A 144,179-nucleotide genomic window follows, 5' to 3' on the forward strand; every position below is an offset into this window, starting at 1 on the left:
GAGGGATATTATCCATGGTGGTGGAAAATGGGCACTGGTGGAGGGATGGGTATCTGATCATTGTATAATTGAAACCAAAGCACAAAAAATTGTAAATCTACAACTTTAAAAGAAATAAAATAAAATAAAGGGAAAAAAAATTAAAAAAAAAAAAGAAGTGCTGCTTTGTAAAGATGCTTACCCTTCAAGGTTTGGGCTGGTTTAGGAGTTTTTGGACTTTTGTGTGAATTGGTTAAGCTCTTTAAGAATTCATTTTCTGTATAGAAGGCTTTAGTGTTTCATTTTCTTCTCCCTTACACAAATGTCTCTCCATAATCCTGGAGGCAGACAGTGCTATCTACAGGTTCTCCTGGAGTTGCAAGGCCTGAATTCTATCAAGCCTGCTGTGTTCTTTGAGGAGAAGACACAGACTTAGTGGCATGGAAATGTATAAGATAATAGTGAGGGCGATGACACAAATTTTGGTGTTGTGGAGGGTGAGCAGATTCACCAGGGACTACAAGATGCCAGCATGGATAAAATGGATGGACGATTCAGCCTAAGAGAAGGACCACATGGAGGGTGTGGGAACCACAGATCCCGGAGAAAAAAAAAACAGGTTCCAAAAAGAGCCGAGATCACTGGCAAGTCCCAGATGGGGTAGGTGCCGCATCCCGCCTCCCCCAGATGGAACCCCGGTGACCAGAAGCCTCTACAAACACAGCTCGAGTATGCGGGAACTAGGACTTTTTCTCAAATCTGCCGGACTACAGCTCCCAGGTAACCTCTGATTCCGGAAGTCACGCCCACAGCCCGCCCCCCAGCGCCATCTTTGCAGCATTCAGCCTAAGAGAAGGACCACATGGAGGGTGCGGGAACCACAGATCCCGGAGGGAAAAAAAAAAACAGGTTCCAAAAAGAGCCGAGATCACCGGCAAGTCCCAGATGGGGTAGGTGCCGCATCCCGCCTCCCCCAGATGGAACCCCGGTGACCAGAAGCCTCTACAAACACAGCTCGAGTATGCGGAAACTAGGACTTTTTCTCAAAACCGCGTGGCCGCTTATGCGGCCGCGCGACATCCCTCTATATACAAAGTGATTAATGGGAAGTAAACCACCCAATCTTTCTCCCTGAAAATCAGAGTTAAGTTTGGAGCATGGCCACAGCCCCAGAAACACAAGGACTTAATGCAGAACCCGGCAGCTTGGAGCAGAAAAGTGAACGGACTATGCGTTAATCCAGGCCATCATGTCTGTCCGGAGGGGAAAGGGTGTTGCCCCATTCGCCCTCTCCTCTCTGGAAAGAAAGATGACGGCCACATGGGAGCCTTGTGGACAGCAGGTTTGAGCCGGGGGTATGGGGGCGACTAAGACCTCATGGGTCGGGGGGCGTTCCGGTCCGTCCTTCACGCCCTACCGAGGTCACCAGTTGCCCCCCACGAGCGTCTCTCCAGCATGGCCACAGCCCCAGAAGCACAAGGACTTAATGCAGAACCCAGCAGCTTGGAGCAGAAAAGTGAACGGACTATGCATTAATCCAGGCCATCAAGTCTGCCGGAGGGGAAAGGGTGTTGCCCCATTCGCCCTCTCCTCTCTGGAAAGAAAGATGGCGGCCACATGGGAGCCTTGTGGACAGCAGGTATGAGCCGGGAGTGTGGGGGCGACTAAAACCTCATGGGAAGGGGGGCGTTTCGGTCCGTACTTCACGCCCTACCGAGGCCACCAGTTGCCCCCCACGAGCAGCTCTCCAGCACGGCCATGACTCCAGAACACAGAAACCAATTTCTTAACTATCTGACTTTCAGTAGAAATACTTCCAGGGTCAATAGGTAAAATAACAGAAATCCAAAACCAACATTTAATTCTTGAACCCAGCTGTAGAAAGCAAATCACTTCACAATGCTTTTTCAGCATGTCTGATTTGGGGGGGGGGGGTAAACTCTAAATAATAGTGGTGAATCTTTTATTGAAACAATGAATCTAATCAAAGCAAAAATAAATAAATAAATAAAATGGATGGACTGGTCCATGCTGCCCCCACCTGTGAAGTTACTGATCCTACAGAGAGCCTCTCTCTAGACTTGAACTTCTCTGTTTTTTAGCAGCATTGCCAAGAGAGGCAGTATCTTGTAGGAGGTGAGCTGCTGAATGTGCTGGCAGTACTCTGTGGCCACATTGCTCAGGGCCTAGGCTGCTCCTCCTCCTGGATGCCGGTGTCAATGACCACCTGGGTCTGGTGATCTGTGCACATGATGATATTCCTTAAGGTGCAGAAAGAGGGGGATCAAGACATTGAGCTCCACCAGTCTGGGCAGGACTGTTATGTCAACCACTGGCCAATGTGCTTGTTGGAACCATCTCTGAGGTAAGGCAGGACCCAGTCTTGGTGCTGCAGGAAGTGGGAGAGTGTGGGTAGTGTTTGCTTCACTGCTACTTTGCAGGGGTGTGGGACCTTGTTCTGGCACATGCTGGACAAAGAAAGGTGATCTGCTGAAATGTGACTGATGTGGTCGACGAAATGAGGAAGAGCAGGTGGGGAATGGCATTGCTGCAGATGAGAATGGCTCTGAACTCTGGACTGTCCCCTGCTATATTCCCAAGCACACAGTCATGTGAGCTGAGGAATGTTGGTCAAAGCCCAGGCTGCCTTGAACTGCAAGAACAGATGAAGTGAGGACTTCAGGAATTCTGCCATCCTGGGAATTAGCTCTGTCTCTACAACCAGTTTTAGAGAACTACTTCACTGGAACAGTGTTTTCCTGGCTGCCTGAACGGCCTGGAAACAGAGGTCCGGAGCCGAGGTATTTCTATCACTGATGATTTCCAGCAGGAAGAGACTCATCCTTCTGGTTAACTCTTTGGAAGCTGGGTCAAGGGACAGATGAGTGATGTCCCTCTCTTTAAGGCTTACTCATCTTTATGGCCTTCTGGAACTCCAGGTTGACTGCCTGGTTGACTACCACTGACTGGTCAATGCATCCTTGTGCCATACTTGAATTTTCTCAGCCTCTCTTCTTGGCCATCTAAAGTTGGCATATTGACTAGAGGAAGTGAACCGCCTGGCAGGGAACCACCTCTGACTCGCTTCTCTCTTTGTTTCCTCTGCTTGAGTCACACTCACCTCATTGCTTTTGCATATGCACAGCTCATCTACTTGACCTGTAGGCCTTTGTACTCCAGTGAGACTCTCCTTGACCCAAATAACTTCAGTCTTTTAGTCTTTATGTTCGTTTGGTTTTTGTTCTCTTGGGCTATAGCCAGTAGTACTCAGGATTTACCCCTACTTTTGTGCTCTGGATTGCACCTGACAGATCACTTTGGGTACTGAAATCTGGGTCAATAAGTGACTTACCTGATATACTATTTCTCTAGCCCTTTTTCTTTTAGTATCTGCTCAGACCTGCCATTCTCCCAAACTCCCCCTTTCTTAAGTAAGTAAATGTTATTGAAAGGGGAGAGAGAAAAAAATGTAACTTGTTCATGAGAGAATTTAGACTTCCCCTTAGGGCGGGAGATTTCCATGAAATAAAATAAGTGAAAGAAAGGAATTATACATTCCAAGATAGGATTCAGCTTATCCCAATGTGGAATGTGCCAGATATTGCATTCTTAAAATAGCATTGCCTTCCTGACCACCCCATTTAAATCTAAAGCCCATCCTCACATTCCAGAGGGGAATATATAAGTATATATCTATGTCTATATATACCATTTTCTGCCCCATATTTCTCCTCTATTCCTCCTCTTATTTCTCTATTCCTTCCCCTAATTCTCTATGTAAACTCCTCAAGGCTGAAGGACCTTTATGAGGATCAGCGACTGACCTGTAATAGATAAGTCAAAAAATATTTGTGAATGAGTCAATAATTGTACTAAGTAGTGTGCATGCCTTTTTTGGTGGATCTAGAATATACTGTTGTTTTAAATTTAGCTGTATCTGTCTCTGATCAGATAGATCAATATTCTGTATCTATCACTTTGAGTAAATAAATATGCCTTGACCTGACTAGATTTCTGAAAGTTTTTATGATTCAAATAATTTCTATATACAACATAAATTCAAGCATCAGTAGAGATTTGAAGCAATATTAGAGAAGAGCTTTCCTCACCCATTCATATTTATATATAGTTGTTCAAAGAATTACATGATTTTTATGTATATGTATATATAAAATTTGTAAGCTACATGTGCTTAATATAGTGGAATCTCTTTTCTCATGTACTTATTTTTCTCATGTATTTTTATAAAATAACATATAAATATTTAGAACAAGCATTAAATATATCTGTTTAATTAGTCTATTAAATAGATGATGATAGAGAAGTTGAAGTCCTGGGTATCTGAATTACATACTGAAATAATATCCTTGCAGGAAGAAATCAAATGCGACAAATTTTTTGCTCCCACTCATTGTTATATGGTAAGCCTTCTAAATGTGAGAAATTGAGCTTCCATATAACCTAGCAATACCACTTCTGGGAATATACCTCAGAGGCCCAAAAAACCAGCAAAAATGCTATTTGCACTTCTATGTTCACTGTAGTGCTATTCACAATAGTCAGAATCTGGAAACAACCCCGGTGCCCAAGAACAGATGACTGGTTAAAGAGGACCATAGTACATCTACACAATGGAATACTATGCAGCTATTAAGAAAAATAAAGTTATGAAGTTCACTTATAAATGCATGGACATGGAGAGTATCATGCTCAGTGAATCTAAAGGGAGGGATAGACATAGAATGATTGGACCCTTTTGTGGGATATTGAAAAAAAACACAATATGAAGCTAATACCACAAGAGAATAGAAATAAGACCCAGGTAGATTGGTCAATAGTTGGAAGCCTACCTTAAGTGCTGGGGATGAAGGCATCTGGAATAGAGAAGGGACCACTATGACAAAGATAGTTGGAAGTGATCACTCTGGATAAGAACTACATGCTTAAATTAGGGAAAGAAGCAACATGATAACCTCTCAGTATTGCAAACCATAATATCCAAAGAAGGAGAGAGAGAGAGAGAGAGAGAGAAAAGGAAAGTGCCTACCATAGAGACAGGACAGGAGAGAGTGGCAGGTGGCAGGAGGGGAACAGGGGACTTTGATTATGGAAAATATACACTTGTATGAATTTTGGAACACTGCAGGACTGAAACCCAATAATAAATAGTGTATAACTCTGTATCTTATGATAATTCAAGTAGAAAGAAAGAATGAACAGAAGAAACAAAAGATTCAAATATTGATGACCAATGTGAGTGGGAGGCCATATGTGAAAAGAAATAAGGACTGATGTAGCAGTGGTTACACCATTTTATTCAAAACTCATTAAACCATACACATAAAATGAAAAAAAAAGTCATCTAATACTTGCAGTTACTAATGTATCTTGTGGATATCTGTGATGGTAATTGGTCCTTTTCTGAAAAGGAGGATAAAGTCAGTATCTTCTATGCTTCAAAAGGCCTCTCTTTCTTTTTTCATAGATGATTGGTCTGCTGGTTGATAGCAAAGTGATGTCACACTAAAATCTTTTTCTCTTTAGATATCATTTCCAATGGGGAAGGATGTGGAAGACTGGGGATTGTGCTTCAAAGGCAAATAAAGGAGAGAAGCCTTGTGGTTAATAGAAGTACATTTTGCCTTTAGATTTTTTTTATACTTCTTATCTGGTCTATTCTTCCTCCTTAGCCATCATCCTGCTGCTGGCCATTTTTGTGTGACCACCAGTGTCTTTTTCATCTGTTTACCAGCATGGTGAGCACATTGCCAAGACTTTGGGAGAGTAGAGACTTTGGGAACTGCAACTCACACAGGGAAAATGGCAGGCTTTGTTATTGTTCTTCTTTGGCCTTCATGTTGTTTTTAATTGCTCATCTAGCTAATTATTCTGGGAGGCAGTGAGTGTTAAGGGTCTTACATTTAACTGTGATTTAAGTCAGAGGAAGTGGTATCTTTTAATTTTCAGAAATGAATTTTTAAAAGAATGAATGTGTCTGAAGCATACATTGCTCTTTATTAGAACAAAGAAAGTTCCTTGAACGCTGGCATGCTGAACGCCTTAGAGAAGAACTTCAGTTGAGAAACCATATGAGAGGGTATAGGACTTTCTTATGGTTGAAATAACTAAAGAACAAGAGGCATCTATATCTCTTCTTTGTGTCTATGTGTATGTGTATTTGCATTTAAAAAAATAAAAAACTTTTATATCTTTCAGCCCAAAGAGATTTCTAACAAGTCTGGTTGGTGACAGAAAGATGGATTTACATAATAGAATATATTTTATAAAGAGAATTAGAAGATAAAGTAGACTACACAATTATCTTTTTTAGAGTTAGAAGATAAATTTGGTATGTCTGACATGAATACATAAAAATTATATAACTTAAATTTTTAAGAAATTAGAGTAGAGATTAGTATTCATTTTTTCCCCCTTTATTTTATTTTATTTTTTTTTACAGTTGTAGATTTACAATTTTTTGTGCTTTGGTTTCAATTATACAATGATCAGATACCCATCCCTCCACCAGTGCCCATTTTCCACCACCATGGATAATATCCCTCCCACCCCCATCCCCCCATCCCCCCTGTCTCTGTGGCAGGGCAATCCCCTGTGTTCTCTCTCTCCTTTTGGGTGTTGTGGTCTGAAAAAGAGGCATTGAGTGGCAAACATGTTCAGTCCATAGTCTACTTTCGACATGCATCTCCCCTCCTGGGAGGATCCTCCAAACATCCTTTATTTGGTGCTCCCTTCTCTATCTGAACTGCCCTTTCCTCTAGGACACCCGGCTGGCCTCTAAGTTATGGAGTAATCCTCCTGGTGCTGATCTCAGCTATTCTTGGGTATTAATCTCATACTTTGTTACTTTATATCCCCCAGATGAATGCAATCTTTCTATGTCTATCCCTCTCTTTCTGACTCATTTCGCTTAGCATGATACTTTCCATATTGTACCACTTGTATGTAAATTTCATGACTTCATCTTTTCTAAGAGCTACATAGTACTCCATTGTGTAGATGTACCAAAGTTTCTTTAACCAGTCATCTGTTCTTGGGCATTCAGGTTTCTTCCAGTTTCTGGCTATTGTAAAGAGTGCTGCAATGAACAAACACGTGCAGATGTCACTTCGACTATACATTTTTGCCTCTCTGGGGTATATTCCCAGGAGTGGTATTGCTGGGTCAAATGGGAGCTCAATTTCTAATTTTTTGAGAATCGTCCATACTGTTTTCCAGAAGGGCTGAACCAGTGGACATTCCCACCAACAGTGAAGGAGTGTCCCTTTCTCGCCACATCCACGCCAGCATCGGTTGCTTTTGTTCTTTTGAATGTGGGCCAGTCTCTGAGGTGTGAGATGGTATCTCATTGTGGTTTTGATCTGCATCTCCCTGATGATTAATGATGTAGAGCATTTTCTCATGTGCTTTTTTGCCATTCGGATTTCTTCTTTGAGAAAGTTTCTGTTCATTTCATTGCCCCATTTTTGGATGGGGTTGGATGTTTTCTTCTTGTGGAGTTTAACCAGTATTTTGTATATCCTGGATATCAACCCCTTGTCAGATGTGTATTCGGTGAATATCCTTTCCCATTCTGTAGACTGTCTTTGTATTTTGGTCACTGTTTCTTTGGAGGTGCAGAAGCTTCTTAGTTTAAGATAGTCCCATTTATCTATCTCTGTTTTCACTTGCTCGGCCAGTGGCGTGGCATCTTTGAAGATACCATTAGCTTCAATGTCATGGAGGGTTTTGCCAACTTTATCTTCAATGTACCTTATGGTTTCTGGTCTGATGTTGAGGTCTTTAATCCATTTTGATCTTACTTTTGTACATGGTGTTAGGCAGAGTTCTGAGCCTATTTTTTTGCATGTAGCCATCCAGTGATGCCAACACAATTTATTAAAGAGGCTTTCCTTACTCCACTTCACATTACTTGCACCTATATCAAAGATTAGATGAGCATATGATTGAGGAGAGATGTCAGTGTATTCAACCCTGTTCCATTGGTCTGCAGTTCTGCCTTTGTTCCAGTACCATGCTGTTTTAATTATTACTGCTTTGTAGTACAGTTTGAAGTTCGGGAGGTTGATTCCTCCCATTTTCTTTTTCCCAAGAATTGCTTTAGCTATTCGTGGGGGCTTATTGTTCCATATAAATTTCAAGAGTGTTTGCTCCATTTCTTTGAAGAATGTCATGGGTATCCTTATAGGGATTGCATTGAATTTATACAATGCTTTCGATAGTATTGCCATTTTGACAATGTTAAGTCTCCCGACCCATGAGCAGGGGATATCTTTCCATTTCCTCATGTCCTCTTTTATTTCCTGAAGTAGGGTTTTGTAGTTTTCTTTGTACAGGTCCTTTACTTCCTTAGTTAAGCTGATTCCTAAGTACTTGATTTTCTGGGGCACAATTGTGAACGGGATTGTTTTTTTCATGTTGCTTTCTTCTCTCTCACTGTTTGCATATAGGAAAGCCATGGACTTTTGGGTATTGATTTTATAGCCTGCAACTTTACTATACGAGTCTATTGTTTCTAGGAGTTTTTTGGTGGAGGTTATTGGGTTCTCTAAGTATAGTATCATATCATCTGCGAATAGTGAGAGCTTGATTTCTTCCTTTCCTACCTGAATGCCCTTAATATCTTTTTCCTGCCTAATCGCTATTGCAAGTACTTCCAGTACTATATTGAACAGCAATGGAGAGAGTGGGCATCCCTGTCTCGTCCCTGATCTTAGAGGGAAGGCTCTCAGTTTTTCCCCATTGAGGATGATGCTTGCTGTAGGCTTGTGGTAGATGGCTTTAATTATGTTGAGGAAGGTCCCCTCTATACCCATTTTGGCTAGGGTTTTCATCATAAAGGGGTGGTGGATCTTATCAAATGCTTTCTCTGCATCTATTGATATGATCATATGCTTTTTATCTTTTCTTTTGTTGATATGGTGGATTATGTTGATTGATTTCGGAATTTAAACCATCCTTGCATCCCTGGGATGAATCCTACTTGGTCATGGTGTATGATCTTTTTGATGAGTAGTTGGATTCTATTTGCTAGTAGTTTGTTGAGTATCTTTGCATCTGTGTTCATCAGGGATATCGGCCTGTAATTCTCTTTCTTTGTGGAATCTCTGTCTGCTTTTGGTATCAGTGTGATATTTGCTTCGTAGAAACTGTTCGGAAGTGTTTTTGATATTTCAATTTCGTGGAAAAGCTTAAAGAGCATTGGGAGTAAGTCCTCTTTAAAGATTTGGAAGAATTCACTAGTGAATCCATCCGGACCAGGACTTTTGTGCTTGGGGAGACTTTTTATTACCATTTCAATTTCCTTGATGGTGATAGGTCTGTTCAGGTATTCCAGGTCTTCTTGGTTCAGCCTTGGGAGTCTGTAGGAGTCTAGGAATTTATCCATTTCCTTGAGGTTTTGATGTTCCGTGGCATAAAGCTTCTCAAAGTACTCCCTGAGGATCCTCTGAACTTCTGTGGTTTCTGTTGTAATGACCCCCTTTTCATTTCTGATTCGGTTTATTAGGGTTTTCTCTCTCCCTTTCTTTGTGAGTTTTGCTAGAGGCTTATCGATCTTGTTAATTTTCTCAAAGAACCAGCTTTTGATTTCATTGATCTTTCGGATTGTTTTTTGGGTTTCCATCTCGTTAATCTCTGCTCTGAGTTTTATTATTTCCTTTCTCCTGTTCGGGTTGTGCTCCTTTTTTTGGTCCATCTCCAAGCTCTTAAGCTGTGAGGTTAGGTTACTTATGTGTGCTCGCTCCTCCTTCCTGAGGAATGCTTGTAGAGCTATAAACTTTCCTCTTAACACAGCCTTTGCTGTGTCCCATAAGTTTTGGTAACTCGTGTCCTCATTTTCATTCGTTTCTAGGAATCTTTTGATTTCCTTTTTGATCTCTTGTCTAATCCACTCGTTGTTCAATAGTGCACTGTTTAATTTCCAGGTGTTTGATTTAGTTTTCTGTTTTTGTGTGTGATTTACTTCTAATTTCAGCGCATTATGGTCTGAGAAGATTGTTGATACAATATCTACCTTCTTAATTTTATGGAGGCATGTTTTGTGGCTCAGCATGTGGTCTATCTTGGAGAATGTTCCATGTACGCTTGAGAAGAATGTGTATTCAGCTTTTTGTGGATGAAGTGTCCTGTATATATCTACTAAGTCCCTTTCTTCCATTGTTTCCCTCAAATGAAGTATGTCCTTGCTAAGCTTGAGTGTGGTTGATCTATCAAGAGGTGACAAAGCAGTGTTGAAGTCTCCCACTAGTTTTGTGTTGCTATTGATGTCTTTTTCCAAATCTATGAGTAGTTGTTTTAAGCACTTTGCTGGTCTCTCATTAGGTGCATATACATTTATTATTGTAAGTTCTTCCTGTTGTACAGATCCTTTGATCAATAAGAAATGGCCTTCACTGTCTCTTATGACCTTCCTCACTCTGAAATCAATGTGGTCTGATATAAGGATGGCTACCCCAGCTTTTTTATGGGAGCTGTTTGCCTGTAGGATTGTTTTCCAGCCTTTGACTCTGAGTCTGTTTTTGCTTTGACTATTGAGATGCGTTTCTTGCAGGCAGCAGAATGTTGGGTTCAATTTTCTAATCCATCCTGCCACTCTATGTCTTTTAATTGGTGCGTTTAGCCCATTGACATTGAGAGAGATTATTGTTATGGGATTTTGTCCCATTGTTCTGTTAAAATTTGGTGTATTTAAGGGGCCTTTCTTGCCTTAAAGTAGCCCATTTAGTTGTTCTTGTAACCATGGTTTTGAGTCTATGAAGTTCCTGAGCTGTTGTTTGTCTGTGAAACTGTGTGTTGTTCCTTCTATTATGAATGAGAGTCTTGCCGGGAAAAGTATTTTTGGGGAGGCATTTATTTCATTGAGTTTTTTCACTATGTCCCACCACTGTTTTCGGGCCATGAGGGTTTCATCAGAAAAATCAGCTGTGAATTTTAAGGATGCTCCTTTGTAAGAGATTTCTTTCTTCGATCTTGCTGCTTTCAGAATTTTGTCTCTGTCTAAGGTTTTGGTCATTTTGATCAGAATGTGTCTTGGGGTATTTTTGTTCGGATTTCTTCTAGCTGGTACCCTTCGGGCCTCCTGAATGTGGTCACAAGTTTTCTTCAGCTCTGGAAATGTTGTAGCAATGATGTCTTTGACAGTTTCTTCTTCATCAAGGTTTTCTTCCTGTACCTCTGGGACTCCAATAATTCTTATGTTACCCCTCTTGGCTGTGTCACGATCTTCTCTTGCCATCTGTTCCCGAATTGTGAGTCTCTTTTCCATTTTCTGCTCTTTTCTGGAGAGTCTCTGAACTTCATCTTCGAGCTCACTGATTCTGTTCTCAGCAGCTCTTACTCTGCTGCTGAGGCCTTCCACTGAGCTTTTCAATTCGCCTACGAGATTTTTCAGATCTGACATTTCTGATTGCATTTTCCTCATTTCTGCCTTCAGATCCTCTTGTCTTCTATTGGCATTGCTTTCCATTGTTTCTTTTAATTCCCTAAGCATCCTAAGTAGCTCCCTTCTGAATTCCTTGTCAGAGAGGTTGTCTAACACTAGAGTACTGTTGGTGTCATCTGGGCTAGACTCTTCAATAAGAAAGTTTGGTGGGCTTTTGCGTTGCTTTACCATTGTGAGAGGTGTGGTTTAGTCCTTCACGTTTACTGTTACTATTCTGCTTGATATGCAGTGTGAGTTAAGATATGCTTATGAGTTATTGGCTACTGTGTTTCTAGTGGCTGAGCTAAAATAGAGAAGTTTCCATCTAAGAAGGTAGCTTATGGTTCCTATGGCATATGTAGTGGGAAAATATTTCGCAGCCGCATCAGCGGCCGCGGCTCCGGGAAGAGTCCCTGGCACTGGGCGAGGAGTTGGGAACGTCTCCTGTTTGGAATTGGAGCCGTTCAGCTTTGTTGCCCAGAGCTGGGCCTCTGTGCCCGTCCCATGCAGATCAGGGGTTGAAAATCGGCTTTCTAGGGGCTGGATCTAGCTGCGCATGCCCAGAGAGGGTCCCAGGCCCTTGGGGGCGGGCTGTACCTGTTGGAATTGGAGCCGTTCAGCTTTGTTGCCCAGAGCTGGGCCTCTGTGCCCGTCCCACGCAGATCAGGGGTTGAAAACCGACTTTTCGAGATTAGTATTCTTTCCGAGTACCTTAGATAATTATGAAAAGCAGCAGAAGGGGAAAAAACACACTAGAAATAAGAAGATTTAATTTCATGTGTAATCAGAAGAAATATGCCAGGCAATTCATCAGTAATTCAAATAGGAGAAATTTAGGGAAATCCCTAGGAAGCATCATTAGCTATGCAGAACGTTGAAACATTTGTAAAAACTCAGTCGTAAATTGCCATTTTTTCCCTTCATGGGACCTGAGTAAAAGCTTCATCAACAAATCCCTGAAGACTTTTCAGTTAGTCTTAACAGGAAATACTTGTATTTGTACTTGAATAAAACTTCTCACCTAGAGAGAAGTTACCAACTTTGGAATGTTAGCTTCTTAGTTTTTGAAAGGTTTTCTGGAAGTCTGCCATTTATACATTCTGGGCTTCATTTCTTCTTCATGAAAAATGGGAGGAACTGTTCCTGCCACCTGTGTCTCCCAAGGGTGCTGTAAAGTATCTGTAGAAAGTTCATTTACCCACAATCCTCTGCTGTGAATGACAGGCCAATGGGCCTCTCTGGCCCTGTAATGTGTTCTTAGTTTCTTCTGCCTTAGGGAAGGTAGTGTCATATTATCCCCTAAACACCAATTGATGATATTTATTTGCAACAGTTCCAACAGCAGTTGATTGAATATGGAACTCAAAAACTAATACATGAGAACCTTGACCAGAGGACTCATTTCTAGGCCTAGTTGTCATGTCTTGTTAAAGCATGCTGGGAAAGGATGAAGTTTCTGAAGTTTTTGGATATGCTCAGAACTCTTTCTTGCTCACAATGGCTATTTCTGAGAGCATCTAGGTGGAAATTTGGTTGGGGGTAAGAGCTGGCAGATGTCTACAATTATGGAATACTCTTTGTTTTCTAAATGGTTTTTTTTTTGGTGATTATACACAGTACAATACACTGTAATCTCACCCTTGTGACTTTGAATTGCAGCTGAAGGTAAAATTACCTTCCCATCTCTCTATTAAGAGGAAACAAATACTGTAGTGTTTGGGGTGGAAGTTGGCATCTGTTTTCACTGAGAAGTAATACTGCCAATGATGGTTATATTCTTTGGGCCTATTAGTAACAATATAATTCACTTAGGCATGGGGTAAGTGGACTTCTGTGGGTTATTCTACACTATCTCTAACACTTTTTTTCTATAAAAATAGTATGTCTTGAGTTCTGACAAATGGCATAAAAAAGGTTTGGGAGGCAAGCCATTTTTTCCATAGGGGACTAAAGGACTCCTTGTGAAGTAGCCATAATGGAGAGTTGAAAATGTGATCCCATTTGACATTCACTGGTATTTGCAAATTTAAATCTCCTAACTTTAAGTTTAATCTAACTTTTGATATTAAAAATTGAGATTTAATTAGCATATGACATATTAGTTTCAGATTATAGCATGCTGATTCAATATTTGAATATACTGCAAAATGACTATGATGTATCTCGTTAATACATACCAATAACCACACATGGTTATGATACTTTTTCTTATGAGAACTTTCAAGACATACTCTCTTAGCAATTTCCAACTATACAATGTATATGTGTAAAGCAAACACCTTTAACCTCTCTACTGTCTCTCCAGCCCTACTGTACAAGCATGCTAACTATGTTCAAAATTTCTGTAGTTTTTGCATTTTTTGGTTGTTTGTTTTGGACCATACCTATTGTTGCTCAGGGCTTACTCCTGGGTTTTTGCTCAGGGATTACTCCTGGTGGACTTGGGGAACCATATGGGATGCCATAGATTCAACCCAGGTCAGCATCATGCAAATCAAGCACTTTACTCTCTCCAACCCCTACTCTTTCCATTTTCATAAGCATATAGACTTCAATGTAGTAACAACCAAAAAAGTATAGACAAATTTTATTATAATGCGCATTACTTAAAATATAAAATTTCTTATGTACTTACTATAATGTCAATATATTTTAATTCTGATACATTTCATTTTCTAATTTAAAGTTATGGCTTTCAATTTTAGAATCTTTATGTCATTTTGGTGAAATGACCCATTTATTCATGATGCAGTAATTTATTTTTCTTTCCTTTTTAAAAAATTATTTTAATTAAAACCATGATTTACAAAGCTATTTATAATACAATTGTTTCAGATATTTCATGGTCCAACACCACCAGTGTGACCTTCCCTCCACCAGTGTCTCCAGTTTTCCTCCCAACCCAAACCAGTCCCCTTTGGCACCAAACATTTGTTTTATATTGTTTGCTCCAACAAAACGTAAAGAAATGGCAAATAGGGGAATCAGAAAATAAATCAATAAAAACAAATTTGTGATTGCTTTATGATTTTAACCTATGTAAATAAAGAAATTAAAACCACATAATACAATATATAACAAAATGCCTATTCTCATTTATGTAAAATATATTGCATTTAATTTATTTTGTACTTGGATCTCATTATGGTAATGATCATGTATTACCTGTCATTAATAAAACTTTAAAAATTCTGTAAAAATATATTTTGAAGTTTATTTGAAATAAGTAAGGCCTAAATATGTAAAATTTATTCCCCCATACTTAAACACTGTGGTTTACAAAGTTGTTCATGATGATTTGTTACAGATATTCAATATTCCAACATCAATCCCAACATAATCATTACCTTCCCTCTGCCATTGTCTCCAATTTTCCCAAGCACCCCTCAAGCCTGCCCATGTAGCAAGCCCACAGTAATTTATTTTATATTGCTTGTTACCTATAAATTGCTAATGGAATAATCAAAAAACTTGGACGCAGCCAACATGGCCAATCCGAGTTCGATTCCTCCGCCCCTCTTGGAGAGCCCGGCAAGCTGCCGAGAGTATCTCGCCCGCATGGCAGAGCCTGGCAAGCTACCCGTGATGTATTCAATATTCCAAACACAGTAACAACAAAAGTCTCCAATGGAGACATTACTGGGCCCGCTCAAGCAAATCGATGAACAATGGGAGGACAGTGACAGATTTTCTTAGAAGAAAATTATTGTAGATTGTTGTATCTCACTATGGAGACATCAAGTCCTTTTATGAGGGATTACTAAAATGTTGTTACAAGTCTTCTGTGTTTATGTTTTGTTAGTAGTGATTGGTTGGCTTCTGTGTTCCATCCCATTCAATCTGGTGTGTTACTACTGGATTATCAGCATTGTGTAGAGTTTGGAGATGTCATTCCAGGAAATCCAAAAGTCTTAACTTTGGAGTGTGGGAACAAGTGGCTGCTGGGGCTTTGTTAGGACAAGAGCTGGCCCGACCTCTCTGGAGTGCCCCAGATGTCTCAGCAGATAATGGGTGTCCGAGAAACTTTTGTGGCTAGCTGATCTTTTTTGAGATTATTTTTGAGTCTCTGGAGCAAGGCCAGTAGATGCACTTACATGGTGGCAGAGGTGGTTTGTGGCAGAATTAATTTTTCTATAGATTCTTCTTTTAAAGGCAATTTTGTATGATTTTAATATATTGGCTTCATGAGAAATTGAATATTCACAGTTGTCTGCTATAAAAAATTAACCACAACCAAAATGTTCAAGTTTTATACCAAATATATATGATATTATTATATATTAGAATACTATATTTATATAAAATGTTATACATTATGATAACCATTAAGGAAAAAAAAGCAAACTAGAAATTGCATTTTCAAGACACATGTGAACATATATATAGTAATTAGCATAATAAAATCCAACAAAATATTATATTGATTACTTTTGGTTACAGTAATTATAGTTTCTAATTTTTTTGTTCTCTTTTAAAAACATATCCTGTACAGATTCAATGCGATCCCTATAAGGATACCCATGAAATTCTTCAAAGAAATACATTAAGCACTCCTGAAATTCATATGGAACAACAAACTCCCACGAATAGATAAAGCAATTCTTGGGAAAAACACGTGGGGGAGGCATTACCCTCCCCAACCTCAAACTCTACTAGAAAGCCGTAACAATTAAAACAGCATGGTACTGAAACAAAGGCAGGTCTGAAGACCAATGGAACAAGGTGGAATATCATACACACAACCCCAAATCTATGAACATCTAATCTTTGATAAAGGAGCAAGAAATGTGAAGTGGAGCAAGGAAAGCCTCTTTAACAAATGGTGCTGGCATAACTGGATAACCACATGCAAAAAAATGGGCTTAGATCTCGATTTAACACTATGCACAAAAGTCAGATCAAAATGGATTAAAGATCTCAACATCAGACCAAAATCCATAAGATACATTGAAGAAAAGGTTGTCAAAACCCTCCATGATATTGAGGCTAATGATATCTTCAAAGACGACACGCCACTGACCATCCAAGTGGAAACAGAGAAAAACAAATGGGACTATCTGAAATTAAGAAGCTTCTGCACCTCAAAAGATATAGTGAACAGAATACAAAGAAATCTACAAATTGGGAAAGTATATTTACCCAATACCCATCTGATAACGGGTTGATATCAAGGATATACAAAGTACTGGTTAAACTCCACAAGAAGAAAGCATCCAACCCCATCAAAAATGGGGCGATGAAATGAACAGAAATTTTGTCAAAGAAGAAATTCGAATGACTAAAAGGCACATGAGAAAATGTTCTACATCACTAATCATCAGGGAGATGCAGATCAAAATAATAACAATGAGATATCGTCTCACACCCCAGAGACTGGCCCACATCCAAAGGAACAAAGGCAACCAGTGTTGGCACAGATATGACGAGAAACGGACTCTCTTTCACTGCTGGTGGGAATGCCGACTGGTTCAGCCCTTTTGAAAAACAGTATGGACAATTCTCAAAAAATTAGAAATTGAGCTCCCATTTGATCCAGCAATACCACTCCTGGGAATATATCTTGGAGAAGCAAAAAAAGTAGAGCCGAAATGACATCTGTACTTCTATGCTCATTGCTACACTGTTCACAATAGCCAAAATCTGGAAACAACCTGAGTGCCTGAGAACAGATGACTGGTTAAAGAAACTTTGCTCATATATACAATGGAGTACTATGCAGCTGTTAGAAAAGATGAAGTCATGAAATTTACATACAAGTGGTACTACATGGAAAGTATCATGCTAAGTGAAATGAGACAGAAAAACAGGGACAGACATAGAAAGATTGCATTCATTTGGGGAATATAAAGTAACAAAATAGAAGACTAAAATCCAACAATAGTCGAGATAAGTACCAGGAGGTTCACTGCATGGATTAAAGACCAGCCGCACATGCTAGGGTAAAAGGCAGCTCAGACAGAGAAGGGAACACCAAGTAAAAGGTGTTGTGAGGACCCTTTCAGGATGGGAGATACATGCTGAAAGTAGACTATAGACTGAACATGATTGCCACTCAATTAAAGCTCAGCAACCAAAAGGAGAGAGAGAAAAAAAGGGAATGCCCTGTCACAGAGGTGGCATGGGTTGGGGGGCGGTTGGAGGGATACTGGGATCATTGCGGGTGGAGAAAGGGCACTGGTGGAGGGATGGGTATAACTGAAACCCAAGCACAAAAACTTGTAATGTCCACAACTGTACCTCATGGTGTTTCACTAATAAAAAAAATAAAATAAAAACATATGCTGAATTGATTCTTTTAAATAACAAACATAAACTACTTTTGTTGATAAACAATAGTAATATTTTCATTTAACAAAAATATATCACCCACTATTTTTATAAGCTCAGTTCTGTAGACCATTTTTCAGATTCTATATCATTTGGCCCTTTGTTATTTCCTTACCATGTTTCTTTATAGCCCATGGTATGCATGGTATGAGAGAACCTTTTGTATATGTCATTATTTTTACTTATTATTCCTTATTATTTTGCTAATTCCACTTAATATTATATGAGCAGCAAATTGCATGATTTTGTCTTTTCTTAGCTAAGTAGTATTCCATTATACTATATATACCATAGTTTCTTTATCCGGTCACCTTTGGGTTGTTTCCAAGTTTTACTATTGTGAATAGTGCTGCTGTTATGAAGATAGAAGCACAGACTTCTTTTTTTTGAGTAGAGGTTTTTGATCCCCAGGGGGTGTGTTCCAAGAAGTACATTGCTGGGTCAGATGGAAGTTCAATATTCAGCTTTTGAGTAAAAGTAAAGTAAAGTAAAGTAAAGGCCCTCCCGTTGATCATCGATTTGCTCTAGCGGGCCCAGTAACGTCTCCATTGGAGACTTTGTTGTTACATATCGAATACTCTCAGTAGCTTGCCGGGCTCTCTGAGAGGGGCAGAGGAATCGAACTCGGGTCGGCCATGTTGGCTGCGTGCAAGGCAGACGCCCTACCCGCTGTGCTATCGCTCCAGCCTTGAGAAGTGCTTCTATTGTTTTCCCAAAAAATTGAACCTGTCAACATTCCCACCAGCATAAGAATGAGGGTCCCCCTTCTCCCACATCTATGCCAATACTGGTTATTTTTGTTATTTTTTGATGTGAGAAGCATAAATTTGAAAGAGTCTGTAAAGAAGTAAAAAGATACTCAAGAAGGGGCTGGAGTGATAGTACAGTGGATAGAGTGCTAACTTTGCATGTGGTCCACCCAGAATTGACCTCCAGCATCCCATTTGGTTCTCCAAGCACCTCCAGGAGTGATTACTGAGTGCAAATCCAAGACTAGATCTGAATATTACTAGGTGTGGCCCCAACATAAGACAAAACAAGACAACAAAAAAGATAAGTAAAACGAGAGAACAAAAGAGAAAATCTAGAAAAATTAAACCGGTAAAGAAGAGGTTGCAATGGGTCATAAAACTTATTCTGAATTTTTTTCAAGATAATAAAAAGGAAATATACAAGTGTTTTTTAAAGATCAGAGCTTTCTAAGAATAGAAAGCAGATCATTATAAGAAAACTTTGGTTGTTCTGAACTGTAGTCTTTGTGATGTAGAAACATAATATTTTATGATCAATATTAGGAGATCAAGTGACTACTAGAAACACTAAATCCTGGCCTCTTAAATTGTACATCTAGTGAGGAGGATAAGAGCCACAATCACCTTCGGTACCACTGAATCTTCTATGCCCACCACAGAGGACAGCATTACCAGCATCTCCTTAGCTCCCCTCTTGTATCAAAGTACTAGTTTTAGCCTTATATTTTCTAATTGACGAAAGTCTTTCTTGTCTCCTTTAATGAGATCTCATTTTACCCAAATGTTCCTGTCCTTAAATTTGACTCTGTGATTTATTTCTTTTTCCTCACTTTCCCTTTAAACTCCTCTCTTAATTTAAAGAATAATTATAGCTATTTTTATTAAGAAAAAACCCTAATTGGTTGAATGTTCATCTTTCCTCATTCTTTGCTCTATTTCTTGCATTCCCACTAGCAGTGAATGAAGGTCCCCTATTCCCCCCGCAGTGTTCTCCACACCAACACTGGTTGCTTTTGGATCTTTAAAATATGTGTGTAAATTTCACTGGTATGAGATGATATCTCATTGTTGTTGCAAGGTAGATTTAGAAAGATTAAGATAACTACTCCATGCTATATAAATTTTGATTTCTAGAATACATATCCAGAGAAAATAACAAATTTTTATCCACTTTTTGTCAGCAAAAGTGAACACCAGGACCAGTAAAACAGCTCAAAGGTCTGGAGTGATTGCCTTTTATATTGGAAACCTGATATATGGCACCACATAGCACCCCCAAGTATCACCACATAGTGTCCTCCTGAGCCAAGAATATCTCCTGACACTGCAAAGTATGGTCCCCCAAATGAAACAAAAATTAAAACAGTATACTGAGCTCAGTATACTTTGAAATAATGAGTTGCAAAGAGTTTTTTTAGCTTTTATTTGGAAATGATTTCTGTTTAAGATATTTCTATTTTTATATTTTATGAAGGGAGAGTAAAGGATAATAGTTAAAATTCTAGAAGTTTAAGTGCAATATTTTTGAACCACAAATAATCAGAGAAAATTCTCATGTTTATTAGTTTAGTAGCTGGATTAGCTTATTGTTTGTACTAGTATGTAATTCTATTTCTGTCTCAGACATTAGCAGATGAGTAGCAGCAAAATATAAAACTGTCACTTGGTGGAGCTAGAATACTATGAAATTCCAATGTACTCTTTCAGATACTTCTTGGGAAAAATTTTTGGTAGCAATATTTAAAATTAATATGCTAAATTGTCAAGTAATAGGACACATAGCATTTGAAGAAATCTGTTTCTAGACTTTTTTTTATTATTTTGCTGAAGTTTAAGTAGGTAATTATAAAGAAAATCTTTCTGGAGTAAAGATAGTTTGCTTGTTGCTGTCAATAAAATTATAGTCTTTTCATTAAATTGAATTTAACACTATATTCCCCTACTCATGAATCAGTTAAATGGGCTTATATTTTATTGAATCAATCATACCTTAGCACATTCCTTCTGGTACCTAATGCCCCATGGTCATTCCAGTAGTTATGTTAATTGCCAAAAAAAATCAAGAAAGATGTATAGATGTATAAAGATGTATAGAAAGAAAAGTGCCCAATATAGCTTACAGAAATCTTTTTGTTATATACTAGCCTTTGGGATTCTTGCAACAGGGATTTAAGGATCACTACAAATATTGGTCAAAACCTTTAAAGATAAAACTTAGGATAGTCAAAAAATAAGGATATTATATACTTGGGAAAATCATCCCCAAATAAACGTAATTCTTAAAATATTCTGGAATCAGATCATACAGTGGGTAAGGCACTTTCTTAGCATTAGCATGTCATCAGCCTGACTGCAAGGAGAGATCTCAGAGCCAGGAGTAAACTGGATATGACCCCCCCCTTTTTTTTTTTTGGATCAACCCCCTTTTTTACTTTGATATTCCCAAAACCTAAAAAAAAAACAAAAAGGAAACAAACAAACAAAAAAAAACCCTCCCCCAAATCAAATTTATTATAACTATGTGTGGGTAGGTATAATTTTGTTCCTTTGCTAAACTGTCCTTTAAGATAGTGCCTATATTATAAAAGTATAGATTCTAAAATAAAGTCAATATGTTTTTCAGACTTAGTTCTTAGGGAAAAATTGTCTCATAATGAAAATTATGGATCATTATAGTAATATGTGAAAAAGAGAATTTTTTTTTTGCTTTTTTTTTGGTTCACACCTGGCAACACAGGAGGCAACACTCCTGGCTCTGCACTCAGGAGTTACTCCTGGTGGTGCTCAGGGGACCATATGGGATGCTGGGAATTGAACCTGTGTCGGCTACGTGCAAGGCAAATGCCCTACCTACTGTGCTATCTCTCCAGCCCCGAAAAGAGGATTTTAAAAAAAAGATGTCTTCGTTCAGCTTAGTTCTGATAGTCTCATACCTGTATTTTTTTTATAGATTTTTTTTTTTTGCAGGAAGATTTTATTTGATCCTGTAGGTGACTCTCTATGAAGAAAATGTGGAAAAAGAAAGTTAGCCTTCAATTATATGTTATTGTCCTGGTAGATCCTAATTCTGTGGGAAGTGACCTTGAAGCTTTTAGGGCTCTTGCATATAAAGGGTATAAGTTTATAAGTCCAAGGCACAGAAGTCCACTTTTATATGAAATTAAAAAAACACTTAGAAAAACTAAAAAAAGAAGCAAATATAAGATCCAAAGAAATATAATTTCTATTAGGTCCTAACATCTCTATCAATATTTTTCACAGCCTACACTCTGGTTCCAAACATTTGTGGTATTATTTCTTTTCCATTACCGATATAATTCTAGGACTAGATACTATGGACAGGTTTATACCTTTTGTGTGATTTCTGTTTTTTTACCTTGGTAAAAACAGTGCTAAATAATTTACAGTAGTGGACAGTAGGTGTATTTTGAAATCAATAGTGTAAAGAAAATACAGTAATAATTACATATTGTACAGGAAGTTATCGCAAGTGACTACAAACTATGTAAATATCTCCCATAAACTCAAACTTAATGTATCTCTGAGTCAGCATTCTCGGGTTCTATAAGGAATTCATGTAAATAAGGAGTCCTGAGTTATAACGTTCACTAGCTCTATAGTAACTCTACTAAAAAAAAAGAATGTTCTTGTAATAATGTTCTCTATTTGGTCACACCTGGCATTGTTGCCCATTTGTAGCAGGACACATTCCTTGTTCACAGCCTACTTGGGTTAAATCCCATATGGTCCTCTAAGCCATTGTAGGAATGATCCTTAAACTCAGATCCAGGAGCACATGAGCACTGATAGGTTTGACCCCCCCATCCCCCCCAAACAAAGACCAATGAACAGAAACGAAAAAGGAAACTGTCTTTGCTTTCAGAGTGATTAAAATTTTGGGAACCACTAGAATTAATGACACAAATGACAGTTGTTACTCATTTTCCCTTTTCATTCACTGTAATTAGTTCTATATATGTGCCATTAGAAAATATCATCTTAATTAGCTTAAGAGGGACCAGAGCGATGGGATAGTGGGTGGACACAAAGCAAAACAAAACAAAGGAAACTGGAAGGTTTGCTCAAGACCAAATAACAGCCAACTGGTAAATCAAAGATCACCCTGCCCCCAGCAGAACTTATGGCCCACCTGGTGCCAGGAAGCTACCAGGCTGCATTCCATGCTTCCTTACATCTATGCACTCCAGAAACCAAAGACCAAACCAAACTCACAAATCCCACTGGTCTTTGCTCCCCTTTCCTGCCCAAAACAACATAAAAGCCAGCTTAGTCTTTCCCAGGGTGTTGCTCTACCCCAGCCTCATCAGATTTTCATAGGATCCATGAAAATCCAGTGGGCGAGCATCCCAATAAACTTCTTCCAATAGATTTCTCCTACTTCTTCGCCTTTACTTTGTCCCTCTCTCTGCACCAGGTGAAGTTGAAACCTATCAAAACCAAGACACCAAAACACCAAAATCACCCACACAAAACAAAACAAAACAAAATAAAATAAACCACTCAAAACACCCCAGATAAATTTACCTTAAAAGGGGATCAGAAGATAGCATAGTTTGGGAGCCTGTACTCACCCTCCCTCTATCCCTCAAAAGTTTTTTGAAAAGGCAGAGATATTTTCTTATTATATGATTTATATTCTTAATCCATAAGAAAGATCTGCAGCTCTAGTAGTAAGACAATTGGTTATTTCAGGGATCATACTCATATTGTTGAAAGGTTCCCCCATTTAGTGTTCAAATGACACAATCTAAAACAAAATCAATATAACTTTATATTCAATAGAAGTTTTATTTTGTGTGATGGTTTAGGGAATCAAGATCTCAATTACTCAATAAAGCACTCGGTGTATGCTCTAGCATTTGTTGAACCTTCATGCAAATGGCTGACATAAGCAATAGTGAGCATTTTCGGGGAGCTTGTGAGCCAGGTACTGAACTAAGACTTTGCTTTTTCTGTTTGTTCCTCCAAGCAATTCTTTGTGGTAGGTACCATTATACAATCATGAAACTGAAACTTTGAGAGTTTAAATAACCAGCCTAGGTTTATGTAATTTGTGAAGTGTTAAAGCAGGCATGGTATTTTAAACATAGGTTTTCGAAAAGTGTATTTAGGGTATTGTAGAAGCAGTGAAGAGTGGCAGGAGGGTAAGAAACTCATAGATAGTCCTTGAATGGCTTTGAGTGACTTTGAAAAGAGAAAAGCCCTAAATTTAAGAGAGAGTATAACACAAGAAAATAATATTGAAAGCCAGGCATTAGAGTCAACCCTGACTCCATCCATTCCTGAATGTTTGCTTCTTGGCAAGTTGCCTCACCTACTGTGTCTCAATTTTCCCTTCTGTTAAAGAGGATCATATGAGTAAGATGTAATGAATAATTTTATTATAATTTTATGAGTAATTATAATTACTCCTGTGATTATAATGTAATAATAATAATGTAGTTACTCAGTAAGGTAATACAAGGCATTGAAACCAGCATCTGGGTATTAGCCCTTGCTAAAGGTGTAAACCATTATATATGTGTGCATATATGCATTATGTACATACTCACACAAAATTATATGTGTATAGGTATGCACAGTTATATAAATCCATTGATATATATTCATATAATTATTCATATAATATATTCATATAATTATGTGTCTGGAACGATAGCACAGTGGGTAGGGCGTTTGCCTTGCACATGGCCAACCTGGATTTGATTCCTCCTCCACTCTCGAAGAACCGGGCAAGTATCCCACCTGCACAGCAGAGCCTGGCAAGCTTCCATGGCGTTATTCGATATGCCAAAAACAGTAACAATGAGTCTCACAATGGAGACGTTACTGGTGCCCACTTGAGCAAATCGATGAACAACGGGACGACAGTGCAACAGTGCGACATAATATGTGTCTTTTAAAATAGAGTAAGTGGCATGCGCAATGCTAAGTAAGCAACATAAAGAAATTTCTTTGTCTTACTCTTCTAACAAATATATTATTTGGTTAAGGATCCTCTAGGCATCTGGAAAAAATCTGAGTGCCCAAGAGCAGATGACTGGTTAAAGAAACTTTCGTACATTTACACAATGGAGTACTATGTAGCTGTTAGAAAAGATGAAGTTATGAAATTTACATACAAGTGGTACTACATGGAAAGTATCATGTTAAGCGAAATGAGTCAGAAAGAGCGGGATAGACACAGAAAGATTGCATTCATCTGGGGAACATAAAGCAACAAAAAGGGAGACTAACACCCAGCAATGGCTGAGATTAGTACCAGGAATTTTGCTCCATGACTGGAAGGCCAGCCACACGTGCTAGGTGAAAAGGAAGCTCAGATAGAGAAGAGAGCACCAAATAAAGGGTGTTGTGAGGACCCTCCCAGGGTGGGAGAAGCATGCTAAAAGTAGTCTATAGACCAAACATCATTGCCACTCAATGCCTCTCTTGCAAAACACAAAAGAAGAGAGAGAGAACAAGGGGGAATACCCTGCCACAGAGGCAGAGTGGGACGGGGGGGATGGAGGGTGGGGGCGATGCTGGGGCCCGTGGTGGTGGATGATGGGCACTGGTGGAGGGATGGATACTTGATCATGGTATAACTGAAACCCAAGCACAAAATTTGTAAGTCTATAACTGTACCTCATGGTGTTTCACTAATAAAAAAAAAAGGATCCTCTAGGCATATTGGAGAATTGTGTTCATGGCCATATTATAATATCAATATAAAAATGCATTCTAGTTTCAAAAAATGAAAACACTTCTGAGGAAAATAAAATTTTAAAAGTTTGTATTGTATTTATAGTTTACTTTGATTTAAAGAATATTGCCATTATGTAGAGAAATTTCTAGTCCAGGTAAGTTCCTGTAGATGTTATGACTTTTCAAAGCTTAATCTACTATTTATGTTATAAAATTATGAACATCTTGTAGCTCAGCAGAAACAATAATATAACATAATGAGAAAAGTCACATCTCTGCTCCTGATACTGTTAATAAACACATTATTCATTTTTTATTCAATTTAACTGCAAATAACTATATTGAAAACTTTGCCACAGGGTACATTTCTATTTTAGGGTGACAGGAAAATAACTCCCGAGGAGTCTCAGAAGTGAGAAGCAAAATATAAATTGTGTAGTAGATGGAAAAATATAAAAGATTCTGATATGTGTGAGGAATTGTATTTCCCAAAGGAGTAAACATTAATGGCTTTAATTAGATTATAATTGCTCATGAAAGCAAATTTTTGCATGAGCTAAAAATACCTGACAAAGCATCATGACTGAGCCTTTCTGTCAGCGCCAGGACGGATGAATGGAAACACCATTTAGGGGCGGGGCATTCCTTAGATGTAAACTAAGCCCTTAATCAGTGCCAACATGATGGAAAGCCAGTGTTATAATTGCATCATGTACTATTCAATCTCGGCAGTTTAGCATCATGTTTAGGACAACAGGATTGTATTATGGAAGACTCCAGAAGGATACTTCTTGTATTTCCTATTTCACTAATGATCTAAAAGCAAATGAGAATATGCCTTTTTTGAAAGCTTCTTTTTATAGTTTTCTTCTTCTATGCTTGTAGGAACATTCTGAACATTATATCATGCTTGAGATCAGATTTAGGGATTTTTCTTTTATTTCTTGAACACAGTATTGGGATCTGTATTTATTTCATCAGTTATTCTTGGTCTCAGGGACACTGTTAAAAATACACTGCAGTTTCCTTGGATAATAAAATGATTCAGTTGTAGGATAAAAAGTTCATCTTAGTTAACAATTCTAAGAGCTTACTGAAAAAATGATATTTATTGACTAAGTTCTCTATGATTTATCTTGCGTTTGATACTTTATACTTTTAAAGTTTTGATTTTTTTGTTTGTTTCTAGGAAACTTTTGACTTCTTTAGCTTCCTGTTTGACTCACTGGTTGCTCAATTGTCAGTTGTTTGATTTCCAAGTGCTTGAGTGTTTTCCCAGTTTCTGTTTGGAATCATTTCTACTTTCAATGTTTATGATTTTATGGAACCATGTTTTGTGGCCCAGCATGTGGTCTGTCTTGAAGACTGACCTGTGTGTACTGGAGAAGAATGTGTATTCTTCTGTAAAAAGCAGTTGCTTAAAAATGTTTTGATGGTCCCAATACATTTTTGGAGTGGGGGCACCCAGCCTGGGTGATCAGGGGTTACTTCTGGCTATGCACTCAGAATATTACTTGTGGTAATTTCCGGGGACTATATGAGAACCTGGGCTAGGATGTATTCCAGGCAAGCACCCCATTTGCTGTGCTATCTCTCCTGCTCTATCTTTTAAAGAGAAAAAAAAGAATCTTGGTTCAGGTGAATTTGCATTTTAAGGATTATGTAATTTGATCTCTGAAGTAGCTGGGCCTAAGATCAACAAATTGCATAATGGGTTTTATTGGAATTTTGTAATTAATGTATCTGTCATGGGGTTTATCCTGCTTTCTATTTTGAGTCACATTTGGTGGGATATCCTTTATGAGCCAATTAAATACTACCAGGGCCGCACATTCGTCTTTAATCCAAGTTAGTAAATGTAAATCAATTCAGTGAGGCAGGCAGGTGAAGAGGGATAGTGATATCCTGGCAGCGACAAGAGACTCTCAGATACAGAGTGTGTGCCCGCTGTAACCCCAATATATGATAGAGAAGATGCTAGATATTTTTTAAACTGTAAACTCTGATATTTAAATGTTAACAATGAATTAAAGGAACAGTTTTGTAAATTAGTTATAACAGTGCCTGCAACATCTGTGTAAGGAATTTTTTTTTAAAAGTGTGGCTGGAGCTATAGCATAGCTTGTAGGGCTCTTGTCTTGTATATGGCTGATTCAGGTTAAATCTTCAGCATCCCTGCTGGCCCGCTGAGCACCAGGTATAATACCTGAATGCAGAGCCAGGAGAAACCAATGAGTAATGTTGGGTGTGGCCCAAGACAATAACAAAAATGTTCCCAATCTCAATTTGTTATGCTTCTATGAAGTATAGGCATTTTAGCATATGGCCTATAAACATGTTCTAGAATTGTAAAGTCATAGTTTACTATGTATTTCACTTCCAGGTATTTTCTAAAATTAGTGCAATTGTACTTTACTTGCATATGTTTTCATATGACTAATAGTACTGTATGGGAGTGAGTACAACATAAAGAAGAAAGCTAAGTGAGAAATTTGGCTCTATTGATGAATATATGCCTCTCCTGTTTATTTAAACCTTTGGGCGGCCAGGCTGCTGGGTGGATTAGTGAACAGATGGGGGAGTTGTGATTTAATAGAACAGAGTTTCAGTTCCAACTCTGCTTCTAACTCCAGGTGCCCCTTGGCAAAAAATTATTCTGTGTTGGAGTATCTTGTATTGAAATGTCACTCAAATCAAGACACTGTGCAAATATAAAATGATGTCCAAAAGCTTTTAAATCAGAGGACATAGTCTTATTAAACCATTTTTTTGTTTCTAAAAAGGAATTTTGCATACAGTAATATGGCTGTGTGTCATGTATATGAGAAGAGGCAAACAACACAGTTTAATGCCTGTGAAAATCTATAACCATTAAGGATAAAACTCTGCATTACCGCACCATGAATGCTTAATGTAGACTTAAGAGTAACAAAAAGAAAAGAATATAGAGGTCACAGTGAAGCACAAAATTGAAAATGCATCATCAGGCAATGGATTAACTGAAGAATAAATCAAATTACGATGAAAGTGAAAGCTATTGTCCAGTTAGTAAGATGCCTTGGTTATTTCTAGTATCAAGTTTACACTGTTCACTAAAGCCAGTGATCTCCTTTGAAATTAATAATGACTAAAACCCTCTCAATTTACTAATTGATATTAATTTTGAATGGATAATCTTGGAATAAAATTATTTCTTGCATCCTGTGAGACAAAATATAACTGAAATGTCAGATCCTACTGAATTATCTTTCCAGTAAGGAACATAGTATTTAAGTTCAGTCTGGACTTGAATCCCCCTTACGTTTCATAGGAGATGGGTATCATTGGGAAAGCAGATCACTTCCCCAACACTCAATTTTTAAAATCCACAACTGCAGATGATAATTAGCTAATTTCAACATTTATGAAAAACAGTTTGTTTCCATGTTTACCACAGGACCATACCAAGTGCTCCAGAAGTGATGGCTGTGATTTCTATTATAAAACAAGTAATCAAGGCAGTTCAGATTTATTCTAAGTAGTATAATGGGAGGAATTTTAACATGATTAATTCCCTCAATAAGCAAGTATTGTTAGGAGCAAAATGAAGAGCTGATGAACTATTGCAAATACTTTAAAAGGAATGTGCAATGTTTATTTATCAAGAAAAATAAAACCTGATATGTGTCTTAGCATTTCAATGTTATTAAATAAATTGAAGAATTAAGAAAAGGATATTTTTGTTTAATTGTGGAGTCATAGAAAAGACAAGATTCGGCAAGAGAGATGGTGTAGTGGGTAACTGATTACCTTGCATGTGCCCAACCCAGGTTTAATCCCTGGCACCCTATATGATCTCATAAGCCTTGCTAGAAGTAATTCTTGAGTATAAAGCTAGGAATAAGCCCTGAGCACAAACTGTATGGTCCCAAAACAAGAAAAAACTGATATACACTTTAGATCGCATTAGGAGATATTTGAAAAAAAATCAGAACCTGATGTATCACATTAATATGAAATCATATGAGGAATTTAAGATTTTCTGGAGCATTTGTATTTTTTCTTGGGTGGATTGTAGAACTTGAGTGTTGAATATGTTAAAAAGTAAAGTAAGTAAAGGCCCTCCCGTTGATCGTCGATTTGCTCGAGCGGGCCCAGTAACGTCTCCATTGGAGACTTTGTTGTTACTGTGTTTGGCATATGGAATACTCTTGGTAGCTTGCCGGGCTCTCCTAGAGGGGCAGAGGAATCGAACTCGGGTTGGCCATGTTGGCCGCTTGTAAGGCGAACGCCCTACCGCTGTGCTATCGCTCCACAGCGATGAATATGTTAACTTTGAAGAAATAATTTAACCAATATTTTGTTTTTGTCTACTGGAAATCTAATGTACTCTATGTATAATTTAAATAAAAACAGAGATTCTGTTAAAATAATTACCTGTAGATTAAAATGACATTTGAAACTCCAAGTGAGATTAATAGTTCTCAAACTCCTACAAAAATTTAAACCAATTATAATAGAAATATAAAATGGAAACAAAAGTCTCTTTGGCAGTAAGATGGTTAAAATTTTACAGTGCTTTTATTTTGTTTAATGATTTTCAACAAAAAAGCAGTTTTCAGGGCAAGGATCAGAAGTGTCTATGAGTGGTCTTGGAAATTGTATTTGGCTAATAATTTAACATAGAACTAACAATGTAATGACAGAATGTAGAATTCCGAAGATGCTCTGTAAACAAATTCTGAGTTCAAAGGTATCTAAGAATCACAGCTGAGCATTTTTGAAATCACTAAGTAGAATATTTCATGAAAGAATCCAGGAAAGTACCTTCCTAGGAATATATTTTATTTTCTGAAAGTAAACTTATCTAGAACTTCACTGGACCCACAGGGCAAGACACCATCCAAATTGGTTGGCGCTCTTTGTGGGACGATATATTATTATTCGTAATAGTTATGTGAGAGGAAAGATATTGAATCCTAAGGGCATCTTAAACTCACTAGAGATATATTAGATATGGCAACACCGTTTAACTCAAGAACATTTTGGCAAACTGAAAGTGGCAGACGAATTAGAGACACAGATATTTCTGTGAAAGTCTGTGAAACATGTCTATAGATAGAACTCAATCATTGAGTCATTATGGGGAAGTTAAAGAATCGTGTGTGTACTCCAAACTTATTGAGCGCCCTTTATTGAGTATTGAGTGGAAGGAAAATAGTTGGCATAAGGTAGAATAAACGAATGTGAACCACGACATGGAGGCATCAGAGGGACTGTCATTTTGAATGAGGCTAAAGCCATCAAACTAAAGATAATTGCGAGCCAGGTGGCACTCTTCCAGAGTGGAGGATCCTGTTCTTAGCCTCATGAAAATAAGTAAAAAATATTAAAACTACAAAAACTAAATTGGGTATTTCAGAAATTGATTATTGTTTCCTTCCTCTTGCCCTTTTCAGGTTTCCTGTTCAATGTCCAAAGAAACCTTTAGCGTTTGTCAGAATTTGTCTTTCCCACACTTTAATCATTCAAGCGTGACTTGGATTTTATAAATGACCTGCATTAATACTTGTTCAGATAACCAAAAGAAAATCTGAAGACCTTTGCTTTTAGGAGGAAAGGTCAGAAGTGAAAATTTGCATTCATTTTGGAGAGGCTGTTCTAGAGGCAGCATATCCCCTTAGCGATAAGACTGGGTCCCCCAAGCGTCTCCTCCAGGAACTGCAGCGAATGCAGGCTCTATCATCTCATCACTGCTTTTACTAATCGCATTCTAGGGTTATTTTAGAGTTATTGCATGGTTTGAGTTGGTAAGTGTTCTTTGACCCTCAGAACACTATTTTCTTCATAAGTAAAGGTAATGGAGTTCTTGCTTTACACCATTTAGGGAGAAGCGGAAATCTGTGAATCTTTTTTTCTTTAGCTCACTAGATTCTCCAGGTTTCCTGGAATTTTAATTATGGTTCAAGACATCCCCACTATAATTTTCAGACAACTTCTGCTAACAATATCAATCTATATGTTCAGCGCAGTGTAATCAAGCCTATTTCTTTTAAAATAATGCCTGTTTATTCGTAGTGCTTGTGCTCTGTAAAACACAGACATGATCAATAATTATGCTAAAATACTTTAATTTTGAATGTCACTGGCCTCACTGAATAATAGAAAAGTTATCTAATTGTTGTAATTACTTCTTTGGAGTTATCCCTTTGCTTCATCCTCTCTAGTACTTTCAATCTCTTGAACTTTCTAGAATACAAAAGATTCTGCTTGTTATTTCTGTCTTTAAGTCTTGATTTGGAAAATTTTCAGTATTGTAAATAGATGTAGATAACAAACTAGATTATTTTATGGCTTTTGCATTTAACTTGCATTAATGCAAGTTAAAATAGATTTTGGAGGTAATTTTAATAAGAAAATCATTAACAAATTTAAGCAATCTATATATTGATGTACAGGATTAAATGACATTTTTTTCCTCCAGGGATAGTTTTGTATCTTTTATGTTTCAAATTCTGAAATGCACATAATGCAAAAGTAATAAAAAAATTCACTCAAAACATAGGCACTTATTTTGTCACACCCAGCGATGTTCAGGGCTTACTCTTGGCTCTATGCATAGGTATCATTTCTGGTGAGGCTTGGGAGACCATATGGGGTTCTGGAGATCAACTCAGGTCAGCTGCATGCAAGGCAAGTGCCCTATCTGCTGTACTATCTCTGCAGCCCTTCATTTTTCTCATTTTGATTGAATGCAACTTTAAATAAAAACCAAATGCTATTTAAAACAAAATTTAAAACAAAATCATGCAGATCAAATATATGACACTGCAGCAGCAACATATACCATTCATGGATATTCACAAAAGGCAAATTGTTCTTGTAGAGTTTCAGAAGTCTGTGAGAAGTTGAACTATGTCAGAATTAAAATTTTCAGTAGATATTTTAACAATCACATTGCCAAATACTGTTGAGTCAAACATTTTTCTGAGTATACTTTTATTTCTCTTTATTCCTCTCCTTTTCAATCATAAAATCATTAGAATTAGGCATAAATACTTTAACAGTGTCTTAACCTGGATGTTGCGATAATAGTGTGCTATAATAGTGAGTGGAATTTGAATTCCCTCATTCCCCTCCAACGCTCCCCCCTCCCCTCCCCCCGCTCCCATACCTGGTGGTGTTTAGTACTTATTCCTGGCTCTGTGCTCACTCTTGTGAGCTCTCAAGGAATCACTCTTGTCAGGGCTCTGGGGACCATGTGAGGTGATGAGGATCAAACCTGGGTTGACTACAGGTAAGGCTAATACCCTACCCTCTACACTCACTCAGGCACCATGAATTCCCTTATTCTTTTAACCTGTTAAAAGGTACCAAATTTGGAGAAGGCGGGCAGACAGCACCTACCCCATCTGGGACCTCCTGGTGATATTGACTGAGTATGGAGCCCAGAGAATTCTCCAGGAGTTGTGGATCCTGTCCACCAGTTTTCTTCGTTGCTGTGCGCTGAGAGATGGCTCTGGGGGCGGGTTGTGGGTGTGACTTCCAGGATCAGGGGCTGACTGGGAGCCAGGGCGGAACTGCCCAGCCTGGCATCCCCATGCGGTTCAGAAGAATAGTCCTGGTGCCCGCTTATTACTGAAATATCAGAACTACTGATCCATGCTTGTAGAAATTCATGATTGCCGGGATTCCATCTGGAGAAGGTGGGGACAGAACCTACCCCACCTCGGACTTCCCAGTGATATTGGCTCAGTATGGGGCCCGGAGAACTTCTCTGGAAGTTGTGGAGCCTGGCTCAGTATGCGGGCACCAGGACTTTTCTTCCGACATTTCCTGATATGCAAAGTAAGCAATAGAAAATAAATGATCTAGCGTCTGTCCCTGGAAGGCAGGGTTGAATGGTGGTGGGAAAATCTGAATAAAATATAATGGCCAACCGAAATGCATCTGGACTGTGCATTTAACTACAGTGCTATGCTGCCCTGGGAGGGAAAGAGTGTTTGTCCCTCCGCCTGTCCCCCCCTTGCCGTGGCAGGATGGTGGCTGCCATCTTTTAGAGCTTAATGGACAGCCAGGTACGAGACTGCATTGACAAGGAACATGGTGCCTCATGGAATGGGGGGTGGAATCAGCCCTGCTCGCTACCCTGACAAGGCCCCAGGTTGCCACCTACAAACACCTACTCCAGCTCCTGAATGACCATGATTCCAGAGGCAGAGGCACACAAACCAATTTCAGAACCCAGGGGCTTTTGGCAATAATTCCTCTAGGCTTATTACTGAAATATCAGAAATCCAAAATTGCGTGGCCACTATTGCGGCCACACGATATCATATGCTCTTCATAATCAGCAATAGAAAACAAATTATCTAACGATGTCTTTTTGGCAGGTCTAAATGTTGGGGAAAGTTTCAAATAATAATGTTGGGTCTTTTGTTGTAATATTGAATGTGTTCTATGTAGAGAGAGAGAGTAAAGTGGAAATCTGCCACACAGGGGCTTCGGGGGGGGGGGGCGGTATACTGGGGTTCTTGGTGGTGGAAAATGTGCACTGGTGAAGGGATGGGTGTTTGATCATTGTATGACAAACAGAGACTTAAACTGAAAGGCTTTGTGACTGTTCTCACAGTGATTCAATAAATAAAACTTTTTAAAAAAGAAGATACCAAATTTGACCATTTTTCTTTAAGCTGGGCTTGGGCTTATATGTGCTTTTCTTTTTTGGGAGGGTGGCAGGTATCAACTGTTGATTTTTAAGGCAGTATGTGATGAACCTTAAACTTTGTGGTTTACTTGTAAAATAAAACAGTATCTTAAGTTTCTAGAATTTAGTTGGATTCCTGAAACTGTATGTTGTATTATGTTGGCTCAAATGTTGTCACATTTTTTTAAGGCTTCAATTTAAGTAAAAATTTGGAAAAATCTTGACTAATTTAGGTTGTTTTATTAAAATAATCCCCAAGTACCTATTCAATCTGTCATCACCTCACATCCCAAAGAGATTACAAAGTCTTTCACCAGTGTATGTGTGTGTATGTGTAATTGTATTTTACACATATAGGACTGTCAGTGTTGGTAAATATTATTTCTGGGAACACATGTTTTTCTATTTTATTTTATTTTGGGGACTACACCCTGCTCTGCTTAACAGTTACTCCTAGCTCTGTGCTCTGGGATTATTCCTGGAGGTGCTTAGGGACCCATATGTGGTGCCACGGATTAAACCCATGTTAGCCATATGCAAGGCAAGTGCCTTGACTTCTATACTATTGCTCCAGTTTTTATTTAAAAATTAATTTTAGGGGCTGGAACAATAGCACAGTGGTAGGGCGTTTGCCTTGCATGTGGCTGACCCAGGTTCGATTCCCAGCATCCTATATGGTCCCCCAAGCATCACTCAGGAGTGATTCCTGAGTTCAGAGACAGGAGTGATCCCTGAGCATTGCTGGGTGTGGCCTCAAAACTCAAAACTCAAAACTAAATAAATAAATAAAAGCAGGTTGGTCAGGATTCCTTCCTTACCTTCATGTCCACAGTAAGTTTCATTATAAAAATAAAATAGCATTTTAAAAAATTAATTTTATTCAAGTTTAGATAACATGGCTATTATATTGTTGATACATATGATATGTGATTACTTTACACCCCCCGCCCCCAAGTGCCCAATACACTCTACAATCAGTTTTTCTTTTTCTTTTTTAATCTTTTTTTATTAGTGAATCACCGTGAGGTATAGTTACAGACTTACAAATTATCGTGCTTGTGTTTCAGTCATACAATGATCGAGTACCTATCCCTCCACCAGTGCCCATTTTCCACCACCAATGGTCCCAGCATCCCTCTCACCACCCTCACCTTGTCCCCTTCACCCCACACCATCTCTGTTGCAGGGCATTCCCTTTTGCTCTCTCTCTCTCCTTTTGGGTGTTGCGGTTTGCAATAGAGGTATTAAGTGGCCATTATATTCAGTCGAAAGTCTATTTTCAGTCTGCATCTCCCATTCCAAGCGGGTACTCCTAGCACCCTTTACTTGGTAGTCTCTTCTCTATCTGAGCTGCCTTTTCTCAGTTTTTCTTTCCTTTTTTTTTTTTTTTGCTTTTTTGGGTCACACCCAGCGATGCACAGGGGTTACTCCTGGCTCTGCACTCAGGAATTACTCCTGGTCGTGCCCAGGGGACCATATGGGATGCTGGGAATCGAACCCGAGTCAGCCGCATGCAAGGCAAACGCCCTACCCGCTGTGCTATCTTTCCAGCCCCCCAGTTTTTCTTTTTAGTATAACTTTTCCTCTGATTATGATGATAGTGAAAGTTTGTTATGAAATAAGAGATGAGGTAATTTTTTTTTAATTTATTTTATTTTTTTTTTCTTTTTCTCTCCCCTCCATTCCATTCCATTCTTTCTTTTAAAGTTGTAGATCCACAACTTCCTGCGCCCTGGCCTCAACCACACAATGATCAGATACCCATCCCTCCACCAGCGCCCATCCTCCACCACCATGGCCAATATCCCTCCCACCCCCATCCCCCCCCCCCCCCCGTCTCCGCGGCAGGGCAATCCCCTGTGTTCTCCCCCCCCCCCCCCCCGCCCCGGGTGCTGTGGTCTGCAAAAGAGGCACCGAGTGGCAAACATGCCCAGTCCACAGTCCACCCCCGACACGCATCTCCCCTCCTGGGAGGATCCCCCAAACATCCTCCACTTGGTGCTCCCCTCTCCATCCGAACCGCCCCCTCCCCCAGGACACCTGGCCGGCCTCCAAGCCATGAAGTAATCCTCCTGGTGCTGATCTCAGCCACTCCTGGGCATCAATCCCACACTTTGTCACTCTACATCCCCCAGACGAATGCAATCCTTCCACGTCCATCCCTCTCCCTCCGACCCACCTCGCTCAGCATGACACCTTCCATACTGTACCACCTGTATGTAAAGTTCATGACTTCATCTTTTCTAACAGCTACATAGTACGAGATGAGGTAATTTTTAAAAAATACTTTGTGTTTTGACCAAACATTATATGCCTCCTATAAAACTACATAAATTCTTCAATTTCTAAAGCATGATTTCTATTTCTTTTATTGTAAAAGGGCCCTCCCGTTGATCATCGATTTGCTCGAGTGGGCCCAGTAACGTCTCCATTGGAGACTTTGTTGTTACTGTGTCTGGCATATCGAATACTCTCGGTAGCTTGCCGGGCTCTCCGAGAGGGGCGGAGGAATCGAATTCGGGTCAGCCATGTTGGCTGTGTGCAAGGCAGATGCCCTACCCGCTGTGCTATCGCTCTTTTATTGTATTTGAATATAAACCATTATTTATTGGGCTATTTTGAGCTGGGAAGCTTTAAAAAGCAAAGAAGAAATGAAAGATATTTCTTGGGTTTCTTGGACATGTGTGAAAGGGACAAAATGAGTAGAATTGCGTTCAAAATGCACTGACATCATGATCTCAGTGGATGCAAAGCACAGAAGCTCAGTGTTGGTATCTGGAGATGATTTTTGATGAGGGAAAATTATGACAGAGAAGTTTTTAAAATTTCTTTTTCTGAGGAAAGGTATGGCCAAATGAGGTATTTTCTTGGAAAATATTTCATCTAGGATTAAGACACTTATTTTGTTGTTTTCTTTACCACAGGCTTTTCAGTTAATCTTTATTTTTTAAAGTACACTTAAATATAATGTGTTACTGATATTGTTTATTTGTAACACTTTGAACTATATAGTTTGATTGTGAAGGAGAGTAGGGGTGAATCTCTGGAATGTGTTGGGGGAATGCTACTAGTGTTGATAATGAATTAACAAGGTTACAAAAGGGGGAGGAGATATTTGCCTCCAAACCATCTTTGATTACTGAAGCAACTAACTTCCAAGGGAGATTACTGTTTGAAATTCATCACTTCACTTTCAGCTTTCGTCCTTCGTAATGGCAACTATAAATTTGTATTACGTGAATAGTATTCTTGTTCTTACATTCCAAATTCCCTGCTTAATCTCGAAAAAAGTTATTTTGTTGCATATAAAGTCAAATAAAGTCATTGAGTTCTACATTGTTTGTAGAGTGAAGCTCAATTCAGTGAATAAATTAATAAAATGAATAAATGATAAATGAATTGAAACATAATAAATTAATAAAACCTGCATGTAATATGCTTTTTAATATGTTCAGGAGGGAGTGTTTCAACTGTTAAATGGATTGCAGTTAAATGAATTAAAAAACAAAATAAATTTTAAAATGCTCCATTATTCATTAAAGTACTTTAGAGCCTCATTAATCTATTTTAGATCATTCAGGCCCATAAGTGCCTATTGTCAAAAGCTGATAAAGTGTGAGGAATTGCCTTTCATACTCTTGAGTCAATTGAAAACAGTTACCCTTCAGAAGGTGTTAAAATCAAGACTACAGTCATAAAGTGTCTCTGCCTCCTGAAAACTTAAAATATTAATATTTGGGTTTGTTATTTTCAAGATTAGAGGTAGTCATTCTTAAAATTCATTGTATTTGCTGGAGAAATAGTACAGGACTTCTGGAGCTTGCCTTGTATGGACCGTGGTTTGATTCCCTGCACCACATATGGTCCCCTGATTTCAGCCAGGGGTGATCCCTGAGCACAGCGTTAGGAGTAAGATTTTATAGTGTGGCCCAACTCCTTTGTCCCCATTTTTTTGATATGCCAGACACAGTAACAACAAAGTCTCCAATGGAGACGTTACTGGGCCCACTCGAGCAAATCGATGATCAACGGGCGGGCCCTTTTACAAAAAACGAAATGGAAAAAAGTCTTCTTAATTTTAGACACAATTTCCCCTTTATTTAAAGCACTCTTAAAACATGATACCGCAGTTGTCAACCTGAAAGATTTCTTTAATTAAAACTTGCTTGGAAATTGTTTTTATTTGAACAACGAGGCAGTCTTTGAGAAATCAAACTATGAATTCTCAAACCTATGGGGTGTTTAAGCCAATACGTGTTTGCATAAATAATTTTGTAAAATCAGAGACAGAGTACATGGACTAGGGCTTATGCCTGGCATGTGATAGATCCCCAGCTCCACCTCTGGTCCCTCCCATGGTCACGTGAAGTCTCTTAGCTCCCACCTTTTGGGAGAACCACCCCAAATAATATTACAGGCATATTTATACTTTTAAGTTCACAAACATATGCATGCTATTTCTGTTGTATGTGATCTTGGGTAAGTCTTACAGACCGAGTCTGATTGGCAATCTGAAGTAAGAGTAAGAGTGGTAGACTGAATGACAATACATTTTCTTCTAGACTTAATTATCTTTAGTTCCTTCACAAGAAAGGTAGCATAAGCAAAACCATAGAGAAGAGTATAATACCTGAGTTGCTTAGATGGTAAGCATAAATTAGTTTGATTTGTTTTCTGTCATTTGCTTTTGAGATATGTTATTAGAATATTTAGATGAATAGGCTGGAGTGATAGCACAGCGGTAGGGCATTTGCCTTGCACGCAGCCAGCCCGGCCAAGCCAGGTTTGATTCCTCTGCCCCTCTCGGAGAGCCTGGCAAGCAATCGAGAGTATTCAATATGCCAAACGCAGTAACAAGAAGTCTCACAATGCTTGAGCAAATCGATGAACAACGGGAGGACAGTGTTTGTTAGATGAATGGATTGGAGATGCTTATACACGGAGATTGTTTCTTTGTCATACATAATGAGATTAGGAAAACCCCCAGTGGGATACTAATCCTATCCTGAACAATTCAGAACAAGCTATCTCATTGAGGCCTTCCTTTGATTGGTAATTGGTAATGGAAAATATGGTAAAGGTGTTGGAAATCCAAACAGTGAGAAGTTTTAGATGTCTAGTATTCTTTTTTAGGCTGTTTCCTGTGAAGGGTCATTTAAAATCCTGATCTTCCTTTTGGTTTTTCCTTCCTTATTCCCTAGTCCTGAGCATTTAACCAGTTCTATATGCATGGAAGAATGAAGAATACTCTATGATTCTTCAACAGAAACTCTAAAGTTCAAGGAATTTTTGAATTACTAACAAATGGTCTCTTCTTTCTCCTGTAATGATAAATTAACAGACAAAAAATCTTGTAGAAAACAAGAGATGAAAAGGAGAAATATTGAGAGAATTCTGCATTAAAGAGTCGTCAGTTTTCTAAGTCTCACCATGTCTAAACTCCTAGATTTCCAGTTATGGAAAGAAATAGCTTTCCTTGTAAGCATAAATTAGTTTGATTTGTTTTCTGTCATTTACTTCCAAAAGAACTATTATTTAGAATAAAAATAGTAAGGCATGCCAGCATTTATCTGTCAATTTTAATTACTCTGTTTTTTCCATTCTAAGATACCAAACGATTATAATATATATCATTAATTTAGCATTTAAAGGGGGAAAAGTGAGATTATATTAAATATGTGGATCAATTTTTAGAAAAATCCATATTTCATAAATATTAGATGCAAGAAAGAGAGCTCAGAATGAGGAAAAATGAAAATTCAAACAGAGACTCTTTTCTTAATTAAAAGGTCATAATTATTCTTTTGACTAAATGAGATATTTGAAGGAAGACCAGGAGAGGAGTGAGAAAACAGAGTCAAATTTTGAGACAGGAATGTTTTGGGCAAAATGAGATCTCATTAAAGGAAACCTGAATGGAAGATTTTTGACAATTAGACAACATAAGGATGAAATTAGATACAAGTACTTTGATTCAAGAGGAAGGTAATGCTGGTAATGCTGTGCCCTGTGGTGGGCACAGAAGATACAGTGGTTCCCAAGATATTTATGGCTCCTGTTTTCTCACTAGTTGCACAGTTTAGGAGGCCAGGATTGTTCTCTGTTCCTAGCAGTCGCTTGATCTTCTTCCCCAAGTCCCAGGTCCCAGTCTCTTTTTGTCTTCTCCATCCCTAGGGAGTCCTATTGACAAAAGCCAAGCCACCCTTTGCTGTGTCCAGAGAAAAACATTCCAAATCTCATGCATATTTTAGTTGCAGTGCTTACACACAGGCTTATGGTTGTGTGTGGGGGGGAATAATGTCCACACTCCTGGGAATTGCACTGGGTATATCTTTAGTTGTGGGGCATGCCAGGAGAGTGCTCCCTTTTACTGTGCTTGCACGCGGTCTGTTGCTTGGCACACGTGGAGGTACTGGGGATTACTCTCAGTTTCACACTGGCAAGGTGGGTGATTTTAGCCATTGAGGCATTCTAGGACCCCATCGTTGGCCTTAAATTATTATGTTTCTATGTGAAAGACCCTTATTACAATTTAGAACAACCAAAGTTCTCTTGTGACTTTGAATAACAATCTGCTTTCGTTTTATTAGAAAGCACTGAATTTAAAAAAAAATCTTTGCTTTCTTTTTTTTATCTTAGATGTAAAATTTCAGAGTACATTTTATAACCCACTGAGCCCTTGTTTCCTTAACTGGTTTTATTTTTATTTATTGTCTTTTGGGCCTCATACAGCAGTGCTCAGAGATCAATCCTGACTCTATGTTCAGGGATCAATCCTGGTGGTGCTTGGGAGACCATACACAGTTCCAAGCACCACCAGGTTTGGTGGTTCGGTTGTTTGCAATGCAAATGCCTTGCCTGGTATACTATCTCTCTGGCCACAACTGGTTTTAGTCTTCTAGATTTTCCTGTTTGTATTCTTTCTCATTTTACTAGATTCACGGTCCTCCCATTGTTCATCTATTTGCTCCAGCGGGCCCAGTGATGTCTCCATCATGAGACTTGTTGTTACTGTGTTTGGCATATCAAATACGTCACGGGTAGCTTGCCAGGCTCTGCCGTGCGGGTGAGATACTCTCAGTAGCTTGCCGGACTCTCCCAGAGGGGCAGAGGAATAGAACTCAGGTCGGCGATGTTGGCCGCTTGTAAGGCAAACACCCTACCGCTGTGATCTTTTATTATTTTTAAGAGAGTCTTTATATTTGCACTTCAAATTCTTTCTTCACATAGTTTGTTATAATGGGTATTAAAGTTTCTACATATCAGACTATACTCTATATTACAACTTGGAAATTAATATGATATGCTGTACAAATTTGTAAAAGGTTTTATTCCTAATTTGTGTTTTATCTCTTATTCCTCCATTCTTCTATCTATCCATTCATTTATATTTATATATATTATATTATATAATATATCAATCTATTTATACATTTATATTCATTTATTCCTCCAAAGATGTAAAGTTGGCATTTAGGAAGCATACGAGTTTATTTTCCAATTAATAGTCTGAGACATGAATGTTATCAATGGCAAATGACTTCATGAGATAATTTGTTTGAAATTTTATCTCTATTACTATTTTATTATTAGGGGGCTTAGGCAATACTTGACAATAATACTTGGAGCTTACTCCTGGCTCTATAATCACAGATCACTCCTGATGGTATTTGGGGGAACATATGTGGTTCTGGAACAAACTAGAGTTGTTAATACTCAAGGCAAGCATCTTAAACCCTATATGATCTCTCTAGCCCTGAAATATTAGTTTAATAAAATGAACTTGAATGGATTTTTATAAAATTTAGTACAAAGCAATTCTAGGGAATAGAAATTATGGGGCAGGGAGAGGTTTGGGTCACACTAAGAGATTCTCAAGGGTTACTTCTGGCTCTATACTCTAAAAGTCACTTCTGCAGGTGTGTGTGGGATGCCAGGGATCGAATTCAATGGGTTGTGTGCAAGTCAAATGCCCTACGTGCTGTAATATTGCTCCAGCTCCTGTAGGGTGTTTTTTTTTTTTTTAAATTTGGCCTCTACTCTGTTGGCTCTCAGAGAGCCTGGCAAGCTACCAAGAGTATTCAATATGCCAAACACAGTAACAAGAAGTCTCACAATGGAGATGTTACTGGGCCCACTCGAGCAAATTGATGAACAACGGGTGGATAGTGACAGTGACAGTGACTCTGTTGGCTCCAAAACCTTCCAATTGTCTTTACTCATTCACTTTCATCATACAGTCCTCTGGTTTCTCTCTTCTGTCCAGTTCCTTTCCTATGGTTTGCTGTGTCTGTGTTACTCTACTTTTCATGAATTTTCAAACTCATCTTCCCTCCTTTTACTTTGTTGTTGTGTTCTGAGATGACCAGGATTGAGACAATTGATTGTGGTCCTCTCACAATTGGTTGTAGTGCTCTTTGGGGGACAGGTCATTAACTTTAGTTGTGGGGCATATGCACATTTTGACTGCAGTGCTTGGTCGGGGGTGCACAGTTAATTATGTTGTGCTTGCATGCTTAATTATGTGCACACTTGGTGTCTATGAATGGAGGTGACACCTCTGTTGTGATGTGGGGGATTCTGAACAGAAGAGAAACTCAGGTATATGCAGGCATTTTCAGAGGTCGAACATAGGCAAGGTAGGCATCCACTGCTGAGACTTCCTTAGGCAACCACTTTAGCAGTTTTTTAAAAAGAATCTCTCCTCTTCTCTTTGTTGTATCTTTGTGATGGGGTCATAGATGCTTGGTTGTGATACAGACGAAGGAACAGAAAAATCATCTATCAATGTACATAAGAACTATCCAAGATATATAGATATATCCAAGATCTATATCTATATATATATCTCTAACCTTAACAAAAAAAATCCAAAACCCATCAAAAATGTTGAGAGGAAATAAACAGACTCTTCACTGCTCTAAAGAAGAGAGACACATGGCCAGTAGGCATATGAAAAACTGTTCGTTGTTACTTATTAACATTGAAATCCAAATCAAGGTAACATTAAGATATTGTCTCACACCAGTGAGAATGGCACATATAAAAAAATGTAAAAATCTATATTGGCGGGAATTTGGTGAAAAAGAAGCTCTCATCCGCTGCTGGTGGGAATGTTTTCTGGTTCAACCTTTGTGGATTGCTTAGCTTTCATTAATTGATATAGTTACTCATTGACAATTTCCAAATTGAAAGTCTAAAAATTAAAAATATTAAAAAATCTATATTAGGCTATAGTATTGATTATGTTTATTATGAGTAACCATTGTGCAGATATATTAACAAAGGGGCTTTCACAGATACTTATTTGTTCTGTAGAATTTTATCAACAGTAATAATTAATCAAAACTTCTTTAGCGTTAACATTTCATTAAGGCAGGAAGGGTTAGTACTATTGTTTCAGATAGATCAGATATTTTGGTGAAAGCCTAATTTACCTGACTTCATTGATCTTTTTCCTTTCTTTTAAAATTTTCAAATGGAATCTCAAGTGAATAAATTAATAAATTTATCATTTTCTCTATAATACTGTCATAAGGACAGTTTGATAAAATAGCTCATTATAGTCAATGATGTGAAATATGAGTTCCATCAGCATATTTTCATCAAATGCAGCTACAGAAATTAGTTTGCTATTATCAAGGACTGTGGAATGCAAAAATAAAATTAAGCATGTTATTATACTGGTTAAAATTTGAGATTTATCCAAGTGAGTTAAAAGAAAAAAAGGAAATAAGAGTAAGAAAAAGAAACAAAGTCTTTGTAGTGACAAAGAAAATCAAAGAAATCATACAAAATTAATTGAGAGGTGATAATGTCAGTCACATAGTAGCTATGTTTGAAATAGTATCTGATTCAAACGTTGCCTTCAGGTGTTCATCTTCCTCTTTAATGTAGCAGTACTTCCATATTGTGATTTTAAAAGATTGTGGGTGTCACATTGTACAACAAGTACTCTTGGGTCTTGAATGGATATGAGGTATCACAAGCTTGAGTCACAACTCCAGCCTCTAAAATGATATTTTCAAGTCTTTTGGTAAATCCAATCAAAGCCTATGTGTACATTAGTGCTGTAAGTTACTTCTAATTTTTGTTTATATGAATTAGAAATTGGCAGTACCCCATTGTATCTGCATTTTAAAACTATTTTTTCTTAAAAATAGAACATTTACAAAATAAAAGAGAAGTTGACTTGATTTTGATTGGTATATGACAGATTTTTTTGTGAGCATCCAAATATCTGACTGGTACGTGCTTTCAGCAGATTTTATTTCTTTAATGCCTATAATACAAATCACGTTGTCTGTGTTAGCATTCCAATGCTGTGTTAGCATTGTGACACTTCCTATTAAGCATTAATTCGGCTCAGATGCCTGTGCGGAGATGGATTTAGGTGTGCTTAGCTGGGGTAGCTGGTGGGGGGTCACGGTCCTGTCACGGTCATCCCGTTGTTCATCGATTTGCTCGAGCGGACCCAGTAACATTGTGAGACTTGTAATTGTGTTTGGCACATCGAATACGTCACGGGGAGCTTACCAGGCTTTGCCGTGCGGGTGAGATACTCTTGGTAGCTTGCCGGGCTCTCTGAGAGGGGTGGAGGAATCGAACTCAGGTCGGCCATGTTCACTGCATGCAAGGCTAACGCCCTACCCGCTGTGCTATAGCTCCAGCCCGGCTGGGGGGTTGCCCCATGAATTTCTTATCCATCTACTGGAATTAGCAGGTTTATGTAGGCATTTTCCTCACATAGTAATGGCAGAAGCAAGAAAACAAGTGCAAGTGTGATGCTTTCAAGCTTTAAGTTCAAAAGAGGTACACAATTTTTTTTTCATCACTGTTTGGGTAACTCTGGCAGTGTACCAGGACTACTTCAGCTCTCTGCTCAGGATTCATTCTTGGTGGTGTATAAGGAGCTGTGTGCTGTTGGGTTAAAACCTGGTCCTCTGGAATACAAAGCATGTGCTCTAGCCTGTTGAGCTGTCTCTCTTTCCACCAGGCATAGAATCATTAAAAAAAAAACTTGAAAAGCAAGCCATATGAACAAATCCAAAGTAAAGGAGTGTATGTTGGGTGGAGGTGTAGGAAATACTTCACTATTTTGAGACAAACGGAATCACAGCAAAGAGCATGGGTAAAGAAATGGGTGAAGAATTGGTACCAGGGGTTAGTTGACACAATATTAACTCTAGGAAGTTAATAATTTTTTGGGGGGTACCAAATTACTTTATTTGAAGGTCCGATACAAATCATGAGACTGAAATAGATGTTTTGGAACTTATAGAAAAGGTCAGGATAACCCCAACATGCATGTAGTGCCCGGTGGCCCGGAGGTCACCTGCAGCTCGGGGAAGCCAGCTTAGTTAAGGCTTAACTCTCGTTGTCACTGTGACCCAGCGTGTGCTTGTCAAAGAGATACTCCGCCATGCCAGACTCAGGGGCCCCCATCTTGCACAGGTTGGTCATGTGGTCACCGAGTTCTTTGATGGCCTTCATCTGCTGGAAGTTAATAATCTTAAAACACATTGAGTCAAACTAGGCTGAAGATAAAGGTGAAAGGTAGTAAAATGCCGACATGGCTATGTAGCCTTTCCCACATTTGTGGTGGTAGGCAGAAAACATATCCAACTAACTGACTGTAATTTAAATTCTGGTTTGTTTTTATGAAAGGTGAATTCATGATGTATATTAGGGGGAAAAGCTTCCTATACAGTTTGGGGGAACATTAGACTATTTTGACAGAATCACAAAAATAATACATATTCCCTTTTTATTATACTGGAAGGAAACTCATAATTTTGTTTGATTTAATTTTCTGATGTAAAGATTTCCACAAAAACGTTTGAAGTCCTTTGACCTTATCTTTTTTTTTTCTCTCAGCATTTGTGACTGAGCTGTAAAAGTCAAAATGTATAAAGTATCAGAGCCCTCTTAACCTAGTCCATAGTATTTTCTGTGACACATGAAGTCAGGCAAATTCTGTTTGGAAGTAGGGAGAGAATAGATTGTAGATAAAAGTGAAAGTGAGACCTTTCATAGAAATACTTTTGTTATTTAGTGAGCAGGAAGCCTGAAAATCTCAAGCATCTGAAATTTTTGAAACTAAAAGAAAACATTGTTCTATTTATTTGTTCTATTTTATTTACATAAAAGCCAAAATGATAGTGAGAAAAGAGCAGAATAAGTCAGAAAGGGAAAGGTGGGATGAGAGAGATAGTATAGTGGAGAAGATCTCTGTCTTGCACAGGGCCAACCTGGTTTCAGTTCGTAACATCCTATATGGTCCCCTGAGCTCTGCCAGGAGAGATCTCTGAGTGCAGAGCTAAGGGTAAGTCCCAAGCACAGCTGGCTGTGCCCCTCCCCCCAAAGGAAAGATACTGGAAGAATCAAGAAGAGGACAGAGGACAGCAAATACAGAATAACTATTGGGGGAACCCTAGGAGTTTTAAAGAGATTCAGGAGTAGTAATAGGCTGAAGGTCTGGAAAATAGAGGAAGGGCTGTTAATGATAAAATATCAGACAGTAGGAAAGTCACAATATACTTTAGATTTTAATATGTGGTAATGGTACAATATATCATTATAAAACTACTTCCACTGTGCAATAATTCCAATTTTCCAAGACTGCAATAAAAAGATAAGCTAAGTATCACTGGATTTTAAGTTGGTTACTCTGAAGCTTTTAAGCTTATATAGTTGAACTTGGAGACTTTTTCTTCAAGGAGAGTGATGTAAAAGTCATAATAAAATAAAGGAATATAGCCTTTATATTAGGAACAGTGATTGTAACATTTAATTACATCATAGGATATTAGTTATTTTTCTAGGAACACAAAGACTGAAATGTAAGAATATTGTATTAGTTTAACAGTGACCATGTAACTCTTACCATAACAAAGAAAAATGTTGGCAGGTATCAGAAACATAGTTCAGTGGGGAGGGCATTTGCTTTGCTTACCTGGTACTCTATATGGTCCCTTGAGCACTGCCAGGTGTAATTCCTGAGTGCAGAGCCAGAAGTAACTCCTGAGCATCATTAGGTGTTATTCAAAAAAAAAAAAAAAAAAAGAAAGAAAGAAAATGTTTGCAGATATATAAAATACTGACTGATTGGAATAAAATGAAGAAAAGTCTGAGATTTATTGTGAAATTCAAGATGATCAAAACGATATAGAGTAATGGTTAGAAAAGTATGAACTTTGGACTCAAATAGATATGGATGGATTTTAGATATTTGTCCTGTTATTTTCTGCGTAATCACCAGGTGGCTAGGAAAATCCATGGCTCTCTCTCACCAGCTGCTTTCATTGGGCTTGCACCACTTCCCCACCCAGGATGGCCAATGCCATGGGCCAACAAAGGAGGAAATGAGGGCCAGGCTGGTTGGTGATCCGTTGCCGTTTATTTCATTTTCTCCATGAGCCTGTTCCAATCTTACTAAGTTCCCCATTCCAGTCTCCTCCTGTCTCCCTTGCTCATCTCTCCATACTCCCTCTCACTGCCTTGGTCTCTCTCTTGTCTCTCCAAACTCCCTGCATTGAGGGTAGCTACCACACCCCATCAGTTAGCACAATCAACATATGAAAACCCTTCTTCCACTCAAGGGCAAAATACCACTTAGGGGTGTTTCTCCTCTCCTTAGTCCAATAACTTAATTAACATCTTAATTAACATCTTAATTCTACTTCTTAATATTAGTTTTTTGTATGGACACAGTGAGAGATACATTAAGCTTGTAGGGCGGCGCTCCTGGGGACATTTCACTATAGATCGCAGACTACAGTGCTCAGGCCAGATTAATCTTTCCTAATCCTAGCAGGGTCCTAATTCAGCTGTTACATTTTGGATCATGAAAGAATTTGTCCATGACCATGCTCTTAACTTATAGTTAAGTGTTATGGTGCTTTTGCCTAGTCCATTTCGATGCAGGGTAGCTCACAGCTTGCCCCGGATCCATCCAGTCCCTCCTCAGGACCCTGCTTTTGGGGTGCTAGGAGCTAAGGGTAACTGAGGCTTAAATTAAGAGAACAGATGCCCAGGAGTGAATATCGTTTGGAGTCAATTAACTACCAACTCACAAAAGTATAGCATTAACTGTCTTCCTGTGTCTATACAAAAATGACATTGCTCTGAATTAACTATGCAAATGACATAAGGAGAAGAGAAAAGCAATATTTGCAAGTTAACAGAGTCTGATTAGGAGATAAAGGTGATTGACTGGTTGGGGAAGAAGAGCACAAAGAAAGAGTTTATAAGTAAACACAGAGGAATGGGAGCACTGTGATGGGAGTAACCCAATAAACCTAAGCTCCCTGTGGCAAGGCAGAAAGGACAAACCAGTGTTATTCTACAACTTCCTACTTAGCATAGGTGACATTGGACCAATTATTGACTTTTTGTCCAAGTTCCTTCATCTCTGAAATCATGATGATAATGTTTATTTCCTAGTCTTACTATGAAAATAGACTGAGTAATTCAGACATGACCTGGTTATAGAGTGAGATTTAACCTAAGCAGTAACTATTTTGCCGAAATGTTGAAATTTAGTGTTAATCAGCCTCTCTGTTGATCCTTAAGCATAGAACTTGTGCAGTTTCACTTTTGCTGTCATCACATTAACTTTACAAAGAATCCTTTTGGAGATCAGTTGAATTTACTTAATATTAGGACTCCTGGGAGAGGAGGGCATAGGAGGATTCCTCCACTTGTTCTTAGGAAAATATTGCCAGGCAGGGTTATTTCTATTTCACCTCGTAAGTAGGGTCCTGTTGACAGGTCTCTATGAGCTTGTTGACAGCAGGTTCCTACTAAGAAATCACCTCCTAGACCATGCTTGTTGTTTGACATAAATTATCTTTCAGCAGTTAGTTCTAACACTCCAGGGTGCCTCTAATTTTATAAAGGTCTATGGCAAAGTTTTAATCAAGTCTCTAAAACAAAAATTAATCTTAATTCAATTTAAGATTAAATTGAATTAATAAAACTTTCAGAACCAATAAGTAATTTCAGAGAAGAATTATAGAGGGAATATTTGTCCAGAAATTGAAGCAAGGATAGCTGATCAATATCTAAAGGTAGGAACCAGGACCTGGGAGGTGAATAAAGAGTTAAAATCTTTGAGTGTATCTTGGTTTGAAAGCCCAACCTTGGTACAAGTTTGGTATGTGTACTATTTTCTTGTGTAATGACTGATTGCATTCTGTCTGCAATACAATAGAAATAACATGGGAACATCCTTTGTTTTCCATGTCTGGAAAATAGACAATTTTCATTGCTTAATGGAAATTGAGTTGAACTCCCTGACTTTGTACTCACAAGCAAGCACACTTGTTATATTAAATGTTTCTTACAGTTTTGAAATAGATAAGGGATGTAAGAATTTGACATTTTAAAATTATTTTGACATTTGAATATTGAAAATGTATTTATCACTTATTCTCCTTTATTTAGATCACATTTAGATATGAATCTAAGCATAAGTAACCCTGATGGTCATTTATGTCTTTTGGTTGACATTAATTTTTGTCTTAAAATGTTTTTGTTGGGGCCAGAGAGACAGCACATGGGTTGCCTTGCATGCAACCAAACCTAATTCCATTCTCTACACCGCACATAATCCTCTGAGCACTCTCAGGAGTGATCCCTGAGAAGAGCCAGGAGTTAGCTCAAAAACAAGGAAAATCTCTGTAGATGGTGCCTCAGTGTGTGCCCAGGTTCTTTACATCCAAAGCATGTGCATTCTCAGCAGGCCACTTCCCCAGCCCTTATTGGTGACGTTTTGAGAGAAAACTGTTTTCAGGAGATGATTGAAATATGTATTTATTAAGTATTATAATTGTCTAAGAGTCTTGTGCATTAATGCATCTGATGCTACTCTCTGTTTCTTGAGAGTCTCTGATAACCCTCATCTTCATAAGACTTGTCTCCCTTAATGCTTTCTGAAATTTCTCCCAAATAGCATCTCTTTAAGGGTTTTTAATTTTGTCACTGACTTAAAGTACTTAGATATACAGGTAACATATAAGAGGTTTTCAGTTTATCTGATTAATTCAGGATTGCCCGGGGATTTAAGAAAATAGGATTTAAAACATCTACTTTCAGTGCTGAAGAGGCTTTAAATCCTTTTTAGATCAATTATACACTTTAATTTTAAATGTAGGGTGTTGGAGGACCTAAGAGCTTTCCTATTTCAGAGCTCCAAACTTCTCTTCCCACCAGTGAGAGGGAAATGTTGGAGGAAAATACTGCCTAGAGTAAGGGTTGTTTCTGAACTGTGCCCACCATCTCATGTTGTAGTCTTCAGGTGAAAAATCATCAATGTTGCTTTCTGGGTGATTCATTCACATAGGTCAGGCTATGGTTGGTGTAAATGGTGTACCACATTTCTCTCTTTCTTTTTTTTGTCACACTCAGCAGAGCTCATGTCTATCACTTCTGGTGGTGCTCCAAGGCCATATGGAATGCTGAGGACCAAACCCAGGTCGATAGCATGTAAGGTAAGTGCTTATCTACCCACTCTGGCCCCATCAGCCTGCCTTGTTGACAGGCACCTTTTTAAGTTTGGTTATTAAAGTGCGAATCTCTTGCTTACAGTGTTGACTCTGTGGTTTGGTACTTAGCTCTATATACCGGTCTACATCACTGATGTGCTTGCGTTCCCTTGCCCCCCCGCCCCCCCACCCCGCCCCCTGTTGCTTCCCATCAGTCTCTTCTCTTTACTCCCCTGTCCCATTTTGATTACTTTCTTTCTCTGGGGTCAAGGGAGATCTTGGCATCTCCAGTCAAAACATTGCATCCCTTCATTCAGTTAATGTAAATACTACGTATAAGTGAGATCATCTTGTCATTTTCTTTCTGGTTTTGTTTAAAATGATACCTTCCAGTTCCATCCGTGTTTCAGTGGATTGCATGATTTTGTTTCTCACAGTTGTGTAGTATTCCATTGTGGATATATATACCACATCTTCATGATCCACTTTTCTGTCATTAGATATCTAGGTTGATTCTGTATTTTAGCTATTGTACTAAGTGCTACAGTGAATAATGGTGTATGTCCTTTTCAATGAATAATTTGGTGCTTTGGGGGGTAGATACCCATTGTTGGGTCATAGGAAAGCTCAATTCTTAGTTTACTAAGAAATCTCCATATTTTTTTCTATAATGGATGATCCAGACAATATTTCCACCAGCATAAAAAGAGAGCTCCTTTTTTCACTACAGCCACACCAACACAGCTTGTTACAGTATTTTTGGATATGTGCTATTCTCACTGGTATGACATTATTATTATCAATTTGTATTTCCCTAATAATAATGATGATGAGCATTTTTTCATGAATCCATGCTTTCAAACTATAAGTTCCCCTTGCATATATGTTTATTTACTCTCTCAGAACTAGTTGAAATAACTGGTGCCTGTCTTTAGTGGGGTTTCATATAGTCTTAGTTGTGCTAATTGTTGGTGTAATTTAACAGATTTCTACATTCTCTGTATTTGCTTTAAATTGATTTTGAAGTTAGGGCCTTAATCAAAGTCAAATTTCATTTGTCTTTTTTTTTTGCAAAAAGAATAGAATGGGGGTGTTCTTCATTTTTGGGAAGCAATGAAGGCTTTGCTCTTCTTTGGGGATATCATTCCCTTTAAAACATTCTTTTTCTTCAATTCATTAGTAACACAATACAAGAGCCCAATGAGCCATAGCTTTTCCAGCTTTCTTTAAGACAAGTTCAACCACTCTTTTTTCCTGATTACTACTTGTTTATCCAATTGTATAATTAATAATAGAAAACAGTTGATCTTTACAATAAAGGACTTCCAAAATGACAAATGAGAAATTGTACATTAAACAATTTTAATAAATATTATGTTTAAAAAATATATAGAAAATTTAGAAGGACACTTATATCTCCTAACTTATGTATCATGGTCAGCTTCTCCACAAGCTTACCTAGATGTTTATATATTTTATACTTATTAAAATATACATTTTTCAATATAGCGTATTAATTTACTGTAGTTTATCAGATCTCGGAGAGCCCGGCAAGCTACCGAGAGTATTCCATATGCCAAACACAGTAACAACAAAGTCTCCAATGGAGACGTTACTGGGCCCGCTCAAGCAAATCGACGATCAACGGGAGGGCCTTTACCTTTACCTTTACCTTATTATTGTTTAGAATTTTCCCCCCAAACAATCAGAATTGATGAAAAGGCATTGTGAAATATTTTGTTTTCTATAGCTGGTTATAAGAATCATATAATGTCATGCGGCCACGATTTTGGATTTCTGCAGAGTCAGATAATTACAATTGGTTTCTGTGTGTCTGGTGTTATGGCCGTGCCAGAGAGCCCCTTGTGGGGGGGACCTCACGACTTCGGTAGGGCAGGAAGGAAGAGCCGGTACTGCCCCCCTTCCCATGAGACTGCAGTTGCCCCTTCACCACTGGTTCATACTTGGCTTTCCAATAAGCTCTGAGGTGGCGGCCACCTTGCTGCAGTTGGGGGTGGGGGAGGCAGAGGGGAGCAACACCCTTTCCCTCCTGGGGAGGCATGGAGCCATAGTCACATGGTCCATTCACTTTTCTGCTGCAAGCTGCTGGGTTCTGGATTAAGTTCTTTTGCCTCTGGAGCCATGGCTATGCCAGAGAGCCGCTCGTGGGGGGCAACTGGTGACCTCGGTAGGGCGTGAAGGACAAGTAGGCAATGCTTTAATTAACTACTAATATTTTCCCTTTCATCTCAATCCTCTCTGCTTCTTTATGGATTAGTAATAATAATTTGAGAATAGAATATTTGAAAAAGAACTTCATTGGATGAGTTGATTAAAATGAGAATGAGGTTTTGAACTGTCATAATGAAACCTTGTTTAAAAAAATCAATGATATATATATATATATATTTAAATGCCCTGGAATATTTTAGTGTGAAATTTAAATTCAACTTATTAAAATGTTTAATATTATCATAACTTTTAGGTAAATAGTAGAAATAAATTAGGAAGTAGATTATGTTGTTAAGGTAACTCTTGATTATGAATGGTGGTTGAGGTTAGGAGTAGAAACTAAATATTTAAAAAAATCTTCAACTAGTGGTATAATTTAGTTTAGGGGTGGTGTGTATTATAACGAAGATTTTTATGGTAAAATTGTTTATTGTAGCATATGGAAAGAAAAATTTCTAAACTAATTTGTGAACTGTAATTTTTATAGAAATAATGGTACTTTCCTGCTACTACAGAATTCCTTTTCAGTTTAAGTGAGGTTCTGAGTCTTGCTGTACCAGCTTTGACATTTGTAGGGTCGATAGGAAAATTCTCTCAGGTGGCTCAGGGGACTGTCACAATGATGGGAATGTGACCAGGTAAATTTCAGGCACAGGCTTATCTAACCCTCCTGGAGCATACTAAATTAAGAGCACTAGTCCTGGAAACTTGGAAACCAGTTTTTGAAGCACAAGAGGGATATAGATTCTTTTGTTGGGCTACTCACTGTCATTGCCTTTTGGGGATATAGATTTTTTGCTTAAATTTAAGCTTAAGCTTTATTTTCCTATACAGTGATCAAAGAATTTGCATTTGTCCTCTTCATTTGCGGAGCTACAGAAATGTATCATTACAGAAATACATCATTATTACAAAGAAGAGGTGAAGTGTGTGGGAGGGACGTAGATGTGGACACATGGAATGTTTAGTATAGAAGGTTTGAAAGGAGAAGTGCAAGAAAAAGAGTGCAAGAATGATAGAGAAAGCTGGGGGCTGCAACTTCTACCTTAGAATTTATTGTAAAATGAATTTACCTAAGGAAACCCTTTTTTAATAGAAATTTGCATTAAACTACTTAACACATTTCCACCTCAGTCCTTGGGTTCTTTAATTCCAGCTCTTAATCTTTCACTTTCATAAAGATAAGCTTTGTGCCTGTTTATTTTTATACCAAAATTTAGTCAGATAATGTGACAAGTGAAATGTCTTTGGTACTAAGTGCACAAGCTATGCCTGCAGGAAGGAAGCGGTGATTATTGGCAGCCTGTATATCTATACTATATCTATACTTCAAGAAGAGTCTGCATTCCATCCTTTTGAACTCCCTTCTGCATTTTTGCAATTTCCCAGTGAGATAATAAATTACATTTGCAAGGTTAGGACTAGTCCCTTTGAAACATTGCTAACATTTTTAAGTTCTAGTTTTTCATGATGTGTCCATCTTTTATTATACTGGTACTTTTGTGTCAGTCATACAGAAACCAAGGCCAAAAAGTTAAAAAAAAAAGCATACAAAACAACACAAACAAAAGCTACCTACAAAATAACCACCTGGAATATTTTTGAAGAAACAAAAGAGACATCTTTGCATCATATTTGTGCCTCTGAAAGCCTATCTTTTTTTTTTTTGTGCTTCAAGTGGTCTGTTACATCTGTGTTGCTCTATAGCAAATTGCCTTGAAATTTAGTAGCTTAAAAATAATAAAGATTCCTTTTCATACCGAAAGTGACTTAGCTGAGTGACTCAGGTTTTCCTGTGGGGTGGCTGTTAAAATATCAGGAGAACTGAAGACTACAGTGACTGAAGGATCTGCTTCCGTGTAAATGATATGTAAGTACTTGTAAGAGGCCTCAATCCTTGCCATGAAGAATTCTCCATAGAGTCAAGAGAGTGTCCACACCATGGTGACTGCCATCCCCCCAGAGAGATTCAAGAGAGAACAAAATAGAACTTACAGTGTTTATGATGTAACTCTGAAAGTCAGACCCTCTCTCTTTCTCAAAATTCTTTGGTTATTTAGATCAGGTGTTTCATCTATGGAAAGAAATGGGTACCAGGAGACTGAGTTCATGAAAGATCATAGGGGACTGTGGCTAGCATAGCATACAAAAGCCATGAAGAATAAGGAGTAGGATTATGAACTCTTCTAATTGACTATGAAAATCCATCTCTCCACTTTGCTTTCAAAGTCATATTTAGAGTTTTATACTTAGCTTTGTACAAAGACCTGTACAAAGTCTTGGCTTTAAAGAAGAGAAAGACATTGAGGACAACCATGTTGCTTATAGGTCAAATCACAAGGATCAGAAGGAAACTTACAACTTGGTGGTCAACTTCTTGGAACATGCCCGAACATGCTGGATGTGCCTGCGATCTTTCCTTCAACAATCTTCTGGCTACCTTGATTTTTACCCAGAGTTGAGATGGTTCCATTTTTTGCCCCTCAGTTTTCTATTATATGTGTTAATCTATTTAACCCTTTTTAAGTATTTACCAGTTGAATCAGTGAAATTAACTAATTGCCATATGTAGAGAAATTATGACCTGAAAAATATATTTTGATCTTTTGATATGGCCCTTTTCCAGGGAGATAGCTTAAGCAGTAAAGCTCATGTTTAGTATGTGCAAGGCTCTGAGTATGACCCTGGATCAGTACAGCCCAAGCATTGAATATTTAGGTCAGTACCACAAGGTTGAAATTTGTAGGGAAACTGTCTAATCCCCAGCACCACCAGATGTGGCCCTGTTAGAAAATAAATGATATGGTTGATACTTTAGATAAAATTAAGATTTCAAATCTGGTTGAATCATATCACAGAACACTTGTCAGAAATCTCTGTTTATAATTAGATGAGATAATATTTTTAGGGCTGGAGCAATAGCATGGGAGTAGGGCGTTTGCCTTGCACGCGGCTAACTCAGGTTTGATTCCCAGCATCCCATATGGTCCACTTAACAACGCCAGGAGTAATTCCTGAGTGCATGAGCCAGGAGTAAACCCTGTGTATTGCCAGGTGTGACCTAAAAATAAAAAACAAAAACAAAAAACAACAACAAAAAACCTGTTAAGAATTGCTATGTTCACCATTTTTCATTTGTGGAAATTTTGTTCATACCATTAGGTGATCAAAAATATGTGAACAAACGTCCACTAGTGGAGGAATGGGTGTTGGAACATTGTATGGATAACACCTGATCATGAACAGCAGCCTTGTAACTGTGTGTCTCATAGTGATTCAATGAAAAAAATATGTGTATATTGAAAAAAAAAACCAAAGATATTAAGGGCCACACCACTGCTCCTGAAATTGCTTATGCAGCCACTCGACAGATGTCAGCAAATTACATGCTGCTCGCAGTTATACTTTCTGTCATTTGGCTAAGACAGAAAGAGAAGAAAGAGCAAACCCCAGTCTAAAACCTCAAGATCGTTCAAAGTCTAATTATAAAATCTCACCCCACAACTGAAACCTCATGGGAAGGGGGGCGTTTCTGGCTTGTCCTTCATGCCCTACTGAGGTCACGAGTTGCCCCCATGAGCGGCTCTCCGGCATGGCCATGGCTCCAGAAGCACAAGGACTTAATGCAAAGCCCAGCAGCTTGCGGCAGAAAAGTGAATGGACTGTGTGTGAATCCACGCCACCATGCCAGCCCGGAGGGGAAAGGGTGTTGCTCCCTTCCGCCTTTTTCCCTCTGGAAAGCAAGATGGCAGCTGCCTCGGAGCTTTTTGGAAAGCCAGGTATGAGCCGGTCATGATGGGGCGACTGAAACCTCATGGGTAGGGGGGCATTCCCGGCTCGTCCTTCACGCCCTACCAAAGTCATGAGTTGCCCCTCACTAGCGGCTCTCCGGCACGGCCATGGCTTCAGAGCACAGAGACCATTCTCATAATTATCTGACTCGCGGCAGAAATACTTCCAGGCTTAATAAGTAAAATACCAGAAATCTAAAATTGCTCGGCCGCTATTGTGTCTGCGTGACATCATTTGGTTCTTGTAACCAGCTATAGAAAACAAATTATTTCACAATGGCTTTTCAGAAGGTCTGATTTTGGGGTGTAAACTCTAAATAATAATGGTGCATCTTTTGTCGAAACAATGAATCTAATCAAAGTAGATAGTTAACTAGAATTCATCTGCCTCACAGGCATTGGGAGGGTTGGAAGGGGGGACGCATTGGGAGGGTTGGGGGGTGCATTGGGAGGGTTGGGAGGGGGGTTTGTTGGGGTTTTTGGTGGTGAAAAATAAGTATGGGTGAAGGGAAATGTGTTTGATGATTGCATGACCAAGACTTAGACCTGAAAGCTTTGTAACTTTTCCCACAATAAATAAAAAAAATAAAAAAATAAAAAAATAAAAATAAAAACTCACCCCAGCGCAGCAAGAACATTAGAAAACCAATGAGAAAATGTGTGGAAGCCCACCAAAGTGAAAACAGTATCACAAGACACATAAACAACACCAACCAGCTCAGTAAGTCCTCCAACAATGCCATTAGTGACACTGTGGTGAGGATGTTTATGAACTCAAAGAAATTATGATATAGGTAGTTAGCACATACACAAAAAGGAGTCAAGATGAGAAAAATACTACAATCAGAAACGACAAGTGAAGAACATGGTAGATAATACAAAAAACTCTACAGAAGCTCTAACAGCAGAATAATAGCAGCTGAGCAAAAGATCAAGGAACTCCAAGATGAGAAGGAGGAAACTGCTAGGAAACACTAGAAGGTGGAAAATAGCGTGAGAAGAAATGAACATCATACCAGAGAACATGGGGTGAGTTCAAGAGAAATAATATAAGGATCTTCAGAGTCACTGAAGAATTTCCCAGAGTTGAGGAACACTGGTGTGGAGATCCTGCAGGGTCCCAGCAAACGTAGACTCAAGTAAAAAAATTCCAAGACACATTGTACACAAAATGATAAAAGCCAAAGTTTGAGGCAGGATATTGTAAGCATCAAGATAAAAAAGGAACTTAGATACAAAGGAAAGCCTGTAAGATTTACAGCAGCTCAAGTCACGCCCATGAGCCACCTCCATCCATATAAGCTCTTTCACTGGCCATGATCTAGAGACTTAAATAAATCTCAAAAGAGATCAAACAAGTTTCAGAGCCTCCTTCAGACCCCACTCAAGATTGAATCATCAGGGGCACCCTGGAGGGATCAGGTAAGACCAGCACTCGCGCAAACAGAGTCCTGGCAATCAAAAACCTCTACACTTTGTAAGAGCCCCCATGGTCCCAGCCAGAATCCACTGCTCAGGATGAGCATCATCCAGAAATTAATCTGTTGAAAAGCTCAGGTATGCGGGTTTTGTGACTGAAATCTCCAGGCTTTTATGGAGTCGGGGAATGGCTACTTGCCCCCCCCCCCCCCCCCATTTTCCTGTACTTCCAGAAGCCCTAGCAGTCATGCACATGAACCCAAATGCCATCCAGTTAAAAATTTTACTCTAGCTGCATCACCTCCCTAAAAAAAATTTTTGGAGTTTGGACTTCTTGGAGCACACGGCTACATTCGTGGCCACATGACACTCGAAACTCTATGACACTGATAAACCAAGAGTAATGCACCAGATTGGATGGGATGTAATGTAGAAGGCACCCAATCTCGATTAACAAAATATCAACACAGAAGGCTTAACCTGTAATAACATGCTGGTAATTTCATATACAAAGGCTTAATAACTCCATGGTGAGAAACACAGCCTTCACTAAGTTTCTTCTCAAAAAATATTTTTTGATCATTCTTTTAGCAAATTATAATAAGCAATATAAAATAAATTATTGAGGGCCTGCTATGGGCTCAGGCTTAAGGAGTGGTTGGGAAAACTGGTGATAATGATGATGGAAGGGTGCAATAATGGTGGGATTTATGTTGATATGTTGAATGGCTATAACAAGTCATCATGAATAACTTTGCAAGCCACAGTGTTTATATAAGGCTTAAGGAGTAAATAAAATTAACAAAACAAGATTTACAGCAGCTCTATCAAATGTGATTCCTCAAGTCAGAGGAGTATGAAAGTATTTAGTACAAAAACTTAACAAAACAAGCATCTCATCAAGAATATTCTCTCCAGCTAGATTATCATTCAAACTTGAAGGAATGATGCAGAGATTCATGAAGGCTTAGGAAATTCATGGTCTTGAAATCAGTTTTGGAAGAAGCATTTAAAGAGCTTCTTTAAAGAACAGGACAAGCCTCTTGATATGCGACATAGAATGTGCCACTTACAAATGATACATATGGTTGTTGCTCCTAGATTAAGAAAGGCATGTTTAGTCCTATCTTGCTAGAGAATTTTATACATTTCAATGATGAATTAGCATTTTACTTACGTTGATTAATCTATGTGTGATCAGGTTTTTTTTTTATGTAGGAGTATTGAGGCTGAGCTGGATTCAATTCCTCCATCCCTCTCGGAGAGCCCGGCAAGCTACCGAGAGTATCTCACCCGCATGACAAAGCCTGACAAACTATCCATGACATATTCAATATGCCAAACACAGTAACAACAAGTCTCACAATGGAGACGTTACTGGGCCCACTTGAGCAAAAATCGTTGAACAACGGGAGGACAGTGCTACAGTGCTATTGCTATTTATTCAGCGTGTGATTAGTTTTTTTACATTTAGAGTTGAATTTATTTACATAGATTAAAATCATACTGCAATAGTCATCACAATTTGGTTTTTATTGGTTTATTTTATGATAATCCCGTTTGCCGTTATTTTAAGTTTGTTGTAGCAAGAAATATGAAATAAATTTGTTATATGTCTGCTAAGAGAGCAGACTGGGGGGTGGGAGGGAACCTAGGAGATTTGTGGAAGTTGAAGTACATTAGTGCTGGAATTATTGCTGAAGTGCCCGAAACAACTCTATTATAAACAACTTTGTAAATAATGGTAGCACTGTAGCACTGTCCTCCTGTTGTTCATTGTTGTTCATTGATTTGCTTGAGGGGGCACCAGTAACATCTCTATTGTGAGACTTGTTACTCTTTTTTGGCATATCAAATACACCACAGGGAGCTTGCCAGACTCTGCTGTGAGGGTGGGATACTCTCGGTAGCTTGCCGGGCTCTCTGAGAGGGATGGAGGAATTGAACCTGGGTCAGTCACATGCAAGGAAAACACCCTATCCGCTGTGCAACATAATTAAAATGGAAAAGAATTTATTTTATTTTTTAAATTTTTAAAAAATTTTATTTTTGTTTTCTTATTAATGATTTAATTAACTTTTAATTGATTTCTAGAAAGAAAAATGGTTTCATTTTTAAAAAAAATTTTTATTAGTGAGACACCATGAGGTACAGTTGTAGACTTACAAATTTTTGTGCTTGGGTTTCAATTATACAATGATCAAATACCCATCCCTCCACCAGTGCTCATTTCCCACCACCACGGATCCCAGTATCCCTCCCACCCCCATCCCCTCCATCCCACCCTGCCTCTGTGGCAGGACATTCCCTTTTGTTATCTCTCTCCTATTGGGTGTTGTGGTTTGCAAAAGAAGCAATGGGTGACAATCATGTTTGGTCTATAGTCTACTTTCAGCATGCTTCTCCCATCCTAGAGGATCCTCCCAACACCTTTTATTTGGTGCTCTCTTCTCTATCTGAGCTCCCTTTTCCCCTAGCATGTGTGACTGGCCTCCAAACCATGGAGTAAAATTCCTGGCACTAATCTCGGTCATTCTTGGGTGTTAGTCTCCTATTTTGTTACTTTATGTTCCCCAGATGAATGCAGTCTTTCTATGTCTATCCCTTTCTTTCTGAGTCATTTCGCTTAACATGATACTTTCCATGTAGTACCACTTGTATGTAAATTTCATGACTTCGTCTTTTCTAACAGCTACATAGTACTCCATAGTGTAAATGTACCAAAGTTTCTTTAACCAGTCATCTGTTCTCGGGCACTCAGTTTTTTTTTCCAGATTCTGGCTATTGTAAAGAGTTCTGCAATGAACAAACAAGTGCAGATGTCACTTCGACTATACTTTTTTGCTTCTCTGGGAAATATTTCCAGGAGTAGTATTGCTGGGTCAAATGGGAGCTCAATTTCTAATTTTTTGAGAATCATCCAAACTGTTTTCCAAAAGGCCTGAACCAGTTGGCATTCCCACCAGCAGTGAAGGAGGGTCCCTTTCTTGCCACATCCACGCCAGCACCAGTTGCTTTTGTTCTTGTGGATGTGGGCCAGTCTCTGTGGTGTGAAATGATATCTCATTGTGCTTTTGATCTGAATCTCCCTGATAATTAATGATGTGGAGCATTTTCTTATGTGCCTTTTAGCCATTCGGATTTCTTCTTTGAGAATGTTTCTATTCATTTCATCGCCCCATTTTTTTGATGGGGTTGGATGTTTTCTTCTTGTGGAGTTCAACCAGTATTTTGTATATCCTTGATGTGAACCCCTTGTCAGATGTGTATTCGGCAAATATCCTTTCCCATTCTGTAGACTGTCTTTGTATTTTGGTCACTGTTTCTTTTGAGGTGCAGAAGCTTCTTAGTTTAAGATAGTCCCATTTGTCTATCTCTGTTTTCACTTGCTTGGCCAGTGGTGTGACATCTTTGAAGATACCATTAGTTTCAGTGTCATGAGGGTTTTGCCAACTTTGTCTTCAATGTACCTTATGGATTCCGGTCTGATGTTGAGGTCTTTAATCCATTTTGATCTTACTTTTGTATATGGCGTTAGGCAGAGATCTGAGCCCACTTTTTTGCATGTAGCTCTCTAGTTTTGCCAGCACAATTTGTTAAAGAGACTCTCCTTGCTCCATTTCACTTTTCTTGCCCCCTTATCGAAGACTAGATGGTCGTATGCTTGGGGGGAGATGTCAGTATATTCGACCCTGTTCCATTGGTCTACAGCTCTGTCTTTGTTCCAGTCCCATGCTGTTTTAATTATTACTGCTTTGTAGTAGAGTTTGAAGTTAGGGAGGTTAATTCCTCCCATTTTCTTTTTCCCAAGAATTGCTTTAGCTCTTCGTGGGGGCTTATTGTTCCATATAAATTTCAGGAGTGTTTGCTCCATTTCTTTGAAGAATGTCGTGGGTATCCTAATAGGGATCGCATTGAATTTGTACAGTGCTTTGGGAAGTATTGCCATTTTGACAATGTTAATTCTCCCGATCCATGAACAGGGGATATTTTTCCATTCCCTGGTGTCCTCTTTTATTTCCTGAAGTAGTGTTTTGTAGTTTTCTTTGTACAGGTCCTTTACTTCCTTAGTTAAGCTGATTCCTAGGTACTTGATTTTCTGGGGCACAATTGTTAACGGGATTGTATTCCTCATGTCACGTTCTTCTCTTTCACTATTTGCATATAGGAAAGCCATGGACTTTTGGGTATTGATTTTATAGCCTGAAACTTTACTATACAAGTCTATTGTTTCTAGGAGTTTCTTGGTAGAGGTTTTAGGGTTCTCTATGTATAGTATCATATCATCTGTGAATAGTGAGAGCTTGATTTTTTCCTTTCCTATTTGGATGCCCTTAATATATTTTTCTTGCTTAATCTCTATTGCAAGTACTTCCAGTATTATTTTGAACACAGTGGAGAGAGTGAACATCCTTGTCTTGTTCCTGATCTTAGAGGGAAGGCTCTCAGTTTTTCCCCATTGAGGATGATGCTTGCTGTAGGCTTCTGGTAGATGATTTTAGCGATATTGAGGAAAGTCCCCTCTATCCCCATTTTGGCGAGGGTTTTCATCATAAACGGGTGCCGGATCTTGTCAAATGCTTTCTCTGCACCTACTGATATGATCGTATGTTTTTTATCTTTTCATTTGTTGATATGATGGATTATTTTGATTGATTTCCGAGTATTAATCCAGCCTTGCATTCCCAGGATGAATCGTACTTGGTCATGGTGTATGATCTTTTTGATGAGTAGTTGAATTCTATTTTCTAGTATTTTGTTGAGAATCTTCGCATCTGTGTTCATCAGGGATATCGGCCTGTAGTTTTCTTTTCATGTGATGTCTTTGTTTCCTTTTGGTATTAGAGAGATATAGGCTTCATAGAAACTGTTTAGGAGAGTTTCCGTTTTTTCAATTTCCTGGAAAAGCTTGAGAAGGACTGGCAGTAGGTCTTCTTTAAATGTTTGTAAAAATTCGCTAGTGAATCCATCTGGACCTGGGCTTTTGTTTTTGGAAAGACTTTTGATTACAGTTTCAATTTCCTTGATGTTAATAGGTCTATTCAGATACTCTAGATCTTCTTGATTCAGCTTTGGGAGATTATAGGAGTCCAGGAATTTATCCATTTCTTCTAGGTTCTCTTGTTTCGTGGCATAGTAGTCTCTGATGATCTTTTGGATTTCTTTGATTTCTGTTGTGATATCCCCCTTCTCCTTTCTGATTCGATTTATTAGGGTTCTCTCTCTCTCTGTTTCTTTGTGAGTGTTGCTAGTGGTTTATCTATCTTGTTTATATTTTCTAAGAACCAGCTCTTGGTTTCATTGATCTTTTGAATTGTATCTCTGGTTTCCATGTCATTGATTTCTACTCTAAGTTTTATGATCTTTCCTTCTGCCTGATTTAGGCTCTTTCTGTTGATCCTTTTCTAAGGTCTTGAGCTGTGAGGTCAAGTTGTTTATGTGCATCCTTTCTGTAGTCCTAAGATATGCTTGCAGCACCATAAATTTTCCTCTTAATACGGCTTTCGCTGCATCCTATAGGTTCTGGTAGCTCATGTCTTCATTCTCATTTATTTCCAGGTATCTTTTGATTTCGTCCTTGACTTCCTTCCTGACCCACTCGTTGTTCAGCATTGAGTTGTTTAATTTCTAGGTGTTTGATTTGGTTCTCCGTGTCTGTGTGTGATTCACTTCTATCCTCAGTTCATGGTGGACTGAAAAGATGGTTGATACTATTTCTATCTTCCTGATTCTGTTGAGGAATGTTTTGTGGCCTAGCATGTGGCCTATTTTGGAAAATGTTCTGTGCGCACTGGAGAAGAATGTGTATTCTTTCTTTTTGGGGTGTAAAGCCCTGTATAGGTCTATAAGCCCTTTCTCTTCTATTTCTTCTTTCAAAGCCAATGATTCCTTGCTGATTTTTGTTCTTGTTGATCTACCCAGAGGTGATAAGGCGATGTTGAAGTCTCCAACTACTACTGTGTTGCTAGCAATGTCCTCCTTCAAATCTGTTAGCAGTTGTTTTAAATATTTAGCTGTTCCCTCATTAGGTGTGTATACATTTAAGAGTGTGATTTCTTCCTGTTGTACATATCCCTTGATGAAGAGAAAATAGCCTTCACTGTCCCTTCTAATCTTTTTCAATGTGAAATTAATGTTGTCGGATACCCCAGCTTTTGTCAGATACCTCAGTATGGTCACCCCAGCTTTTTTGAGGGAGCTGTTTGCTTGCAGGATTGTTTTCCATCCTTTGACTTTGAGTCTGTGTATGCTTTGACTGTTGAGATGAGTTTCTTGTAGGCAGCAGAATGTTGGGTTCTGTCTCTGTATCCATTTTGCCACTCTGTGTCTCTTAAATGGTGAATTTAGACTGTTGACATTGAGAGAGATTATTGTTATGGGGTTTTGTGTCATCTTTCTGTAAGGGTCTGTTGTTGTTGTAGGGTTTGTCTTGTATTATAATAACCCCTTTATCCCTTGTTTTAGGTTTGGTTTCGAGTCTATGAAGTTCCTGAGCTGCTGTTTATCTAGAAAATAGTGTACCGTTCCTTCGATTTTGAGTGAGAGTTTAACCGGATAGTATTCTTGGTGAAGCATTCATTTCAGTGAGTTTTTTCACTATATCTTGCCACTGCCTTCAGGCTTGGAGGGTTTCCTCTGATAGATCTGCTGTGAATCTAAGGGGTGTTCCTTTGTATATGATTTCCTTCTTTGACCTTGCTGCTTGCAGTATTGTGTCTCTATCGGCAGCATCGATCATTCTAACTATGATATGTCTTGGAGTGTTTTTGTTCGGGTCTCTTTTAGCTGGCACCCTTCGGGCTCTTTGAATCTGAGTGGCTGCATTGTTGATCTCTGGGAATTTTTCAGCGTTGATTTGTTTAACCATGGCTTTTTCATTGTGATTGTTTCCCTGAGCTTCTGGTAGTCCAATGATTCTGATGTTGTTTCTCTTGGAATTGTCTCGTAGGACTCTGATTCTCTGTAGAGCTATTTTGAGGTCCATTGCCACTGTTTGTTGTTGCCTGTTGGCTTGGTGCAGCTGATTTTCCAGCTCACTGATTCTTTCCTCAGCTGTAGTCATTCTATTTTTGAGGGCACAGACTGAGTTTTTCATTTCATCTATGGAATCTTTGATTCGTTACATTTCTGTGCATAGCTTTTCAATTTCTGCTCTCATTTCTTGCTGTATTTTCTCGATTGTGCGATCCATTGTTTCTTTCATGTCCTCTTTCAATTTACTGGTTATCTGTCTGACTGTTTCATTGAGTTGATTAAACATCTTCATGACTTCATATCTGAATTATTTGTCAGAGAGGTCCCTAAGGTGAATAGCATCTATTGAGGTTTCTGGACTTGTTTCGTTGTCCTCTCCCTGCGGTGGGGATTTGTGCTGTTTCTTCATGTTGGTGTGTAGGTGTAGGGACTAGATTTCTTTGTATGAGTAAACTATCTGCGGCTGCGTGAGTGTTGGCCTGCCGAAAATTAGGCCATGCCCACTTCTAAATAAGCCACGCCCACTTCTAAAGCGGCCACACCCCCACGGGTGTCTGGTATGTGTGGGGGAAGACTGGGTGGGGGAGAAGACCAGCTCAGCTTGGGGGACGAAAAGGAAGAGGCAGAGAGGCTCAGAGCTGTTTAGTCTCCCAAGGTCCGAGAGGACTCCTGGGGGGCTTGCAGGGTGAAATCCAAGTCCCAGGTTTGAGAAGTGGTGGATAAACTGACCTGGGTGGGGAGAAGAGACCAGCTCAGCTTGGGGGACGAAAGGAAGAGCAATGGTTTCATTTTTGCATCGCACTGTGTTTCTTGGTTAGATATTAAACATTAACAAAAATTTCTTGACAGTACTGCTGATAATATGACATTTTTGTTTGTTATTTTTTTAAAAAATTTTATTAGTGAAATACCATGAGGTACAGTTGTAGACTTACAAAGTTTTGTGCTTGGGTTTCAGTTATACAATGATTGAGTACCCATCCTCCCACTAGCGCCTATTCTCCACCACCAATTATCCCAATATCCCTCCCACCCCCTCCAGCCCCCCTCATTCCGCCTCTGTGGCAGGGAATTCCCTTTTGTTTTCTCTCTCCTTTTGGGTGGTGTGGTTTGCAAAAGAGGCATTGAGTGGCAATCATGTTCGGTCTATAATCTACTTTCAGCATGCATCTCCCATCCTGGGAGGATCCTCCCAACACCCTTTATTTGGTGCTCCCATCTCTATCTGAGCTGCCTTTTCCCCTAGCATGTGCAGCTGGCCTGCAAGCCATGAAGTAGGGGCCAGGAAGATAGTACAGCAGGTAGGGTGTTTGCTTTGCATTTGATCACCTGTGTTTAATCCCCAGCACCACATATGCTCCCACATTATTTATTCAGAGAGAATAATTTAGATTTAGAGAGAATGTCATGCCTTCTATTGGCTTCAATCCCTTCCCTTCCCCTCCTCTCCCTCATCCGTTCCCTCTCCCTCTGTGCTCAGGGTTTACTCCTGGCTCTGTGCTCAGCCGATTACTGCTGGCAAGGCTCTGAGTTTGATATAAGTTGATGAGAACTGAACCGAGGTAAGCTGAGTACAAGGCAATTGCCCTGTCAACATCACGATTTCTCCAGCCTGAAACATTTCTTTTCAGGTGCCAGAAGGATCTCTCAGGTCTAAATTTCAGATGCACTGATTTTCTTTTCTTTTTTCTTTATGTGTCACACCCAGCGATGCACAGGGGTTACTCCTGTCTCTGCACTCAGGAATTACTCCTGGTGGTGCTCGGGGACCCATATGGGATGCTGGGAATTGAACCCAGGTCAGCCGCGTGCAAGGCAAATGCTCTGCCCACTGTGCTATCATTCCAGCCCTGTCTGAATTATATTTGCATAGTGTTTGCCATAGGCTTCTGTGGCATCAGAAATTGTCTGATGAAAGCTGGAAGATGAGTGGCATGCCTTGACACATTGTCACTATTATCCCAAGGCTAGTTTACAGTCATGTGGATTTCAACTGATAGCTGAAATTCCAGGTGCTCAATAAGATGTGCTATGGGACCAGAGCTGTCTGCCACAAAATCTGAAGAAGATAGGAGACAGAAATTGGAGGCAAAGCCCTGACTCCTAGCATACTTTTATATTGAGTAACTGTGGAAAAAATATTTGACTCCCAGACTTATCCCGCTTACGTGTAAAATGAGGATGGTATTGTGAGGGTTATCTAAGTGGATAACTTAGGGCCAACGGGAGTGTGTTTCTGGGTTTGCTGCAAAGGAGCCTCGGGAGGAATTCTCTAGGGTCCGATGAAATGAGAGGATTCCCTGGCCTGACAGTGGTATCTTCTTCTAAGACTAGGTTTGTTAACTCATGAAGACTGGTGTAACTACATTATTATTTAGAATGATAAAGAGAAAAGTCATTGTGAATGGACAGGGGTATTCTTTGTCCTTAGGTCTTTTATATTTGTAGACAAACTCTTATGGAAGTGTCATTGTGAATAGACAGGGGTATTCTTTGTCCTTAGGGCTTTTATATTTGTAGACAAACTCTTATGGAAGTCTGCTCAAAGTCAGAATGGGGTTAAGTGCAATTGGATTAAAATGAAAGTAGCTGGTTAAGTGATTTAAATTTTTGGGAACCAGGGTAAAGGTAGCTGGATGTATCCTTTCCAAAAATAGGGATATCACTCACCTGTGGTATATAGAATGACTGGACGAGGAAATGTAATATAGTTAGGGGGGATGCCTAGGTCATCCTTGACCCTAGAGTATCAGGAGGAGAAGGACAGAGAAGGAATGAGGGAGGGTGGCAGGGAAGAAGATGAAAAAAGGAAGTAACAGGGAAACAAGGGCAGGGTCCTTGGGTATACTGGTGATGTGGGATCAGTGGTATAGCTACAGATTCAACAACATGGAAGCATGAGCCTTAAACTATGGCCACTGAACTTTGAAATGTGTCTGTCAAGGTGAAAGGCAGTGAGAGGGGGTAGGAAATTAGGAGTGAGCATGGGACTATAGAGAAGAGACAAGAGACACTGGTGGTGGGATTGATGTTGGAATATTATGTACCTAAGAATCTCATCTATCAATAGCTTTGTAAATCATGACCCTTTAATTAAATGAGAACAAATAAGTTCCATATACGTGTATAAGAATTATATATATTTAAAACTAAAAAATATGCCTGCCAAGGATGCATGCTGGGGGTGGATGGGAGGGAATCTGGGCTCATCAGTGGAAGGAAGGTTGCACTGGTGGTGGGATTGTTGTTCAAACATTGCATGCCAGAAATTCTATGATGAATGACCTTGTAAATCTCAGTACTTTAAAGTTATAAATATTAAAAAACTTAAAGTAAAAAACACTACTCCCACCCTGATAATAGGGATATCAGCTTCTCTGACTTGTCCAGTGACCTTCATGTATCAATGACCTTGCCACTGCAGTTATCTTCGAATTTGCCTTATGTATGTTTGGGAATCAGTCAATTTTCATAAATCAATTTTGCATGTCTTTCACTATGTGTTGTATTAATGGTAGAGTTCAACTATTAGAGGGCAACTTTATTTTTAAGCCAAACTATTTCAGATACACTTCATCCTCCACACTACCTGACAGTGTGACTGTAGAGTTTAAGTGACACTGTTAAACTGATAAACGGAATGTGTATTAATCTGTCACTATCAAATCATGAAACTTAGAAGTCTCTGGTAAGGAAAGCAAAGTTTTATAATCAATAACATATAAATGTATTTTAAACAAAATTCTTATTTGTTGAGGAATTAAAAAAGAGTTTTAATAGTTATAATAGGAAAACTTGTGTAATTTTAGTTTCTTATTAACAAAAATCTTGTACATAAGTATAGATCAGAATTTCTCAGTAAGGAGACATATAGATCCCCCATGAGCCCCTAGGACATTGCAAGGGGGCCATAGGTGAAAATTGGATATATGAGGGGAGGGCATGATATAAGACTAGAGAACCAGGTGGGTGGACAGTGGGGCCACAGAAGGGAAACAGGTCAAAAGGAGTGTCACATTTGGGGGAAAAATGGCTGATAAAAATTGTTTAGAACACTGTTGATCAAATCACAAATCAATCAAGTCTACTATAGGGGGAAGCAAATCATTTATAATATCGGGCTTCTTAGTCTTAAGTATAATTTTTAAAAGTCCCATTAAGAAGACATAGGACTAATATGAAAATTGAGATATTGGGCTGGGGCGATAGCACAGCAGTAGGGTGTTTGCCTTGCGTGCAGCCAGCCGAACCGAGCTGGGTTCGATTTCTCCGCTCCTCTCGGAGAGCTCGGCAAGCTACGGAGTGTATCTCGCCCGCACGGCAAAGCCTGGCAAGCTACCCGTGACGTATTCAATATGCCAAACACAGTAACAACAAGTCTCCCCAAAATGGAGACGTTACTGGGCCCGCTCGAACAAATCTATGAGCAATGGGAGGACAGTGTTTGTTTGTTTTATTTGAGTATTTATTCTGCTGATTAAAAGGTATTGTAGGGCTGGGGTGATAGCATAGTGGGCATGGTGATGGCTTTGCATACCATCAACCGGGGTTTGATCTCTGGCACTATATATGATCCCCCAAATCCTGCTGTGAATGATCTCTGGGCACAGGACCAGGAATAAGTCCTGAGCACTGCTGGTTGTTGACCAAAAATAACAACAGCAAAAAGTTGTGTAAGGACTGGAGAGATGGTACAGAGGGTTAAGTGTTCGCCTTGCAGGCAGTTCCATAGATCCTGCATATGGTCTTCCCAGGTTCACTAGGAGTGATCCCTAAGCTCAAGTCCAGGAGTAATACCTGAACTAAAGCTATCTGTGGCCCTAAGACATAGGAACAAGAATCCCCAAATAAACAAGAAGTTGTGTGACTGGCCAATTACCCCTCTAGAGTTCAGAATTTCTCCAGGGTAGTACATGAGCTCATTCTATTCCATTGATATTTTATTTCATTTGACAAACTGGCAGGCTACCGAATGTAGCCTGCCCACACGGCAGAGTCTGGCAAACTCCCCGTGGCGCACCCAATATGCCAAATACCAGTAACAATGATGGGTCTCATTCTCCTAAAGAGCCTTGAATATAACCTCAGGGCCAGGATGAAGGAGAGGTTAATGGGGCCTGCTCGAGACAATTGACGAATAACAGGATGATCTGTGATCTGTGATCTGTGATCTGTGATACAGGTAATCAGGGATTTGTGTGGGGTATGAACAATAGAAATCTGATAACTTTTATTTTATTTTTTGCTTTTGGGCCATACCTGGTGGTAATCATGGCTTCATAGGTTACTCAGGGATCACTGGAAACCATATGCGATGCTGGGAATTCAAACCAGGGTCCAACCACTTGAATAACAAGTGCCTTATCCACTGTACTATCTCTCTGACCCTGAATCTGATGACTTTTGAAAGTGTGGGTATGTTGGAAAGAAAAACTTCAAATTTTGCAGAAGAGAAATAACTAACCTTTATCCAAAGAAATTTCAGTCTGACATTTTCAATGTTCAAACACTAAAATTCAGGAAGAGTATTTGGGAAAGTCCCTAAGCAGCTCAAACAACCATCCAGGTTTGCCTAGACTTTAGAAATTTCCTAGGAGCCAGGATTTTCACTAGAATAGGAAGAAGTCCTACACAAAATGGGCCAAGTTTGCCTTTCTCCTTTTCCCCCTTATATATGTTTTAATTTAGACACTATGATTTATGCCACTATTAGTAGTGGCATTTCAGTCATTCAATAGTCAAACACCACACCCACCACCAGTGTCAGCTTTTCACCAAGCCAATGCCCCCCCCATCCTCTCCCAACTCCATCACCAGGTTTCTTAACCCTTCATATGCAATCTGTACTTGCCTCAGTCTTTTTTGGTTGTTATAACAAAAAAATTCTTAAGAATGGGCTTCTTAGATAAAAACCAAAAAGGCAAAAACCCAAAGCTTCTCTCGTTTACAGCTCTGAAGTCTGGAACATCTCAGATGAAGGCGCCTGAGATGAAGAGGTGAAGAGATCCTGCTTTCTGGTCCATAGATGTATTCTTGCTGTGTCCCCGCTTGGTGTTAAGGGTGAAAGCAGCTCCCTCTCCTTCTTTTTTCACTAATCCCATTCATGGGGCTCCACTCACATGACCTAATCAGAGCTCAAAGACCTCACCTCTTAATCCCAGTACTTTGGGGATCACATTTCCAGGTATAAATCTGGGGTATGTTTTCAGGAGTATTATTTTAGCATACCCTCCTGTGCTGATGCTAGCCACGTGGCATAAATAGTTGTCTCTAATAAATTTTAAACCCTAAATGACAGTCTAAAAGATACCATCCAAGTGCTGAGTTATATTTAAAGTCATGCAATATTTAAAGTGTAATGTGCAGAAGGGAAACCTGAGAGATAAGAGGAATGAAATTTAGTTTATTTCTAGGTATTTATCTACTTATTCATTCATTAATGTCTTCACTATTATGGGGTGACTTCTGCATGGGAATCATAAATGCTAGTTACTGGAACTTAAACAGAAAGTTAGAAAATCAGGAACACTTTTTTGATCAAATTTCTTTTAATCGACTTTCTTGTTATTAGTCTTGTCTTTTTGTTCTTCCTCCCAAATGCTGTTTTGAAAGCACCTCGCACATCTTGCCACTGTGCCCAGGGCCTAGTAGTTGGTAGGTATTCAATACAGATTTGTTGAATTGAATTTCTATTATCCCCCTTGTGCTCTCTCTCTCTCTCTTAAAATTTTTTTTCTTTTTTCCCCTTCTTTGTCTCAAAAGATTCAAGTAATATTTTTTTCTGTAGGACTTTAGTGCTTGGCAAACATTTTCCAGGATCTTTACAGCCTGTCTCTGAAATAGATAAGAAGTGCCCTGATAGTAATTGTACCCATCACTGGCTATGGTCTCTCTTAGTTCTCTTACATTCTATTACTGATGGTTCATTTGAGCTTCCATAGCAGGTCAAGACACAGTTTAATAGTTCTCATGGCTCATTCTGGGCATCTGCAGGGCAGCAGTCTCAGGAAATATGTGAACCTTAAAGGTACTTATCAGAAGCAAATTCAAATCAAAGCAAACAGCATAGTAAATATGCCAAGTATAGTCCTTGTCTTGCACAGTACAGGACCTAGAAAGGTCTCTTGAGGACAGAAACCGGATAGAGCCACCCGGAGTTGTAATTTTCCAGTCCTTCTGGAGATTTAGGTGAGGTCACTACTGTTGATTCCATTTTGGAGTTTGGCAGCCAGGTAGTAAGACATTTATGACAAAGCTATTTGCTTTTGCATGATGTCTGGGACTGAAGTGCTAAAAATATTACAAAGTTTAAAAAATTCCTTAATTAATTCCTATCACATTCTGGTGAGATAGGTGAGAAGTATGTTACTTTTAAAATTTTTTTTTAAAAACCAAGTTTCTAAGTAACTACTAGTTTCTAAGTTACTACTAGTAATCAAATTAACAACAGCTATATAGGCACACAGAATGCCCACAGAACATTCTTTTTGGTGACTTTTTGTGTAGTACCACAAAACATTTCTAGATCTCAGCAGGTAGTGTACATCTGAAACTATCCAAACTGTTGGACATGACTCAGGTTATAAAGTTACAAGTCACTATGGTATGTGTACAATTTTACTTAATTTACTTATCATTGATCGGCATGGCACAATATTTTTGTTGTTAGTGGACTTTAAGTTTAGATCTTTCTAAATAATTGTCCTAATCGAGATGGCAGTTTGTGGCTATTTGTGCCATTTCATGTACTATTACATGCGGATAGGAAATGCTGTTATATTTGGAGATGGCAATTGGAAAATAGTCTTGTTGACAAAGTAATACAACTGACCAGACCCTTGTGCCTGTGTTCAGGTGATGTGTGTGCATGATCATCGGAGTGTGTATCTGTGTGTTTGCTAGTAAATTTTTTTATGGAGTGTCAGTAATTCAAGGGGAAAAATCCAAAACAAATATAGCAGTTCTGCAGTCTTGATGGCAAAGATGTGTTAGAATGTCACTAGTCATTATGGTAATACTTGCTAGTCACCACTTTGGAGGTATGTCTGCTGAAGGAAAGGTCTCCTCCCTCCCTCCCTCCCTCCCTCCCTTCCTCCCTCCCTCCCTCCCTCCCTCTCTCCCTCTTTTTCTTTCCTTCCCCATTGTAGAGTTCATATATTTATTTGGCTTCAAAAATCACAAAGTGCAAAAACAGTATTCATAACTGTGGTTTCTTTCCTATTAATTTCTTCCTTGTTTCCCGTGTTCCCTTCTGCTAAAACCTTTCAAACACCAGTTTCAGAGGTTTAATTCAAAATTTCAGAATTAAAAAAAATGAAAAAATTTTTTTCTTTTCCTCCTTTTTACACAAAAGCAACATATTACAGTCTTCTTTAGCTTGCTTTCACGATCTAATAAAGTATACTGGGGCCTTAAAGGGGAGAAAGGGAGGGAAGGAGGGAGAAAGGAGAGAAAGAGAGAGAAAGAGAGAAGAGAGAGAGAAAAGAAAGAGAGAGAGAGAGGAGAGAGAGAGAAGTGCCTGTCATAGAGGTAAGTTTGGGGGAGGGAGGCAGGAAAACTGGGGACATTGGTGGTGGGGAATGTACACTGGTGAAGGGATGGGTGTTGGAACACTGTATGACTGAAACCTGACTAGAATCAGCTTTGTAACTGTGTATCTCATGGTGATTCAATTAAAAAAAAGTATATTGGGCCTAGTAGGATAACATTCAACTGCATGGTACTTAATGGTTTTGCTTAGTGATTTCAAATTTCAACTTTCAGTATGCCTCTGAATAACTGGGAGAGATTTTTTAAAAAAAAATTCATTGAATCACTGTGAGATAGTTACAAAGCTTTCATGTTTGGGTTACAATCACACAATGATCAAACACCCATCCCTCCACCAGTGCAAATTCCCCACCACCAATATCTCCGGTATACTCGCCCCCCCCCTTTCCCACCCTCCCCCTGCCTCCATGGCAGACATTATTCCCCATAATCTCTCTCTACTTTTGGGAATTATGGTTTGCAATACAGACACTAGAGAGGTTATCATGTTTGGTCCTTTATCTAGTTTCTGCTGGGAGAGCTTTTTAAGACACAAAATACTGGATTCGAAGTCCCGTTCCCAAATCTGATTTAAGAGAATTGAGTTTCATCTAATCATTTGCATTTCCCAGGAGTACTGATGCTATTGTCTGGGGACCATATTTGAGAATCAGAGTTCTAAATGGACTATCTAAATATATTAACCCTGTTGACAATTGAAATTTTTCCAGTCACTTCTATCACAAATGCTGCAACAATGAATGTTTCATACAGGCATAGGTGTTTTATAGATAAATTCCTAAAAGGATTTCTGAGTTGAGGGATATATGATAGTATAATTTTGGTATTTAAGACCAGACTGGCTATGATTTTATTTCATTCTTCTGTAGTTGTATATTATTAAACTGCCTATTATAGTATGTGAAGAGCCTATTAGAAAGCTCTCTTTTGTCAGGCTGATAGGTAAAAAATGGTTTTAACGTATACTTATTTTTATAATTAAAGGTTATTTGTATTTATTTTCTGAAATTTACTTTTAGAGAAAATTACCTAGCCATTTGAGACCTCATTCCTCTATCTATGAAATGAGAAAATTGCTAATTCTTTGGAAATAGGCATTTAAAACTGCTATGACTCCATAAGTTTATTTTTGATTCAGAATAACTCATCAATTTTAACTTCATTTTATCACCGGGTTTTGATTTATTTTACCATTTATTCATGAAATAATTATTGAGCACCTGCCATATGCTACTGGGGATAAAGAGGTGAAATTCTTCTTTGAGGAATTTTACTACATACCAGGGAAGACTAATGTGAAAAAGGTTGTTATACAATAAAATGCTAGTTATAATGAAGGTTCCTACAAAGTAAAAGAGGCTCACCAGGACAGTAAAAATGCTCTCTCTCTTGTAGAAGCAGAGAAAACTTCATGCATAAAATGGCCTTGAAATGGCATTTACTGATGAGGAGATAGAAGAAAAGTGTGTGTGTGTGTGTGTGTGTGTGTGTGTGTGTGTGAAATCTAAGAGATGTGAGAAAATCTGGACATTCAGGAACTGTCTTATTTTCTTGTTCATATTTGGAGTGAGTAAAAGACCCCAAAGTCTATAAGAATATTTTCCCAAATTCCAGTAGTCATTTTTTTCCTTTTTATTAGTTTTCCCAGTTAGTCCTCTTGAACATGGCATTTGTGGTTTGGACTCTTCTTTGTCTCAAATGAAGATTTATTTGGAACCTTGCTGCTGAGTTTTCCAATTTAGTGTTCTGTCTACTACAACATAATTCTTAATGAAAGAACCAAAGGTTAATAGAAAAATAACATAGAGGGAATATATCTTATGCTATAACTTTGAATGTGTGTTCTCAAGGACTTCCCATTTGCAGAATGTGGAAGATACTCAAAACATATCATTGAGTATAGGATATCTAAAAGTAGAATGAGTTATCTATAAGCTTTCATCTGTTTTGAAAAAATTTGTTTGTTTTGGGCTGCACCTGGGGCTCAAGAGATCAAATGGGGTGCTGAAGATGGAACCTGGATCAGCTTTATGCAATGCAGGCACCCTAACTTCTGTACTGTTGCTCCAACTTATCAATCATCTATTTTTATCTGTTTATACATCCAAGCATCCATCTATCCATCCATCCTGTAATTGTATAAGGAATTTTTTGACTTTTAAAGTTAATCTAGGAACATAAAGTAACAAAATAGGAGACTAACACCCAAGAATGGCCAAGATTAGTACCAGGAATTTTACTCCATGGCTTGAAGGCCAACTACACATGCTAAAGGGAGCTCAGATACAGAAGGGAGCACCAAATAAAAGGTGTTGGGAGGAGCCTCCCAGGATGGGAGAAGCATACTGAAAGTAGACTATAGACCAAACACGATTGCCACTCATTGCCTCTTTTGCAAACCACAGCACCCAATAGGAGAGAGAGAACAAAAGGGAATGCCCTGCCACAGAGGCAGGGTGGGATGAGGGGGATAGGGGCGGGAGGGATACTGGGATCTGTGGTGGTGGGAAATGGGCACTGGTGGAGGGAACATTGTATAATTGAAACCCAAGCACAAAAATTTGTAAGTCTACAGCTGCACCTCATGATGTCTCACAAATAAAAATAAAAAAATAAATAAAAAAGTCAATCTATCTGGTACTTTTCACACAGTGAAAACTCTTCATAGATGCCATTTTTTAGACTGACCTGGCTCTCATTCATAGCACCATGGAATTGTTTATTGGTTATTTATTTACCTATTATTAGATGCTTGGATTTGTAAATTGGTTACTTATTCTCCTATTATCGGTTGTTTAGATTTGTTGTTTATTCACCTTTTATTAGATATTTTTATATGTGAATCCCATGTAAGAGTTGATAATGGTAATACAATGGGTTTGAATGTATGTTTTGTGTGCCGGAAGCCTGGGTTTGATCTTCAGCACTCCATAGTTCCTTGAATAGCACTGTCCACTGTAACACTGTCTTCCCGTTGTTCATCAATTTGCTTGAGCGGGCACCAGTAACGTCTCCATTGTGAGACTTCTTGTTACTGTTTTTGGCATATCGAATACGTCATGGGGAGCTTGCCAGGTTCTGCCGTCCGGGCAGGATACTCTCAGTAGCTTGTCGGGCTCTCCAAGAGGGATGGAGGAATCGAACCCAGGTTGGCCACATGCAAGACAAATGCCCTACACACTGTGCTATCGCTCCAGCCCCCTGAGTAGCACCAGGAATGAGCTCTAGCCCAAAGCTGGGAGTAGCTTCTTTTCACACCAACGTTTGTCCTCAAAACTAAAAAAGTTACCAAAGAAATGCACTAAATTTTGAACAGTTTATCTTTAATAGTGAGATATTGGGAATAGATGGTCTTTGTAATTAAAATATTTTGAAAATGTAGATATAAGAAGATATGCTGTGCTCGCTTCGGCAGCACATATACTAAAATTGAAACGATACAGAGAAGATTAGCATGGCCCCTGCGCAAGGATGACACGCAAATTCGTGAAGCGTTCCATATTTTTCTGATGAAACCCTTATGGCCCGAAAACAGTGGTGGGACATAGTGAAAAAACTCAATGAAATAAATGCCTCCCCAAAAATACTTTACCCAGCGAGACTCTCATTCATAATAGAAGGAACAACACACAGTTTCACAGACAAACAATAGCTCAGGAACTTTATAGACTCAAAACCCGTGGTTACAAGAACAATTAAATGGGCTACTTTAAGGCAAGAAAGGCCCCTCAAATACACCAAATTTCAACAGAACAATGGGACAAAATCCCATAACAATAATCTCTCTCAATGTCAATGGGCTAAACGCACCAATTAAAAGACAGAGTGGCAGGATGGATTAGAAAATTGAACCCAACATTCTGCTGCCTGCAAGAAACGCATCTCAATAGTCAAAGCAAACACAGACTCAGAGTCAAAGGCTGGAAAACAATCCTACAGGCAAACAGCTCCCATAAAAAAGCTGGGGTAGCCATCCTAATATCAGACCACATTGATTTCAGAGTGAGGAAGGTCATAAGAGACAGTGAGAGAGAAGAAAGCAACATGAAAAAAACAATCCCGTTCACAATTGTGCCCCAGAAAATCAAGTACTTAGGAATCAGCTTAACTAAGGAAGTAAAGGACCTGTACAAAGAAAACTACAAAACGCTACTTCAGGAAATAAAAGAGGACATGAGGAAATGGAAAGATATCCCCTGCTCATGGGTCGGGAGACTTAACATTGTCAAAATGGCAATACTACCGAATGCATTGTATAAATTCAATGCAATCCCTATAAGGATACCCACGACATTCTTCAAAGAAATGGAGCAAACACTCCTGAAATTTATATGGAACAATAAGCCCCCACGAATAGCTAAAGCAATTCTTGGGAAAAAGAAAATGGGAGGAATCAACCTCCCGAACTTCAAACTGTACTACAAAGCAGTAATAATTAAAACTGCATAGTACTGGAACAAAGGCAGAACTGCAGACCAATGGAACAGGGTTGAATACACTGACATCTCCCCTCAATCATATGATCATCTAATCTTTGATAAAGGTGCAAGTAATGTGACGTGGAGTAAGGAAAGCCTCTTTAACAAATTGTGCTGGCATCACTGGATGGCTACATGCAAAAAAATGGGCTCAGAACTCTGCCTAACACCGTGTACAAAAGTAAGATCAAAATGATTAAAGACCTCAACATCAGACCAGAAACCATAAGGTACACTGAAGACAAAGTTGGCAAAACCCTCCCTGACATTGAAGCTAATGGTATTTTCAAAGATGCCACGCCACTGGCCGAGCAAGTGAAAACAGAGATAGATAAATGGGACTATCTTAAACTAAGAAGCTTCTGCACCTCCAAAGAAACAGTGACCAAAATACAAAGACAGTCTACAGAATGGGAAAGAATATTCGCTGAATACACATCTGACAAGGGGTTGATATCCAGGATATACAAAATACTGGTTAAACTCCACAAGAAGAAAACACCCAACCCCATCCAAAAATGGGGCAGTGAAATGAACAGAAACTTTCTCAAAGAAGAAATCCGAATGGCAAAAAAGCACACGAGAAAATGCTCTACATCATTAATCATCAGGGAGATGCAGATCAAAACCACAATGAGATACCATCTCACACCTCAGAGACTGGCCCACATTCAAAAGAACAAAAGCAACCAATGCCGGCGCGAATGTGGCGAGAAAGGGACACTCCTTCACTGTTGGAGGGAATGTCCACTGGTTCAGCCCTTCTGGAAAACAGTATGGACGATTCTCAAAAAATTAGAAATTGAGCTCCCATTTGACCCAGCAATACCACTCCTGGGAATATATCCCAGAGAGGCAAAAATGTATAGTCGAGTGACATCTGCACTTGTTTGTTCATTGCAGCACTCTTTACAATAGCCAGAAACTGGAAGAAACCTGAATGCCCAAGAACAGATGACTGGTTAAAGAAACTTTGGTACATCTACACAATGGAGTACTATGTAGCTCTTAGAAAAGATGAAGTCATGAAATTTACATACAAGTGGTACAACATGGAAAGTATCATGCTAATCGAAATGAGTCAGAAAGAGAGGGATAGACATAGAAAGATTGCATTCATCTGGGGGATATAAAGTAACAAAGTATGAGATTAATACCCAAGAATAGCTGAGATCAGCACCAGGAGGATTACTCCATAGCTTAGTGGCCAGTCGGGCATTCTAGAGGAAAGGGCAGCTCAGATAGATAAGGGAACACCAAATAAAGGGTGTTTGGAGGACCCTCCCAGGAGGGGAGATGCATGTCGAAAGTGGACTATGGACTGAACATGTTTGCCACTCAATGCCTCTTTTGCAGACCACAACACCCAAAAGTAGAGAGAGAACACAGGGGATTGCCCTGCCACAGAGGCAGGGGGAGATGGAGGGATGGGGGTGGGAGGGATATTATCCATGGTGGTGGAAAATGGGCACTGGTGGAGGGATGGATATCTGATCATTGTATAATCAAACCCAAGCACAAAAAATTGTAAATCTACAACTGTACCTCATGGTGTTTCACTAATAAAAAAAAATTAAAAAAAAAGAAGATATGCTTGTTGCCATAGTAACAACAATGACAAAGATTGTATTTTATTTTTTGCTTTTGAGCCATACCCACTGGTACTCAGAGCTTATATCTGTTTCTATGCTCAATAATCATCCCTGGTGGGGCTCAGGGTACCATATGGAGTACCGGGAATCAAACTCAGGTTGGCTGTGTGCAAGGCAAACACCCTACCTACTGGATTCTCTAGCCTAGGAGTTAACCCTTTTAGCATAACTGTACTGATGTGCTAAATTAAAATTCTTGTATTTTTTTAATTTTAGTTTGCTTAGATCTTCAAATATCACACTATAAAGTTCATGTTATAGTAAGGATAGAAAACCTTCTCTAGGATCTCCTACTGTTCTAATATTAAATTAACAAAAGACCAATTAACAGAAAAACACATTGAATTTTGTGTATGCGGGACACTAATAAAATTATGAGACTCAAAGAAGTGATCAAAATAGAATATTTTTATATTTTATAGACAAAAAGTATATTTGAAATGCCTTGACAAGACAATTCTTTGACTTTTTTTTGGCTTTTTGGGTCACAGCTTGCAATGCACAGGGGCTACTCCTGGCTCTGCACTCAGGAATCACCCCTGGCAGTACTCAGGGGACCATATGGGATGCTGGAAATCAAACCCGGATTGGCCACGTGCAAGGCAAACAACCTACCCGCTGTGCTATTGCTCCAGCCCCCAATTCTTTGATTTCGATTAGGGTGACCAATCGGTGAAAAAGTAATATGGTTTGTTTATGCTGCCTTCTCTACCTGCCCCCCTCCCCATATTTCTTTGGTTTGGGGGCTGTACCTGTCAGTTCTCAGAGCTCATTTCTGCCTCTGTGCTCAGAGTCACTCCAGGTGGGATGCTGAGTATCATAGGGGGTGCCAGAGATTGTACCCAGATTTCTGTGTGCAAGGCAAGTTCCCTCCTTATTATACTGTCACTCTGTCCCACTGACTCAAATTTCTTGTCTTTAGTGATACTGATGCCCTTTATTCTTCTGGAACGAGAAGGACTTTTTTCACACAGGAGATGGATTTCCTGTTTTCAGGGAGACAAAAGATGGTGAGATTGTCTTTCTTGTACCACCTGTTTTCCACATATCTTTAATTCAAAATAACCAATCTGACAAGTTTCATATTTGGGGTAGCATATTCTGCCTCCTTCATTATTTAAGCTCTTTGATATAGATGGAAACATTTTATCTTTCAAATATACTCTCTTGTGATTTGTAAGATTCTGGTTGCTCCTTATTTTTGAGCTAGTTTGTACCTGTTTGCAAATTATAACTGATAGATGCAAATTCTATTTTGTCTGGTAAGGTTTTAATTGGCTTTACTAGATTAAAATTTTTTTCCCTTTATTTTATTTTATTTTTTTTTACAGTTGTAGATTTACAATTTTTTGTGCTTTGGTTTCAATTATACAATGATCAGATACCCATCCCTCCACCAGTGCCCATTTTCCACCACCATGGATAATATCCCTCCCACCCCCATCCCCCCATCCCCCCTGTCTCTGTGGCAGGGTAATCCCCTGTGTTCTCTCTCTCCTTTTGGGTGTTGTGGTCTGCAAAAGAGGCATTGAGTGGCAAACATGTTCAGTCCATAGTCTACTTTCGACATGCATCTCCCCTCCTGGGAGGATCCTCCAAACATCCTTTATTTGGTGCTCCCTTCTCTATCTGAACTGCCCTTTCCTCAAGGATACCCGGCTTTACTAGATTAAAATTTTTAATTTGCTGTTACTAGCCAATAAATTCAACTGTATACTATCCCCTTGCACAGATTATTCGTTCTTGTCATGTATTTAATTCTTCTAGTTTCCTTGAAAATCTGATTATATCCTTGTCTATATTATATATATTGTCTGATTATATCCTTGTCTATATTTTCTTCCTCTCTTATGAGTTGGTATCATCAAGACTCAAAACCTGACTACTGAGATTCTTAGCAGCCAGGTATCTGTGCTTACCTCCAGCGTTTGAAGAAGTTCTGTGAGCTGAAGCCTGATAAATTGGTGTATCACTCGATAGACTCATCACTGCAGCAGCCTATGCATGGCTTTATTTCTCCTTGTGTATACATACACCCTCTAGGCCATTAAAGAACTTTGGGCAACTTTGGAACTTTCCTGGAGGGAAGTGTGTACCATGGTGCTGTGAGTGGTGTTGGAATTACATATGAATAAAACTACTATAAACAGTATTGTAAATCGCAATATATCCATAAAGATTTAAAAAGTTTGGTCAAATACTCAGTTCATTCATGAGCTTATACTGCAAGGTAACCAAGACTACTTACATAATTGTCTAGAATAATGAAATCTTAGTCTCAAGAAACTCAATAAGTGATACAGAATTAAGAGATCTCCATCTACCGTCCTTTTGGAGTTTTCTGTCAGAGACACATAGTGTTCAGCTCTTGAATAGAGCATTTTATTTATTTATTCTTTCTTTATTTATTTGTTATTTATTTATTTATTGAATCACTGTGAGAAGAGTCACAAAGTCTTTCAGTTCAAGTCTCAGTCAGTCATACAATGATCAAACACCAGTCCCTTCACCAGTGTACATTTTCCACCACCAAGAGCCTCAGTATACCCCCCTCCCACCCACCCCGTCACTTGTGTGGCAGATTTCCACTTTACTCTCTCTCTCTACATTGATCACATTCAGTATTACGACAGAACAACCAACATTATTATTTGGAATTTTCCCCAACATTAAGACCTGCCAAAAGACATCATTAGATAATTTGTTTTCTATTGCTGATTATGAAGAGCACATGATGTTGTGTGGCCACAATAGCGGCCATGCGAATTTGGATTTCTAATATTTTAGTAATAAACCTAGAAGGATTACTGCCAAAAGTCCCTGGGTTCCGAGACTGGTTTGTGTGCCTCTGGGATCATGGTCTTCAGAAGCCAGAGGAGGCGTTTGAGGGTGGCAACCCAGAGCATTGTCATGGTGGGGAGAAGGGCTGATTCCACCCCCCCCATCCCATGAATCCTCATGTGCCTCATCAATGCAGTCTCATACACGGCTGTTCACTAGGCTCTAATAGATGCAGGCCACTGTGTCGCTGCCGCAAGGGGGGACAGGCAGAGGGACAGACACCCCTTCCCTCCCAGGGTGGCATAGCACATAGTTAAATGCACAGTCCAGATGCATTTAAGTTGAGCATTATATTTTGCTCAGATTTTCCCACCACCATCCAAGCATATTTTTCAAGGACAAACACTAGATCATTTACTTTCCATTGATCACTTTGCATATCAGGAAATGTCGCGTATGTGGAAAATAGTCCTGGTGCCCGCATACCAGAGTCATGCTTGTAGAAGCTCATGGTCACTGCGATTCAATCCGAAGAAGATGGGGAGACAGCACCTACCCCATCTGGGATCCCCCGGTGATAGTGGCTCAGTACGGGGCCTGGAGAATTCTCCGGGAGTTGTAGAGCCCACCAGCCGGTTTTCTTCACTGCTGTGTGCTGTAAAATGGCACTGGGGGTGGGTTGTGGGCATGACTTCCGGAATCAGAGGTTGCCTGGGAACCTGGGCTGTCCCCACGCGGTTCAGAAAATAGTCCTGGTGCCCGCATACCGAGCCAGGCTCCACAACTCCTGGATAATTCTCCGGGCCCCATACTGAGCCCATATCACGGGGAGGTCCCAGATGGGGTAAGTTCTGTCTTCCCGCCTTCTCCCAATGGAATCCTGGTGACCATGAGCTTCTACAAGCATGGTTCTGGTTCACAGGCACCAGGAATAGAGCATTTTTTCCAGCATTATTCCTTTGCTTTCTAGATATTACTCTTTTAAAATATCTCTTTATAAAACCCTAAAATAATTTATTGTTTAGCCACCTCTCAATAGATAGCTCAATCATTTTTGCAGAAACAAAGCTAACAAGAGTTCTCAGGAGGCAATAGAGGTGTAAGCAATGGACCCTCCCTTCACTTCACTCAAGAAGTTTTATGATGACCACTGTAGTATTCAACAATGAATAAATTCCTTTACCTTGAAGTAAATGATGAACTGCTATGGTTCAATTTTGTCTGAGCCCTGTGTACCTGGAAAATAGTGAAGCTAAGAAATCCTCCTACTTTTGTAGCTTTGGAAATGAGTCACTGGAAAGAATCACTTTTCTCTTGTGACTTTAATGAAACATAAGGACTCTTTGTTTACTCAAGTAAAAGCCAGACACAGACTCTTCCAATCTTCATTTCTTTTCTCAACAATAATTTGCTAATATAGCTGTGCCCATTGACCAAACTAAAGAAAATATACACTGAAGTCCTGATGTTGGCAGTGTTCTTCTCCCTCCCCTATACTGTCTACATGGCATGGAGTAACATAGTAGATTGGACAAGAAATAAGAGGGTGGCATGCAGCTCGACAGAGGATAAAACATATCTTCTCGGAATGAAGTATAATACTTAATGCATATATAAAATCTGCTACATGTAAACCATGGTAAATCTCATCTTTAGTAAAATCATTTGAATGGTGAAAATCCTAAAAAAAAATGCCTGAACTTTGGTCCTCCTTGAGTATTTGAATATGAAAAAATTCTCCCCAGTGAATCCTCAGTTGAACTCAGAGGAAAGTATTTCCTGATAAAATATCAAATCTGGTTGCTATTTCATTCCATTTCCCTGTTCTTGGTTCTTTCTGCCATTATTTCTTTTCCCCCACTGAAATAAAAGTAAGCCCCTTTCTTCTCAGAGATGCTTTTTGATATAGATATAATGGTCAGAGCGTTATCCTTAAAGTAATGGTTTCTATTTCCCTAACCAATAGTGATTTCTCTCCTTATTGCAATAGTTTTTTTTTTTATAAAGCCACTGTGTTTTTGTTATGGGCAACATCTCTTGATGCTTTTCTTCCTGGCAGTGCTTAGGAGTTGCTGGGTATTCAATTAGGGTCCCTGCATGCAAGACATGTATAACTGTTCTTTGAGCTGTCTCTCTATACCTAAATAAAGTGTTTCTTATCTACACTTAGATAAAAAAAATTAGTAGACTGTGTTTTTATTTGTTAATGGCTAAAATTTATTGAAGTATCATGATTTATAGTCAGGTGAATGAGACCAGTTGTAGTTACTGGTTTTGCCATATCGAATACACAACGGATAGCTTGCCAGGTTCTTCCGTGCGGGCAGAATACTCTTGGTAGCTTGCCAGTCTTTCCAAGAGGGATAGAGGCTTTTGGGGAGACCTCTAATCACCATTGTAGGTGTTACCATATTTGAACCCTATAAATACGGTACGACAATTCTGGAAGATGGGTATTTAGTGTCTTATGATGTGTCACGCGGCCGCACAGCGGCCGCGCAGGTCCAGAAAGCATCCTGGAGTGTGGCGACGGCTGGGTAGTGGAAGTAGTATCCATAGTGGAAGTCTGCCAGTGGGGTATTTATCTGGGTAGGGTGGGTCTCCTGTGTGCAATTCGATCCCTGGGTGGTTGATGGAAGCAGACAGGGCAGGGTAGGGTGGGGCTCCTGATTAGAATCCCTTTGTCACCTGTGGTTGGTGGGAACAAGCAGAGAAGCTCTGTCCCTGGGTCCGCCGAGCCTGGAGTCCAAGGTCTCAGAGAGTTCCGCTTATCTTGTTCTGTGGGTCTTCAGTCGTGCGTGAGTCTCGGCCGGAGCTGCCATGCGGGTCCGGAAAGCATCCTGGAGTGTGGCGATGGCTGGGTAGTGGAAGTAGTGTCCACTATATAGTCGCTATTCAGGTCTCCCAAAGAAGAATAGAAAGAGCATGCTTGGAATATCACGTTTCACTCAAATGAGAGAAAGAATCCAGAGTTCTGACATCTGTCGACGATCAAGAATCAGGGACGCTGTCTCATTTGCCAAGGTGTCGAAAATCAGATGGACTGGTCATGTAATGAGATTTAAAGACGACTGCTGGACTAGAGCTGTTACCGACTGGATTCCACGGGATGTCAAAAGACCGAGTGGCTGCCCACCTACCAGATGGCCAGACTTTTTTGTCAAGATCATGAACGATCGGTTTGAGGCCCTTCATGTTCCCGGAGCGAAGAGATGCCATTGGGCTACACTAGCACGCAACAGGGACAAATGGAGACGTTACTGGCTCCCGCTCGAGCAAATCGACGACTAACGGGAAGTTAAGTGATTAAGTGATTTATAGTAGTATTAATATTAATGTTTTAAGCTAACAATGTTACATTATTTACCACCTCTACAACCTAAGGGCCTATATCCTTCCACCACTGTCCTTAGGTCCCTTCTTGCCCTGCCCAACCTTCCCTACACTGTCCCTTATTTAACAGCCTCAGTTCTTTTTTTTTTTATTTTTATTAGTGAAGCACCATGAGGTACAGTTGTAGACTTACAAATTTTTGTGCTTTGGTTTCAGTATACAGTGATTGAGTACTCATCCCTCCACTAGTGCCTATTCTCCACCACCACTAATCTCAGTATCCCTCCCACCAACCATTCCCCCAATCCTACCCTGTCTCTGTGGCAGGGCATTCTCTTTTGTTCTCTCTCTCCTTTGGGGTGCTGTGGTTTGCAAAAGAGGCTTTGAGTGGCAATCATGTTTGGTCTACAGTCTACTTCCAGCGTTCATCTCCCATCCTGAGTGGATCCTCCCAACACCCTTTATTTGGTGCTCCCTTCTCTATCTGAGCTGACTTTTCCCCAAACATTTGCGGCTGGCCTCCTAGCCATGAGTAAACCTCCTGGTACTTATCTCGGCTATTCTTGGGTGTTAGTCTCCTATTTTGTTACTTTATGTTCCCCAGATGAATGCAATCTTTCTGTGTCTGTCCCTCTCTTTCTGACTCATTGCACTTAGCATGATACTTTCCATGTAGTACCACTTGTATGTAAATTTCATGACTTCATCTTTTCTTACAGCTAAATAGTACTCCATTGTGTAGATCTACCAAAGTTTCTTTAACCAGTCATTTGTTCTCCGGCACTCAGGTTTTTTCCAGATTCTAGCTATTATTAACAGTGCTGCAATGAACAAACAAGTGTAGTCACTTTGATTATACTTTTTTTCCTCTCTGGGATATATTCCCAGGAGTGGTATTGCTGGGTCAAATGGGAGCTCAATTTCTAATTTTTTGAGAATGGTCCATACTGTTTTCCAAAAGGGAACAGCCTCAGTTCTTTTGATGGTATTTCAGGGTTTGTTTTCATTGAACACTTACACTTTATATTTTAAGGCAGTCTTAGGTTAATACAGTTGGGCAGAATGTTCAAAGATCTCTCATAGTTTTCTTGTCCCTACGCATGCAAAGCCTCCCTCATTATTGTTGTTGTAGTTGTTGTTGTTTGTGGTTTCTGAGAGACATCGGTGTTGCTCAGGGATTACTTCTGACTCTGCACTCAGGAATATCTCCTGGTATTGTTCAAGGGACATATGGAATGCTGGAGATGAAACTTTCTAAGCCACATACATGACAAAAGCCCTATGCACTGTAGTATCACTCGGGCCCTCAACCTCTCTCATTCTTGATGTCACCCAACATTTGATGCAAGCAAAAAACCCTGGTATATAAACATCTTTATCAACCCAAATTTGTAGTTTTTTTTGGTTCACTCTTGTACATTCTATGGATTTAGCCAAATTTATGACATTTAAAATTCCTCTTATAAATTTGATAGCTAATGTATTTTCAGTGTTGTATAATTATCTAATACACCAAAAATATATTTGCTTACTGCTTAGATGTATATATTGATCATACTCCAAGTTTTGAAAGTTATGATACTTATGTTCAGGTTTTTGTGTGAGCATAAGTTTTTATCCTTAGCTTTGATAAGTGCCAAGACTTGTGATTGCTGGTTTGAAGGTAAGAAATTGTTTTCTTATTCGAGAAACCAGCAAACTAATTTTCACTGTGACTATACAATTTTCATTCCCACTGGCAATGAAAGAAAGTGCCTTTTGCTTTCATTCCAGCATGTGGTGGTGTCAGTGTTTAGATTTTGGCTATTTTAATAGGTATCTACTAGCACCTCATTACTGTTTTAGTTTTCATTTCTCTCATGATACAAGATATGAAGCATCTAAGTGTGTTCATTGCTGTATTTACAGATGTTTTATGATGAAGTGTCTGTTAAGATGTCTTGGAGTGTTCAGGGAAAAACTATTGTGAAATATTTTGAAATAGTCACATTCTCCTGCCTTCAAAAGATTATAGTATACCTTTAGTATACTTTCCAGAGTTGGCAGTGTTTTTGCTGTTCTGAACATAAATAAACAACTTTGTAAGCTTCAGAAAGTGATTAAAATTATAATATTTGTCCTTAGAAATGTAAATATACTGCATCCACAAAGCAAATAAACTGTATTCAAAATGTAAATGGATAGTGTCTTGAAGGGCTGGAGTGATAGCACAGCAGAAGGGTGTTTGCCTTGCACACAGTTGGCCTGGCTGAGCCAGGTTTGATTCCTCTGTCTCTCTCAGAGAACCCGGCAAGCTACCAAGAATATCTCGCCCACATGGCAAAGCCTGACAAGCTCCCCGTGAAGCATTTGATATGCCAAACACAGTAACAATAAGTCTCACAATGGAGACGTTACTGGGCCCACTGGAGCAACTCGATGAACAACGGGAGGACAGTGCTACAGTGCTATTGTCTTGAAGATTTACCTTTTTGCCTCTGTAAATTCAGTTCAGCGTTTTCTATTGTTCACATAAGTATTTTATTTGAATCTATTCTTTAAACTGTGTATAACATCTTCATAGTGTCCTCATTCACTAATGTCATATATAAAGTTTTTGATTCATTCCTTTGGCGTTCCTTTACGTTTATTTGCACACGAATCATGATTTTGCCCTTAAAAAGTTATGCTTCAACAGATAGAGTACTCTTAGTCCTAGTGGAGATTTGCGTCACTGCACAAACTTAAACCACAAAAACACATGCTCTTACAATGTTACACTTGGAAGCTAAAAGATAAAAGAGAGAAGTAAAAGCAAGTTTTCCACTGAGATGGATACGTTAGTTGTTAAAGCCATGCTTCCTATAGGGAGCCCAAATTGAAAAGAAGAACAGATAAATAAGCTCATCTACAAAGAGTTGAAATGCTATACGTTTCCTAGAATAGGTTCTGCCAAAAAGCCTTTTCTAAGCACCTGGGAATCTGAGCAATTAGCAGAGAAATCAGGCTGGTCTGCTGGGCTTATGGACATTTCCTAACAAAGCTTACTCTGAATTTAGAATTGTTAATTAACATTCCAGAGGATGGCCACTTGGGGCAGTGTGCCTGAGGTGCTATAAGAGTTGCTTGCTTTGAGTACGGTACTCTAGAGTTAACAGGGGATATCTGTAGATTAAGTACAGGGCTGGAGCGATAGCAAGGGCTGGAGCGATAGCACAGTGGGTAGGGCGTTCGCCTTACAAGCGGCCAACATGGCCGACCCGAGTTCGATTCCTCCGCCCCTCTCGGAGAGCCCGGCAAGCTACCGAGAGTATTCGATATGCCAGACACAGTAACAACAAAGTCTCCAATGGAGACGTTACTGGGCCCGCTCGAGCAAATCGACGATCAACGGGAGGGCCTTTACCTTTACCTTTAAGTACAGACAATACTTGGTTGGAGATTGAAAAAGTAATTTCTCGATGCTTTTCCCAGCTGCTTCTGACAGATTAGCTGGGATGTTATTCAAGTTTCTTCACTGTAGTTGATAACACTATAAGGGGGGGTACCAGGGTTTCTACGTTATTGCTGATTGATCTAGGTAAAGAATTAGAAAATACTTTTTCACTTTCTTTTCTGAGGGTATGTTGGACACGCCTGGCTGTGCTCTGGGTTTAATCCTGGCTCCTTGCCCAAGGATCAGTCCTGGTGGGGCTTTAGGGATCAGATAGGGTGTTGGGTATTGAACCTGGATTGGCTGTGTACAGGGCAGGTACCTTATCCACTGTAGTGTCTTTCTGACTCTTTCTGTACATTTAAAAAATGGGCTGGCCATAACACTCCAAAGGAGAGAGAGAGAGAGTAAAAGGGAATGTGCCTGCCACAGAGATGGCGGGGTGGGGAGGGGTGGCAGGAGGGACACTGGGAACGTTGGTGATGGAGAATGGGCACTGGTGGAGAGATGGGTATTCGATCATTGTGTGAAAGAAACGTAATCATCAAAGTTTGTAAATCTGTAACTGTATCTCCTGGTGATTCATTAAAAAAATTTAAAAAGATGGGTTGGGAGTCAACTAGTTAAGACTTTGGTTGCTCTTGCTGATGTTGTTTGTATTGGTAGGATACATGTTACTATAGTGAAACAATCAAGGGGGGAAAACCCTCATACAAAACAACTATGCTAGCCATCTCTTTGACACTCATTCCAGTTTACTCCTGTTTGTGACCACCAGAATCCTTGTCCAGCATTTAATTGTTAATGGGTAAAATCACTCAGGGTTACCTAATTTCCCTTCCCACAAGACTGGCCAAGGTGGGATTTCTTTATTGGGTAAGAGCCAATGTATAAATAATATTCGCTTAGCTACTGTGGTTTTTCAGGGATGGCCTAATCAGTGTAAAGTTTTGAGGTTCTATTCAGTTGTGAAGAATTCTGCGTTCTTTTTTTTTTCTTTTTGGGTCACACCCGGCGATGCATAGGGGTTACTCCTGGCTCTGCACTCAGGAGTTACTCCTGGAGGTGCTCAGGGGACCATATGGGATGCTGGGAATCGAACCAGGGTCCACCACATGCGAGGCAAAAGCTCTACCCGCTGTGCTATTGCTCCAGCCCCAGAATTCTGCATTCTTGATGTGTTTGAGAAAGAACTGTATCTGCTTTCTGTTTCCAATACTCATATCCCGCAGAAGAGCCACTTTGAAGAAAAACTAGATACAGAGAGGAGGGTCTAAAGAAATACAGAGAAATAAACAAAAGCCTTCATGAAATCATACTTAAAATCTAAATGTTCCCAGGACTTTTCAGTGAGTTGAACCTCACCCTTGCCCCCCTTATTATTTGAGTCACTTTAATTTGGATTTTTTGACTCTGTTACAAAATATAGTTTCTTTACCTGGCCATTTTTGCTCCTTTTAAAGTACTGTTTTAAATGTGCAGAGGGGGTTTTGGAATGTTATTTTTGGCTTGGATCTTATTCTTGGTGCAAGAACTGGGATTTTGCTCATTAATATCCTCTGGGACCTCTTAGAATCTGTACAGACTTGGAAGTCCGTCACTTTTCTCAGCCCTAGCAGTTAGTAAACTAATTCTTGGCTGGTTTTCTCTGACCTTTAGAGGAAGTGAAACTTTTGAGGAGAGAATGAAATAGATTCAATTAGGAATAGTTGGAAACCTCTCGACAATTTGATAGAATTTTGTCTGGGAAACAATTATGCAGATTTCTGGAAAATCACATGGACACTTGTCTTTAAGGCTCAGGGAGTCTTAAAACCCGAATCTGGTAGGAACAAGTGCTACAAGATCTCTAAAGTGCAGAAACCATGTTTGCTGTATTCACTGCTGTATTTATTCCCAGTGTATACACACAACATGGTGGCTGCCCACGAGTAAGCATTGGAACACTATCTGCTAAATTAAAAGTAGAAGCAGAGGAACTGGAATACAAAGAATTTAGAACTCCTAGTGGGTTCACTTTCTTTTCATAAAACTAAGAGGCATTTTTAACTCAGTTATTTAAATCACAGTTTCCACAGTTATTTTCTGAAAATTGCCCCCACCCCTTACCGAGTTCTTTGTTTAATCCTTTCCTCTAAGTTTATCTAAAAAGAAAGGTGTTTCATTTTCTAACTAATGAACAAGTGTTATAGGGCAAATAAACCTCTATGTACTTTGGATAAGGGTATGAATATCATGTAAATACCTTCACAGCAATGTCATACTGATTAAAAAAAACCATGAAATTATCTGTAGAGTCAAAATGTGCAGACTCCTTACATGCTTTTGGTGTTACGAGCTCAACACAGTACAAATAGCTAAACACAGTAAAGAGAGAAAAAAAGAAAAATGCCACTTTTAGCTGTTCTTAGCTATAAGATGTTAGCTGAAATATTAACTTCTTCCATAGCTAACAGAACAGAAACCATGAATCCAATTCAGCTAACTTCCAAGGAAAACTAGATAAGAACCGTTCAATTACAGGTTGCTTATTTATCTAATTCTCTTGGCAGGATTTGCTTTTGGTGAAACAAATCACCTGTTGAAGGGGGGGAAAGCCATTTAAGTGATTAAAATCTACTTCAGCTAATTTCCTCTTTAACCTATTTGTAAGCCAGCAAGAGCTGATAATTGTAATGAATAGTTCTTAGGGGAAGCGTTAGTTGACATTTGGATCTTATTAGACTTTGAAAAACTTCTGCCACCTTGTTCTTTTTGAGCTCTTTTGCTGGGATTACAGTTTTCAAAGTAGACATCAGTACATGAAATTTAATTAATAAGTTTTAAAGCTTCAGAATTTTACCCTAAAATTACTACTAGATAAGCCACGAAAAATTTTAATTTCCTTAAAACTCAAAATTTGAAGTTTAAGATACTAGTTTTAAATGATTAATATAATTCAGTGAGCTAATATAAACTGCTGAGTTTCTAGGTGCAAAGTGTTTAGCAATATTTATATATAATGAGCACATTTTTAAATGTAGTACTAATTATTAATAAACACCTGATCACTGGAAGAAGAGGAGATTTGGAAATAAAAGTAAATGTTTTCTTCATAATGATTTATCAGACACTGGGGAATTTAGTATATGAATGATACACATTTTATCTAGAAACAGACATCTTAAAAGTTCTCATATCAAACTATTTCTGTTATCCATATCTTCCATTTGGAATTTAAAAGGGATCTTATTTTAGGGATTACAATATGACATTGTTGAATTAGCATCCATTAGTCTCAGTGAATAATTAAAGTCAGTATGAAGGTCCTGCCTTCATACTTGGTGCTTTAAAGGATAAAGAAACATGAAAAGGTTAAGAAAGGTCAAAGGTAAAAAAACATTAAAAGGTAAAGAAAGTACAAACAAAAAGAACATAACAAAAAGAAGTGGCTATAGGAGATGGTGAATGTAGATGGTGCAAGAAATATGTAAGAGTGAGAATAAAGGAAAGAGGTAAAGAGCAGTAGTTTCTAGAGAGAACATTGTGTTGTTTGTGCCTTTGTGTGTGCATATACAGCATGCACTCCATACCAAGAAGTTTCTAATCTCTTTTTCTTGTATTCTCTTTGTTTTACTTCTTAAAAAATGGTTTAAACCCTGGTTTACGAAGTTGTTTATAATTCAGTTGTTCTGGGAATTCAGTGTTTCAACACCAATCCCATTACCAGTTTCACATTCCCTCCACCATTGTCCCCGGTTTCTCATCCACACCATCAAGCCTGCCCCCTCATTAGACACAACATAATTTATTTGATGTTTCATGCTACAACAAAATGGCTAATGTAATTATCAAAACTAGTTTTATAAAAGAAAATTTGTTAAAATTATTATATCTCACAATGAGGCTAGCATCCAATTATTGTCTGAGGGATTACTGACCTGTTTATGTCTAGTTGCGCCTTTCATGTTATTGATTTTGCTTATTGAGCTTAGCTGGCTTCTATGCTACTTTCCCATCTAATTTGATGTGCTCCTACTTGGTTGGTAGTACTGTAGTACTGCTGAATTTAGAGTTGTCATGAGGCTGAATATGTGGCTGCTTGCTCCAGGAGCTCCAGAATCTTCAGAACTGGTATGATTTTTAGCCCACCCCCGGCCCCCTCCCAAGGGACTCCAGAGTTTTCAGCCTGAATACTGTTATACCTGTGAGTCGCATTGGCTTGGCTTGGCATCTCTTCTGAGATTAGTGGTAAAGTTGAGAAGCTGGGTCTTTGATTACATGGTAGTGACTGTGGGATATGGGTATGGCTTCTGGGGTTTCTGATGATATGGGGGAGTGGAAGAGGTAGGCTGTCTACCTCTCACTCCAAGAGGACCCCAGAGTTTTCTGGGTATTCCTTTTAGATTTGGTGGCGTGGCATTTCTGCAGATTAGTTGTGAAGCCTTCAAGTCGGGCCATTTCTATGAATGACTGTGGGATGGGGCTTCAGTAGGATGGGGTCCCTGCTTGCCCCTTTTCCAAGTTAAGCCTAACTGTGATTAGTGTTGGGAAAAAATTCTCATTTTATTTCACAGGCCCCAGTTAGATTCTGAGTTTTCTATGCAAGAGAGATAGCAGAGTTTATTAAAAAATATTGACTTTGTATGGCCTAGAAATTTTATTTTGACGAAGAATAGTGCAATTTACTACTTTTTTTGGTTTGGGGGTCTGCTACATGAAGCACTCCTAGCAAATTTGAGAGGATCATATTGGGTGCTGAGAATCAAATGCAGGTCAACTACATGTAAGACAAGTGCCCTCCCCACTGAATTATTGCTTAGGCCCCTATTTTATACAGTTTACTGTAATTTGTTTCACAATTTTATAAGGGCAAACTGAAAATTAATTTGTATTTTGAATATATTATCACCTGTTTTTGTCTCTAAGAAAACTCTCTAAAGAAGACTCTAAATCTCCAGTTTATATGGGTCTACAGGTATGAACAAAATCCAAATTTAGTAACCTTTGCTATCACTTAAACAATGCTTTTGAATTTCCTAATAGTGCTGATGGATCTAACAGGAGTTTATGTTAGAAAATGAGGAAACATCCTGCTTAGAAATTAAACATCAAGCAGCCAAGGCAACTATTGGTGCCTTAGAAGTTGATCCTTTAGGATTTCTTCTGCTTTGTAATTTCTTTTTACATCACCAACATGTGCTTTTAGTTTTCAGTTATGTGTTGATAACTAACCTTGTATTTATTACCTCTGCTTTAATCCTCTCTCAGGACTACTTTCTAAAATGGCTTCCCAAACACCATCATCTTATTCCTCTGCATGAGGAAGGATGAAACAAGAAGAGGACAAAGCACTAAGCTTTTATTGTTCTTTATACTAGACTTGAAAGTGCCTTAAAGAAGCCTCTGGGAAGTCATTTACTCTCATAATTCAAATTCCTGGATCCTCAGTCTACTCAAATAAATTTATTTCCATCTGGGAAGAGTGCCTTCATACCTTCTTCCTTCTCATAAAGAAAACCATTTAGTTCCTTCTGATATGTATATATATATGCACATACTGGAGGCTGTTTTAGCTTTTTGTGCTTTTATTATGTGTTTTCTATTGGAAAATATTTTGAGGGCTTGGTAGAATGAGTGAGAGAAAGAGAACAGTTGGTGTCTCTGGTTTGCATAAACAGCTGGAACTATGAGCAATTCTTTAAATTGCCCATCCAAATGTAGCATCTGGCAGAGGGAACAACAAAGCTCCTTCAGGGTTCCTGGAAAGGTTAAAAAAAAGAGTTTGTCAGGTTGATTGTAGCGTTAGTTTCATATCTTTAAGAACAGAATTAGCCAACCAAAGAGTAACGAGATTTGCCCGAGTCTCGGGAAAGAGTCAATGGAACGCCAATCTGAGTGAAAAACATGTAGAGTATAATTGAAAGAGCACAAGTTGGAGATAGCCATAAATTAACTGGAATAATCATTCTCAAAGTGTCATTAGTCTCTACACTATCAGTATCAATATTTTTTGAAAATTTGTTAGAAATGCCGGTTTCTAATCCAGATCTACTGCATTCACAAACCAGGAGAACTCAGATGTATCTTTTGTTCAAAAGCCCTCTTGGGTGATTCTGATGCATGCTAAAGTTTAAGCACTTTCATTTTGGGTCACTTAGGACCAGTTCCCTTCACTAAACTACCTTAAGGAGAAGGTTGACCTGTATCTACCTGTCACCACAACCGAACGAGACTTGTGAATGAATGATTGTGGATACACAGTCAGAAAGTGATGGTAGAGCCCCGGAAGGACTATGCTACTGTTACACTTCGTTGATCTAAGTCCTCAAGTGACCCCTTCCTTGGATGCTCCTCTTTTCAAGTCTTAGCTATACCTGCCCCTCTGAGTCATGGCATATGATATCTAAGTGATTGATATAATAGTTATTTCTTAGTGGAAATGAGCTGCCCAAAATCATAGACACTAGTTTCACGTGGCTACTAAAATTAAGTAAAATTTCAGGCTTGCTCTTCAAGTCCATGTTCTCCCTTGAACATGTATCTCACTTATCTTGCTTGTTGTCTCTGCTTCTTTACTCACCTAGTTTTACTTTGGAGAAACCTGTGTTCTTTCTTGAATACATGCTTTTCCCTTCCTTTCTTCTCACATATTTCTGAATAATTTTCAATAAAAAAAATCTTGTGTCACTCCCCCAGATAAAATTAAGTGAAATTTCAAATTAGTCTCATGATCACACTAGCCATAATTTATTTCTTTTTTAATATTTTAATTATTTAGTTAATTATTTAAAAATCATTATTGAGATTTTATTATTGAGATATTTATTATTTATTTATTATTGACATTATTGAGACGGCATGGCTATAATAGTACAAACATCTGTGCTTTTGGTGTACAAAGTTACTACACCTCCATCATCACCAATGTGTACTAACCAGACTCTCTACCATTATCCTTGTGCCACTTCTAGCACATCTCTGCTACCCTCCAACCCTTTCTCCACCTCTGATAACTTTAGTTCTGTAGTCCAAGAATTTGTTATCATTTGACACTGTCCATTTTGTAGATATGGTCTAATATCAAGGTCTTACACTCATGTTGAATGACCTTTCAAGTGTGGTGTGAGTTGGGGGGTCAACTTTTTTTTTCATATTGCTATCTAGTTTTCCTAGCATTGTTTGTTTAAGAGACTTTCCTTTGTCCACTTAATGTATTTGGCTTTTTGTCACTGATTTGATTCTTCATATTACTGAGGTTTTTATTTCTGTCTTCTTGATTCCATGCCATTGGTCTGGAAGAAGTCTGTTTTTTGTCTTTTATGGGGTGGATGGGTAGGGTGGTATTGCATACCTGGAGTTGCTCAGGGCTTGCTCTTGACTGTACACTCAGGGATCACTTTTTGTGGTGCTCAGGGAATGATATGCTGTGTCAGGGATTTAAACCAGGTTTGCTGTGATGAAAGGCAAGTGCCTTAATTTTGGTACTATATCTGAAGTCCCCTGAAAGTCTGTTTTTATTTCAGTACCACACTATAGCTTTATAGTATACTTTAAATCAAGGATGCAATGCCTCCTATCTTCTTTTTTTTCCATCAGAAATGCTTGGGCTATTTGGAGAGTTTTATGATTCCATACCAATTTTATGAGTGTTTATATTCCAAGCTCTTGAAATATATCACTGGAATTTTGATAGGGGATATCATTGAATCTGTAAAATGCTTTGGGTAGTATGGTCATTTTGCAATGCTATTTTTTCTAATCTATGGATTAGATATTTTTCCATTTTCTCATCTAATAGTTTTAATAGTAATTTGCAGTTTTTCACAATATTATTGATTCCTAAGTACTTCGGAAAGATGGAAAATTATTCTTTAAATTAGAAGCTAAATAAAATCCACTTTCTATGCAGCCAGGGCTAGTGTTTTTCAATGAGTTGGATTTGGCAAAGACCAGTTTTCAATGGTGTGTTATTTGATGATTTAAAAAAATTTTCTTTGATGAAGCAAAATTTTCTAAGTAAGTTTTGAAGCTTATTTAGAGAGAAAGTTTTGATAAAATTTTTTTAGAAAGATGTGAGGGGGAGAAACGGAGAAGTACATGTTTAAGAGAGAACACAGGCTTCTCTAGAGTGGAAATAGGCAAGCAAAGAAACTTACAAACACACAAATAAGATACATGTTCAAGGAAGAACAGGGGCTATTTAATGATTTTGTGTGTGTGCATGTGTGCTTGCGTTTGTGTGTGTGTGTGTGTGTGTGTGTGTGTGGTGATGGTGGGGGGTTATGATTTTACTGCAGCAGTAAATTAGCAACTCCTCTGTTAGAATTAGACTTCAGTTCAAAATTTTACAAAAAATATTTGGAACTGAAAAAAAAACCCCAAATATTTCTTATTCTGTTTTCTCTATTCAAAAGATAATTTCCTAATTGTAAACAAACAACTGCTTGTAAAACTGTTAATTGAGACCATCATAATTGGTTGAAAAGAATTTGTTACCTGCCTAACCTTGTTGAACCCACTTATTTCTTCAGAAAGATTATAAACATTTGCATCAAACTGGGTCATTTTCAAGCCTTGGGAATGTGCCATTCCACTGCTAGTCCAGCCAAAGCTTGGTGTCCTTGAATGACAGCTGCTAAAAATTCAATCAATAGGTGACATCCAAATGTCAGAAAGAGTGATGCAAAATGGGGACAGGTTGAGGCAGTGCAAAATTCTGGGGAGTCTGAGTTTAAATTTGACATAGAAAAGAAATAAGGCAGAATTTTAAATCCCCAAACATTAACGCCATCTAGTTGGTAGATTTAGTAAAGGTCAAGCAATCAGTGTGGTTGACATTAACAGAGATGATTTTATTCCTTTTTTTTTTACTTTTAATTTACAATATCTTACAAAAAGGTAGGAATACTGTCTGGTGGACTAAAAGTTGCTCGATGACAATGAGGTGAGTTGATCCTTGGTCAAGGGGTCATATTAAGAGATTCAGTGTACATGAGAAGTAATTAGGGAAATTTCAAATTGTTTACACACTTTTTCTACTAAAAATTTAAAGTTTTGAATGTATGGTATGCCTGGTATGGCTGCCTGGTATGTCATCAGTCCGGCTGCCTGGTATGTCATCAGTCCACCAAGATAGAAATAACATTCGGCTGGAGAGATCCTTCAGCAGGTAAGTTTCTTGCCTTGGACATGACTAACTCGGGTTTAGTCCCCAGCATCTCATATGGTCCTAAGCATCTCGTTTGGTCAGGAGTAATTCCTGAGTGCAGAGCCAGTAGTACCCCCTGAGCATTGCCCAGTGTGGCCCAAAAACAAACACAAAAATGGAAATACTAGGTAAAACATATTCTGGTTTATCCTGCTATTCTAGTCTTGACTTAAACTAGGGTAAAAATGGAAAAATAGAACAAGTAAATTTTTTCTTGTTATTTGAAAAGTAATTTGGAACAGTGCAAAGGAAATTTAGTGAAAATATTAAATCCTCCCATTACATTTAGAGGGGGCTGGAGCGATAGCACAGCGGGTAGGGCGTCTGCCTTGCACGCAGCCAACATGGCCGACCCGAGTTCGATTCCTCCGCCCCTCTTGGAGAGCCTGGCAAGCTACCGAGAGTATTCGATATGCCAGACACAGTAACAACAAAGTCTCCAATGGAGACGTTACTGGGCCCGCTCGAGCAAATCGATGATCAACGGGAGGGCCTTTACCTTTACCTTTACATTTAGAGATTTGCAAGGGACCATGTATTTTCCATTAATGTATTATTGTTCCTCTGCAACTTAAAAATTGTTTTGCTTATTAGTTGAGTTTTAATGGCCATGTTTTAGAGTTGGTAAAACTTACTTAAGTTTAGGTTTTGTTTCTCCCCGAAAAGGGTTGAACTATATACAAAAAATTGTTAGCATTTAAGGTAAGCTTCTTTTTTTAAAAAAAATTCTTGGACTTTTGTTCCTTTTTCTTGAAATAAAAGTTTAAAAATTTAATCACTGTGAAATTGCAAAGTATTTATTTATGTTTTAGGCATACATTATTTCAGCACTGATCTCTTCACCAGTGTCCACTTCCCTCCACCAGTGCCTCCCTGCCACCCCCATTTGCCTCCCCCCACCAGTTTGCTTCTATGAAAGGCACTTTTTAAAAAAAAAAAGTTTGCACTGTGGTTTACAGAACTGCTGCGGATAGTTTCATACATAATATTTACCGCCTTCTAGCACCACTTCCTACTTCCGGTTGAATGCTTCCCTCCACCATGGTTGTTCCCTCCTCCTTGTCCTGTCATCCACTTCCCTCAAATGGCTATTTCCTATGATAGCACAGCAGGTAGGGCGTTTGCCTTGCACATGGGCCACATGGCCGACCTGGGTTCGATTTCTCCGCCCCTCTGGGAGACTCTGGCAAGCTACTGAGAGTATCTCCCCCACACGGCAAAGCCTGGCAAGCTACCCATGATGTATTCGACATGCCAAATACAGTAACAACAAGTCTCAGATGGAGATATTACTAGACCCACTTGAGAAAATCGATGAACAATTGGGAGGACAGTGACAGTGACAGTATTATTTCTAAACAGTTTGCAGAGTAGTTATGGAATGGAAATATTGAACATAAGACTAATTAGGAAGGAAAGAATACTTAGTAAAATGTAGTCAGTTGAGAATGAAATAGTCACTATTTGAGTATATTCAAAAAAGAGAATCCATTACAGCCATTTAAAATCCAAAGATCAGGGACCAGGAGTAATAATAGAGAGATCTAAGCCCCTCCAGGAGTGAGCCCAAAGTGCAGAGCCAGGAGTAAGCTTGGAGGACTACCAGCGGTTTTCATTTCTAAAAATGAAAAGAATAACAACAATCAACTCCAAAGCCAACTCCCCCTTTGAAAATTCTTCAGTTCTTTCTTATAAGTAAGCAATTTTCAAGATAATATATATGTTTTGTTGACAAGAAAAAAATCCTTATTGCAGTTAAATTGATTTACAATGCCTTGAATTTAAAGATCTCTTATCACACATTTATAAAATTAAAAAATTAATATACCTTTGGAACAAAGATTATAACTTAATAGGAGATAAAATTGGGTGGATTAAAACATTTTTTTTCTTTTGGTTTGTGGATTATGCCTGAACGGTGCTCAGGGTATACTCTTGGTTTTGCATCCAGAGATCACTTCTGATGGGACGAGGATGACCATCTGAGGTGCTTGGGATCAATCCTGGGTTATCTGCCTGCAAGACAAGGACCTCAAACCATGGTACTATCTCTTTGGATCCCTCCTGATTTTTCGTAGACCCTGAATCTGAATTATGAGAATGAAATGTGGAACATGAAGCAGTGAGAAATTGATGTGACAAATAGCAATTTTTATTGGATGCAAACTGATATTATAACTTCAGTTATTTGGTGATGGTTCAGATCTCAAAGGGAGAAAAATATTCCCTAGGGTTGAAGAACTTCCTCTTTATTAAACATAGCAGGACATCCATTGTTTGTGGATGGTTCTTTAAGAAGAGTATATGTGAAGGAGGAATATATTTGGAAATACCTACTAGGTAGATGAGTTGTTTTCTGACTTTGTAATAGAATTCAGTAATAGAATTCATCTCCCCAATTTCTTATCCTATCCCTGGATCTATACCCTTTGTTCTAAGACTTCATTTGTCAAGAAAAAGATAAGAATCTATTTGCCTTAAACAAGAACTTTTCTTGTGAATTGCTTTAACCAGTAGTAGGCAATGGAAATTGATGTAGGCAGGCAGATAGATAGGGAAGGCCCCATGGCAATGAAATTTCTGGGAAGCAATAAAGCCACTAGTCCTAAGGCTGTCCAGACTCACCTTAGATATAGGAAGCAAAACCTGATAAGACCTTCAGCAGCAGACCCTGGGGAGGAGGGTGGCCCCTTCCTACAGAAAGGACCTGAAGGAAGAGAACCCTCAATTCCTTCCTTTAATCTGATTAATTTGTCCCACAGAAGACTCCAGAATATTCCAGGCCAAGGGAACCTAAAAATACCATTCAGGATATTTTTTCTCTTCTTTGGAGAAGCCTATGTTCTCTCTTGAATGTGTTATTCTCTCTCTCTCCCTCTCTCACTTTCTCTCTCTTCTTCTCCTTAATAAAATCCTCCAAATAAAATCTTTTTTTTTACTTCATTGCTCGCATATTCCTGAAATTCCTTTCTGTGAGAAAAGATAAGAACTCAGAAACCCTGAGTGAGGCCTAGGACTGACTTTCCTTTCCTGCAAAGAGCAAATTCTCTCTCCAGCCTGAGTCTGTACCTCTTGGAGAAATAGGGTGGTGGGGATTAACCCCTATACTGAGAAGACCAAGTGGATGTCAGGTGTGGGTTGACAGTCACCTGGTGGGGCTGGCAGGACTCAAGGTTCGTGCAGCTCAGGGGCTCATTGCAGACTTTATCAATCTTAGCTTTCCAAGCTGGTCCCAGGGTGGCAGAGGTGAATTGGGAAAAAGTGAGCATCTATCTTCTCCCTGTCTCACCCACCCATGGGTGCCCACAGACCTCAAAATAACATCATACTTTAACTGAGATGAGTCAAAACGCATAGTGGTTTCCCCCATTTGTTGGGAACAAAGTTCAAAGTTCACTGCCATACTGACATGAGAATATTATTAGCCTAGACTTCTAGGTAATAAGAGACATAGCTTCATCTGCCCCAGACTTGGAAATATTGGTAGAGCTGTTCAGTAATCCACACTAGATATGAGAGCTCTAAATGCTTATTGCTGCGTGTCATGCATGCTCCCTGGTTTGTTACTCTGCATTACTGTGACAACAGCTGACTATACTTTCCAGAGAGACCAAAGATAAGGAATCTTGAACATTTCTTCATGGAACTCTTGATGCTTTAATAAAATCAGGACAAGTTATTGGAGTGACAGCCTTGCTTAAGCCAAGCACCTCCCTGGCATATATATCTGCTGAGATGATTTGACGTAGGGTCAAAGATTTCAACCTCAGGCTTGGAAACATCAGTATGCAAAGTGTTTGTGTCTCTCCAGACCAGAGGAATAGACAGACAAATGTCTAAAAGCTATCCAGTTAATCCTCATTCAAGACCATTCTACATCAGTCTGAAAACTCCAGCAAAGAGTAAGCTCCCTTTAGAGGTAAGAAGTGGCTACTGACAAAATCTGGAAAAAACCCGAGTGCCCAACAACAGATGACTGGTTAAAGAAACTTTGGTATAACTACACAATGGAGTACTATGTAGCTGTTAGAAAAGATGAAGTCATGAAATTTACGTACAGGTGGTACTAAATGGAAAGTATCATGCTAAGTGAATTGAGTCAGAAAGAGAGGGACAGACATAGAAAGATTGCATTCATCTGGGGGCTGGGAAGGATACTAGGATCAGTGGTGGTGGAAAATAGGCACTGGTGGAGGGATGGGTACTTGTTCATTGTATAACTGAAACCCAAGCACAAAAATTTGTAAGTCTACAACTGTACCTCATGGTGTTTCACTAATAAAAATTAAAAATAATCACTAATAAAAATTAAAAAAAAGAAGTGGCTACTGATGTATTTGTATTTATGAATGAACACATTTTCCTGTAGGAAATATTTTGGGTATTTAACCGACTCTTCCCCGTCCCCTCACCCCCCCATGTGTGTGTGTGTTTGTGTTTGTGTGTGTCCCTTTTCTAGTGTACATAAAATAAATCAGTATGTCATTTTAAGACCGCCATTTAATTGTCTTCTGATTTATTGTACTTCCACTTCTTTACCAAACTAGAGGAAACAATAGGATTTTGTAGAAACCCCAGGGATTTTCCAATCCCAGAGGGATAGGCTTTTAGATTTGAAAAGGAAAATTTCCATTCGCCCTCTCTTCTCTGGAAAGAAAGATGGCGGCTGCATGGGAGCCTTGTGGACAGCAGGTATGAGCTGGGGGTGTGGGGGCGACTAAAACCTCATGGGAAGGGGGGCGTTCCGGTCCGTCCTTCAGGCCCTACCGAGGCCACCAGTTGCCCCCGACGAGCGGCTCTCCAGCACGGCCACAGCTCCAGAAGCACAAGGACTTAATGCAGAACCCAGCAGCTTGGAGCAGAAAAGTGAAAGGACTATGCGTTAATCCAGGCCATCAAGTCTGCCGGAGGGGAAAGGGTGTTGCTCCCTTCCGCCCTCCTCCCTCTGGAAAGAAAGATGGCGGCTACATGGGAGCCTTGTGGACGGCAGGTGTGAGCCGGGGGTGTGGGGCCGACTAAAACCTCATGGGAGGGGGGGTGTTCCGGTCCGTCCTTCACGCCCTACCGAAGCCACCAGTTGCCCCCCACGAGCGGCTCTCCAGCACAGCCACAGCCCCAGAAGCACAAGGACTTAATGCAGAAACCAGCAGCTTGGAGCAGAAAAGTTAAAGGACTATACGTTAATCCAGGCCATCTTGTCTGTCCGGAGGGGAAAGGGTGTTGCCCCATTCGCCCTCTCCTCTCTGGAAAGAAAGATGGCGGCCGCATGGGAGCCTTGTGGACAGCAGGTATGAGCCGGGGGTGTGGGGGCGACTAAAACCTCATGGGAAGGGGGGGCGTTTCGGTCCGCCCTTCACGCCCTACCGAGGCCACCAGTTGCCCCCGACAAGCGGCTCTCCAGCATGGCCACGACTCCAGAACACAGAAACCAATTTCTTAACTATCTGACTTTCAGTAGAAATACTTCCAGGGTCAATAGGTAAAATAGCAGAAATCCAAAACCAACATTTAATTCTTGAACCCAGCTGTAGAAAGCAAATCACCTCACAATGCTTTTTCAGCATGTCTGAATTGGGGGGGGGGGTAAACTCTAAATAATAGTGGTGAATCTTTTATTGAAACAGTGAATCTAATCAAAGCAGATAGAGTGTTAACTAGAATTCATCTGCCTCACAGGGACTGGGAGGGCTGGGGGGTGGGGTTTTATTGGGGTTCTTCATGGTAAAAAATAAGTATTGGTAAAGGGAAATGTGTTTGATATTTGCATGACTGAGACCTAAACCTGAAAGCTTTGTAAACTTTCCCACAGTGATTCAATAAATAAAAAAAAAAAAGAAAGAAAGAAAAAAGAAAAAAAAAGAAAAGGAAAATTTGACTGAACATAGAGGTTACTTATCATCCATTCAGAGGAATTTTTCCTGGGCATCATCTTATTTGCTTGGCAAAGTGATCCTAGTGGCTCTTCAGAGCCCCTTGTGAGATGACTTCCTTTAGCTGCGCTGAATCTTTTTTCAAATATTTTCCAAGGACACATTCCCTCCAGTTTTCCTCCACTGCAGTGATTGTCTTGTCTGGGGATTGTGTTCTGATTAGTTTAACTTTAGCTTCCTCACTGCTTCAGTGGCTTCCAAATTTGTCATGCTTAAAAAATTTTTTTTCCTCTGGGAAATTTTATAAAGGAAGTTGGTGAGACCAGGACATAAAAACACTCTCTCAAAAGGACGTGTGCACGCTGTTAATCATTGCTGCCCTCAGTACGATAGCTAAGATATGGAATCAACCTAGGTGGAATGACAGACAAATGAATTATGAAATGTGGTATCTATGGAATATTACGCAGTTGCAAAGAACCATGAAATCACGTAGTTTGCTGTAACCTGGTTTGAACTGGAAAATACCATGTTGAATTTAAGTCAGAAGAAGGATGATATTAGCTATCTGTGGTATACAGAAAACTCAATGAGGAAATATATTGTAGTAAAAAGGGAAGGCCTAGGTCATTCCCTGTCTTTTAGAGAGGACAGAGAAGGAAGGAAATCAAGGGGGGAAGAAGAGAACGAGAAGTAATGGTAGAACAGCCATACCAGTGACAGGAGTGAGTGGTTTAGCCATATACCCAAAACACAAATTCAACAACACCGAAAACATGAGATCTATGCTGCAACCAGTGAAACTTTGTAATGTGCCTGTCAAGTTGACAGGCGGGGATGGGGAGGGAATTTGCAAGTTGAATTGATGGTGGGATTGGTGTTGAAATACTGTATGTTTAGAACTCAACTATATGTAACTTTATTGAAGAATCACAGCTCTTTAATAAAAAAACCAAACTAAAAAAAGGTGAGAAGGGGACAGAGAATTTATTCCTCTGACCAACAATGTAGTGGGGGATGGAGATAAAGAATAGGAAGATGAAAAGCTTACCAAAATTCTTCCTGATGCATTCTCTATAGACCAGGCATCATCCGGGAATTGTGCGGAAACTTCACTGAGCTACTTGGAGATGTCCCAGCATCGTCCCCTCAGCGTACCAGTTGAACTAGGTACTTAATCACTTAATCACTTAACTTCCCGTTAGTCGTCGATTTGCTCGAGCGGGCGCCAGTAACGTCTCCATTTGTCCCTGTCGCGTGCTAGTGTAGCCCAATGGCATCTCTTCTCTCTGGAAACATGAAGAGCCTCAAACCGATCGTTCATGATCTTGACGAAGAAGTCTGACCATCTGGTAGGTGGGCGGCCACGCAGTCTTTTGACATCCCGTGGAATCCAGTCAGTAACAGCTTTAGTCCAGCGGTCATCTTTAAATCTCATTATGTGACCAGCCGATCTGATTTTTGACACCTTGGCAAATGAGACAGCATCCCTGATTCTTGATCGTCGACGGATGTTGGAACTCCGGATTTTTTCTCTCATTTGAGTGAAACGTGATATTCCAAGCATAACTCTTTCTATTCTTCTTTGGGAGACCTGAAGAGCGTTCTCATCCTGTTTGCATAGGGCCCAGGTCTCTGAGGTATATGTTAATGCAGGAAGAACAGTGGAATCAAAGAGATGTGCCCGGAGCCGGAGGTTCTTCGTCCTCTTTGCTATTTCTTCGACGTTCTTGAAGGCATTTCAAGCCTCTCTCTTCCTCCTGCGCAGCTCGGGTGCCAGGTCATTTGTCATGTTGACCTCTCGACCTAGGTACACATAGCTGTTGCATTTGGAGATGGTCGTTCTGTTGAGAGCGAATGGGACATCACAGGAACGAGGCTGTTTCTCATAAACATTGTCTTCGTAAGATTCAGCTATAGTCCTACCTTTCCACACTCACGGTCAAAGTCGGCCAGCATTTGTGCCGCTTGGCTGATGTTTGGTGTTATTAAAACAATGTCATCAGCAAAGCGGAGGTGGTGTAATTGCCGACCATCTATCTTCACTCCCATTCCTTCCCATTCCAGTTGTCACATGATGTTCTCGAGGGTGGCACTGAAGAGTTTCGGTGAAATGGTATCACCCTGCCAAACCCCTCTTGACATCAATGATCACTTCTTTGTAGAATGGTGAGATCCTGGTAGTGAATCCGCAATACAGCTCAGGGAGGACCTTGATGTATTGGGCTTGAATGCCCTGATTGGCTAGGGCTTCAATGACCGCTTCTGTCTCAACAGAATCAAAGGCCTTCTTTAAATCAATGAACATTAAACAGAGCGGCATCTTGAACTCCCGAGAAACCTCAATGAGTTTGGTTATTGTGTGGATATGGTCGACATCATTGGTCTGACCGAGACAAGAAGGCATGAATCTCATAATGCCGTTTTCGACACTGGAGAAGAATTGTTCCTCGGAACATGCGATAAAAGAGGAGTCGGAGGTGTCGGTGTCCTTGTCAACACAAACTTGGCCAAGAACATTTATTCATTCGAATGCCTAACAACCCGAATCGGACGTTTACATTTGACTCACTGCCTGCAGCTTCTATCTTCGTTGTCTACGCACCAACATCTTATTATGATGAAAGAGAAATCGAGAAGTTCTACATGGAGCTGGAGAAGTTCTATAAAGAAGACCACACCTTCTACAAGATCATCATGGGTGATTTTAATGCCAAGATAGGACCGAGAAGATCAGTGAAGAACTTCACATCGGGACCCATGGCCTAGAATGGAAGGAACAGGGTGAGAGACTGTCTGAGTTCATCATGTCGACCAAGACCATCCATGGTAACTCACAGTTCCAGAAGGCAGAATCTGAACGTTGGACATGGGAGTCTCCCGGTGGACGATTCCACAACAAAATAGACCACATCATATTCAATCGAAGGTTTTGCCTGACCGATGTCGCCGTTGTCCCAAAATTTCGAACGGGATCGGACCACCGTCTCCTTCGTGCAAAATTCGACTTCACAGAGCGGGGAGAAAGGGCTGCAAAGTTCAAAAAGAGAACTCCCAGAACGACCACCAACTGGGAACTCTTTGGCACTATTGCGGCAACATGGGAAGATGCATGCCATTGTTGACAACATTGACGAGGAATACGATCGACTGGTTCAGCACCTCCATGAATGTGCGAGGAACGCCAAGAGAGAGATAGCCACAAAAAAAACGCCTGTCTTCGAAAACTCTTGAGCTAATTCGCCAGCGTGGTTTGGCGCATGCCTCAGGCAACCGCAAGCTAACGTCTGAGCTCGCAAAGCAGTTCAGAGATGTGATCAAGGAAGACCTCAAAGAGAGATTTTGTCAGCGGGTAGGGCGTTCGCCTTACAAGCGGCCAACATGGCCGACCCGAGTTCGATTCCTCCGCCCCTCTCGGAGAGCCCGGCAAGCTACCGAGAGTATTTGATATGCCAGACACAGTAACAATAGTCTCCAATGGAGACGTTACTGGGCCCGCTCGAGCAAATCGACGATCAACGTGAGGGCCTTTACCTTTACCTTTACTTTGATTTAAATCCTGACTACCCCACCTGAGAGCATTTTCATGAACTCGTTTTTCAGCTCTTCTCTCACCTGCTTAACAAGAATGACCACTCGTATGTTGTGATCATGTTTGCATGAACGCATGCTAAGCATTTAGAACATTACTTGACATTTAATAAGCACTTGATAAACGTTAGTTTAAAATATTAGCGTCTTCCAATTTACTTCCCACCGTCCATTCTTCCGCATCGGAACGAAGAGTACATCATTCTAGCAATAAGTTGAACAGTTTAACTCCTCCTCATGCTTCAAAACTTAAAGCTGTGTCAACTGTGTGTAATTTCAGTCCAAAGCATCTGACAAAACCAAATTGGGGCTGAGGTTAGAGCACACAGCTAGCACTTGTGAGGTTCTCACTGTGATTCCTGCCGCTGCATGGCCTTCGCTGGCACCACTGAGAGTGGCTTCTATAAAGAAACAAGATAGGTAAAACAGAGGGCCATTTTCCTCCATAACCAGAAGATGCACTTAAAAAAAGACAAGGTCATGAAAGACAGTGACATTGTCCTAGACTTAAGGAATAAACAGACAGAACAACTGAAAGCAGTGAATAAGCTGGGAATTTCTTTTGCCCCGAAGCACTAGTGACAATTGGCTAAATTTGGATAAGATATAAATAGATATAAATATCATATCAGTACAAATTTCCTGATTTTGCTAATTGAACACTAGGCATGAAGGAGAATACCCGTGCTTTTAGGAAACACATATTATAAGAGCAAAAGGAACGTATTTTCCGAAGATTAGTCTTAAAAGGTTTTGAAACAAGAACAGGAGAGTTATTACAGGGTTAAGGCTGGCCCTGCTTTGATCCCCAGGATTGAATCTGGTGTCCTGAGCACCACCGGGAGTGATCCCTAAGCATGGAATAAACCCTGAGCACTTCAAGGTGTGGCCCAATCTCCTTCCCAAATGATGTATACTCAGGTTATATATGGGAGAACTTATTTTAATTCGGTATCTTTTTTTTTTTTTTGCTTTTTGGGTCACACACAGCGATGCACAGGGGTTACTGCTGGCTCATGCACTCAGGAATTACTCCCGGTAGTGCTTGGGGGATCTCTCCTGCTGCCCAAATTTGGTAGTCTCAGGCCACTTTCTCCAACCTGAGAAGGTCGATGGCGATGGACAGGAGAAGGAAGGAAACGAGGGCCTGGCTGGTTGGTTTTAGTTGCAGCTTTTTCCAAACTCATCTCCATTCACTCCTGTCTCTCTCCCTCTGCTTCTCCCCCAGCCCACTCTTAGAGTCCAGTTAAATCCCACTCCCCAGGGGATGGGGCTTACACTTAGGTGTGGTCACAATCAATAGAGTAAAGTGCTCTCCCTCAGGGGATACTTCTTCTAGGACAGATACCTATTCAGCCTGCTGGCCTGCCCAAGAACAGAATCCCATGGGTGTGTTTCTAGTCTCCTTGTCCAACAAACATACAAGCATTCATAATATTAATCATTTTGTATGGAAACAGTAAGAGATACATTAAGCTTATAGAATTGCTCTCCTGGGGTCATCTTGATTACAGATTACAGTGCTCAGGCCAGATTAGTCTTTCCTGTCCCTAGCAAGGTCCTAGTCTTGTCCTTACTTTTGGATCATAACAGCATTTGTCCATTATTAAGCTCTTAACTTATAGTTAAGAGCTTTGGCCAGGCCCATTTCAATGCCAGGGTAGCTCACAGCTTGCCCTGGGTCCATTCAGTCCCTCCTCGGGACCCTGCTTTTGGGGTGCAAGGAACTAAGGGCAATTGAGGCTTAAGTCAAGAAAGCAGATGCCCGGGAGTGAATAAGATTCAAAGCCAATTAAATCTTAAGTTATAAAGCATAATATCAACTGTCTTCCTATATCTATACCAAAAGGACATTGCTTTAAAGTAAACTATTCAAAAGATATAAGGAGAGGAGAAAGGCAATATTAACTTATGATACAAGTTCAGTGTCCTAGAAGGATCTGACCTTACAAATTAACTGAGTTTGATTAGGGGGAAAAGCTGATTAACTGGTTGGGGAAGAGAACCTAGAGAAGTGGTTACAGATAAGCAAAGCAATGGGAGTGACTCAGAAGCACTGTGATGGGTGTAACCTGATAAACCTAAGCTCCTTGTGGCAAGGGAGAAAGGACAAATCAATTGTTATCCTACACATGCAATGCCCTACTTGCTATGCTATCGCTCCAGCCCCTAATATAGTAACATTTAACATAGCTAAACAAAGGGTATATGAGAATTCTTTGTATTATGGACACAATTTGTTATAAATTAGAAATGATTGCAAAATATAGCTAAAAACATAAAAAGCATACATAAAAAATAAAATTGCTTGTCTCAAATAACTTCTCCAAGAGATTTCCCCTAACACCCACTTGCTCATACTCTTAGGTAGAGTGTGCCTGGTGTGCTCTGGACCTGCAGTTTATTTCCCTGTGACAACACCCATTGCATTTTACACTGTGTTGTTACCACCTTGTTCTGTTAGAACTTGTGAATCTGGGCAAGTGAGGCAGCAGTCTCCTCACTGCTCACCTTTGGAGCACCTGAGCCTTGCTAATCCCTAGCACGGAGAAGAAACTCATTACAGATGTGCTGAGTGATAAGATAGTGGAACTTGACCTTCTGTCTGAAGTTTGATTTTCTAGGGGCCTATGAAAATTTTCAGACTTGCTTTTGAGTGTCTGTCGCAGGTCTGGGACTCAGAACTTAGTCAGCAAACTAAATTCCGTTATAGGATGCAGGAGAGACTCTCTCTTATGTTTATTTATGTGTTAGTGCTGCCATTCTCCAGGTTAGAGGCACTATGAGGCTAGAATTTGAGCTCTTTGAAAGGAAGTAAAATAATCAGTGGCTTTGCCTAGGCTTTTAACCCAAGGAAATTTCACTGCATGTGCTTAGTACTAAGTGTATTTAGCATTAAAAAAATATATGTATACACATACAGTGTCTTTGAGTGCAAATCATCACTGTTGGTGTAATGAAAAAAAGAGCAATCTAAACAAAAATTGGAGACAGATTGACTATAAGAACATTAGTGACTGTCACTGTATACATGTATATTCATATGTATATATGTATATGTGTTTTTGCTCCTTGTTTCATTTTTTACAGGGATGTTTAATTTTTTTATGGAAGATTTACCTACATGTAATGAGCTAAAATTACAATATCATGAAAGTACAACTCTTTTGTGATATCCATATTAATTTATTCTCAAAGAAGAGTATACATCGAGGGCAGTACTTCACCATTTTATCTAATATTATCTTCCAAGCTAGATAGATACACTGCTATTTGGCAGAGATAACAGTGCAGTGGGAAATCAATCTGACTTTTATCTTGACTAGAAGCCACAGAAGCCTATCTTGAAAAAGTTCAAATGTGTGTACATGACTCTAGAGAAGGAACTCAAATACACACTCTAAGAAATATGAAACCAAGCCAAGTTGTCCTACTGAGATTCCTTATTTATAACCCTGTGAACTGGGGCTGTAACTTACAATGCATCAGTTCAGAAGGAAGTCTCTGTGTGGAAGAAAAATTGGATATAAGGGCAGTGGTCAGCATGAATTGATGAGAAAAGACTGTAATTTCCCATACCTCAAAAATAACTCCCTTCTGCATCTCACCAAACTGAGATTCATGTGGAATAACATGTTCTTTCACGAGCAGCTCTCCGGCATGGCCACGGCCCCGGAGGCACAAGGACTTAGCACAGAGAGCCACCCGCTTGGAGCAGAAAAGCAAATGGACTATGTGTTAAACCGTGCCAGCATGCCTGCCCGGAGGGGAAAGGGTGTTGACCCACACACCCGCTCCTCTCTGGAAAGAAAGATGGCAGCCGCATGGGAGCCTTGTGGACAGCAGGTTTGAGCCGCGGCTGGGGGTGGCAGGGACCTCATGGGAAGGGGGGCGTAATGGGCCGTCCTTCACGCCCGACCGAGGTCACCAGCTGCCCCCCATGAGCGGCTCTCCGGCAGGGCCACGACTCCAGAGCACAGAAACCAATCTCTTAACTATCTAACTTTTAATAGAAATACTTCCAGGGTTAATAAGTAAAACAGCAGAAATCCAAAATCGCACAGCGGCCGCGTGACATCATTTTATTCTTAAACCCAGCTGTAGAAAGCAAATCATTTCACAACGCTGTTTCAGCATATCTGATTGGGAAGGGTTCGTAAACTCTAAACAATAATTGTGCATCTTCTATCGAAACAATGTATCTAGTCAAAGTAGATAGAGTATTAACTAGAACTCATCTGCCTCACAGGAATTGGGAGGGGTGGGAGGTGGGGTTCTATTGGGGTTCGCGGTTAAAAATAAGTATTGGTAAAGGGAAATGTGTTTCATACTTACATGACTGAGACCTAAACCCGAAAGCTCTGTAACTTTTCCCACAGTGATTCAATAAAGAAATAAATTAAAAAAAAAAACATGTTCTTTTAAAAGCTGCTATGAAAGTGAAGCCTCCTACCACTCAGACATTAGAGTGAATACATTTGATCAGGCATTTTGATTGCTTTTCCTCTAACACCTAGCCAAGCAGATGAAATAGTTAATGGTCTCGTTTGGAGGATATTAAAGGAGGAGGAGAACAGAGCCATTTTAGAGCAAGAATATTTTGGAAAAAGCGCGCACCAGGAGAAAGTGCTGAAGTGGGATATTTAGGATAACAGGAAATGGTGGAAGTTGGGGAAACTGAGGTAGGGAAAGGAATACAAGTGCTCAAGGCTACAGAAAGAAAAGGATGGTTAGCCAAATGGATGCTCTCCATGCAACAATAGTGGTGGGAATCCTGCTTGGGATTCCACTCACGACGCATACATAAGTCATAGGCCTGCAGTTGTCTGCCTAACGAACTGCTTGACTTATTTCTCTCAAAGAATATATTGATTATCTTAGAATAGCATTTACTTACTTAGTAAATGTCACTAATAGTTACATTGGGTGTTTATAAATCAATAAACATTTATTCATTTATTTAGCTTTTTTTTTTTTGGACCAGAACCAACTGTACTTAGGGCTTACTTCTGGGTCTGTGCTCTGGGATCACTCCTGGTGGGCTTGGGGGAACAAACCCAGGTAGGCTCCATGTGAGATAAATGATCTACTTGCTATACTATTTCTCTGGTCTCAATAAACATTTAACTAAAAATACAATGCTTCCAAGACCTTTCTATACCTATAAATACTTGTCTAGGATCTTACCACCTTGAACTTGATTTCTCATTAGAATTTGCAAAGTACTAAATTCCACTGAGCTTTAAAAATAAAATCAATGCATTTTAGAGCAATAAGCAAAATTCCTGTGGCATATAAACCATTATTAGTACTAAAAATGGCTCATCTATCTAAATGGCTTAAATCTCATGTGAGAATTTTAATAATAAAGATGATGACTGTTTCTCCAAATCCCTGAAAAACCTCTAGGAAAGAGGAAGCAGGCAGAAATATTTTATCCTTTTAAAAATCAGTCTTGGTTTTGCTGCCTCACAACAGCTGTGTGTTGACTTCACATTCTTGTCCATTCAGAAAGAGGTGTTTGGTCTACTGACTATCATTCTAGACCTTAATCTTTGCGGTGTAAAACCAAGAGTTGGAGAGTGAAAAGGTCACTTACAGGTCAATCCAATCCACTTTCTCTGCCACTGTCTGTTGGATATTAACCTAAATGTTTTAGGCTTCATCAGTGACTTACCAAGAGAATCTTCCCCCCAGAGAAGCTTACAGTGCTCTTATGAGCACCCCTAATCTCCTGAGTTTAATTTTAACCTTTTCTTTGTGTTTTACCTCTCATTGTCACAGTTCTCCAAGTCAATCTTGGTTACTTTAAGCCAAAACTTTCTGGTAACTCTGAACTTTATGTTTGTAGTAAATTTCTTATTTTTCCAATTTCTCCTATAACTTTTCATATTTTAGTATGGAGCAGTATTCTTGCTTAAATACAAAAAGACCATTAATACTATGCTCCTAATATTTGGGAGTTGATTGACTCTGAAATATATCTACTCCTGGGCATCTGTCATAATTACTTGACTCAGCCTTCAATTGCTGTAGTTACTAACACCCCCAAAGGGAGGTCCTGCCATGTGATGGGATGAAAACAGGGCGAGTGGTGAAGCTACCTTGGCATCGAAATGGGACAGTCTAGAAAGCATTAATGCATAGTCTTGGGACTCAAGCTGTTAAGACTTATGGGATAAGAATCCCATGGGGAAGGACAAGCTGAACTGGCCTGAGGACTTAGTCTGGGATTTACTGTAAAAGCCCTGGTTGCAACAAGAGAATTGCCTTTTCTGAAATGCTTTACCTCTGTGAATGATCAATCACACCTATGTGCAGTCCTATACCTCATACTCTTTTAGAGGTTCTATAAGGATGCTAACAGCTTTGCTTTAAACAGGCCATTTTTACCATATGTCCGTGGTCCCCCTCTGTTACTCTGCTGGGTAGGAGACCTGGGGAGGATGGGGAAGTGGTTCTTGAGCTATGAATGCACACGTCATGGACCCCCACACTTCTGAACTCACAATTGAATCTCTGGGACCAGATATATAGCTCATCTGAGCACAAGCATGCCAGAGGTTGGGGTTCAGTCCCTTTGTACACCACAGTCTCCTAACTCTGCTGGAAGCTATGCTAAACAACTCTGAGCACTGAGGGTTGTGACCCCAAATCCAAATCCAAACCCAAACCATGTCCTCTCTCTCTGCTGAACAGCGACCATTATTTGGCAAGTGCTTATTATGCCTGCCCCCAATCCTCTAACACGATCCCCTACTGTTCTTCATGAAAATATTCTGAAAAGGTAAATATTATTATTTGACAGCTTTGCTTAAAAGCTTTAGTAGCTTTTTATTTCCTGTGAAATAAACTGAGTTTATGACATTAGCGACCTTCAGATTTGACTCTTCTAACCTTATCTCTGATGACTTTCTTTTATGAATTCTAGCTTCTCACAGAGTTTTGATAATTTGTATCTGCAGTTCTTTATACATGCCTGAATAATTGCTATTCCACCTTTTTTTGAGGCAAAATCAAATGCTTCCTTATCTTTGGAAAGTCCCCCTTTCAGCTTTTTATCTCCTAATTCCAAAAAGTCAAAGTGAGTACATTTCTAAAGGGTGTCACTCTAGCTAGTCTGTGCATTTAATGACATTTTAAAAACAACCTGCTTCTCTTGTTTATGCATTTATTTCCCCTACTGAATTTTGACCTTCCTTAAGGTTGATATCTATTTTATTTATTTTGGTAGTTCTAGGACATGGCACGTAATAATAAGTGTTCAAAAATTTTCTGTTAGATGAATGAACAGTTTTCATGCCAAATTCCAGAATGTGAACTAAAACTAAAGACTATTTATAGAAATAAATTCTATGCTCTGTAACTGGTCAAGGTTTTTTTTTTGTGTGTGTGTGTGGGTGAGGGTGATAATGGCTGGATAGAATGGTGTGTACCAGTTCAGATGTGGGTTTATTTATTCTTTTAGAGGAAACTAAAGTTAAAAGACAAAATAGCTGGCAGAAGGGTGGTTTTATTGAATGGAAAAAATGCAGGATGCTATGGAAAAACACTGTGAGTTTGAATTATATGAATGAGATTTGTACCATATTGGAGGTGGGCATGCACATGTTTTTGGATAAGAATGAAATGTATTGAATTTGTAGACACTAGATGAACTTGAATTGTCAGAAAGTAAATGAGTGTTTTGTTTATTAACATGTTTTGACTAAATGTTCTATGACTGATATTCTGTTAATTATATGGAGCGGGAAAGGAAGTCAAGAGTGACATCTGGGAGGAGTTTGTTCAGGAACAAAAACTGGTAATATTTTTCACTGTACTAGAACTCTCCTCCCTTTAATATGAAGAACCTTCCCACTTCATGCAGCCATGCCTCAGTGATGATGAGCAATAAAGGTTCATGAATTTTCTATTTATTCGTGCTGGAGCAGCTGCTCCAGTTAGAGGCTCACAGCTTGGTACCTCAGCTGTATACAACTTTCTGACCCAGTGTGGAGCTCTTTTAAAAAATTTTATAATGAGAATTTCCAAACATACAAAATAGAGAAGTTTTTAACCCATGTACCCATGACAGGGTTTTAACAAAATCAACATTTTGAGCTTCTTTCTCTGACTTGTTTTAAAGCATAAGCTAGATTTATATTGCTTCTTGTATCATTATATCAGCATGTTTTTGTATCTGATAAGGATATTAAAAAGAAAATAACCACTAAACCATCATCACATTCAGGGTTATTTTAATATATTTAAGGAACTTACTCCTTCCCACCCATCTCACCTTACTTATCTTATCAGTCTCTACAAACCATTCACAGTTAGATCTGACAACCATGTCCTTCTGAGAGAATAAACCAATATGGCCTTAATCCTTGTGCTAGCAGATCTTCCAGCTGCATGATAACAACTTTGAAGAATGAAATTTATTGGTCTTTGCTTTCGTCTAACCAATGTCTGATATATTAATTAGCAGAAAGATACTTTTACTCTTTAAGTGCATCTTGCACTACTTTTAACTTCTTTCCTCCTTTATACATCAAAGGATTCATTAAAAGTATCTTAGTTTTAGAGTCCTTAGAGCTTAAAGCAATGCAAATACATCAAATGTTAACAACACACATGAAATCATCTGTTCTGTCTTTTACTTTTGGGTGAATAAGCATACTTTATTCACCAGATGATTTTAAATATTGTATTATAGTTTAAGTAATAGGGTTAAAATATTGTTTAAGTTTATGGTATTGATGGACCAGTTTCTGCACATTTCTACCACTGATGTACCTGTGATCTTCACCCCAGTCCCTATGTCACATCTGGGCTTACCTTTTTCTTCCTTGATGCCCTATTATTGGTTGACTGTCAGTTATGATTTTGGTACATCCTGTTACCTCCCTTCACCAGCACCCCTCCACCTAAGTTTCCGTGTTACTTTTAGTCAACTTAACCATTCCCCTCAACCCTTTCTGCAATCTAGCGCCCTTAGTTCTGTGATCCAGTGTTCAAGGTTTATTATTGATTGATGCTGATATTCTCGGTTATTTCTTTATATACGACAAATAAGTGAGACTATCCTGTATTTGTCCTGCCTCTGGCTAATTTCACTCAGCAAGATACCTTTTGGTTCCTTTCAAATTGTCCTGAACTGTATGACCGAAGAGCATGTCTTGCATATACAAGGTTCTGAGTTCAATTCCCAGCACTAAATATCCCTTGATTACCTCTGGTTTGGGCCCCATGGGCTCCCAGCATTGCTGAACTGAGCAGCATTACATTCTCAGGCCTGCCAAACACCTATCACTAGACCTGCACAGCTGGGCCAAGATTACTGGGAGTGACTCCTGGACCCCCAAGTACTGCTTAGGGTTCTCCCCATCCCCCTTCACACACACACATACCATAGGTCTTATTATAGATCAGCACTGAAGTTAACTATGTAGATCAGCATTGAAGTTAAGGATGTTTATGCTCTAAGTTTGTTGAAGAATAGGAGACTCTTCTAAGTGGAAATAGAAAATCTGGGGCAGAGGAAATGAGATTTCACCTGAACTTTGACTGTTGTTCACATTTCAGTTGGAGAAGTGGGAGTGGGGTTTTGGGGAGTGCAATGGACAGTGGGAAAAGAAATTGAATAAGCAAAGCTCAGGGAGGTGCCAGGGGCAGGGAGGCAAATGTAAAACAGCATCACACCCGCTTTCTACTTTATTGAAGGTCATCTTTCAATGACACTTTCACACAACAGTGTCCCACCCCAAGTATTTCCTGTAATGTTCCCCCCCTCCCTTTTTTGTATAGCTTTTTTTGATTGCCAGAAAGGATCCTCAATATAGCAGTGATTTTCTGCAAATTTTCTTTGTTTTTGGTGTTAGGGGCACACCCAGAGATTCTCAAGGCTTACTCCTGGCTTTGCACTCAGGAATCATTCCTGGTGAGCTGGGGGACTAAAACTATATAGTAGACCCCACCAGAATATGTGTCTCTCTTCCTGGAATCTATACCTGGTATGTGAAAGATTCTCAGTCAGTATTGAGAACTGTTGAATGAACAAGTCAAAATCATAAAGTTCCCCCAGCCATTCAAGATGTCCCACCAGTGAGGTGGAGATCCAAAGAGATCCATTACCTTTTTTGCCTTCCCAGCAAGAAGTCGCAGATATAGGTTTCATATAGTTCCCCTGACTCACCTCCTGCCTGGCCTTTAGTTGGGATTGTGTTTCTTCGTAACTGCCTCTCTAGTCTGCTGCTGCCATTCATTCTCAGCACATGACTGACCCCACAGCTGTTCTTTCCTTAGGAGAGGAAGCTAGGAACTTTACTATTTCCACTATATCACAGTTGTACCTTTAGGGAATGATTGGCTGCCAGAAGGGAGGAAGAGAATGAGTGAGATGGAGGTATTTGAATTGTTTGTGTTAGAGATTGAGCAGTGATTGCAGAAAGGAGAAATGGTTATGGCTACAGAGTTCTTTTGTGTTTTTAAGATTAGAGGGTACCATCTCCTGTAGCACTGTATAACATCAAAAAATGAAGTGTTTCAACTAGGAGGCTTTTTCAGTTTTTTAAAGAATAATTGTTCATTGTTCTCATTCATGGCTAACATGTAGGGTAGTAATCTGTCATTTCAGTGGTTGCAGTGAACTTAGTTTTTTTTTAAGTTTCTTTTTTTCATTTCCCTTGTCAGTAAAATCAACATGAAGATGGTTATACTGATGAGCACCTGCCAGTTGTCACAAATACACACACATCTTTGTATATATATGAAGTGTATGAAGTGAAGTGTAAAGTCTTAATCTTTGCTTATTGTAGTTATTGGTTTAATGACAGCGCAAGTCTCATTAACTAGGGTAGGCTGATTGCCATGCCCAATTGACCTCAAATATGCATGGTTCAGACTTAACCACAGCTAATTTCTTGTTCGTGTGGATTAGTGGGAATGTGAACAAATTAGCAGATGGCTCTTTTCCATTCAGTCATTCAGAACTGAGGCCCTGCCTTATATAAACTTCCAAGGGAGTGCTGATATCTATTTTCCATTTCTGGTGAGTTAGGGGTGGGAAAAAGAAAATTTAATTTAGTTTACTTACTTTTCTCTTTTGGGGCCATACTTGGCAACATTCAGGAGCTGGCTCTTCCTAGTTCAGTTCCTGCTTTGGGGACTTTGAAGTGTTGGGGATCAAACTTGGGGTTCCTGCATGCAAATTCTGTGCTCTAGCCCTTTGAGCTATCTCCCTGACCCCAAAGAGCATATTTGTAATGTACCAAATTTGCAAGAATTGTACATAATTTCTCTATACTGTTCACTCTTTATAATCCAATTCAATGGTCACATCTAAATTCAGGGCTGTCCGACTATGTCGTTGTATAACATGGATTTCCTAGAAAATAGAATTGGAGGCAAGGACTAAGGGCAGTTGCTTTTTATTTGAGAGATGAAAGCTCAGGGCAGCAAAAGCTGGAAGAAAAGGGGAGAGAATGCTGGCAATCGCTGCAAGGAGACAGGCAAGGTGAAAAAGGAAGCAAGTCACTGAGCAGGTCAACCCACTTGGCTGAATTACTTGGTAATTCAGCAAATTGCTTGTGAGGAAGGAAGGGAAAGGAAATTTGTCTTATTCACTCCAATTCATGCCTCTCACTGGTAGAATTTTGCCCCAGTTTACCTCTCAGCACTGTGGTTTCATTCTCACACCTTTGGCAACTTCTCAGAACCAAAGGAGATTGCTTTTTGGTATGGCTTTCCTTCCTAGTCTCAGTTGCAGAAGATCCAGACTGCAGTGTGACTGAGTGACTTCTAGTAAGAGAACTTCTGAGGGCTGCACTGAGCTGGTTGATTATGATGGCAAATGTCTGGAAGATAAGGGTGGCACAGTAGTTGATCCCATAACATGTCATTCCTTTGTTCTTTAGGTTGACTGTTTCTTAGTAAGATATTTCTTTTTTATTTCTTTTTATTTTTTGGAGTTTTTAAACTTTTTTTTTAGAACATTACAAAGTCATTCACAACTGAATGTCAGTCATACAGTATTCCAACACCCAACCCTCCGTGGGTGTACATTTCCCAGCACCAGTATCTCCAGCATCCCTCCCATCACACCCCCCCCCCACTCCCTACCCCTTACTTGCCTCTTTGGCATGGATCATCTTAGATATACAATTCTTTTCGTTTGTTTTTGGGCCATATCCACTAATACTCAGGGCTTGCTCCTAGCTCTGCACTCAGGAATGGGGCTTGGGGATCTTATGGGGTGCTGGGGATTGAACCCAGGTTGACTTCAGGTAAGGCAAATAGCTCCCTTTCTACTATCTCTCTGCCACCGTTCTCCCTCTCCCATACACTTCTTTTATTCAACAATAAAATGAAAACACAAGAGAGAGTGTGTTAATAATGTTAAGATTCTTAGATTTTTATGTGGGAAATTTGAATAGTACTACTTTCCCTGAAGAGAAGAATAGAGTCTTTTTATTACTGAATACAAATGCAAGAGGTCAGCTAATTCAGAGGCCCTGTTTTACAAAAGAAAAAGATAATGAGATAAAGTGACTTAATAGGGGCAGATGCTAATTAATAAATGAATTTGCACTATAGCCAGATTTCCTTCCATTTCCCTGAGCTTTTCATCATAGTGAACCATCTTTTACACAAACAAAAACCCAAACCTCATGGGTACCTCTTTTGAAGATTCAGGGTGGATTTCTAGATGCAAAGCAGATTAATTTCAAGGTTGCAAATGCGTTTGTTTACACTTTGTCGCTAAATATCATAGACTTGTGGTTTCTGTTCCAAGAAGTAGTGTGATTGTTCATGTGGAAACACAGGAAGCAAGGAGAACATTAATCTTTAGGCAATAATTGCTTTTTCTCCTTCAGGGCCTTATTCAAGCCTCACCTCTCCCAGAAAGCCTTCTCTAAACTCACTAGATTATGCCAAATTTGTCTTCAAAAGTCACACAGAAACTACTTACCATCATTTTGTTACTTTCACAGCAAAATGATTTTTAGAGGAGCTGGTAAATTTAAAAAATCAAAAAATAATGGTAATTTGAACAAGCCACTTTAATTTTTTCAAATTGTATTCAGCGTGTGTGTGTGTGTGTGTGTATTTGACTTATATGTTATCAGATATATTTTTCTTTTTGAGTCACACCCAGAGATACTCAGGGATTACTTCTGACTCTCCACTCAGGAATTACTCCTGGCAGTGCTTGGGGGACCGTATGGGATGCCAGGGATCAAACCCAGTTCAGCTATGTGCAAGGCAAATGCCCTAAACTCTGTACTGTCACTCCAGCCTTCAGATATTTTTATAATATTGCAAAGATATGTATCTGTGGCCATTCCTCACTGACATCAGTGCTTGATCACTGTTTAAAGTTGCTGTACAATTTTCATAATCTCAATTTGAACAGTGTTACCTCTTGTTGTTACATAGATATGTCACAATTAGCCAGAGTAGATTCAGCACTCCCACACAAGTTTTAGAAAGAAGTTCTCTCTCTCTCTCTCTCTCTTTCTTTCTCTCACTATTCTTATTTCTCTTTAGTTTAAAGGTCTAGTATTTCTACTATTTCTTAATCTCTTCTTATCTTTCACCCTCATTAATGGATAGACTTATTATGGAAGCTAACAAGTCCAATTGCTGTAGGCTGCTAGTTAGCTGCTTCCAGTAGTTGACTAATGATATGTTATAGTCAGTCCTCTTATAAATGCCCAACTATTTTTTTCCTGAAATAAACATCTGATGCTAATACTTTCCCCATTTATGCCTCTCGGAGAGCCCGGCAAGCTACAGAGAGTATCCCACCCATGTGGGCAGAGACTGGCAAGCTCCCCGAGGCATATTTGATATTCCAAATACAGTAACAACAATAAGTCTCATTTCCCAGACCATGAAAGAGCCTCTAATCGTTGGGAAAAGACGAGTAAGAAGAGGCTGCTAAAATCTCAGGGCTGGGAGGAATTTTGATATTACTGGCATCCACTTGAGTAAATCGAAGACCAAGGGGATGACAGTGACGGTGATGATGACTCTTCTCATGAAAGTTTTGAGTCTCCTTTGTCTGTTAGGAGGTTTTCAGTCCTTAACATGACTTATTTCATACACAAATGTATATTTTTGATTTCTCTTAGGGAATTGAAAATCTGGTCAAAGTACATTCTTATCTGGCACCCACAGACTGATGCTAAGTCGAGGCTGTTTCTATAAATAGGACATGTTCTCCAACTGACAGGATGGATCACTGAATCTACGTTGTTGATCTTAGTTCCCTGAGCCCTCTGGGCTTTGAGTTTGATACCCCTCTAGGCTAATGTCTAAAGATTTTTTTTGTGGCACACAGGGTCTTCATTTTGCACTGTTGACTTTTTTTGGGGGGCTCATGCCCAATATTGCACAGGGTTTACTTCTGGCTCATACCCTCAGTAATTACTCCTGGCGTTCCTCAGGAGACCATATGGGATGCTGGGAATTGAACCGCGATCAGCCACATGCAAGGCAAACACACTATCCACTGTGCTATTGCTCCAGTCCCCTGCACTGTTGACTTCTTTAGTATTCTGCCTGTTGGGTTTATCAAGAAATAGAGACTGACTCTTTAAATCTGTCTCAGAATGCCCTCCTTCTTCCATGCGCCGTCACTCTCATGACTGGTGGAAGCTGCTTTTATTTCTTCTGTGCTGTTACCTTTTCTTTGAATTTCCCAGACCAGCTGAATGACCTGGAAAGACCTTTCACTTTTTATCCTGTTCCATGTCTAGTCTTTCCCCGGCCAAACTAGAAAGGCTGAGTAAGAAGCTTTCTTTTGGGACTTCTCAGTGTTGCTTGATCCTAATTATTCTTCTGCTCTGATTGATCTTGTCCTGATCTTTCCTTGAGAAGTTAATTGGGAAGATATTTAAAGAGGAGGTGTGACAGGCACTAGATGCTAGAGAGGATTGAGAGATGAATGAGAAGTTTCTGCCATCGTAGTCTTGGTCTGAATGGGATATGTGAATGTGACGCTGACAATGTGACTGGTTGTTTTATGTGAGGGACAGACAATGTGCCATGAAAGATGGAAGAAGGAATGCTGGCTAGTCCTCTTGGCAAAGGAAAAGAAAGGTTACATTTTTTATTTTGTTTTGTTTGGTTATACCCTGTGATGCTCAGGGCGTACTGCTGGCTCTGTGCTCAGAGAGTACTGCCAGTACTACTGGCAGTAGCTCAGGACACCATATGGATGCTGGCCTTGATTGTGTACAAAGCAAGTGCCTTAAAGCCTGCACTGTCTTGCTGGCCTGAAAGGTTACATTTTTTCTATTTAAAAATTATTTAAACTATAATGGAATCATGTGTTCCTCGAGCTCTGTTCATGCGTTCTTCTCATTTCTTTTTATCCTTTTTGTCCATTCTAATATTTCAGTTTAGGTTATGATCTTTGAGCTGTCTGGGTTTGAATCTGATCTTATTACTTCATACTTTTCAGACACTGAACAGATTGCTTAACCTCTCTCCAGATCTGTTTGTTTGTCTTCAAATATGAAAAATATTAGTGCTTACATCATAGACTTATTGTTATAGACTTGTTGAGGAAGTTAAAGGAGATATTATACAGAATATTTGGCATATTGTCTTATAAATATTAAGCACTCAATGAAATATAGCTATATTGGTATTATTGTTATCCACATGTCTTCATATCATTTTTCTGATGATTTCCAAAAAATTATAGTTACAATAAAGTTAGATAATGTCATTAAAAGAAAACCCAGTAGAATGGTTAAGTATGCATACTCTAAAGCCAGATTACTTAATACCAAATCTACTACTTCTTGCTTCTGTTATTTCCCAAACTACTTTCCTTTGCTACATTTATTTTTTCAGCTTAAATGTAGATGTGGCTATCACAGAATTGTTGTGTTGATTCAATAAGTGAATAGCTATGAAGTACTCAGAGAAGTGTCTGCCTCATAGGAGGTACTGAATAACAAAATTAACTACTTATTTTGATTGAGCTCTTCTAAGGGATTCAAATATGTTATGTTTGGTACCTTAAGGAATCATCACAAAAGACAAGTAGTTTGTTCAAGGAACACACTTTTGCCATAGTGAGCAAGGACTTGAAGCCAGATGGTTCTGAATATGAAGTCTGTGACAGCACTGTCACTTTACTGAGCATCAAACTGTCAGATTCAACTATTTAGGAGGAAACTTCAAGAGGTTGTCTCATAAGTATTTTATTTTTTAAAAATATGTACATATATATATATTTACTACTATTTTTTCACTTATTTTGGGGTGGGACAGCATCTAGGGTGCTTAGGAACTACTTACCATTTTAATGCTTGGGGGTTGCACTCGATGATTCTTGGGGGACATGAGTTTCAGGGATCCAACCCAGAGCTCTCACATACAAAATAAATGTCATGAGCACTCTTTAGCCAACCTTTTTTTCCTTTTTGGGTCACACCCAGCGATGCATAGGGGTTATTCCTGGTTCATGCACTCAGGAATTACTCCTGGCGGTGCTCAGCGGACCATATGGGATGCTGGGAATCAAACCCGGGTCAGCCGCGTACAAGGCAAACATCCTACCTGCTGTGCTATCGCTCCAGCCCCTTTAGCCAACATTTTCATGTTGCTATTGGTGGATAGTGAGCACTCAAAAGCAATGAAAACAAAGGAGAGAACTGGTATTCCGTAGGAAACATGCCACTTGAAGGGGCTGAGGAATAGGACAGGGAAGGGCCAACGTCTATAGTGGAGGGAAGTGTTCAAACAGGAGAAGGTGGTGCTGAAAGGTGTTAAAGTGTGTATAAAACCCTGTCAACAACAGTACAGTCAACACACACACACACACACACACACAGAGTGTACCTCTCGTAGAAGCAGATTGGTGGGTATGAGGCAAATGGGGGCGGGGAGTGTTGGTGGAAGGAAGTGGACACTGGCGAAGGGATTGGTGTTAAAACATTGTATACCTGAAGCCCAATCATGAATAACTTGGTAGTTTCATGGTGACTAAATAAAAATATTAAAAAAATAAAAGGATGGGGGTATGGTGCTGCCAGCTGGTCAATCTGTACCTGTGAGGAGAGTGCATCAACAGCCTGATGGTGCCTTCAGACTTCCAGATACCCCAAAATTGCTGCAGTGCCTTTGGCCAAACTCCAAAACTTGGGGCAAAGTGTACCAAGAAAGTAAACGGCCAAAAGTTAGGTATGTGTGAGACACACCCACAAACCACGTCTGGTTCAGCTATATAATTGGAGGCATGGCCTTTCTGGTTCCTGATTAAACTGCTTAATGGCCATAATCCCAGAAATTTAGAAACAAATCTTGAAACCCAACAGCTTTTGGCAGAAATGCGTTCAGTCCCTGCAGTAGGTTACAGGCACTAGGCCACGCCAAGTGGGAATAGGTTTCACGCCTTGGCCTGTTCCACCTGGCCGCCCAGTGGCCGCCGGTCGCCAGAGGCTATTGGATAGTCAGGTTTGGGCCCACAGTGACAAGACATGTGGGGCCTCACGGGATGGGAGTGGAGCCGGCCCTTTTCTCCCCTTCCCAGGAAGACCCCGAGTCATTGCCCACGAATGGCCTCTCTGGCTCCTGATCAAGCTGCTCAATGACCATGATCCCGGAGACTCAGAAACAAATCTTGAAACCCAGCGGCTTTGGGCAGAAATGTGTCCGGACCCTGCCGTAGGTCACTGTCGCAGGATCACCCCCGGAGGGTAAAGGGTGTTGTCCCTCTGCCTGCACCCCCTAGGTGGCTTAGTGGCCACCATCTGCCAGAGGCCACTGGACAATCAGGTTTGGGCCCTCAGTGACGAGACACCTGGGGCCTCACGGGATGGGGGTGCAGCCGGCCCTTTTCTCCCCATTCCAACAAGAGCCCAAGTTGCCACCAAAAATGGCCTTTCTGACTCCTGATCAAGTTACTTAACGTCTATGATCCAAGAGACTCAGGAACAAATCTCAGAACCCAGCAGGTTTTGTTTGACAGAAATCCCAGCAGGTTTTGTTTGACAGAAATCCCTCCAGATCTTTGTAAACATGCCACCAACTTTGCAGTTCCCCCGACTTGGGTCAGGAAACTCGAGGATGTATATTAGTATTCCTCTTCTTCAACTCTAACAGCTGCCATCATCTCTGTCTTTTATTATTTTAATTTTTGATTTTTTAATTAAATCACCATGATTATGAGATTGTTCATGACTAGGTTTCAGTCATACCAATATTAAACCAATATCAATACCTTCACTGGTGTACATATCCCACTACCAATGTCCCCAGTTTCCCTCTGCCACCCCCTTATCCCCAGCCAGACTCTAGGGCAGGCACTTTTCTTCTTTTTCTCCCTCTCAATTTCTCTCTTTCCTTCCAGGAAGTATGGTTTGCAATAAAGGTACTGAGAAATTAGTCTCCAAAGTTAGTTTTTTTTATTTTGTTTATAAGAATCGAAGAAAACCTTCGTTCTTAAATCTCAAATCGAGAGGAAGGCATAGGACAGAAGTCAAGATAAGGGAGGAGAAGTAAGGGAACATGGGTGGTAAAGAATGGGCACTGATGGAGGGATGAATACTTGAATATTGTTTGACTAAAATTCATCATGAAAGATTGTAATCTGTAACTGTAGCTCATGGTGATTCATTAAAATAAAAAGCAAATAAAAATGAAACACAAAGTGATAGCATGAGTTAGCCAATGACAGTTCATAGGATGACGAGCCAAAATATCTATATTTTTTTCCCTTTTTTTTATTAGTGAAATACCATGAGGTACAGTTGTAGATTTACTACTTTTTGTGCTTGGGTTTCGATTATACAATGATCAGATACCCATCCCTCCACCAGTGCCCATTTTCCACCACCATGGATAATATCTCCCCCACCCCCACCCCCCATCCCCCCCTGCCTCTGTGGCAGGGCAATCCCCTGTGTTCTCTCTCTAGTTTTGGGTGTTGTGGTCTGCAAAAGAGGCATTGAGTGGCAAACATGTTCAGTCCATAGTCTACTTTCGACATGCATCTCCCCTCCTGGGAGGATCCTCCAAACACCCTTTATTTGGTGCTCCCTTCTCTATCTGAACTGCCCTTTCCCCTAGAATACCCGGCTGGCCTCTAAGTTATGGAGTAATCCTCCTGGTGCTGATCTCAGCTATTCTTGGGTATTAATCTCAAAAATATCTATATCTTTAAATGCTGTAGCTACAACTGCCAGTGCTCAGAGATTACTCCTGGTTATACACTCAGGGATCACTCCTGGTGTACTTGGAGAACTGTGTATGGTACTGGAGATCTAACTCAGGTCAGCTGCATGCAAGTCAAGTGGCCTACCTGTTGTACTATCATTCAATCCCAGAGTCCGTATTTTGATTTGGGAATCTTTGGTGCTTACGTGAAAGAGTTAATGAAATTTATCTTGTGAAATATATATTAATAGTTTAAATCATCTTAATTCAACATGTACTTATAAAACTACTATTATTATACGGAAGAGTAGTGGAGAAATAGGGATATATTCTATCTCCTCTTACAGAGTGTGGAATTGCTTTTCTCCAAAAGATAACATAGCTCTCAGAGTAGGCATTTCCTGTTAAGTGCAGCCTGGTAAGGGATACTAAGGACAACCAAGGCCATGGGCTTTGGAAAAAACTGTTATTGTTACTTGTAGAATGCACATTATTTTAAGTAAAGGTTATAGAAGCTAAGAAAAAAATTCTTACTTTTCTCAGGTCAAATGACTTAAAGAATCATTGTTTGCCCCACCCTCTTTATGATCTATACACATATAATTTGAGAATGTCACTAAGGCATAGGTTTGTGAACATGCCCTCTCTATATAACATTATTTACTCCTTGTCATGTGAAACCTTTACCTTCTCTCGCTCCTTGATGTCCTAGATGCCTGGGCACAGATATCTCTATCTCTGGTCCTTTCTGTGTTATCTTAGAATTTATAGTCACATCTTGCTAATCTTTCTCATATTGATTTGTCTATATGGACTCAGAAGAACTCAGACGGAGTGTTAGGATTTTCTCCTATGACCCAGCAGTAGTTTATAATATTACTCATAAATGAGGTGAATGGCAGTGGGAAAAAAGATAGCACACAAAGGGTTGAAGTTAAAGTTACCTTCTTGCTTCATTATTCTACTATGATTCTATGTTAAAGACCAAGTACTGGGGCTGAAGCGATAGCACATCAGGTAGGCTGTTTGCCTTGCACGCGTCTGACCTGGGTTCGATCCCCAGCATCCCATATGGTCTCCCAAGCACTGCCAGGAGTAATTCTTGAGTGCAGAGCCAGGAGTAACCCCTGAGCATCGCTGGATGTGACCCAAAACGCAAAAACAAAACAAATAACAAAAAAGGAAAAAGACCAAGCACTGTAGCACTGTCCTCCTGTTGTTCATCCATTTGCTTGAATGGGCACCAGTAACATCTCCATTGTGAGACGTGTTACTGTTTTTGGCATATCAGATATGCCATGGGGAGCTCTGCTGTGCAGGTGGGATAATCTCGGTAACTTGCTGGGCTCTCTGAGAGGGATGGAGAAATCAAACTCGGGTTGGCCATGTGCAAGACAAATACTCTACCCGCTGTGCTATCGCTCCAGTCCAAAGACCAAGATATGACAGAATTAGTCTAAATCTATAATCTTAAAGTATTTGCATCAAATGAAGCTTTCTTAAATTCCAGGCTCAATGAATTGCCAAAATTTTTGCCAAAATGTATTGCCGAGGTGTCTCCCGAGATGCCTGGAGAGAAACAGTTTTGAGTGTCTGCCCTGTCCTCTACACTCCTGACCGCTGTGCCCATCTCATCCTAAATCCAGGACCCCAGGTGTCTCCCGAGATGCCTGGAGAGAAAGAGTTTTGAGCGTCTGCCCTGCCCTCTTCACTCCTGATGCGGCGCCCATCTCATCCTAAATCCAGGTCAGCTCAGCTGCCGGCTCATGACCCTGGGACCTCCATCTTTCCCTGCAGGACCCCAGGTGTCTCCCGAGATGCCTGGAGAGAAACAGTTTTGAGCGTCTGCCCTGCCCTCTTCACTCCTGACGCGGCGCCCATCTCATCCCAAACCCAGGGTTCCATAGGGGCGTGGCCTCCTCACAAGTGGGCGTGGCCTCAAAGTGGGCGTGGCTTATTTTCTGGCGGGCGGCCGCTTATGCGGCTGCAGGTTGTTTTCCCATACTAAGGAACATAGTCCCCAAGGAATCTAGATCCCAACCTACTCAGCAATATGAAGAAACAAAGAAAATCCCCAACACAAGGGGGGAACAACGAAAACAATCTAGAACATTCTGTCGATACAGCTCACCTAAGGGACCTCTCTGACATACAATTCAGATACGAAGTCATGAAGATGTTCAATCAACTCAATGAAACAGTCAGACAGACAGCCAGTAACACCACAGAAAAAATCGACAAATTACGAGAAGAAATGAGAGCAGAAATGTCACGATTAAAAGATTCTGTAGATGAAATGAGAAACTCAGTTTCTTCTCTTAAAAATAGAATGACCGCAGCTGAAGAGAGAATCAGTGAGCTGGAAGATAAGCTGCACCAAGTCAACACACAACAACAAACAGTGGCAAGGGACCTCAAAATGGCTCTACAGAGAATCAGAGTCCTAGCAAATGATTCCAAGAGGAACAATATTAGAATCATGGGACTACCTGAAGCTCAGGGAAACAATCCCAATGAAAAAAACACCGTCAAACAAATCATTGCTGAAAACTTCCCAGAGCTGCACAATGCAGCCATTCAGGTTCAAGGAGCCCGAAGGGTGCCAGCTAAAAGAGACCCCAACAAAAACACCCCAAGACATATCATAGTTAGAATGATCGATACTGCCGATAGAGACACAATACTGCAAGCAGCAATTTCACCTTGAAAAAGATTAGAAGGAACAGTGAAGGCTATTTTCTCTTCATCAAGGGATACGTACAACAGGAAGAAATCACACTCTTAAACGTATACGCACCTAATGAGGGAACAGCTAAATATTTAAAACAACTGCTAACAGATTTTAAGGAGGACATCACTACCAACACAATAGTACTTGGAGACTTCAACATCGCCTTATCTCCTCTGGATAGATCAACAAGAACAAAACCCAGCAAGGAATTATTGGCTTTGAAAGAAGTAATAGAAGAGAAAGGGCTTATGGACCTATACAGGGCTTTACACCCCAAAAAGAAAGAATACACATTCTTCTCCAGCGCGCACGGAACATTTTCCAAAATAGACCATGTGCTAGGACACAAAACATACCTCAACAGAATCAGGAAGATAGAAATAGTATCAGCCATCTTTTCAGACCATGATGCACTGAGGATAGAAGTGAATCACACAAAGACACGGAGAACCAAATTAAACACCTGGAAATTAAACAACTCGATGCTGAACAATGAGTGGGTCTGGAACAAAGTCAAGGATGAAATCAAAAGATACCTGGAAACAAATGAGAATGAAGACACAAACTACCAGAACTTATGGGATGCAGCGAAAGCTGTATTAAGGGGAAAATTTATAGCTCTGCAAGCATATCTTAGGTCGGTAGAAACGATACACATAAACAACTTGACCTCACATCTCAAGACCTTAGAAAAGGATCAACAGAAAGAGCCTAAATCAGGCAGAAGGAAAGAGATCATAAAACTTATAGCAGAAATCAACGACATGGAAAACAAAGAAACAATCCGAAAGATCAATGAAACCAAGAGCTGGTTCTTCGAGAAAATAAATAAGATAGATAAACCACTAGCAACACTCACAAAGAAACAGAGAGAGAGAGAGAGCACTAATAAATCGAATCAGAAATAAGAATGGGGATATCACAATAGAAACTAAAGAAATTCAAGAGATCACTAGAGACTACTTTGAAAGTCTGTATGCCACGAAACACGAGAACCTGGAAGAAATGGATAAATTCCTGGATTCCTACCATCTCCCAAAGCTGAATCAAGAAGATCTAGAGTACCTGAATAGACCTATTCACATCAAGGAAATTGAAACTGTAATCAAAAGTCTTCCCAAAAACAAAAGCCCAGGCCCTGACGGATTTATTAGCGAATTTTTCCAAACATTTAAAGAGGACCTATTGCCAGTTCTTCTCAAGCTTTTCCAGGAAATTGAAAAAACAGAAACTCTCCCAAACAGCTTCTATGAAGCTCATATCTCTCTAATACCTAAAGGAAACAAAGACACCACAAGAAAAGAAAACTACAGGCCAGTATCCCTGATGAACACGGATGCGAAGATTATCAACAAAATACTAGCCAATAGAATTCAACAACTCATCAAAAAGATCATACATCATGACCAAGTGGGATTCATCCCAGGGATGCAAGGATGGTTCAACATTCGGAAACAATCAACATAATCCATCATATCAACAAAAGAAAAGATAAAAACCATATGATCATATCAATAGATGCAGAGAAAGCATTTGACAAGATCCAACACCCATTCATGATGAAAACCCTTGCCAAAATGGGGATAGAGGGAACTTTCCTCAATATAGTTAAAACCATCTACCACAAACCTACAGTAAACATCATCCTCAATGGGGAAAAACTGAGAACCTTCCCCCTAAGGTCAGGGACAAGACAAGGATGCCCACTCTCTCCAGTACTGTTCAATATAGTACTGGAAGTACTTGCAATAGCGATTAGGCAAGAAAAAAATATTAAGGGCATCCAGATAGGGAAAGAAGAAATTAAGCTCTCACTGTTCGAAGATGATATGATACTATACTTGGAGAACCCTAAAACCTCTACCAAGAAACTCCTAGAAACAATAGGCTTGTATAGTAAAGTGGCAGGCTATAAAATCAATACCCAAATATCCATGACATTTCTATACGCAAATAGTGAAAGAGAAGAAAGTGACATCAAGAAAACAATCCCATTCATAATTGTGCCCCAGAGAATCAAGTACCTAGGAATCAGCTTAACTAAGGAAGTAAAGGACCTGTACAAAGAAAACTACAAAACGCTACATCAGGAAATAAAAGAGGACACGAGGAAATGGAAAAATATCCCCTGTTCATGGATGGGGAGAATCAACATCATCAAAATGGCAATACTTCCCAAAGCACTGTACAAATTCAATGCAATCCCTATAAGGATACCCATGACATTCTTCAAAGAAATGGAGCAAACACTCCTGAAATTTATATGGAACAATAAGCCCCCACGAATAGCTAAAGCAATTCTTGGGAAAAAGAAAATGAGAGGAATCAACCTCCCTAACTTCAAACTCTACTACAAGGCAGTAATAATTAAAACAGCATGGTACTGGAACAAAAGCCGAGCTGCAGACCAATGGAACAGAGTTGAATATACTGACATTTCCTCCCAAACATATAATCATCTAATCTTTGATAAGGGGGCAAGAAAAGTGAAATGGAGCAGGGAAAGCCTCTTTAATAAACTGTGCTGGCAAAACTGGACGGCTATATGCAAAAAAGTGGGCTCAGATCTCTACCTAACACCATACTCAAAAGTAAGATCAAAATGGATTTATGACCTCAACATCAGACCGGAATCCATAATGTTTATTGAAGACAATGTTGGCAAAACTCTCCACGATATTGAAGTTAGTGGTATCTTCAAAGATGTCACGCCACTGGCCAAGCAAGTGAAAACAGAGATAGACAAATGGGACTATCTTAAACTAAGAAGCTTCTGCACCTCAAAAGAAACCAAAATACAAAGACAGTCTACAGAATGGGAAAGGATATTCACCGAATACACATCTGACAAGGGGTTGATATCCAGGATATACAAAATATTGGTTAAACTCCACAAGAAGAAAACATCCAACCCTATCCAAAAATGGGGCAATGAAATGAACAGAAACTTTCTCAAAGAAGAAATCCGAATATCAAAAAAGCACATGATAAAATGCTCTACATCATTAATCATCAGGGAGATGCAGATCAAAACCACAATGAGATACCATCTCACACCTCAGAGAATGGCCCACATCCAAAAGAACAAAAGCAACCGATGCTGGCGTGGATGTGGCGAGAAAGGGACACTCCTTCACTGCTGGTGGGAATGCAGGCTGGTCCAACCCTTTTGGAAAACAGTATGGACGATTCTCAAAAAATTAGAATTTGATCTCCCATTTGACCCAGCTATAGCACTCCTGGGAATATATCCCAGAGAGGCAAAAAGGTATAGTCGAAGTGACATCTGCAATTGTTTGTTCATTGCAGCACTCTTTACAATAGCCAGAATCTGGAAAAAACCTGAGTGCCCAAGAGCAGATGACTGGTTAAAGAAACTTTGGTACATTTACACTATGGAGTACTATGTAGCTGTTAGAAAAGATGAAGTTATGAAAATTACATACAAGTGGTACTACATGGAAAGTATCATGTTAAGTGAAATGAGTCAGAAAGAGCGGGATAGGCACAGAAAGATTGCATTCATCTGGGGAACATAAAGCAACAAAGGGAGACTAACACCCAGGAATGGCTGAGATTAGTACCAGGAATTTTGCTCCATGACTGGAAGGCCGGCCACACGTGCTAGGTGATGGGGAAGCTCAGATAGAGAAGAGAGCACCAAGTGAAGGTTGTTGTGGGGACCCTCCCAGGGTGGGAAAAGCATGCTAAAAGTAGTCTATAGACCAAACATGATTGCCACTCAATGCCTCTCTTGCAAAACAAAGTACCCAAAAGAAGAGAGAGAACAAGGGGTAATACCCTGCCACAGAGGCAGGATGGGACGGGGGGGATGGGGAGTGGGGGGGATACTGGGACCCGTGGTGATGGATGACGGGCACTGGTGGAGGGATGGGCACTTGATCATTGTATAACTGAAACCCAAGCACATAATTTGTAAGTCTATAACTGTACCTCATGGTGTTTCACTAATAAAAAAGGAAAAAAAAGAAAAAAAAACCAAAATGTATTGCCAAAAATTTCAGAATATTTATATAATGTTCCAGAGAATCATTATCTTATGACTATGCACGTTATTTAATTTTAAGATTCAGTATCTTGTTTCTAGAAGTAAATAACTTGATAGTGTTATTTCTAAAAAGATATTAAAGATATTATTTTGCAAGATGTCCTTGTGGGCAGAGACTGTGATTTGAAAATTACCCAGACATTAATTTTTAGTAGAATTATTATGGTTTAAAATAATGACATTTAATGACAAACATTCATGTAATGATTTATTTATATATTAACTAATTTATTCTAACAATTATATTGTTTTAGTATTCCCTATTATAAAGATAAGAAAGTAAAGTTTAGAGAGGTTGAGTGATTTACCAGTTCTCATAAATGATTAATTATAGAACAAAATTTTAAACCCAGGCAGTTTTTCTCAAGAGCCTGAATTCTATTCACTACAAATTATAAATGTCAACAGATAAGTGTTGAGGACTGATTGAGATCATATCTTCTCTGTGAATTCAGTGACCTCACATTAGTAAACTAAAATTAGCAATGATGAGTGTATTTACACCACAGGGAATCAGTAAGTGCTGAAAATCAGAGCTCCTTTTACCCTCCAGAGCTGACTTTTAAATATCTACCATCACACCACCTACTATATGGAAAGTGGCTTAAAGCAATATTGCAGGAATCCTTTTGGGGCATTGCTAGTATTGTGTATATGTTATCTTGGTGTTTTCATCAGATAAGGATTCATTTTTACCTGAATTGGAAAAGGATGCAGAAAATTAGAATCTTAACAATCATTAAATTAATGTATTTGGGAACTTTCCATAATATTAAATATTCTATCCAGGCATTTCATTTTGATGAGCTTTGGGAAGGAATTATTATCCACCCAGGTTTTGCCTGTGCTTTTGAATTTCTGAAACTCATTATTTGTATGTATCTCTTGACAATTATACTTTGAGTTCATATTCTAGTCATTTAGGTATGCTTGTTTATCTCCCTCTTAAACCACAAGTCTCAAGCTAGAATCCAGTTAGATTAGCACTATGATTTCAAAAGTACATAGCACAATATTTTTGCCAAAGTGATTGAGTTCAATATAGATTAATTTTGGGGTTAGTTTCAAGTACCATTTATGTAGAATTATAAATGATGCAATTTAGAAAATAACTTTATATAACTGTATCATAAAGATTTTTCACAATCCCATTTATTATGGAAATAATGAGTTTGAGACTTGCTATTTTATACTTGAAGATTTTTTTCCCCTTTATTTTATTTTATTTTTTTTGAAGTTGTAGATTTACAATTTTTTGTGCTTTGCTTTCAATTATACAATGATCAGATACCCATCCCTCCACCAGTGCCCATTTTCCACCACCATGGATAATATCCCTCCCACCCCCATCCCCCCATCCCCACTGTCTCTGTGGCAGGGCAATCCCCTGTGTTCTCTCTCTCCTTTTGGGTGTTGTGGTCTGCAAAAGAGGCATTGAGTGGCAAACATGTTCAGTCCATAGTCTACTTTCGACATGCATCTCCCCTCCTGGGAGGATCCTCCAAACATCCTTTATTTGGTGCTCCCTTCTCTATCTGAACTGCCCTTTCCTCTAGGATACCTGGCTGGCCTCTAAGCTCTGGAGTAATCCTCCTGGTGCTGATCTCAGCTATTCTTGGGTATTAATCTCATACTTTGTTACTTTATATCCCCCAGATGAATGCAATCTTTCTATGTCTATCCCTCTCTTTCTGACTCATTTCGCTTAGCATGATACTTTCCATATTGTACCACTTGTATGTAAATTTCATGACTTCATCTTTTCTAAGAGCTACATAGTACTCCATTGTGTAGATGTACCAAAGTTTCTTTAACCAGTCATCTGCTCTTGGGCACTCAGGTTTTTTCCAGATTCTGGCTATTGTAAAGAGTGCTGCAATGAACAAACAATTGCAGATGTCACTTCGACTATACCTTTTTGCCTCTCTGGGATATATTCCCAGGAGTGCTATAGCTGGGTCAAATGGGAGATCAAATTCTAATTTTTTGAGAATCGTCCATACTGTTTTCCAAAAGGGTTGGACCAGCCTGCATTCCCACCAGCAGTGAAGGAGTGTCCCTTTCTCGCCACATCCACGCCAGCATCGGTTGCTTTTGTTCTTTTGGATGTGGGCCATTCTCTGAGGTGTGAGATGGTATCTCATTGTGGTTTTGATCTGCATCTCCCTGATGATTAATGATGTAGAGCATTTTATCATGTGCTTTTTTGATATTCGGATTTCTTCTTTGAGAAAGTTTCTGTTCATTTCATTGCCCCATTTTTGGATGGGGTTGGATGTTTTCTTCTTGTGGAGTTTAACCAGTATTTTGTATATCCTGGATATCAACCCCTGTCAGATGTGTATTCGGTGAACATCCTTTCCCATTCTGTAGACTGTCTTTGTATTTTGGTCACTGTTTCTTTGGAGGTGCAGAAGCTTCTTAGTTTAAGATAGTCCCATTTATCTATCTCTGTTTTCACTTGCTCGGCCAGTGGCGTGGCATCTTTGAAGATACCATTAGCTTCAATGTCATGGAGGGTTTTGCCAACTTTATCTTCAATGTACCTTATGGTTTCTGGTCTGATGTTGAGGTCTTTAATCCATTTTGATCTTACCTTTGTACATGGTGTTAGGCAGAGTTCTGAGCCTATTTTTTTGCATGTAGCCGTCCAGTGATGCCAACACAATTTATTAAAGAGGCTTTCCTTACTGCACTTCACATTACTTGCACCTTTATCATAGATTAGATGAGCATATGATTGAGGGGAGATGTCAGTGTATTCAACCCTGTTCCATTGGTCTGCAGTTCTGCCTTTGTTCCAGTACCATGCTGTTTTAATTATTACTGCTTTGTAGTACAGTTTGAAGTTCGGGAGGTTGATTCCTCCCATTTTCTTTTACCCAAGAATTGCTTTACCTATTCGTGGGGGCTTGTTGTTCCATATAAATTTCAGGAGTGTTTGCTCCATTTCTTTGAAGAATGTCATGGGTATCCTTATAGGGATTGCATTGAATTTATACAATGCTTTCGGTAGTATTGCCATTTTGACAATGTTAAGTCTCCCGACCCATGAGCAGGGGATATCTTTCCATTTCCTCATGTCCTCTTTTATTTCCTGAAGTAGCGTTTTGTAGTTTTCTTTGTACAGGTCCTTTACTTCCTTAGTTACGCTGATTCCTAGGTACTTGATTTTCTGGGGCACAGTTGTGAACGGGATTGTTTTTTTCATGTTGCTTTCTTCTCACTCACTGTTTGCGTATAGGAAAGCCATGGACTTTTGGGTATTGATTTTATAACCTGCAACTTCACTATACGAGTCTATTGTTTCTAGGAGTTTTTTGGTGGAATTTATTGGGTTCTCTTTGTAGAGTATCATATCATCTGCGAATAGTGAGAGCTTGATTTCTTCCTTTCCTACCTGAATGCCCTTAATATCTTTTTCCTGCCTAATCGCTATTGCAAGTACTTCCAGTACTATATTGAACAGCAGTGGAGAGAGTGGGCATCCCTGTCTCGTCCCTGATCTTAGAGGGAAGGTTCTCAGTTTTTCCCCATTGAGGATGATGCTTGCTGTAGGCTTGTGGTAGATGGCTTTAATTATGTTGAGGAAGGTCCCCTCTATACCCATTTTGGCTAGGGTTTTCATCATAAAGGGGTGCTGGATCTTATCAAATGTTTTCTCTGCATCTATTGATATGATCATATGCTTTTTATCTTTTCTTTTGTTGATATGGTGGATTATGTTGATTGATTTCCGAATGTTAAACCATCCTTGCATCCCTGGGATGAATCCTACTTGGTCATGGTGTATGATCTTTTTGATGAGTAGTTGGGTTCTATTTGCTAGTAGTTTGTTGAGGATCTTTGCATCTGTGTTCATCAGGGATATCGGCCTGTAATTCTCTTTCTTTGTGGTATCTCTGTCTGCTTTTGGTATCAGTGTGATATTTGCTTCGTAGAAACTGTTCGGAAGTGTTTTTGATATTTCAATTTCGTGGAAAAGCTTAAAGAGCATCGGGAGTAAGTCCTCTTTAAAGATTTGGAAGAATTCACTAGTGAATCCATCCGGGCCAGGACTTTTGTGCTTGGGGAGACTTTTTATTACCATTTCAATTTCCTTGATGGTGATAGGTCTGTTCAGGTATTCCAGGTCTTCTTGGTTCAGCCTTCGGAGTCTGTAGGAGTCTAGGAATTTATCCATTTCCTCGAGGTTTTGATGTTCCGTGGCATAAAGCTTCTCAAAGTACTCCCTGAGGATCCTCTGAATTTCTGTGGTTTCTGTTGTAATGACCCACTTTTCATTTCTGATTCGGTTTATTAGGGTTTTCTCTCTCCCTTTCTTTGTGAGTTTTGCTAAAGGCTTATCGATCTTGTTAATTTTCTCAAAGACCCAGCTTTTGGTTTCATTGATCTTTCGGATTGTTTTTTGGGTTTCCATCTCGTTAATCTCTGCTCTGAGTTTTATTATTTCCTTTCTCCTGTTCGGGTTGTGCTCCTTTTTTTGGTCCTTCTCCAAGCTCTTAAGCTGTGATGTTAGGTTACTTATGTGTGCTCGCTCCTCCTTCCTGAGGAATGCTTGTAGAGCTATAAACTTTCCTCTTAACACAGCCTTTGCTGTGTCCCATAAGTTTTGGTAACTCGTGTTCTCATTTTCATTCGTTTCTAGGAATCTTTTGATTTCCTCTTTGATTTCCTGTCTAATCCACTCGTTGTTCAATAGTGCACTGTTTAATTTCCAGGCGTTTGATTTAGTTTTCTGTTTTTGTGTGTGATTTACTTCTAATTTCAGCGCATTATGGTCTGAGAAGATTGTTGATACAATCTCTACCTTCTTAATTTTATGGAGGCATGTTTTGCGGCTCAGCATGTGGTCTATCTTGGAGAATGTTCCATGTACGCTTGAGAAGAATCTGTATTCAGCTTTTTGTGGATGAAGTGTCCTGTATATATCTACTAAGTCCCTTTCTTCCATTGTTTCCCTCAGATGAAGTATGTCCTTGCTAAGCTTGAGTCTGGTTGATCTATCAAGAGGTGACAAAGCAGTGTTGAAGTCTCCCACTAGTATTGTGTTGCTATTGATGTCTTTTTCCAAATCTATGAGTAGCTGTTTTAAGTACTTTGCTGGTCTCTCATTAGGTGCATATACATTTATTATTGTAAGTTCTTCCTGTTGTACAGATCCTTTGATCAATAAGAAATGGCCTTCTCTGTCTCTTATGACCTTCCTCACTCTGAAATCGATGTGGTCTGATATAAGGATGGCTACCCCAGCTTTTTTATGTGAGCTGTTTGCCTGTAGGATTGTTTTCCAGCCTTTGACTCTGAGTCTGTGTTTGCTTTGACTATTGAGATGCGTTTCTTGCAGGCAGCAGAATGTTGGGTTCAATTTTCTAATCCATCCTGCCACTCTATGTCTTTTAATTGGTGCGTTTAGCCCATTGACATTGAGAGAGATTATTGTTATGGGATTTTGTCCCATTGTTCTGTTAAAATTTGGTGTATTTGAGGGGCCTTTCTTGCCTTAAATTAGCCCATTTAGTTGTTCTTGTAACAATGGTTTTGAGTCTATGACGTTCCTGAGCTGTTGTTTGTCTGTGAAACTGTGTGTTGTTCCTTCTACTATGAATGAGAGTCTTGCTGGGAAAAGTATTTTTGGGGAGGCATTTATTTCATTGAGTTTTTTTACTATGTCCCACCACTGTTTTCGGGCCATGAGGGTTTCATCAGAAAAATCAGCTGTGAATTTTAAGGATGCTCCTTTGTAAGAGATTTCTTTCTTCGATCTTGCTGCTTTCAGAATTTTGTCTCTGTCTAAAGTTTTGGTCATTTTGATCAGAATGTGTCTTGGGGTACTTTTATTCGGATTTCTTCTACCTGGTACCCTTCGGGCCTACTGAATGTGGGCACAAGTTTTCTTCAGCTCTGGAAATGTTGTAGCAATGATTTCTTTGACAGTTTCTTCTTCATCGAGGTTTTTTTCCTGTCCCTCTGGGACTCCAATAATTCTTATGTTACCCCTCTTGGCTTCTTCACGATCTTCTCTTGCCATCTATTCCCGAATTGTGAGTCTCTTTTCCATTTTCTGCTCTTTTCTGGAGAGTCTCTGAACTTCATCTTCGAGCTCACTGATTCTGTTCTCAGCCGCTCTTACTTTGCTGCTGAGGCCTTCCACTGAGCTTTTCAATTCGCCTACGAGATTTTTCAGGTCTGACATTTCTGATTGCATTTTCCTCATTTCTGCCTTCAGATCCTCTTGTCTTCTATTGGCATTGCTTTCCATTGTTTCTTTTAATTCCCTAATCGTCCTAAGTAGCTCCCTTCTGAATTCCTTGTCAGAGAGGTTGTCTAACACTACAGTACTGTTGGTGTCATCTGGGCTAGACTCTTCAATATGAAAGTTTGGTGGGCTTTTGCGTTGCTTTACCATTGTGAGAGGTGTGGTTTAGTCCTTCACGTTCACTGTTACTATTCTGCTTGTTATGCAGTGTGAGTTAAGATAGGGTTATGAGTTATTGGCTACTGTGTTTCTAGTGGCTGAGCTAAAGGATAGAAGTTTCCATCTAAGAAGGTAGCTTATGGTTCCTATGGCATATGTAGTGGGAAAATATTTCGCGGCTGCGTCAGCGGCCGTGGCTCCGGAAAGGGTCCCTGGCACTGGGCGAGGAGTTGCGAACGTCTCCTGTTTGGAATTGGAGCCGTTCAGCTTTGTTGTCCAGAGCTGGGCCTCTGTGCCAGTCCCACGCAGATCAGGGGTTGAAAACCGGCTTTCTAGGGGCTGGTTCTAGCTGCGCGTGCCCAGAGAGGGACCCAGGCCCTTGGGGGCGGGCTGTACCTGTTGGAATTGGAGCCGTTCAGCTTTGTTGCCCAGAGCTGGGCCTCTGTGCCCGTCCCACGCAGATCAGGGGTTGAAAACCGGCTTTCTAGGGGCTGTTTCTAGCTGCGCGTGCCCAGAGAGGGACCATACTTGAAGATTTAACTAACTTATGATTCCAATTTTCTTGTTGTCAGTAGGAATACAAGATTTTTTGAGGATGTAGATCGTTTTAAAAGCTTAGTAAAGTAGCTATTGGTTTATATTTGTATAATCTAGCTTTATGCTATTGTCTTTTATTATCAATTATCTGATTTTTCTGTTCTTATCATGTTGTATAAACTATTTTTTCTAGAAAAGCACTTTTAGTTTTAGATTAGTGATTCAGTTTTGAAAATTAAAAAATTAATTTAAGGGGCCAGAGTGATAGTACAGCGCGTATGGTGTTTGCTTTGCACTTGAGATCCAATTTTGATCTTTAACATCCCATATATAGTCCACTGAGCACTTCCAGCAGTAATTCCTGAGTGTAAAGCTAGTAGTAACACCCTGAGCATCACTGGATGTGGCACACAAACAAAAGAACAAATGAAAGTCCAAATTAATTTTAAAAAATCTTAATGGTTTATATTTATTTAAAACTTTCAGGTTTATATAAAAGTAAAAGTAAAAACCCTCCCGTTGATCGTCGATTTGCTCAAGCGGGCCCAGTAACGTCTCCATTGGAGACTTTGTTGTTACTGTGTCTGGCATATCGAATACTCTCGGTAGCTTGCCGGGCTCTCCGAGAGGGGCGGAGGAATCGAACTCGGGCGGCCATGTTGGCCACTTGTAAGGCGAACGCCCTACCACTGTGCTATCACTCCAGCCCAGGTTTATATAATGTTTTTTAATTAAAAATTTTTTAATAATTATATATTTATTGTTTAATTTACAATAGTTTTTTAGAATTAGTAAAAGGACAGATTTGGCTTTTTCTACTTGTCCACAATCAATTTTCTTTCTGTTCCGCAATGAACTAGTCAGATCAGTGTAATGTGGGAGTCTGATAAAAATGAAGTTTCTGAGACCCAACTCCAGAATTCAACCTGCCTTTTAACAATGTCCCAGGAGATTTGTATGCACATTAATGTTTAGAAAAGCCAATCAATTGAAACTTTTTCTGAGATTCACTCTGCTGTGAAAGCAGCCGACTATAATGTATTCTTTAATGCAGAACACAGTTTGTGATTCTGATTTATTTGATGGCTTAATGTTTATTGACTGCACCTGGTGTGCTAGATGCTGCAAATAAAACTCAAACCACCCAGCTATTGTTCTACAGTTACTTTAAAATAAGAATATTCAGACAATTTACTACTTTTCCCTTTCATTTGTGTTTTTTAAAATACATGAATACATGAATATATATTGAAGGAAAAAACAAATTACATAGGGAAAAATGTTGGATTACTATCCTGCTCCAGAGTATGTAATTCATTGTTAAATAGATGAATAATGTTCACATATACAAATAAAAATTGAAGAACTTCATCAATCATCTAGATGTTTGATCTGGGGAAAGCAAACATCTGGACGAATGATTTTTCTGTAGACAAGATATCTGGATGATTACTTAGATAATCTGTGTCTCCAGATGTCTTAGTATTGCATTTATACAGTTCAAGTCCGTTGGTTTTAGGTACTTTATGAATTTTTAGTAGAAAACATTCTGTGGACATTGATGTCATGTCAACCTTTCCTTTATGGAAAATATAGTCTGTTATATTTTTCCCTCCTTTCTTTTAAGTTATCATATTAATTGTTCCATCTACAATAAATTATTAGTCACTAAAATTAAGTTATTGAAATAAAAAAAACCTGTGTCAATGAGATATACAACTGACATAGATAGGCAAGGAGTTGGGGAACTTTGACTCTCATCAGAAAATATTTCATTGTGCAGACATTGCAAAACAACTACATAATTCCATTATTTACTTAAATGTCTATGTGCTTATTCAGGACTAGTAACAATTGTACCCTGTCCTTTAACGTGTCCATGCCTATCAGTCCCAGATGTGACAAGTTGCCACTTTTAATCAAGTCTCTCTTCATATCTGTATACAGTGCTGGAAAACTCAATATGTTTTGCCAAAGGAGTTAATGTGTTACAGATGCTATATAAGAAACAAGATCAAGACATTCAGACCAGTTGGAGTAGTTGGAGCCAAGTAAATGGAAGATGTAAGATCAAGTGACAGACAGATGATTTCCAGATTCATTATGTCCTACTTACATTTCATTTGCATATAGAATCACACCCACCTGCGTTGCCATAGTTTACAATTGCCTATGTAACCCTAAATGTGGTTAGAATTGGGATAGCTCTATTTCAAGAAATTACCACTCCAAAGAGTTCTCCTCTTTCTTGGTGAATGTTCTACAAACATTCTGCTCCCCTTTAATTCATCCCATTTCTATATCCATGTAAACTGGAAGTTTGTGTCAAATGACACTACTATCTCTGGAGTCTGCATGTGCTCTGAGTCTTTTAATGTGCACCCTTGCATTTTGCAGACTTCACTTCTTAAAAACAGTCTTTATTTTGAGTGCACATACACTCTGATTCTTGACTGGTTACTTTTCTATAATAATCCTTTTTGTATTCCTTATTTCTCTCACTCAGGTTTGAATTCTTTTTGTGCTTGTCAAATGCAAGTTTAGTTCTGTCTGGGCATCTTCTTACAACATTTTGATAAAATGAATGCATGAAGTCTGGAAAGGTCCAGGATATGCTCCCTAAAATATTCTACTTGACATTAGGAATACTTTGGGTCTGGGGGTAGGTTTGGCAATACATGATAGTGCTCAAGGGCAGGGGGGTGCCATATGTAGTGATGGGGATTGAATGAACCACTCACTGCATGCAAGGCAAGTGCTTTAACTCCTGTATTATTTTGTCCAGTCTCTGACACTAGGAATATTTTTCCTTAACGTTTTTTATTATAACTCAGTGATTTACCAAATTGTTCATAATACAGATGTTTCAGACATTAAATGTTCCAACATCAATCCCACCACCAGTGTGCCCTTCCTGCCACCAATGTCTCATGTTTCCTACCCCAGCCTGCCCCCTTGAAGGCACAATCAACTTTACTTTATATTAATTGTTATAATACAAAGGAAAATGGAACTATAAAATCCTGATCAATACAAATGAATTTGTGATAATTGTTATAGCTCACAATGATGGTACTAAAGTTGTTGTCTGAGAATCTGCTGGGTTAGTTCATACTGGCTGAGCCTACTGTGTTATTATTTAGGTTTGTTGAGTTTGATGGTCTTCTACACAACTTCCCCATCAGATTTGCTGTGATCCTACTTGGCCTATGGTACTGAGAAAATTTGAGGTATCACATGGCTGCATATGTGGCCTTGTGGTCTATGAGCTATAGATCTGGAAAAATTTGGTGGCTTGGCAGTTTGATGAAGTGTAGTTGTGGAGTTTGGCTAGTTCTAAGTTTTCGGGTGTTGGGGTTTAGCTGCAGACTTCTGTGCCTTAAGAAAGGGGAATCTGCACTCCCCCATTCCAAGAAGGCCCCAGTGTTCAGCCTATGCTGGAAGACTTGGCAGTATCGTATTCCTTGGATCTGTTGTGCTGGGCCATTCTCTGAGAGCAAGATTGCGGGTGGTGTGGGAGTTGCAGGATTTCCCCCCGACATCAGGAATATTTTGAGTTGAAGACAATTGATAATCAACCGACATAGGAAGATTTTATATTTATTTTCAC

General features: G+C 39.5%; 1 non-coding gene and 1 pseudogene across 1 annotated transcript; one reads left to right on the top strand and one right to left on the bottom strand.

Annotated features, from left to right (window-relative positions):
* Positions 1–241: 241 nt before the first annotated feature.
* LOC130037466 (importin subunit alpha-8-like) lies at positions 242–117,903 on the bottom strand (annotated as a pseudogene).
* On the top strand, positions 76,746–76,852 carry LOC130038021 (U6 spliceosomal RNA). The gene has a single exon (XR_008794575.1). It is a non-coding gene; the product is annotated as a U6 spliceosomal RNA (small nuclear RNA).
* Positions 117,904–144,179: the final 26,276 nt, after the last annotated feature.

The sequence above is a fragment of the Sorex fumeus genome, unplaced genomic scaffold, assembly GCF_029834395.1.
Source record: "Sorex fumeus unplaced genomic scaffold, SorFum_2.1 ptg000072l, whole genome shotgun sequence".
In the NCBI taxonomy this organism is placed as follows: domain Eukaryota; kingdom Metazoa; phylum Chordata; class Mammalia; order Eulipotyphla; family Soricidae; genus Sorex; species Sorex fumeus.